The 130,062-nt window shown below is 29.5% G+C and overlaps 18 protein-coding genes across 18 annotated transcripts; 8 read left to right on the top strand and 10 right to left on the bottom strand.

Moving 5' to 3' along the window:
• The first annotated feature begins 4,333 nt into the window (after positions 1-4,333).
• On the top strand, positions 4,334-5,686 carry LOC123298001 (ankyrin repeat domain-containing protein 54-like). Its single transcript, XM_044879850.1, has one exon. It carries the CDS (start codon positions 4,407-4,409, stop codon positions 5,037-5,039), a length of 633 nt encoding a protein of 210 aa, XP_044735785.1. The 5' UTR covers positions 4,334-4,406; the 3' UTR covers positions 5,040-5,686.
• Positions 5,687-14,404: 8,718 nt separating this feature from the next.
• On the bottom strand, positions 14,405-30,329 carry LOC123297744 (sphingosine kinase 2-like). The gene is made up of 6 exons (XM_044879506.1): positions 30,095-30,329; positions 17,375-17,727; positions 17,016-17,305; positions 16,411-16,510; positions 15,083-15,561; positions 14,405-14,681 (listed from the first exon to the last, which is right to left on the bottom strand). Exons 1-6 carry the CDS (start codon positions 30,327-30,329, stop codon positions 14,405-14,407), a joined length of 1,734 nt encoding a protein of 577 aa, XP_044735441.1.
• A 1,665-nt stretch (positions 30,330-31,994) lies between these two features.
• On the top strand, positions 31,995-34,831 carry LOC123298404 (armadillo repeat-containing protein 8-like). The gene is made up of 3 exons (XM_044880398.1): positions 31,995-32,052; positions 32,142-34,039; positions 34,614-34,831. Exons 1-3 carry the CDS (start codon positions 32,017-32,019, stop codon positions 34,648-34,650), a joined length of 1,971 nt encoding a protein of 656 aa, XP_044736333.1. The 5' UTR covers positions 31,995-32,016; the 3' UTR covers positions 34,651-34,831.
• A 4,867-nt stretch (positions 34,832-39,698) lies between these two features.
• LOC123298407 (islet cell autoantigen 1) lies at positions 39,699-41,939 on the bottom strand. The gene is made up of 2 exons (XM_044880402.1): positions 40,675-41,939; positions 39,699-40,608 (listed from the first exon to the last, which is right to left on the bottom strand). The coding sequence occupies exon 1, from the start codon at positions 41,916-41,918 to the stop codon at positions 40,737-40,739; it is 1,182 nt and encodes a 393-aa protein (XP_044736337.1). The 5' UTR covers positions 41,919-41,939; the 3' UTR covers positions 39,699-40,608; positions 40,675-40,736.
• Positions 41,940-44,894: 2,955 nt separating this feature from the next.
• On the bottom strand, positions 44,895-46,582 carry LOC123298406 (la protein homolog). Its single transcript, XM_044880401.1, has 2 exons — positions 46,470-46,582; positions 44,895-46,305 (listed from the first exon to the last, which is right to left on the bottom strand). The coding sequence occupies exon 2, from the start codon at positions 46,299-46,301 to the stop codon at positions 45,114-45,116; it is 1,188 nt and encodes a 395-aa protein (XP_044736336.1). The 5' UTR covers positions 46,302-46,305; positions 46,470-46,582; the 3' UTR covers positions 44,895-45,113.
• An 861-nt stretch (positions 46,583-47,443) lies between these two features.
• On the top strand, positions 47,444-51,837 carry LOC123298405 (folliculin). Its single transcript, XM_044880399.1, has 7 exons — positions 47,444-47,839; positions 48,914-49,138; positions 49,364-49,582; positions 50,180-50,302; positions 50,955-51,192; positions 51,258-51,360; positions 51,676-51,837. The coding sequence occupies exons 1-7, from the start codon at positions 47,537-47,539 to the stop codon at positions 51,812-51,814; spliced, it is 1,350 nt and encodes a 449-aa protein (XP_044736334.1). The 5' UTR covers positions 47,444-47,536; the 3' UTR covers positions 51,815-51,837.
• Positions 51,838-51,918: 81 nt separating this feature from the next.
• On the bottom strand, positions 51,919-53,792 carry LOC123298408 (THUMP domain-containing protein 1 homolog). The gene is made up of 2 exons (XM_044880403.1): positions 53,280-53,792; positions 51,919-52,672 (listed from the first exon to the last, which is right to left on the bottom strand). Exons 1-2 carry the CDS (start codon positions 53,580-53,582, stop codon positions 52,190-52,192), a joined length of 786 nt encoding a protein of 261 aa, XP_044736338.1. The 5' UTR covers positions 53,583-53,792; the 3' UTR covers positions 51,919-52,189.
• Positions 53,793-54,267: 475 nt separating this feature from the next.
• Positions 54,268-55,446, top strand: LOC123298361. Its single transcript, XM_044880345.1, has 2 exons — positions 54,268-54,608; positions 54,665-55,446. Exons 1-2 carry the CDS (start codon positions 54,410-54,412, stop codon positions 54,997-54,999), a joined length of 534 nt encoding a protein of 177 aa, XP_044736280.1. The 5' UTR covers positions 54,268-54,409; the 3' UTR covers positions 55,000-55,446.
• Positions 55,447-57,362: 1,916 nt separating this feature from the next.
• Positions 57,363-58,382, bottom strand: LOC123297714. Its single transcript, XM_044879470.1, has 2 exons — positions 57,662-58,382; positions 57,363-57,595 (listed from the first exon to the last, which is right to left on the bottom strand). Exons 1-2 carry the CDS (start codon positions 58,332-58,334, stop codon positions 57,591-57,593), a joined length of 678 nt encoding a protein of 225 aa, XP_044735405.1. The 5' UTR covers positions 58,335-58,382; the 3' UTR covers positions 57,363-57,590.
• A 27-nt stretch (positions 58,383-58,409) lies between these two features.
• LOC123297742 (snRNA-activating protein complex subunit 4) lies at positions 58,410-61,365 on the bottom strand (the record flags this gene model as incomplete). Its single annotated transcript, XM_044879503.1, has 2 exons — positions 61,230-61,365; positions 58,410-60,110 (listed from the first exon to the last, which is right to left on the bottom strand). Coding segments are annotated over exons 1-2 (1,797 nt in total), but the record flags the coding sequence as incomplete, so codon positions are not given.
• Positions 61,366-62,819: 1,454 nt separating this feature from the next.
• On the top strand, positions 62,820-67,186 carry LOC123297534. Its single transcript, XM_044879235.1, has 4 exons — positions 62,820-63,210; positions 64,549-64,698; positions 65,238-65,412; positions 66,276-67,186. Exons 1-4 carry the CDS (start codon positions 62,944-62,946, stop codon positions 66,719-66,721), a joined length of 1,038 nt encoding a protein of 345 aa, XP_044735170.1. The 5' UTR covers positions 62,820-62,943; the 3' UTR covers positions 66,722-67,186.
• A 2,312-nt stretch (positions 67,187-69,498) lies between these two features.
• LOC123297970 (protein SGT1 homolog) lies at positions 69,499-72,332 on the bottom strand. The gene is made up of 5 exons (XM_044879814.1): positions 72,195-72,332; positions 71,895-72,116; positions 70,770-70,860; positions 70,496-70,710; positions 69,499-69,743 (listed from the first exon to the last, which is right to left on the bottom strand). Exons 1-5 carry the CDS (start codon positions 72,228-72,230, stop codon positions 69,636-69,638), a joined length of 672 nt encoding a protein of 223 aa, XP_044735749.1. The 5' UTR covers positions 72,231-72,332; the 3' UTR covers positions 69,499-69,635.
• A 1,057-nt stretch (positions 72,333-73,389) lies between these two features.
• LOC123297739 (protein arginine N-methyltransferase 1) lies at positions 73,390-78,750 on the bottom strand (the record flags this gene model as incomplete). The annotated part of the gene is made up of 7 exons (XM_044879500.1): positions 78,643-78,750; positions 78,089-78,570; positions 76,498-76,674; positions 75,629-75,816; positions 74,728-74,954; positions 73,820-74,182; positions 73,390-73,472 (listed from the first exon to the last, which is right to left on the bottom strand). Coding segments are annotated over exons 1-7 (1,536 nt in total), but the record flags the coding sequence as incomplete, so codon positions are not given.
• A 1,493-nt stretch (positions 78,751-80,243) lies between these two features.
• Positions 80,244-83,687, top strand: LOC123297313 (sphingolipid delta(4)-desaturase DES1). The gene is made up of 6 exons (XM_044878924.1): positions 80,244-80,472; positions 80,540-80,716; positions 81,129-81,268; positions 81,741-81,954; positions 82,272-82,483; positions 83,317-83,687. Exons 1-6 carry the CDS (start codon positions 80,391-80,393, stop codon positions 83,455-83,457), a joined length of 966 nt encoding a protein of 321 aa, XP_044734859.1. The 5' UTR covers positions 80,244-80,390; the 3' UTR covers positions 83,458-83,687.
• Positions 83,688-86,559: 2,872 nt separating this feature from the next.
• LOC123297647 (THO complex subunit 1) lies at positions 86,560-91,414 on the top strand. The gene is made up of 7 exons (XM_044879394.1): positions 86,560-86,612; positions 86,673-87,359; positions 88,409-88,653; positions 89,348-89,680; positions 90,392-90,477; positions 90,558-90,784; positions 91,001-91,414. The coding sequence occupies exons 1-7, from the start codon at positions 86,568-86,570 to the stop codon at positions 91,391-91,393; spliced, it is 2,016 nt and encodes a 671-aa protein (XP_044735329.1). The 5' UTR covers positions 86,560-86,567; the 3' UTR covers positions 91,394-91,414.
• Positions 91,415-93,938: 2,524 nt separating this feature from the next.
• LOC123297939 (modular serine protease-like) lies at positions 93,939-107,738 on the bottom strand. The gene is made up of 11 exons (XM_044879777.1): positions 107,601-107,738; positions 106,090-106,306; positions 105,313-105,465; positions 104,368-104,622; positions 103,305-103,519; positions 101,608-101,826; positions 96,623-96,796; positions 95,906-96,012; positions 95,666-95,845; positions 94,776-94,938; positions 93,939-94,635 (listed from the first exon to the last, which is right to left on the bottom strand). The coding sequence occupies exons 1-11, from the start codon at positions 107,635-107,637 to the stop codon at positions 94,433-94,435; spliced, it is 1,923 nt and encodes a 640-aa protein (XP_044735712.1). The 5' UTR covers positions 107,638-107,738; the 3' UTR covers positions 93,939-94,432.
• A 3,657-nt stretch (positions 107,739-111,395) lies between these two features.
• On the top strand, positions 111,396-118,981 carry LOC123299255 (beta-1,3-glucan-binding protein-like). The gene is made up of 8 exons (XM_044881586.1): positions 111,396-111,633; positions 113,812-114,051; positions 115,296-115,534; positions 115,607-115,746; positions 117,776-117,942; positions 118,011-118,232; positions 118,296-118,438; positions 118,638-118,981. Exons 1-8 carry the CDS (start codon positions 111,486-111,488, stop codon positions 118,821-118,823), a joined length of 1,485 nt encoding a protein of 494 aa, XP_044737521.1. The 5' UTR covers positions 111,396-111,485; the 3' UTR covers positions 118,824-118,981.
• Positions 118,982-122,544: 3,563 nt separating this feature from the next.
• On the bottom strand, positions 122,545-126,355 carry LOC123299278 (ejaculatory bulb-specific protein 3-like). The gene is made up of 2 exons (XM_044881626.1): positions 126,143-126,355; positions 122,545-122,893 (listed from the first exon to the last, which is right to left on the bottom strand). Exons 1-2 carry the CDS (start codon positions 126,327-126,329, stop codon positions 122,694-122,696), a joined length of 387 nt encoding a protein of 128 aa, XP_044737561.1. The 5' UTR covers positions 126,330-126,355; the 3' UTR covers positions 122,545-122,693.
• Positions 126,356-130,062: the final 3,707 nt, after the last annotated feature.

Raw genomic sequence — 130,062 nt, 5'->3', positions numbered from 1 at the left:
TTTTATAGTTAAACCCGCCCTCTTGTCATAAATCATGTTAATTATACGTATGTCATAAATCACTATTATTTCAGGGGGTGGGAACTTAAATAATCATAAATATTCTTTAAAATCATAAATCATTTTTGAATAGGAAAACATGTAACAAGGTTTATCTCACCCATATTCTCCTATTACAAAATATTAAAATTGTAGTACTAAAATTAAAGCTCCGCGATCTTAGCACCTCATGTACGGAATTTCGATTGACCAATTATACCATCTGAAAGGTCAGAAATTGGTCATAAAAGGTCAGTTGGTCTCATTAATTGGTCAGCATCAGAAAATTTTTTATTAAAGTTTTTCAAGGTCAATTAATAAGTTTAGCACCTCATTCGCAGAAAAAATAAAAAACTCCACCTATGCGCGATCGAGAAGCATTCGCTGATAATTGGTCAGCTAATATAAATAATTGGTCAGTTTAATTTAATATTAAAAAAAATTAAAAAAGTTGTCTCTGTCGTAACGCGCATGCTTTGAGCCGGATGGTTTTATCAGGGCAGTGAGTACTTACGCACAGCTCTTCACTATAAACCAGACAGAGTAGGGGAAATATTTTTTTTATAATTTTTTTTTTATATGTACTACTATCAAATATACATGTATATTTGATAGTAGTACATATCAAAAAAAAAAAAATGGCGCCAATTAGGCGGAAATTTTATAATAGGTACTATACTTGATTATCAGTTATGTATGTGTCACATGTTTGTATGTGTAATGTGATAAATAAATCAACACTGACTATGCATGGTATTTCAACAATTAACTCAGTCAATTGTTTGTTTTCACTTGTATTATATATATTTGTACATATGTCACCTATAAAAAATTTGAATGAATAATAATAATGGTTATTTTATATAGTAAAAAATCAATTTTCGGGATAACGTTTTCAAATTAATATAAATAAATAAATATCGTTATATATTTTAAATTTTGTTTTATTTTATTCTATCCCATTTTTCCTTTCAGAACAAAATTATTAATTAACTAATTAATTTTTTTTTAGTAAAGGTACAAACAAATTCTTATAAAATATAGGTGAGATAAAGAAGTTGGATTGTAAATACGTAATATTCTTTTTGGATTTTCATTTTATTTTTGTGTGGTATTTGGTTTGTAAAAAAAAAGTTTATGCAAAAAAATTCTTTTAAGATGAAATTAATTATATGGAATTATGTGCAAGTAATTCGTAAATAGTTTTTATGTATTTTGATTTCATTTAAATAAAGTTGAAAACTCAAACCCTGTTTTTATTTTATTTTTCCCCATCTCTCTGTAGCTATACAATATTATTTCAGTTAAAAATAGGTGAGTATTTCGAACTTCACGATAGGTAAGTATTTCAAACTTCGTTTGCCATTTTTTTTTTGTAATAATACTACTCAAAATTTTCCGAAAATGAGTTTTACTTTTTATTATAATTTAAGAAAGTCGAAAATATGAATATAATTATTTATTAATACGAATAACAGAGCCCTAATGGTATAGTGGTTAGCGTATCTGACTTCGAATAAATAGTCCCTTGGTTCGAAACTAGGTGAGGACATATATTAAAAAAAAGTTCATTAAATCTTTTAAGCAAAATCTGATTTTTATTTTCATTTTTTTTCAAATTTCCACCACAGCATGTTTGCCTAGTAAATGATGAAAAAATTAGTTTTTTTTCGTTCAAAAACTTCAATTTTTTTCACATTTCTACTAGGAGAACATCAAGGACGGACGGAATAAGTAGTACCTGATAGCAAGGTAATTGTTGTCACCTCGTAAGTCAGAAAGTTAGTGGTCTGCACACCCGTGTTTGGTGAGTGTGACCTCTAGTGGGCAGACCAATAACTTTCTGCCAAAATAAAATTTTAGACTTTCGGGGTGAAAACACGTACTCACCTATCTCCTTATCAGGAACTACTAATTCCCACTTATGTTCTCCTAGTACAAATGTTGAAAAAATTGAAAATTTTTTCGAAATTATAATATTATTTTTTGAATATATAAAATATACTCTCTTACTTAATTAATAAAAAAAATTTCGGGGCAAAGCTAGATACGAACCGACGTGCGTTGTAACCGGAGACGACTGAGCTAGCCACTACTCCACTTTGGACATATTAGGTTAATCAATAACGTACTATAAATAACTTTTACTCAACTTTTTACTATAAACTTATTTCCTTTCACTGACCTTTTTTCATTTAACTCATATTAAACTTACCCATCATGAATTTCTTTTTACTTACCTTTTTTTCAATAAACTTACCTATAAATGAATAATTGTAGTAATATTTTGTTAAAAATGTAGGTTCTGTTTGATATTCCTGAAATCAATGTAAAGGATGAAAGATAAAGGTAGGTATAATATTGAATAATAATAATTAAACCAGAAAAATTGATAAAAACAATATTTTATTATATATATTTATTTGTACATTCCTTGTAGAAATAAATCTGTTCTGGAAGTCAGAATATTTAATTTGAAATTCAGAAAAAGAAAATGTAAAGTAAAAATATCTCTGAAAAAGTCTGAAAATATCAAATAAATTATTAATCAATCATTTAATGACAGTAAATGGTAATTGATTGAGACTCTTTCGGAAGAAATATTCTGACTTCCAGAACAGATATATATTGCACAAGGGATATTTCACCCAAAATAAATATGAATGAATAATAATGGTTATTTTAAACAGTATAAAATTATTTTTCGGGATAACGTTCTCATTTTTTCTAAATTTTCAATAATTTTATCCTGAATTTTTTTTAACAGTTCTTTGTTAAATTTTATTTTGAATTTCCTTGGTGGAAAAAGTATTTGAAAAAAAGATAAGTCTTAGGAAACTCTGAAAAAGTCTTAGAAACTTAAAAATATTAGGAACTCTGAATAACTCTGAATTAGACTAGTCCGAAAACGTTGAGAAATTCAAAGTTCCTAAGACTTTTTCATAATTTCTTATTCTTTCTTCAAATATTTTTTCCACCAGGGTTTGTTGAACATGTTCTCCTAATATAAATATTTTAAAAAAAATCATGAATAATTTTATAACATTTTGCAATAAGAGCATTAAATTAAATAACGGCGATGTTATTTTTTACAAATTTGTTTCTACTTTTTATCGATTGTGAATACGTTTATGTTTAACTAATTCACCTTTCTCATTAAATGTTTTATTACAAACATCACATGAAAATGGTTTCTCTCCGGTGTGAATACGTTTATGTTTAACTAAATTACTTTTCTGAGTAAATGTTTTATTACAAACATCACATACAAATGATTTTTCTTCTAAAACAGTTTCATCTTTAATAATTAGTTCTGTATGTAATTTTTGTTCAAGTTTAATGTTTTCATAATTAATTGTGTACAATTGTTTATCATTTTCATCACTAACAGGTTCATGTTTTACACTCACAACACTATCACTATCATTGCTGCCTTCTTCTTCATTTGGAATGTGTCCACCTTCCATTAAAATAGTTTCATCTAATATTTCACTTTTAATAATTAGTTCTGTATGTAATTCTTTTTCAACTTTAATATTATCTTTATTAATAAACAAATAATTATTTGCCATTTTGTTTAATATTTAATATTATTATCACGAAAACTTATTTATCAAAAGATTCAAGCATTAATTCACAACTCCAGTAAACATAACCTACAATAACAGCCTGAACAGACTATAAACCACGTGAAGCATATAGGCGCTAATTTCAAATGATATATCAATTTGTACATTATGCTAACAACAACAGCTAACTTCACAGATACTACTTCTTGATGACAGCGCGGCTGGTGGCTTAAAAATGAACTATAAATTCTACAAATTTTTTAGGGACAGGTACGCTAATGCTTTAGTACACAGCGATCTTTCTCCTGTTCTATAACCTTCATGGACTAAAGCGTAGACTAAGATAATATAAAAGCAGGTATTCTAATCATGCAATCCATGATGGGAAATGTGTCCAGCGTTTGACATATTAACTGTCAACTAAAGTACTTTCATGCTAACACCCATTAACTCCCATAATCGTTCGTTTTTTTTACGTCATGTAAGTAAAGAAAGATAGCCACTCTTTAATACAAAGTAATAAGAATATCTTTCTTCTAACTTCGTCAGTGGATATAGTAGGCGCCTTTTTTTCTGTTACCCTCTCCACTCAAGGTTTACGTCCATAATACATATGTTCTTGGAATGCTCCTAAATTTTTGCACTTTAGGAAACAATGTTTTGAACGCAGCCAAATTGAGACTGCTGACATTTAATCATGTGACATTTGAATAATGTTGGCAATAATGTTTCTCTACATCTAAAAACAATAATAAAGCTGTTGTCATTTATAAGTATGGAAATTATAATTTTAAAGAAATGGAAGGTGATATTGGTAAAACTCGAATAACTCACAAGAGGTGTTATTTAAAAAAAGCACAAAACGCATGTAATATTTATACGAAGGCAGCCAATGAAAAACGATTACGTACAGCAGCGTTAACAAATAATGAAGATCGTGTTCGTGAAATATTACTAACGGGAGTGGATGTAAATGCAGCTGACGAAAATAAAAGAACACCTTTACATTTAGCAGCAAGTCGAGGCTACGCGCCAGTTGTAAGATTGTTACTGGAACATGGAGCCGATCCAACACTAACAGACACATTGGGTAATACTCCTTTGCATTTAGCATCTTGTACGGGCAATGCAAGTGTTGTCAAAGATTTATTAGCATGTGGAGCTAACGCAGAAACAAAAGATTCACGAGGTTGTGATGCGATACAATTGGCACAAGGTCGATTACGAATATTGGCATCATGCTTACGATCGACCCAACCACAGGATACAGCTATTATGGATCAAGTACAAACAGTTATAAATAGTTTAATCGCGTCATTAAATAAATCGCAAGCCGATCGTATCGATGCATTACATCAGAAACTAGCGAATTCAACACCTAAAGATCACATCTCAGCTCTGTTGGATGAACTTGAAAAATTATCGTTGTAATGGAATATATATGCCTCAAATGTTATGCAAAAACTAGGTTCCATCTATTTATGGCATAAAAAATCAAAATCATCATAAAAAACCCAAAAAACCTAGGGCAACTTTTACTTGGTTCAAAAAAATGACATTTAACTGTTTCTGTGGAAGGGAGGATAGACAAAAATTGGACCAATAGTGTTTTTGGTAACATCCGGATATTGATCTACAAGCTTTTTAAACAAAAATCAATTGAAAAATGGGGTCCTCATAGTCTGCACACTCCATCTAGCGCTCGCTCTATAAACTCAGAAACGTTGTTTTCAATTTTTTTAAAATGATTCTATTTATGAACTTAATAAAACAAAAAAACAAAACTTGATAAAGCACTAAATCTAAACTAGAGCCAAAAATAAATGGAACCGCATTTCTGTATAATGACCAAAATTTTTTATTTAATTATTGATCGAAATATTTAGGCTGAGCGTACACAGAATTTCGTATATGAAAATTCTGTTTCTTACTTACCGTTATCTTTTACAAGTCTTTCTAACAGTGTGCGAACTTTCTTATATTTTTAATGAATGTACTTTTATTAGATTGAATGAAATTAAAATTGTTTAATTAATTATTGCTTATAGATTGTATTATTGGCCATAAATGATGAAATATGTACCATAATTCTTTTTTTATAATTAGTATAAATAAAATTTAAAAAAAAAAAACAAGTGTATTTTTATTTTTTTTAGACTGGGCATACCTTGTTCAGACTGGATCAGGCTCAGATAAGATCTCGCCCAGATAGGCGCCTTTTTTCCTTTCACCCTCTCCCCTCGAGTTTCAGGTCCTTGTTATATGGGTATTAACTCTCCAGCGACTTTTTACTAAAAGTTCTCTCAAACCATTGAAATAATATTGAACAGCCCAAGTTCATTTTTACAGGAAAAAAAAAGGAAGCCAACTTCACATGGAAAATTTAAATAGTTTTTCGGGAGAAACTTATATAATTCTCATAGAGATAATACAATAAAGCTGTATAGACATAGGAAACGCAATAATTGAATTCTCGATCGCAGTGATTGAGTTAGAAAAAGACAGTAATTGTAGGCGTATAAGAGAAACGAAGACAACGTTACGCACTTTATTTGTCTCAACCGTTTGGCGACGACTTTGCAGTTCTATGGTATTATCTTTATGAAAAATCTCAAACGATTTTTTAGTACTCTCAAACCCTCTCTAACGATTCCCAAACGATTTGCATAAACGAAAGTTCCGAAAAATAAAGTTAGATGGCCAAGGTGTTTACATCGGCCAAAATCGTGTAATTATGTTCAGTTATGTTGAAAATTCCAATCTACTTCTTCACTATATTTCCAAAGTATCTACGAAGGGAATACTCATATATAAGACTAGTTCAGGCTATAATTATCTAAAGAAAAGGAAACAAAAGTTTTTTATTTTAGTTATTTATATATATTGTTCAATTTATAATAATATTTGGCAGCATTAATTAACATTTTATTTGTAATAATTAACTTTGGCAAGACTATGAAAATATAACAATACCTGATATAAACGTTTCTAAAAGCTAACCGTACAAAAACAGTCTTTCTCACGAATACGGATGGCAATAAAAGATAGCTTCAATATCGATATTTCAATTTCGATATGCCGAATACAAGAAAACTACATTCAACACTGTAGCAAGTATGAAGTAAGAAGAGTTTAATATGTGAAGTAAGGCGTTCTGTGATGTATATGTGAAGTAAGAAAACAACACAGTAGTGTTGTATAGCAATCACATAGCCAGTGTTGTTTTCTTTGTTTTATGCATACGTCTTACTTCATATATTATACTCTTCTTACTTCATATATTATAAATGGCTAACGAAATGGTTGCCATACTGTATATAAATTATTTTAGAATTTCTTTTGGAGAGTCTTGTAAATTATGTGTCTATATGTATAAACTAGCAAATTTTGCGCACCACATATTTTATTGTAGAAAAATATACCGTGAATTAATACCCATTACTCTTTATATGCGCTTTTTTGTAGATTTGCCATCCACCGTCCAACCATATTATATCGTAGGAAAAAGTGTTAGTGTAATGCTAGCTAATAGTATTTGCTTTTTTTTTTTGTAACTAGAATTAATTTATTTCTATGCATTTTACAAAAATTTGAATCATTTACGCACAGTACTTTTATTTGAGTCGTCATCAACTATAATAATCCATTGTCTAAAAAATTTTGTACTTTGGTTAATTGTCAAATTGTAATATTACTTACGGCATTTAAGAGTCAAGCGAGGAGCAACGATTGAAACAAATTTTACTAAAAAACTACCTGGATATCTGAGACACTTGGTAAGTGGAATAATTATAAGTGAGACAAATTTGCAGGTCCCATGATGTCTCACATAACCAGGTTTCACTATATATGTCTGTAATCTTTAATGAAATAATTAAAAGAACTATAATTTTTCTGCATTTTAAAAGTTAAACTTTGTATGTACTGCACGTAAATAAATCATTTTGTGTGTAATCTATACATTTGAATATGTATTATATAGCACCATTTAAACTTTTATTATACAGTCTGTGTTAGATATCATCATGCCCAAAACGAATTCAACGTTAAGTATTAGTGTAGGCGCCGAATGGGTTTCGTATGCATTTACACGTCCTATCGAACAAGGAGTGTATATTTCGGCGTATTTTGACCCGCTAAATCCGAATTTTCAACTTGCTCATCGCTCAGAGTGAGAGGAAATTTGGTATAAACAAATTAATGTTTGGTATCAACAAATTATGTGATTTTTTTTGCGCTAAGGGCTCGGTTTCACTTTTAAACTAATAGCGGACCGAAAAAATGATAAAACTTAATACTTAATTGTGTTAGCTTCGTTGCTATTGTATATAACGTATTTATTTTTTAGTAAAATTTTGAATAGTTTAAAAGCTATGGCCGTATAAACAATTAATTTGTTTATAACAAATTTCCCCCAAATCTGAGAGATGAGAGTTGAAAATTGGGATTCAGCGGGTCAAAATACGTCGAAATACACTCCTTGTTTGGTGGGACCTGTAAATGCATACGAAACACACTCAGCGCCTACACTATATTATTTGCCACATGTGTATAGTACTTACATGCTTTACAATGAAAAATTCTTGCTATTCGATCGTCAGTTATAGATGAGATTTGCCAAGCATCTACGTATTGGGCATGATATTTAACACAGGCTGTGTAGTTCAATAATTATTAATAAATGTCTAAGTGCCTCATTCACCTATTTGTAGTTCATAGGTCATTTTAATCTATAATGGCTAATAGCTCGTTTTGTATTTAACCAATCAAAAAATAACTTAAACAAAAATTCTATCAATATTGCCAGCACTTAGACCATTATTAACTGTTAATAATAATATTGTAACTATTTCTAAATAGCTTTCATTTATATATATTTTTTGAATTGAATGCTCCAGTTTGATGTATTTTAATTAATTAAAGTATTCTGTACAAATTATTGACTAATTAATTAATATATTCAATTCGCTAACAATTCTTTATAATATATTATATAATCTAACAATTTCCAAAACTATTTTTATTTTTGTTTACTATAACAATTTTTTTAAATGTTTAATTAGCATCCTCTACTGAATATAATGGATCAAAACTATCTATGGACACAAAATTCTAAGAACCCGAGTTTTTTTTAGATATGAGAGAGGGTAGAGGGTATATTAGCCGAGTTATACCTCCTCCTATGCATTATTTTAATTTTCTACTTAAGCCTGGAAATTTATTGACTTATGTGAATAACATTTAAGGAAATTAATACTCACGACACTTCATTTTTGTCTAAATTTAAGCAGATATCTTTTGTTTGATCTATTTTGTGCGAAAAGCAATTTATAAAAGTATCAACTATAGGTACACATGGTGAAATTAACCTAAATACTATAAATATTTATTTTTTATAACAATTAATTCAAATAAAACAGGACAATAAAAATGTCATCATATACAGATCCTGCTGAAACCATATTAGAAATGGTTCATTGAGAAATTTAACGAAAATATGGATTATGTTAGTTTTCCTTGAGTATAGGTCGAAGTCTCCGTTGGTATCAAATCCTAAAAATTTGGACATTGTGAATATTATCCAAACGACTGTTTAGAAAAATTGAAATCCAATTTTCAAGTTTATTAAGCAAGCGGTAATATTCACAAAAATATCATATTTCTTCCGAAATTTCAACATCTGGTATATAAAAAATGGCGCTTTCCTGGCTATAAATATATTGAGAAATTATCATCATTTTAACATTGCCTATCATTTGATGAAGTCGTACTGTTATGACTTGGACCACACTGTAAATACAAATTTAAGGACTTAAATATTTAGGAAAAATATTTACAAAATCACAATACATTTTAAGTAGAAAATGCTAATATTTGTTTTTTTTACTAAATTTAACAACTACCAACTCTAACTTCTAATTAGAAAAAAAATCACTCAAAACTATTATTTTGTTTATCAATTTTGTCAATCTAATTCTTATTTAAGAACTGAAAACATTTAAAAAAATTCACACACAAATATTATGTCTTAACTTGATTTAAACTTGATGTTTGTCAATTCCCTTCAATAGTTCAGTCCCTCTACATATTCAGAGGCCAACGTTTTTGAGGTAACCACTTTATGACAATGGAGGATGGATTCGTAATATTATCAAAAACAAAAATCCAAAAAAATTGCACAAAAATTTGCCCCGGAACGAACATTTTTGGTGGGTTTTTGAAGAATTTTGAAAACAAAGGCGGTTTTTTGGGAAAATTATTAATTTTTGATGATAACATTAAATAGGAAAGTTGAAGATAATTCAAAAATAAGTATTTTGAGCCAAAATTCAACCCCGCATCTTTAACCGTTCTCTAGTTATAAGCAATCTAATTTTCGAAATTGACAAATTTTTTCTTGGAAACGGTGAGGAGAGGATAATAATAGTATGAAAAGGTAGTACTTTTTATGTACTACTTATGATATTTTTTATTTTTTATTTTGTATTAATAATAACGGGCTTACGCCTGTTTGTTTATGAAAATTTATCGACCGCCGTTGACTACCTTTTCATACTCCCCTCGCTGTTTCTAAAAATTAAAACCCATGGCATTGTGAACAATAGTGGGAACAGTAACTTTTTTAAACCGACACCCCCCCCCCCCCAGTAGACGATAATTCGGTACTAAGTTGTTACAACCTAATGAACAAGTTGTCAAATTTCAAAGATCAATACTTTTTTCTTTATTACCACATGTTTTCTTAAATAATTTTATTGTACTATTATGGTATTTGAAAATTTCTTATTTAATATTAGAACAAATTGTCTGTATATACAAAATTCTATAGGCCTTGAAGGCCGGATCATTTAGTTATTGCACAAATGAATATCTCATTGTTTAATTCGATTCTGCAAACAACAAATAATGCAACTCATTTTTTGGAATTACAGTGGACCCGCGGTAATTTGACAAACATTTTGCATGCCGAATCGAATTTCTCGGACTATAGAGTACTGCCACAAATCCCCTGTAGTCCGGAACTTTTTGAAAACGAATACCTTCTAATCCAACAAATTATATATCAAAGTGATAAGATTTCAATTGTTTTCTAATTTCACTTACGAAGAATTCATGTACTTAATAAATCTGTATTGTAATTATCGCTAAAATTATGTCGGATTACAAGTGGTGCCGGATCAGACAGGGGTCGCATTATCGTGGATCTACTGTATTAAATTTCTGATCGACCAAATTTGATATATAAAAATATTGGTAGAGATTTTTTTAAACATCTGTTTTGTTATAAATCATAAAATTTGACCCAAGCCTCGGAACACGATACAAACAACATACATCAAAATTGTATCTTTTGTAAAAGGAAAATTGCCTAGAACAACTTGGGTTAATAAACAAAAAATTATAAACTTAACAATTATATTGTAACTTTAAATATTTTACAATCAAGATGATATTTTTTTATTATTCAGAACATAAACCATTTTGAATAAATATTTAAAATACTGTTTTAAAAAAAAAAACAAATTGCAGGTTGTTTGTAAATTATTAATAATAATAAATTATTTTAATTTCGAATAAAAAAAAAGTAACTATAAAAATTATCTTATTTCATAGTGTGTGGTTTTTTTAAAAATAAGTATATGAAAATAATTGGCAAATTTTGGAAGACTTAATAATATTACTTAAAAATTAAGTTATAATTTAATGATATTATAATTGTGGAAGAAAATGGTCTTCAAATGATTGTCTTTTATAAATAAATTGGAATGATGAATACGAATTAAATAGTTTAAACAACCTGCATTACGGTTTTTCTTCAAATTAACGAGGAACATTTTATTTAATATCAGATATTTCGGCATATTCAGGGTATGTTTTGAAAATTACAATTTTTTCGATTGCATTATTTATAAATAAATATTAAAGGATAATTTTCTCAACAATTTCAACGTTCGACTCAAGGCGGTGAAAGTTAAAAAGCATTCTTAAACTTCTGATTTGAAAAATGAAAGTATAGGCTCTGAAATGACCAGTATGAGGTACAGATGTTTGAAGTTTCGGAAAAATTTGTTGTGTTTGTTAAAATTATCGTTTAATACTTATATACTGGATGTCCCATAAGCCATAAATACCAGAAAAGAGAGAAAAAACTATTATAAAATTTCTATTTAGAACATTGAACGTAAATATCTCTCTGAATATTAAACTTTGAGAGTAAATTATCAACGATAATCATAATAAATTTTATTTTCTAGGACTCAAAATTAATATTTTACAAATATTAATTAGGGAATTATCAAAATAAAAAACGTTAATCAACGAAGCGAAATCTTATTAATAGTGCACGGGATTTTCTTCTTAGAATTTAATCCCCTTTCAATCTTTTTCTACTAATTATGACTTTTGGGACACCGTGTATAATTATATTCAAATAAAAGACTATGCAGCACGATGTTTCGTTTCACTTCGTGAATATTTCGATCTGAATTTTATTGTTAACATATTTACCGTTCCATGTTGGTTGAAGAGAATTAGTATGATCCAATACAATTGTTGGAATGTTTGTAATACTTATATAATAATAAAAAATCTTATTTTATAATAATTAACAACAAATTAGTATGATATTTAGAATAAACTGCTAAATATTACATAAATCATCACAGCCTTATTAGGAGAAATATTATTTTATTTTTTGAGAATATATCATTTATTTTAAAAATTATTTATTGCTTAATTAATTAATTTTTTGATCCAAAGAACGATTCAATTTTGGTTTACGCATTAAACTATTAAGAAAGATTTCCCAAAAAAAATCGTTAATATTTTATTAAATTTCTGTAAAGCGCAGGTTCGATGTCGGTTATTTAGCATAAATCCAACACACAGATTAACCAAAAGGAAATGCATCCTCAAAAAATAAGTGATTAGTGTTACTTGCGATCTGAAAGCGTAATTGGCCCGTACTTTTTTTATGATTATGTGATAACAAACTTTTTCTGAGATTAATTACCTGCCCCATGTCAGTGGAAACAATTGATTTAACACTTCTAGATTTCTGCCTTTGGGGTTATATGAAGTAAAATATGAGATACGACGCAAAAAGCCGACCCCGAATCTACACTTGCAATCGATAATTATGACAATCGCATTACGTCATGCTACAATATCACATGAATCGGTGTGATCATTTGGCCAATACAATCCTCCATAGATAATTGTATGAATTTAAAATAAAATTTTTTCTAAAACAATTTAATCCTGAAGCCAAAATTGAATTACCTTTTTTTATATTTTTATATGTAAAATAGTTGCATTTGCATTTTTTAGTAATTTAAAAAAAATGCAATAGTACAGAATCCATTCTAGTCTCATATTGTAGCAAATTTAGTCTACTTGAAAAACGTCCTGAAAAGGTACTATCAAAAACTAGTCCTTGAAGATTATAACCGCCAAAATCTGAAATTTTTACGATTTTTTCTATTTTTGGCAAAGTTGCGTTCGACGCTCTACATCACAAACTTAGATTATTCATTAAAACAACATCATAAACAAGTATGCAAAAAATCAGACCTATTGGATTTGATGCAAACTACTCCGTACTTTCAGACGACAAGATTACCATATTAATAGTCTACACGACAAAATGGTGGAATATACAATTGGTGTAGATATTGTGGAATAAATAATAAATTAGAAAAAAAAATACACTAGCATTGAGAATCTTGTACATTTTTTAAAGTTCCTTAAAAACAAACGCAACTATTTATCAAATAAGAAATTTCTTTACAAAAAATTTGTAGATATGAATTGAAAAAAAAATAAATGATATTTTCTTGTGATATTAACAATTATTATTGGAAGTTTTGACTTCTTAAACTATGTCTTTTTTTATTTCAATATTTACAAAAATGAAAAAATCAAATTGGTAACTGAAAAAATATCCGTTTGACGTTAAATAATCAATAACTATTTAGGCCTTAAATATCCAAATTTTGATATACTTGGTGGGCCATTTTAATATATACACATAAATATTTCGTTTTGTAATTAACCAATCAAAAAATAATTTAAACAAAATTTGCGTTCGATGGGGTACATCATGTTCTGACATCAGATTCGACCTAGTTCTTCGGGTTTCTTTAATAGCCAATTTAGATTCTAAACAGTAAGAGATAGAATAACACTTTAAATTAGAAAGTTGATCCTTAGAAAAAAACTAACAATTTTTGTTTAAAACATTTTTTCGAAAAACGTTAGCTTTCGAAGGAAATGCCACTTTCAAAATATGTCATTATTGCATTTAATTGAAAGAAAATACGTTTGAAGTTTAGCGATAATTGTAGATCAATGTTATGCACACAGATAAATGGTCTCTGAATGTCTCTATTGCCCTTGGCAACTTTTGGTTAAAACATTTTTTTCGTAGCTAGTGTGTTTTCTTTCGATTAAATGCAATAATAACATATTTTTAAGTCTCAATTCCTCCGAAAGCTAACGTTTTTCGAAAAAATGTTATAAACAAAAATTGTTAGTTTTTTTATGATGCCCTCCATCAAACTCTGCACTTTTGTTTAATGTATTTTTTGATTGGTTAACTACAAAACGAGATATTTAGGAGTATAGATTAAAATGGTCCACCCTGTATATATATATATATATATATATATATATATATATATATATATATATATATATATATATATTGTAAACATATATAAATTATATATATATATATATATTGTAAACATATATAAATTATATGTAATATATATATATATATACCTAAAATATAATTAAGGTACCATAATTGACGCAATTCCAGGACATACTTCTGCCTGCAGAGGTCCATAATCAACTTGTTCACCATCAACAGTTATATAACCATGTGCATCATTTTTAGGCTCAATACGAAATGCTTGTACTGGTAACATCATGACAGGACAAACACCACGTTCAGGTGTTGAAGCATGATTACCGGAACTTAAACCTAATAGAAATGATAATATTTGTGCACGACTTGCACCAGCTCGCATTATACACAACCATATTACACCGTCGTCTAAACGTGATCTGTAAATTAATATTAAAATATAAAAAATTAGAAATATTAAATATCTTCGTGTAATTAAAGTATATTAAGGTAGTACGAGCGCCAAGGCAATTTTAGATTTAGGGTTGAAATTATGTGTCCCTAATTTTCAACTTTGATAATGAATTTTGTTATAACTTCATGAATGACATGACATTTTGTTATAAATTACTCCAGATATCGAAAAATTTTATTCTTACTTTTCGTCTTGTTATAATATAATTCATTTTGGGCGCAATTTAAAAAAAAACAAAATTACTTATGTTTAAGAAATTTCCATACCATATTTTATCTCATCAATTCAGTCATTTAGCCGTGAAAGCTAATCAGACAGACAGACGGAAGTCACTATCGTTTTTATAATACTGGTAAGTATACGAACCTAGGTGCAAATATGACGTCTGAAGATATGTGAGATTGATAGGCCGCATGAACAAATACAAAAGGTCCCTCCACACATATCCAATTAGATGGTACAGGTGCTGTTAGCGCTGGTAATTGTGATGCAGGCCCAAATGTTCTTATCGGAACTTTTGTATCTTCATCAGCTGATCGATAACTACTAGCTGCCGTGCTATAGTAAGCACTACGTCGTGATGTTGCACTATACCATGAATCCACACGTGTTCGTCCTAATGGTTCCATATCATTCCAGTCATAATCGCTCGTTACGTTTGCACTAACGCTACGTCGTAAGCCCATTGGTAGATACCATACTTTACCATGATATGTTCGTAAGCCAATTAATCTTGCCACACTCCATACTGTAAATCTTTGTCCACCAATTGCACGTAATCGTTCACTCTCGATATCAATATCTGATAATAAACCCCAACCAACAGATAAAAACGAAAATAATATCTAAAAAATTTCAAATTCAATACTTTTAATACATTATTTAAAATTTTTCATAACTGTGTGGATGTATCAAATCATAAAGTGAAAAACTGTTTGGGGAGGAGGTCCAACATTTAAAAAGAGGTTTCATTTGAAATTTGTTTTCAAACAGTATCTACAAAAAATCAAAATTATGTTCTATCTAAATCAAACAATGCGTTTTGTCAAAGATAAAATATATTTGGTATTTTAAAAGCAAATCGTAATTTAAAAACAAAAGGGCCCGATTTAAGCGAGAGCAAGTCGCAAGAAAGAAGAAGAAATACCTAAATAGGAAAGTACGAACCAACTCTATCGATAGGTAATGATTTTTGAATTGAAAATACAAAGAAATTCAACCGAATTTTTTACTTTATCGATTTTACATTTCTGATCTAGCATATCTTTTACTCCCGTTAAAGTTTCCTGATTTTTATCATGGAAGATTTCCTGATTTTTGGGGAAAATGGTTGGAATCGTTCTTTCTACACCAAAATACAAGGGTGATTACACTTGAACCGAGATAAAATATTTATAGCGTGTCATCATTTATGGTGATTTATGTGGAGAAATAATGCGCGTTTCACTTTATATTTTAGAATAAATTTTCTAAGATTTTTACTATTATTTGAGAAAAAAATCGACTAAAATAAATCGACGAGTAATGTTATATTTTAGGAGAAATTTGCTAAGGTTTTTAATATTATTTGAGAAAAAAATCGACTTGAAAAAATTAACGAGTAATATTATCTTAGAATTAAACATGGACGGACTAAGCTCATTTATGTTGGGTATATTTAAGATTTATTTAATTGACATTTTTGAAATACTTACTTGTTTTGTGGTTTCTACACGTACTAAATCCATAGGAGCACGACGACCTTTTACTATCGCTAATGCAGCACCTAATACAGGATTTGGTGTATAAGGTTCACTGAAAATACAATGAAATTTTACTTGCAAGTTCCTACTATTTTTAACTCTCAAAAACAAAGGTACGATCACAAATATACGGTTTTCACATATTACTTAGTAGATCATGAGTGGTATACAGATCAGAATACTGCGTATAGAATTGGTTAAGCCTTAACCAACTGAGCCTAAAGGATTAGTTATTGTTAGGATTTGTGAAAATAATTCTAGCCCTCAATCCGATAATTTTCATTCATGATTACTTTGTGGAATATCGATTTTTATCAGTCGCGGGAATAATTTGCAAAAAGTGAAAAACTTTATATACACGAAGCTTGCAACTCGACAAAACTGAACAAGGGCGCAATAAAACAGTCGGGTTTTTTAAATACAAGGTAGGGAAAAGTTTTAATTGCAGCACCAATTGCTTAAAGTTCGAAAATATAATTTTTCCGGTACCCAATCGTATCGTATTTAAAGTTTGGTACACGAAAATCTTACATATTTATTATCAATTTGAAACTTACTCGTAAAAATGTGATATTGTTTTTGCTAATCCATTTCCTGAACCGGATGGAATAATCCCTAATGGCATGTCATGCAATACTTTTTCCCAATCATGTCTCTCGAGTAAACCATTAATTACTTCAAATAATATACCATCGCCGCCCATAACAACAACACCGTTCCACTGACTTAAATCACGGTCACGAATAAACTCTCGTGCATAGTTTGCATGTTTCGTAACATGTAAATCATACTGTACTTCCGATTCATTGAATATTTGAGCAACTCTTTGTTGAAATATTTCACGTGCCTGCAAAAGAAAATGGTCTCTTACAAATTAATTTCCATGAAAGACTTTACTGAAATGATGAGAATTTACCTTTCCAGCACCCGATTTAGGATTAACAAGTACAAGTAATTTTCGATCATGTTCTCTTTTAAGCATTGATTTGACAGCATTTCGCCATCGCTGAGCTTCTCGATTATTATCTTCATATTTATCGAATGATCGAAATCGTAAGGTGATTGTGGTACGCTCTCGTTTTGTACCACGTCGTGATCTTTTCAAAACATATGCATATATGTATAAATATGCACTTGTATCCGATTCATCTCTTTCGCCGGAATTTTCTTCTACGACACGTAAAGGTGGTGGTCTGGCTAATGATTGACAGGAACATGATCCAGCTCCTACAGGACGTTTGCTTCTCATACATCGACATCCTATTATATCTGAAATAAAATATATTCAATTGAAAAGACTGAAAAATAAACTTAGAACAATTAGCCTTTTTTATTATATTAAAGATAAGCATCTAAATAATTCAAGTTTGAGGATGCCTTATCGACTTTTTTAATGAAATATTGAAAATTAAAAATCGTAGTTTTTACATTGACTCAATGAAGAAAATTAAAAAATATACATTTATAACTAGTGTGCTATGGAATGTAAAAACTGGTCAAATTGATAATTTAATAATGTTATGTATTCAAATATTTCAATAAACTTGTAATAAATTTGAATAAAGACCAAAAAAATGAAAAAATTATAAATGTATATCTTGTCATGAAAATCGGTGCATGGGTATAAAAAAATATTCTAAGCAACTAGCAAAGCAAAATATTAAGAATCGGCCCTATTTGTCAATTTGTAGTTGGCTGAGTTTAAAGTCCAAATTTTGGTTAAGTATCTTAAAAATTGGGACAAATCACTCTAAATGACTTTGCAAAATTACAAATCAATATTCCTATAAATAACGAAAATATGAGAGTGTCTTCATCTTAAATGTGACACACTGTATAATGAGAGAGACATATGGCTTTTTTCTCTGCTAGTCAAGAGTTTTTTAACATAATAAATAAAAATATTTAAAGATTGATTATTGTTTGCGTAAAATATTAATCATTAATGAGACATTAAGATATTAGTAATAGCGTGTGCTATGATTAATTAATTAATAAAATAATTAATTTAAGAATAAATTTATGATTAATTTTTAATGTTATCACACAATAAAACAAATAAAATTGTTTATTTTTTTTATTTTCTTAAATAAGAAAAACTGATTCTTCGATGTTTTTTTGTTATAACATTTCCAAAACAATCTTTTGTGAAAACAATAATTTAAAAAAAATTTTATATTAATATTTAATACCTTAAAAAAAATTATTTAGTGTGAGATACTCGTTTTTGTCAATATTACAACAATCTCAAAATGACGCAAAAAGACCGATTTTCAGCGTTAAATTAAAATTATAAATAATGAAGATCATTCCGAAAGCATCAAGGTATCACGGGTATTTTATTACCATTATTTCACTAATTTGAATTTGTTAACTACACTAACTATAGGTATGCTCCAATATTCACAACCAAAAAACAAGTGAAATTTACCTCTAAATTTAAAAAACCTCGAGAAATTTTTCGGGTACGGAACCCTAACCTCGCACATGAAACAGCCAAGAACACTCCCCATTAAATTATTTTTCAAACGAAAAAAAAAAATCCAAATTGGTTCATTCGTTTAGGCGCTACAATGCCACAGACAGACACACATAGTGGTCAAACTTACAACGCCCCTTTTTTTTAGTTCGGGGGTTAAAAATAGAAAATTTTTGTATCATCAAAAATCATTTTGATAAAATTTTATGCAATTATGTTTATGTAACCCTGAAAATTATATAATTAGCAAATTTTGTTTATTAACAATTATTGTAAGTAGACATAAATATTATTTGTCCATCGTACAATCTTATAATGAGTACCCTCATATGTTGACTTGATTACACATGTAAAAGGTCAAGTTTATTTAATTTTACATTTCGTAAGCACTTTTTTTATAAACAAAATTATTATTTTTAAACAATTATAAAAACATATACGATCAGGTAAATAATTTATCTTAATTTAAATGGTAGGTTCACACGATACCAGACTATTATTTGTGCAGATATCTGTACAAACTGCAAATCTGAGTAAAAATGTTCATGTAAATATGATGACGAAATGTATGTGCAGACTTATCATTAGTATTGGAATACTCCCAACTTCAGTGCTCAAACTTTTTTAATGCAGACTTTATCATCATACCGACTTTTGTTTGCACTGATTTGTTGCACAGACACAATTCTATAGAAGTCTGTGTGAAGTTGGTATCGTGTGGACCAACCATTAAGGTAGTACGAGCACTAAAGGCAATTTTAGATTTAGGGTTGAAATTATTTGTACCTTATTTTCAACTTTGATGATGAGGTTTGCTATAATTTCATGAATGTTGACGAAAAGTAAGAATACAATTTTTCGATATCTGCCTTGGTTTTGAAAATATCGAAAGCTAAATAATTAAACAAAATTTGCAATTTTCGATTTTTTGAAATTTACTCCAGATATCGAACAATTTTATTCTTACTTTTCATCTTATATTGTTACAAACTTGGGATTAAACTTAGTATACCTTGTATATTACATATATACATGGTATAAAAAAACTGTATGTAAAAGATACAAAACGAAGATAGAAGCTTGCGTGGAATCACTTGCAGTATTTTACCAAGGAAATACTATCATGGAATGAAAGTTCTTATGTAATAGCTTGCACCGGTTTTTGACTTAAAGAAAGATATTTCACAATTAATAATACTATTAAAATATTGAAATTTATCATGTTACTAATCGACCTTGAAAATTTCTTGTTTTTTTTTTTTTTGTGTTTGGTTTTAGATAATAACACCGTAAGCATTTAAAGAATGAAATAACAAATAGTATTATTTATTTTCTCAAGGATGTAATTCAATTTAAAATATGTTGTTTTTATTTTTTAAATGTATAAAATATCTTTAAATTAGTATCAAAATTCATTTTTTAGTGGTTTCAACACAAACAACAAGTGTTCAATTACCATGATCAGTAGCGGAATTACAATTAGTATGAGAGTTGAACTGACGGTAGGTATTGATGCTTGTCAGTATGTGCTGTCATTAAGCGTGTTAAAAAACTTATTACTCAGTATTAGCCCTGTAAAGAAATTCAATATATCTGAGGAATAACTAAACGTTACCCCTTGGAAAAAATTGAAAAAACTGAGAAAATGTTTTGCTCTCAGAATTGGATAAAACATGGTTTATAAGGTAAATATGACCCAAGAAATCCAAAAATCGGCTTCATTTAACAATCGGATAAGTAATTTTGGAAATATGGCCAGAAATGTAGGACGAATTTGCAATATCTCAAAAACTACCGTCCCAATCGTGGAATTAACGTGATTTTTGAATTTTTTGGGTCAAAATTACCATATAAACTGAGTTTTGTCAAAATCGGAAATAATATTTTTTTTCTCAATTTTTTGCAATTTTCTTAAGGGGTACCCCTTCAAAAAAATCGAAAAAACTGAAAAAATTTTTTACTCTCAGAACTGGATAAAACTTGGTTTATAAGGTAAATATGACCCAAGAAATCCAAAAATCGGCTTCATTTAACAATCGGATAAGTAGTTTTGGAAATATGGCCAGAAATATAGGGCGAATTTGCAATATCTCGAAAACTACCGTCCCAATCGTGAGATTAACGTAATTTTTGAGTTTTTTGGGTCAAAATTAGCTTATAAACTGAGTTTTGTCAAAATCGGAAATAAAATTTTTTTCTCAATTTTTTGCAATTTTCTTAAGGAGTTCCTCTTGGAAATTTCGAAAAAACTGCGAAAACAATTGAGTTTCAGATTGGGATAAAACTCGTATTATAAGGTAAATATAATATATATGGCCTGAAATATAGGGCGAATTTACAATACCTCGAAAACTACCTACTCTCCTAAATGAACTTCTCTTTCAAAACTCTCGTGAAATGAACTCGAATTTTGAAATTTTTGGCACGAAATTAACTTTAAAAAAATGTAACCAACCCACCTGTTACGATAAATGACGCAAGTGTGAGGTCGTCTTCATCTAAAATACGACACACGTATAAAACAAAAATTGGAGTACCTTACCGATCAATTAAGAAATTTAATTAATTAAAAATACACTAAATAACATAAACATTCTTATAAAAGGTTATGTTATTTAGTGTATCTCTTACATTAAATAACATAACATTACTTACTCTGAAACTCTCGAGAAATTGCGAGAATAATTTTAGATGTTAATATACTTGTTTACCCTGTTCTATGATTGGAATATTTAATATAAAAATTTGCAAAGAACTAATAAATATTTTGTCAAACATTCATAAATGAGGAAATATTACAAGCATCAACAGTGGATGACCTCTCTTCAAAATATTAAAATTAATAACAAAAAATATTTATAGTTTTAATTAAAAACATTGAAGTCTTTTAAAAATAAAATACAGTAGAACCTCGATAACTTAAACCTCGGTAACATAAAAACCTCTGTTACTTCAAAAAATACTATGTTCCCTTCCCATCAGAGCCCAAAACCTCTATAACTTAAAATACGCAACCTCTATAATTTAAATAAATAATCTCTGTATAGGCCCTCAGTAACTACATAGAAACATGTACATACCTCTATATTAACTAGGGTACATAGAAACATGTACATACCTCTATATTAACCTTTACCTAACATAGACCCTTGATAACTTAAAACCTCTATAACTTAAAATATTTTGTGTTTCCCTTGGACTTTAACTTATCGAGGTTCTACTGTATATCTACCTACTAAGTTATATTATTTATTTTAACTAATTATAAACTTTTAATTAAATCGATAAATTATTTATCATTTAGATAAAAATAGAAGATAGTCTAATTTTTAATTATAATTGACAATGTTAAACCTAATAATGTATATTTATACCTAATTGTTAAACAACGATTTTATATTTTCTAGAAAGGGTTTATAGTTATGGACAATATCTGAATCAAAATATACAGAAAATCGGTGACTAGATATATAAAGTGATTTTTTTTTTAAATTCCCAAGTTTCGAAAATGTATGGGAAAATCGTAAAAAAAAATGGAATCGGTTCATTTTATAGCTGAGAAGATTAAACTTTTTTTACGTCACAAATTTAAAGAGACCAGTTTATTGACTATTTTTATATAAAAAATACGATGGTGACAAAAAAATTGTAAAACCTGAAAATATCTGAGGGAATTCGCTTAGCTAACGCAGCTACGAATTTTTATTATTTTAAAATTTACATACTGTTTCTCCATAAACGCACATAGTAAAACAGGTTGGTAAGTGAACCTCCTTAAACAGCTCCAAATGATTTTTTGGATTAGTGGAAGGAGATTTGCAAACCCACCTCTTTGGTTTCACAATGGACCCTATGGTCTAAGCGTGTCTCATTCCAGGACAGCCACTCTAACTTAACAACTATTTTTCAAAAATTCAAGATTAAAACGTCTATTTTTCAACGTGTTATCTCTTGTAATTACAGATTTATTAAATGTAAATATATGACCAGAAATCAGGAACAAACCAATTATTGGCACTTGTATCTAATTTGCATATAACTATGACAATAATTATTATTTAGGTACATTAATAAATTGAATTGTTTGTTATTATTATGAAAATAACTAATCAGTAGTGGAGTATGTAAAGCCTCGTCTTTATCCCCATTGCAATTATATTAATTTGACTTTCTAAAATAAACCATGACCGTCACAATAAATGAAACAAGATAAACTACTTTTATATAGGCATAACGACTAAATATGTATTATTCATGCACAAATTTTAAACGAACAAAATTTTCTCATTAAAATTTCATTTCTAATAGTTTCTGGAGCGAATACAGCCTTCAAAAAAGATGATGGGCACAGGCAACCAAATCGGCAAAATGCGGGTCGCAGTATGAACTCGCTCATCTCAAAAAAGATTTTTATAAAATATACAGGCTGGGTCATTTTAATCTATAACGACTAATAGCTCGTTTTGTAGTTAACCAATCAAAAAATAACTCAAACAAAAATTTTAGAGTTTTTCAGGTTTCTTTAATAGCCAATTTAGACATAACACTTTAAAATAGAAAAGTTGATTTTCGTAAAAAAAACTAACATTTTTCATCTCAACCCTTTTTTCGAAAATCGTCAGCTTTCGGAGGAAATGTGACTTGAAAATGTGCCATTATTGCATTTCATTGAAAGAAAACACGCTTACTATGTAAAAATGCTTTAGCCAAAAATTGTCAAAGGCAATATAAGACATTCACCTGTGTCCATGACTTTGACCTACAATTATCGATAACTTTAATCGTATTTTCTTAAGATTTAATGCAATAATGGCATATTTTGAAGTTGCATTTTCTCCGAAAGCTAACGTTTTTCGAAAAGACATTTTAAACAAAAATTGTTAGTTTTTTAATCAGGATTAACTTTCTAATTTAAAATGTTGTTCTATATCTTACTGTTTAAAATCTAAATTCACTATTAAAGCAACTCGAAGAACTAGGTCCAATCTGATGTCAGAACATGATGCCCCCCATCAAACTCTGCAACTTTTGCTTAAGTTATTTTCTGATTGCATAACTTCAAAACGAGCTATTAGCCATTATAGAATAAAATGATCCACCCTGTATGAAGTCCTGACCGAGACTTTACACAGTGTATGTTTTCATGAAGGCAAAGCCATGGAACGAACACTAGAAAATTAATGAATCTGCAAAATGTTAGTTTGTCGATTACAAAAATTACAAAAGTAAATATGTTTTTGCTTGCACATCACAGTGTCACTCTAAACTACTGAACCAATTTTGATGAAATTTTTACAACGTTTCAGAGATTGATGAATCTCAGAAACGGCTCCAGAGATTTTCATGTTAACATGAAAATTACTATGCAGGGGTTCTATTTGGGGCGAAAAATCAATCTAGATTTCATTTTTAGAAAATGCTGTTTTATCCGTGTTTTCAGGAAAAACTGATACCAACTGCAAAATGTAACTCTTACTGCCATCTATTGGCGAGTAGTAATACTATCACTTTTTACACCTTACCGCCACTGAAACACTAAAGCTAGGTTTCGGTAGATGGCGCTGTTAAGTAACACGCGTTAATATGCAGGGATTTAATAGGCGAAAAATCGATTTAGCTAGGTTTCATTTTAAGAAAACGTCGTTTTTTCTCGGAAACTTTAATCTTGAAAACGGGTCCAACGTTTTTCATGAAATTTAGTATGCAAGGGGTTTCGGGTGCGAAAAATCGATCTAGTTAGGTTTTATTTAAAATAAATAACGAGCAAAGCTCGGTCATCCACGTATTTAAACGCTTGTATAAAATATATAATTTTTCATGTTTTGGCTTCCATAAAATTTTTTGACCATAGAACGCCACGACGTTAAGTATATACATTGACCCTCTTGTAATCATAGTCTTAGTCATAACAACAAATTGTAATAAACGTGTTGAAGGTACCAAATTAACAATTACCCAGTTGGGTTTTTTTTTTGTAAATATAAAAGAGTAAATTACGTCAACTTTAGTCAATAATCACACAATAATTACTTGTTGGTCAATATTTGAAAATGAAAGTCCATTTACTTAGATGCAAATACATGTCCAAAGTTCCGATTTAACGTATTTTTAATAGGTAGTTAATAGGTTTCCCGCATACAATTTTGTTAATTATATGCACATTCATCACTTAATGGATTGTAAAAAATAATTGAAAACATAAGGGGACTTATAGCATTGAGATTTTTCTGAAATTGATTTGACATATGCTTGAAACTCGAAAAATTACTTTTATCGATAAAAATGTTGGGTCTCTATGCGTATATCTTACATCTTATAGGCGTCTTAGGTTTTCAGACTCAATAAAAGTTCAGTCTTCTCCATAAATAAAAGTTAAAGAGTCAGAAAAAAGTTTTAACATCCCTCAAATGCGGTTTTATAATCTCGCTAATATCTGCAAAAATCCGTATGTTTACACGCCCTATTTTAGTACAAATGACCTAAGATTAAATTATTTGTATGAATATGAGTGTCAATTAGGTAATTAAAATAATCAGTAGATAATATTATTTATTTTAAATTATAAAAAAAGCATGGTTAAGGTAGTACGAGCGCAAAGGCAAGTTTAGACTTGTGGTTAAAATCATTTGTACCTTATTTTTAACTTTGATGATGAATTTGTTATAACTACATTAATGAAGACGAAAAATAAGGATACAATTTTTCGATATCTGCCTTGGTTTTCGAAAGCTAAATAATTAAACAAAATTTTCAATTTTCGATATTTTGAAAATTACTTCAGATATCGAAAAATTTTATTCGTACTTTTCGTCTTATATTGTCAAGTTATAACATAATTCAACATCAAAATTGGAAATATTTTTTATAATTTGTCTTCACTACTCTGCTCATACATCCTTAATTAGTCAGACATAACGAGTTTTTTTGGTTTTCAATAATTTATAAAAATTTAAGTTTTTTTTTTTTTTTTTTAATATCCACCGACTAGTTTTGGAGAAATCTATGAAAACATATCATCCATTTACCGTTTTACCATAAAACCAATGCAATGTTAAATATGCCTATTCGCTCCGAGCGTGAATTTCGTTTCCATGACAACGATACACTACTTTAATTATAGAATTAATGGATGCATATATAATTGTGTGGATTGCATTGAAAACTTACATTTAAAATTTAATATTCTTGTTTCACAAATTTAAATAAATAATTACGATAATTAACATTTGAAAAATAATATTTGTACAATTTGATTTCTTATTTTCACAATTTTTAATGCATTAAGTTTAATTAATTAGTGTTTTTCAATCATTTTAATTTGACAGTTTCTATATCATTAACATGTAAAGAATTGCAAATTAGTCATAACAGCCCACTTTATCTCCAAAATTTTTCACTTAAAGCGCTGGCATCGATTTTATTATCCCTACCATGACTACGCACACAACGAATAATTTTGAAATCATTTATTTATTTAAATAATCGGACTAAAATTTCCAAAATTGATTTAGATATAATTCAACTTTATATTTAAAATAAATCAAGATTTTTATCCAAAATTGCCCTAGCGCTCGTACATTCTTAAGTCTTTTAATTATGAATTATGATTACTAATTCTAATATTAATATATATTATTGTTCTATAAAATTTCATTAAATTATGTTATTAGCTCAAAAAAAGACTATTAATATCAGTAAATATTTGTATGTATTGTTAGAGTTCTATCAAAACTAAGTGGCACTGAACAAGAGAGAGTATAGATACGAGTGCACATACATATACATCATACACTCTCTCTTGCTCGGTGCCACTTCGTTTTGATTTAACTCTACTACTAATGCTCGTGAGCAGCAGAGCTCCATCATTAAAATCATATTTCCCGCTCATTATATATTTCTGATTAAAAGATGATTTTTATGGAAATGGATTGATCTCTTCATAGACAATCAATAGAATAATTAATTTTTTGTTAAGGGGATTATAGAGACATCCTACTATTTAGAAGGTCTAGTAAGGTAAGGTCCTACATTAAATACAAGGTAGTAAATGCACGTTAGTCATAAAAACATGTAATTAATTCCTATATCTGATTATAGAGAATGATATGCCGTGCATAATATCAATAAAACATTTTTACATGAAAATTTTGTGTTAAGGATGTACAAGCGCCTGGGCAACTTTGGATAAAGGCTTAATTTTTTTTATATGAAGTTGGGTTAAGTCTAAATCAATTCTGAAAATTTTAGGGAGAGGTTGCCCAATTATTTAAATAAATAAATCACTTCAAAATTAGGCATATTTAACATTGGGCTTATGGGAAAATGGTGGATGAATGATATGTTTTCATAAATTTCTCCAAAACTAGTCGGTGAAAATTAAAAAACTATTTAAATTAAAGGTAAAATTTTAATAAATTATTGAAAACAAAAAAACCCGTTGTGTCCGACTAATTAAGGATGTATAAGCATGGTAGTGGGGACTTCAATTTTGATGTTGAATGTTATAACTTGACAATATAAGATTATTTAATTATTAAGCTTTCGATATTTTTTTATTCTTTCGATAAGATTATTTATTTATTAAGCTTTCGATATTTCAAAAGCCAAGACAGATTTCGAAGAATTTTATTCTTGTTTTTCGTCGATATTCATGAAGTTATAACAATATTCATCATCAAAGTTGAAAATAAGGTACAAAAACAAATAATTTCAACCACAAGTCTAAACTTGTCTTAGCGCTCGTACTACCTTAAAATTCTGCAACAATATTTTTTTGCATTTCCTATCTCCACCCAAACATAGAAAAAAACTTCTATTTGAGCATGTACAGACTAGTAACCTTGTTCAAAGCGTGAAATAGTAATATAAGCTAATTAAATTATGTGCGAACGGTCCGGGAGCACATTCAATTCGACATGACGTCTAGAAAATGTGCGATAAGTAATCACATAAATAAAATCAAAAAAATATATATACAGGGTGGGTATTTTAATCTTTAATGGGTAGTAGCCACGTCCGTGGTAGTAGCTCGTTTTGTAGTTAACCAATCAGAAAATAACGTCAAAAAAAGTCAAAAATTGTAGAGTTTGATGGGGCGTATCATGTTCTGACTTCAGATTTCACATTTCTAGTGCCCCATAAACTTAATTGGCGAATACGAAAAAAAATTTTTAGAAATTTATCATTTATTACAAAACATTACAAAAGCCTCCATTTTCGAAGCCCGAATTATTCAAAGTTAGGTTAGAAGGCGGGCTATTAATCAAAACTACAATGGATATTAATATTTTTAGGTTATATTGACCTAAATCTACAAGATCTAATTTGATTTTTTTTTTATAATAATAACTGCATTTTTCGATCTTAAAACTCAATTTTACAATTTTTATATTTTACAGTTTAAAAAATCAAAACAATTGTGGCGGCCTTTCAGCCTCCATTTATTTGGTTTCTAGAAAATTTCACAAATTTTCGCAAATATTTTCTAGAATTTTTTTTCGTTTTTCTAGAATCTTTCACAAGACCACCAGTTGAAGGTACCTGCAAATTTTCAACTCCTTATCTTTTATAGTATTGAGGAAAATAGATACCAAAGTTTTGTCCTAATATGCGCCCCCACGAGTAAAAAGTGATGTTTAGGAAAAAAAGTTTCAAACAAAAGTTGTTTATTTTTTTATAAGAAACATTTTTTTATATTTAAACTTTTGTTCTATCTCGGTTCTCAAGATGGGTTCTACGAACCAAATGCACCTGTGTTGCTCATTTACGAACTCAAATTCACTTTTTACGTCCTGAGCATGTTAAAAAAATTTTCAGATTGATATTTTTTTTCGTTTTTGAGTTATAGTGTCGACGGACAGGCGGTCAGTCAACCGGAAATGGACTAATTAGATGATTTTATGAACACCTACACTAAAATTTTGTTCGTATCATTAATATTTCTAAGCGTTACAAACTTGGGACTAAAATTAGTATACCTTGATATATATTTCATATATACAGGTTATAATAATTATCAATATCTAAATATATAAAAGAAACTGACTGATCGATCAACGCACAGCTAAAACTGCTGGGCCTACAAGCATGAAATTTTGCACAAACGTTCCTTAAATGACGTAAGTATTTTCTAAGAAAAGATCTTTCGAAATTCATCCCGTCAGGTGTTAAAACGCGAGTTGAAAGTTATCATGAAAGTTGATCAATTTTTAAGTTAGGAATATAAAAAATGATATATGAACTCATGATTTAAAACAAAAGTTTACTATTTTCAAAAAATTCATTCTTTAAAGGGGTAAAATAGGAGATGAAAGTTTTTATGGAACATACCCAACGAAGCGGGTGGGTAACTGCTAGTCAAGGTAGCAACAAAGAAAATATTGTTAATATCAAACCGTTTGATTGTTGTATATTTCATTAGCACCATGGTGTGTAAATAGATTAATGCTTTGATTGTTTGTAAAAATTGCCAAGTTCTCATTTTTTGAATTGATTTAACTTTCAAGAAAATTCTTCAGATAATTTCTATTTCTTGGGCTTCGGAGTAAGTTATTCTAACAGGTACATTATAAATAAATGGGAAAAAATTGTTTAGCCAAAAATCACTCTTTAAAATTGTTCGTACATATTTATGAACTCCCTGTAAAACTAACATTGGCACTATACACATATTATTTTATTATAAATTAAACAATTAAATTTCTGATTAAATTTATTACTTAATACAATCAATTAGTTTAATTAGTCGGTAACAATTATAATACTAATTAAATTCACAAATATTTGTGATTAAAATTGTTATCATTTTAAGATTTCACAACTTTTGTTTATCGTTGAAATAACTAATAAGTTTTAAAATGTTATAAAATACTGCCTCGTGCAACAAATGCACGAGGTTTTATTTAACAACAATAAAAAAAAATTTTATCACATAATCGAAATTGCACACATTTTTTTTATTTATTATAAAAAACTAATTAAGTATATCATATCAAAATATTTATTAACTCAATTATTACCAATTATAAAAACATGTTAATTTAATATCAAATAAAATAAATAGCTATAAATCTCAAATATATATAATTAAATGATATTTATTTGTTAGATGAAATCTAAATTAAATTAATAAATACATTTAAATATATTCAAAAATACCTGAAATATTAATTGTTTGTTCTTTAGTAGTACCATTACTTTCTTTAATTAGACACAAACCGTAATTTGTTAAACGAACTTTAAACACTGTATTTTTTTTCGATAATATATAAAATGTCTCTTCCAATAAAATTTGCGGTGTTGAATTATTATCAAAAGTTTTATTATTGCCGCGTCCACCTACATCGTCAAGTGACGTACGGCCTATATTGTTACTCTTTGACGTTGTCGCCATTGTGTGTTTATATCCATGACGTACCAATGCTCTTTATAATCATTATAACTCCCCTCCACTTTATTTTGGTTTTTAATACTGCAATATAAAGGTTGTTTTACATTTAACGAAATAATCACGATTTTTTTATATGTTAATTTTTTTTAAATATTTTTGTTTGAAAAATTTAAATAAAAATATTATAACACAAACTTTTACTGTACTAAAAGATAAGAAATATATTTTTTTTTACTCCTATCAACAATAATAATAAACAAATTGCGCACCCTATCCAGTTAATTTTAAAGTTCAAATTCAATATTATTTCTTTTTCAACAGTATAGCCTCCTTCTAGTATAACACCAAAAATGCTTGTCGACTCCATTCCAATTTCTGATCCATAAGCACTAACCTTAAAATTAAAATTTTATAAAGTTTTTTCTAAAATTTGTCTTACTCTGAGCTGCTTAACTTCACCCTTTCCTTCTCCAGCAAGCGCCTTCAGCTCACCCCAAGTCTTGTTCACTTCGTTCGTTTCTCTCTCAATTGCCTTCTTCCATGTTTCTCACGGTCTTTCTTTTCTTCTGACTCCTTGCGGATTCCAATTTAGGACCCCCCCTTTCCACAGCTGATTCAGGTTTTCGTAATTGAATTTGTTACTTTCCATGTCTCACTAGCATATAGCAACACATACTTTACATTACTATTAAAGATGCGGAGCTTTATCTTTTTTGAGATATTGTGATTTCTCCAGATGGGGTATAACTGTATAAACGCAACATTGGCTTTCTTAATACGAGCTTTCACATTTTCTTTAGCTTCACCTTTTGTTGATAAAATACTTCGCAAGTATGTGAAAGAATCCATCTCATCTATCTCTTCACCTTCATGGGTTGTGGTTGTCTGTTTTCAGCATTTATCCTCATTACTTTAGTTTTCTGGTTGCTTTATGGTAGCTATACAGATACGTTTCCAAACGTTGTTTTTGGCGTAAAACGGTGAATTTTTATGTTTTTGAAATGCTGAATCGAATCGATGATTCGATCCAGGAGTCTAAATGTTGTCAAAGAGCAAATATAGCAAAGTGAAGGACTTTTGAGTCCTAATCTAACCCATTTTGGAACTCTGTTAGTATAAAGGGCTTTCCTGATGTATTCTTAAAAGCTGGGTACGTCTGTTTACTTACGCCACTTAGTCATGGCGGAATTAATGTGAATTTAAATACATGCTTCAAGAGTGTATTTCAATAAAAATTAACATTCATTCATAAAATAAACACTAAAATGCGATATGCAACTGACAAGTTGTTGATTTCTCAATAAAAAAGCAACATTTTGTGTATGTTTTATTGCTCCGTAACGCAGTATAAGAAATTCTAGTTTATTTTTGAGCTAAGTTGGTAATAGCCAGAACCTGGCTCTAGAAGCAAAATATTATGATTTTCAATTTAAAATATGAAACATGAATTATTTGGAGATGATAATTTATTTTAAATAATATGAACAATATTAAAATAATTTAAGCATGTACAATCTTTTATGTTTCAAAAATTGGCAGACATGAATTTGATTGTAATGAAACTATGAAACAGCTGTTTTGAAAATCGGTTTTGACCTGTCACAAATCCAATTAATTTTAAAGTTTTTCAAATAATTTACAATAAATAATATATATTTTACTAGAAAACATAGTGAATTTCGAATTTCAAATGGTAGTGAAAATGGATTCATTTTCATTTTTTATGGTAAGTACTCGTTTATAAAATTAATATAATCAGTTTTATAACCTAACAATTGTTCCGGTTATTTTTAAATATATTGAATTTTCTTTTAGGATTACGAAAATATTAGAGGATATGCTGATAATTTATATACGAATGACAATGAAAAATGTTTAGAGGCGATAATTCGAGTAAAAAACTCAGTGATTGGATCAAATAAACAAAAGGGAAGTGTTATAGCTCAAGGTATTGTACCAAGGCTTATGCGGCTTTTAGCTGGTGAACCTGAAATTTCTACCGCTATTCGTTTAGAAGCTGCAGTTACATTAGGATCTTTAGCTCATGGAAGTGAATTTCATGTATCTGCTTTAGCAGATGCACAATTAGTACCACTTTTAATGAGTGTTATTGAAGAAAGTAATGAAAACACTGAGGATAAAGATCATAGAGCTTTGGTTGCAGCCTGTTTACGATGTTTACGCTCGTTAGCACAAAGTGGTTTTTATCCACGAATCGATGAACCACCACGATTGTTGTTGAATTTAGCTGCATCAGAACAACCTACTGGAAATCGTGCTTGTGTTGCTGCAATATTAGCTGCAGCTTGTGTTGAAACAACCGAGCAAGATGCTTTATGCGAGGCAAATGCAGGTCCTATTTTAGCTAATTTATTAGTAGATGCACCAGAAAGTTTATTACCGCCAGCTTTAGAATGTATAGCAGCCTTTTCAAAGGATCACAATCAAGCGGCGCAATCTTTAGTGAATGTTGGATGTGTTGAATTATTAGCAAATCTTGTTCAACGATCAAAACCTCCACATATTCAATTAGGAGCTGCTCGATGTTTAGCACATTTACATCGAGCTGGAGCAATTGCTGCTAATGATCCTCGTATTGTTTATCGGGCGCTACCGTGCTTAGCACGATTGTGTCATCGAGAACAACCATCAGAAATTCGAGCGGAGGCTGCTGATGCTTTAGCATATCTTGCTGAAGTTGATACAGATTTACAAAAAACCGCATCGATTTCTTATCATTTGATATCGGAATTGAAGGATTTATTATCAGAGGCAGTTATTGAAGGTCGACAAGCAGCATTTAAGGCATTTGCGGCCTTAGGTGCTAACGATGAAGGAATACGTAAAAAAATTATTGAAACGGATAATTTAATGCCACGTTTAGTTTTAAATTTAGGCTCTCATAATGAATCTGTACGTTTGGCCGCTGTTCGATGCTTACACTCACTTTCACGATCAGTGCAACAATTACGAACAACTTTTAATGATTTCTGTGTATGGCAACCGTTAATGGCATTACTTACCAGTTCCCCTCCACCATGCACGGAATTATTAACCGTAGCTTCGTCAACATTATGCAATCTCTTATTGGAATTTTCACCGGCGAAGGAACCAATACTCGAATTAGGTGCAGTTAAATTACTATGTGAACTAACGGAAAGTCCTGAAGCGGCGTTACGATTAAATGGTGTATGGGCCTTAATGAATATGGCATTTCAAGCAGAACAACGTGTTAAATCACAAATACTAAATGCAATGGGGACGGATCGAATATTTCGTTTACTTGGTGATTCTGATGCGCGTGTACTTATGAAAACGTTAGGTCTATTACGTAATTTATTAAGTACACGTTCACATATTGATGCGATAATGTCCGTTCATGCGTTACAAGTAATGCAAGGTATTGTGTTAGTACTGGAAGGACCACATGGACCTACGGTTAAAGAGCAAGCGTTATGTGTGTTGGGAAATATAGCGGATGGTGATCGAGCCAAAGAACATATTATGTCAAATGAAGATGTTCTTAAGAAGCTTATACATTATATGATGCATTCGGATTCTAGATTACAAGCGGCAGCTATTTTTTGTATTGGAAATTTAGCACGTCACGAAGAAGCTGGCGCAATTGAACGACAACAGCGTTTAAGAGCATTTGGTGTTTTAAATCGACTTCAACAGTTGTCAAATACACAAGATATGAGTCTCTTTGTTAAGTAAGTATGAGATTCAATAAAAAAATTATTTTATATGCCATTTGTCAGAGAATGTAAATTTCTTATTAACAGCGGGAAAATTGTGGCTCTGACAAATATTTTATTTGAAAACAGTATGATTTTATATTTTGGACCATTCTAAACACTTTTTGACTCTTGGTATTTTTCACCTAACCTTACCGTTTTTGATATATATAAAAGGTAAAAAATGTCAAGAGTCAAAAAGTTTATTAATTCTTTATCAAACAGCGCTTTTTGAAAAAGATTGAAGATACGTGATATATCTTTACTTGAACAGTTTTTTGATATCTGTCCGTAACAAAAAAGAATCATTTTTGTAAATGAAAAGTTCTACCATTTAATCGTGCAAATCCATCTGGAATAAAACACCATCTTAGAATTAAAAAAACTACACATTTCTCAGGGAGTTGCAGATCTATTTAAAATTTAAATTTATAATCTGTGGTCAGGCATAAAAATTTGATAAACAAAAAACAGCTGAAATCTTAATTGTAAAACTCAATAGAGATTTTAGTCTATTTTTAGTATTTAATAGATCTTTTTAATTTTACAGAGTACAAGCTGCGATTGCTGAGTTTAAAGAACCATGATGGCTATAAAATAACGTCGATTCCATTGATTTAAGCGTTATTAAATGGTAAATTAATAGTAGCGCAAAATGTTCTGGAATTATTTTTAACAGATACCGCGCCATTTTTATTAAATTAAATACTAATGTTTACAAAATACAACATAAAAATAAAAAATGACTGAACAACCATTGAAAACATTCTACATAAAAATTATTAACTTTTTAGTTCTGTTGCACAATATTATTTCATTTTTTAAATTATTATTTTAAAAGAAAGTGCATGAATATCATTTTAAATATTTATTTTTGATAGTTTTGTTTAACGTAAAAGCATAAAATAATAGGGTGAGGGTAGAGATGAATGTTCCTGCAATTGTTCTTATTTAATTAATATATTTGAAAAAGTGAAAAAACAGTAGAAACAAAGTTGTTTATCTTTCTGTTTCAATTAATTCCGACTCTTAGCTTGTTTGTTTCAATAAATTTTTGAATCCATTTTCAACCTGGACCGGAAAACAATCAGCTGCATTTAAAATTCTAATAAAATACTGCATAGTGGCAAGCCCAAAATATTGTGTCGCGTGCTATTGGTTCTATCGCCATCTTTGCCTTATTATGTGGTTTAAGATGATAGATAAATACATTTTCATAATATTAAAATTTAATAGTATGGTCCAGTGTAATTTTACAAATAAAAAATCTTAATTGAAAACAATCATAAAAATATAATAGGATATTATAATTATAGTACATTAAATTCGTCAAAAGAAACCTTTTTGCAAGATATTATTTTACCTAATTCAGATTACTACTTGAAATCCTTCAACAAAAACGTTTTTTTAAACGTATTATATTTTGTGTACTAAACTTTAAATACTATAGATGAGTCAATGGATTCCAGTGAAATGAAAATATTAAATGTTTTTTTTTAACTATAAACAGTATATTATTTTGTATTATTAGAGACAAAAAGAAAATTAATTTTTACAATAAGAATGAATTAGAGATTGTTATCCACCGTACTAAAGTTTACTTACTTGACTTTATCTTTTAATCCCAAGGGGGCGTAGGGCCTCAACAAAGGAACGCCATCGCCATGATTTCTTCCCAAGACTTGTTTTCTTCGACTATTTCCTTGTAAATACTTAAATAGCTCAAAACATTGTTGCCTTCCAGATTATAGGTATAAAAAATAGTTTGATTTTAAATTTATGAGGCCAATTTTGTAATATTATATACAGAGAAATAAACCGAATTTTCGAGGCGCTCGAGAGTTTTCAAACCCTTGGACAAAGAGATATTTTTTCAATTTGGACCCACCAAATTTCATTGTGACTACAGAGTGATCACATTTTATACGTTGTGCTTACAAATACATGTTCATAACTTCAGGATTTTTGTTTTGACATCAAAAAATTACGAAAAAATATGAAATTTGACACGAACAAATTTTGTCATTTAAAGTTTTTCTCAAACTTTAATCTAACATTTTTCTTCTCTTAATAATACTAACAATTTTTGTATGAAATACGTTTTCAAAAGTCCAACGTATTTGTAGCTGTCTTTTTGATTTTTGTTTGTTGAAATGCTTTATGAATTAATTATATTTTTATGATTGTTTAAATACAAAATTTTCATAATTCATATTTTAATTGTTTTTATTCATTAACGTTAAGTAAATATCAAAAAAAGTGATAAATTTAAATATAAATACATTTAGTCAAAATTAATTACATTAAAAATTACTGTCAATATCATTGTCAATAAAAAAAAAGATCGTAAAAATAATTTAAATTTTAATTAATTATTGTTGTTAATCAAATAAAAATAGTTAAAATTATTCATAATAATTTTATGATTCAGTATCCCATATTTAACAAAGATCTCGTGCAGACGTATAATCGATTCTTCTTTTAATACTTCCTTCGCGTTCATCAATGTTGCACTAAGCGCAATTATAAACATTTTTAGTCACAACCACTGAAATTTTTCAAAATACGATTTTGAAATTGTTCAATTAATAATGAATTCGAATTGCTTTCTTACTAATATAATATTATGACAGCCACAGATGGGCTGAAAACTGTATCAGTTTTGACTAGAACATCCAAAAATTCAATTTTCTTTTAAAATATTTATTATTAACATTATAAACATGGATTGGTTGGGTTGGTTTTTTAAAGTTGTCTGGGTCTCTAATTACAGTCACGGATCGGTTCGTGTACGTTTTCAATAGCAGCACCGCTAAAATATATTAGTAATATTATAATTAAGGTTTATTGCATTAGAAATTAATTTTTATAAGTTTTTCATCAAAATTTAAAGAATAATGACAGATTTTTTGATTAATTGATTCAATCAAATTATACATGAAAAGGGGGTGAACCTTGCATCAAATCAGGTATTTTTGTTTTTTTATATGTTGTTTGCAAAGTAGAGTCAATATTCATGCCGTAAAATAAGAAAAACCTCGAAAATTTTGACCTTATTTCAGTTTTTGCCGATTTTAACCTTAAAGACTGGTTTTTCCTCAAAAATTTTTAATGGCGGTTAAATTTTTAACAATTTGTGATAAAATCGATTTCTATAAGACCAACAGTTTCGGAGATACAGCTTTTCAAAGTTTATGTTCAGGGTTCAATAGCAAGCAAGGTCGATGCAGAAATTCTTAACAAACTTTTTTTTTGTATTCGTCTCAATCTGATCAATAGAAAGAAGCAGAGATAATCAAGAAAACGTCACCAAAGCAAACAATAATGTAGAGATAATCCACAGAAGGTCGTGGGGATTGTTCCGGAACCGGAAAACTCCTTTCCTCTGTTTTTTACAACGAAAGAACTCTATTTGTCTAAAATAATTAGCCATTTCTCAAAATTTACCGAATCTATTATCAAAATCCTATAGATTTATCCAGCTATATGTAGGAGACCAAAAAATACAATTTAAATCGAAATCATTAAATTTTATTTAACCACGCTAAAGTAAAAAGAATTGGAATAATGCAAAGCATAACCAAGTACACAGAGCTCGGAATAAATTGCCGAATTTCACGCTTCAAAATTTTAAGTTCCTCGAATTGATTCGTTTAGCTAAATTTAAAAAAAACAAAAAAAACAATTGATTTGAAGATACTTGTTTTATTTTGAATATATTTTATAAACATTTTCTTTACAATAATTATAAATATTATATTGTCTAATTAATGGATAAAAAGAACATTTTAAGTCTTTGGCAATAAAAAAAAATTAATTTTCATATTTAACATAAACAGTATTTAAAATGTTCTATTTATGTTTTAATTAATAGATCAATTTTTACTTTTATAAATTTTATTCACAATAATTTAAAAAACCATTAATAAAAAGCGCTTAATCTGTTGAAATGTTATTTTGAATCCACTCAAATTCGATTCAATTCAATAAAGATGTATTATTTCATTTCAAATATTAATTGAATCGATTATGGCTGAAAATTTAGGTTGTAAACATTTATTTATATGAATACTGTCCAGATTTTGCCCAGTAATTTTATATAAAGAAAGCGAAACTTAAGACATAATTTTTAGAATAAATTTTTGGATACAGTTTTATTTTCCTCCCTCTCTTCAGAAAGACTAAAAGTGGAAAATTAATACAAACCATCCTCAGCTGTTGTCCACATCCACATTGTTGTTGTCATACATCTGCTCTTAGCATTTCTGACGAAGTGAAAAGACAATTGTATCAAAATATTTATGATTCAAATATTCTTATGGCAATCAATTTTTAATACAAGATTAAATTAAATAAAAAATGACTGGGCAAATTTATTAAAACTTAAAAATTATTTATTCAAATATTATTTTAATACAAAATAATTTGTATAGTATATTCAACATCGCCCATAGAATTTTAAAAAAAGTATCATAATAATTTGTTTTCCAAATAGTTACTAGAAAATTTAATTACTTAACATGTATTTTTTTTTTTTTGTATATTAGATCAAAAATATATTAAGTACTGTAGTTTTATAAGATATTATATATTTTTTTATTTTGAAAAAACTTCCTTAGTATTTTAGCACAGGTTTCCGTCAGCTTACATTTCCAATAATAAATACTCCTCAAGAAATTGGTGTGTGACTTACTTATGCTTAAAAACCTTTTTATCTACGAAAATTCTTGAGAGAAAGTGAGACGTCCCCTTTTTACGTGGTTCGAAGAGTTTTTAAACTCCCACGCAGGCTTTAATTTGGCGAATATAATTGTTATTTTATTAGGAAGATTTTCTGCTTTCAATAATCGGACAGCATCATGTTTTATCTACTGTCGTGCAAAACTATTTTTATTTTGTTATTCAATTATTTTTCTAGTGGAATAACAAAAAACAAATATCCGTCAAATTGAGGACTGTGGAAAGTAAATAACTACCCAAGAAACGTAAAAAAGAACCTGTCTTAGATAAAAAGTTGTAAAGCTAAGCTTATCTAAGCCCAGGCACTGATTTTGTAGGTGTATTTATCAAAGACAATGTATGCTGATGCGAACCGTAACTATTTTTAACGCCGTTACTAAATTCGTAAACTATTTCGGATTTATCATGAATTCATTGGGTTTTCGAAAACAATGCTTAGGAGAAAATATATTTGTATTTCTTACGATAAATATTTTTGCCCTCTAAAGTTTTCTGTATTTCGAACAATTTTCAAACAATTTGTCCTCTCTCTAACAGTACTCTTAGAGATAGAGAATAAAAAATATCATCCGAATATTTTATCTAAGCTTATGTTCATGATCGGCTCAGGACTATTAAAGTCCCTAAACAAAGGGTCTATGTGAAAGTTTAAAAAATTGTTAAATCCATAAAATATAAAATACATGATGAACCAAAAATCGCTATGAATTGAAAACAATGGTTAGCTTGTTTATGATACAAACAATTAGGAGATATCTTTACGATGGTTAGTAACTTTTGGTTCATCCAATATAGAACAAAATATGCAACGAAAAGGAGACTAGTTTACAATATTTAAGTTATTAAATATTTCTTTGGTTTAATACTTTATCACAGTTATACAAGAAATTTTAATTCGGTGGGAATGTCATTTGATATAATTATAAAATTCGAAAGAAAATATTAGGAAAATTAATTCTTCACTTTAGAAAATGTTCCAGAGGGGAAAGCTTGTGGGCTAACACAATTAAACCACAAAAGAATTTCTAGGGGTGTATTTTTTTTTTATCAATGATAAATCCTTAATACTGAAAAAAGAATAATGACTAACCTTAATATTAATTAATTAAGAATGGGAATGTCGAAACTTCGAATATTTTTAAAACTGAGGATGAATTAAACGAAGTATTACAGATAATTTTACGTGTTACGTCTTTTTTGGTCTCTGATTAATAGTTTATGAAAAATTCGAAGGAAATTTTCTTTGGTAGCTTTATTTAGCCGGGCGCTATTATTGAAATGTTATTAATGAACTATAATAAGCGGGGAGCCCGTGACTGCACTTATACGGTTTTCGAAATTTTGCATATGAATCAATGCTATTTAACGATAGTTACAATATGGACTAGGTGTGTTAGGGTTTATTCTGGCAGAAATATTTTATATAAATTTTTATATTTTTAATAATTAAAAGTATTTTGCACTTTCATGGAAATTAATTTCTAAGAGACCATTTTATAGCAAATTTTATCTATTTTCAGGAAAATTTGGTGTGACAGCTCTTGTTGTGGCAGAAAGGTCTGTTGCACCGATTTTTAATATATAAAGCCAATAAAATTTTACCCTTATCGCGAAATTACTTTTTTTTTAAATTTCGTTCGTTTTGAGTTCTGTCACATCAGTAAAAAATTAAAAAATCCTGACTAAAAATATTTCTGAACCTTGGCACACCTAATCCATATTGTGCCTACCGTTAAATAGTATTGATTCATATGTGAAATTTCGATATTCGTGTATGTGCAGTTTTACTGTAACGTGCTCCAGGACTATAAGTTTTAAAATAAAAAAGAATGTTTAAATTGCAATAATTGTGACAAACTTAAAAAACTTACTTGGGGCGAGATAAATGTTTTTCACTGAAATGTATTAGAAAACGAAAAAAATTAAGTACTTTTTAAGCTGGTGCATGTTCATTATGAGTACCTGACAATTTATCAGGATTTGAGAGTGGATCAAGTTCAGCAAATAAATCAAACCAAGCAGCACGATCACTATTACCAACACTCTTTTGTGAATTGCCCAAAGGTTTATTCTCCAATTTATGTAGCAGTAGCTGTGACGGCAAAAATTCAGCTGGTTGTCTAGACATATTATCATTTTTTTCTGTTGCTGTGTTGCTATTATCTTCCAGCAATAGACTTAACGTTTCATCTAACATCGAAGTTGATTTATTTACATCACCAAGTAATAAATCACTTTCTTTTTCAGAATCGATTGTAGCTTCGACATCTAACAGTAATTCATCTTGAGAGGTTTTGAATGGTTTTTCTTGTGTTTTCTGTATTGAATCAAAATATTCAGCATTAAAAAATAATTGATCATCTTGTGATTCAGATGTTTCCGCCAGAATATTCTCAGATTGTGGTGTAGTATTTATTTTACCAATTGCTCCATTTAATACTTGTCCAACTTTTGTTGCAAAATTAACCATTGCACTTTCATATAAGACTAACGCATGCGAAAACATATTACATCTTGCTGCAGCTAATAAATCAACTTTTTGTAAACAGGCCAATGTTAATCGGTCAAAATTTGCTTTTGAAGATCTTACTTGTGCCTGTGCTTTACGAAAACCGTTTAAACCACCCGATTCAGGATCTAACTGTGCCGAAGCTGATTTCATCCAACCCAAAGCAGCTCGATATTCAGTCCTAGATTTTTCCATTGCAGCCACTGTGGCTCGTGAATCTGTGATAGCACGTCCTCGAAACGTTTCTACTTCATGATGTAAACGAACTAATGATGGTCGTAAAGCCAATCTTTGGTGTCCAACATATGCTACAGCTTTACCAGCCGCATTCATTGCTTTTCCAACTTCAGTATTTCGCTCATTTTTACTACTTTCCTTTAAATATCGACCAAGTGCATTTTCTTCTTGAGCTAATATGCATAGACGTTCTTGAAAAATATCAATAATTCGTTGCAATTGAACACAACTTTCAGAAACAGATCGAAATAATTCTAATTTAGCATCGAGTTCTGCATCTGATGAAACAACACATTCGTCTTCTTTTGAGCCTAATTTACGTAAAACACATTTTTTCGTTACCCAAAATTGATGCTGCATTTTAGACATTTTTAAAAATAATATGTCAAAATTGACAGTTTTGTAAAATTATTTTTTTTAAAAGTTAACACTTGTATATAAGTCTGTGGTTGACACGTACAATATTCATAAATATGTATAAAGCAGAGAACACACTATCTTCGAAATACGCGTCTCTATATCGGTATTAGACTACAAGCTCATGCTAAAAATTTTCGGGTGAAAAATCCACCAGGAAATATGTTGAAAAGATGCTCCTTATATTATAAACTTTTAAAATGAACACACTGCATAACGTTATAGTTATAACACTTATAATGGTAAAACACGTGCATTTTTGTTAAATAATTTGGGGCCATCCTTAAATTACGTCACACTTTAAATGGGGGGGGGGGTATCATTCGAATGTGACATTGTTTGACAAGGGGCAGGGGGGACAAAAGCTTTGTGACATCAAATTTCAAAATTTATAATAAGGGCGTCGTAACCATCGGGTGCAGCTGTGGCTCAAGGAACTTAATCTTTGATCGCCCTTCACTGTGCTTCTGCCCCGAGACTGTGGTTACAGTGTAGGATCCGGAGATCCTAATTCGGATCCACGTTCAACAGTTAATAAGGTTACAATCTGTTCATAGTTTTGTATTTTTGATTAGCATAATTAAGTGTCTATTATTTCTTTACTAATCATTCATTGTCTTTATACTTTGAATATTTAACAAAAAGTTATTAAAGATTATTCAATAAATATAAGAATAAATGGAAATAACTGTTTTTTTTTTATTATTTTTCGATAAACTTAGAAAATGTGTGACGTCACGTCAGGGGGAGGGGTTTTTCAAAATTTGACAACTTGTGACAAAGGCGGGGGGAGGGGTTAAAAAGTCCTGAAATTTGTGTGACGTAATTTATGGACGGCCCCTTTATAAATAAGCAGGCCCAGAGAATATATCGGTAAAAGATATAGTCTCTGAGCAGGCCCGTGCGCAGGAATTATCTAAGGGAGGGGTTCAAATTTTTGTTCGCCATGCTAGGCCATTAAGTCAATAAAAACAAAAAATTCTGTTTTCGAGAAAGAGAACATTTAATTGGGTTAAAATGTGATATTCAGTAACTATTTTAAAATAAATTAATTCTGCGAGCTACAGAAAAACTTTTCCAAAACTCTCTGTGCATCGACCTCTACACCGTGATGTATATTTAGCGAGTGCAAAAACCGATCTAAGGTATGTTTTGAGACGACTCAAGGTTGAAAAGGAGCGTTCATTCGTCGCTGTTGCACATGCAAATCTTCCAGAATGTGAAGCATTTGGTAGACATTCGGAAACGCATCTTTGTTGCAATCATCGGGTAAATTTTCAGCACCCCGTCCGGCAATGAGTCTTCTCAATAATTTAAAATTTTATTTATCAATTAATCACTTTTTTGAAAAATTAATTTCGAATCTCTGTACGATTTATGAGAAATATGCTCTTTATTTTGGTAGAAACAAACACTAACTTCGATAGTTAATTTTTCACAAACCGTTCAGAGAATCGATATAAATTTTTCATAAAAGGCGTATAAAAGGATGATTAATTGATAAATAAAACTTAAAATTTTTACTATCATTTTCATTTTTACAATATCGAAATACCTTAATGCATATCTAACCCATATTTGTCTATTATTCATACACAAATTAAATACGTTAAAAAACAAATTTTATTCAAAAATTTAAGATTTACAATTTAGTTAACAAAAAATATCATGAACATTTTTTTTTTAAATAATATAACAATGGAAATTCAAATATGTAATATTTTAAAAGCTTAAATTAATTGATCTCAATAAATGAATGAGATAGATAATATATTAGTTTAGAACAACAAAGTTATTAAACAATTTATTGTATTGAATATGCCCAATGAATAAAAAAATAAAAATTTTTGTTCATTTTCTAAAAATGTACTGGAAATGTTTTTTATTAAATAAGAAATAATTCAGATATATCTTCATATGATTAAAATAAAGTGTTAATCATTTTTTATCAAAGAAACTAATATTTCCAGACAAAGGATAAAGCCGAGGGTCACCGCAGGTTTTTTAAAACGATCCTTTTGGCGAGTCTATCAAACATTACGATTTTTTTCAAATAAGCATAATGACATCATAATTGGGTAATCGTTCTGGAAAAAAAGCAACAAGGAATTTGTCAGACACTATGGCCACTCGATAGCATTAATAGTTATTAAACAATAATTATTAATGTTATCAAGAAGCTATAGTGTCCAAACAAATTCCCTGCTGAGTTTTTTTTTTAAACGGTAACTCTAATATGACGTCATCATGCTTATTCGAAAACGCAACCTTTTCGAAAAACAAAAAACGTAAAATTTGATAGATTCGTCAAAAGGAAGCCACTCTCGAAGTTTCAAGTATGTATTCATCATTTATAAGAAACCGTGGTGTCCCATGGTCTAAATGTAACCAAATTAATTTTTGAAGTTTCGTAGTTTTTGTTAATAAAAAAATAGTTGATGTTTTTGCTTGATCAAAAATATTGTATTCAATCGTTATCAGAAATATAAAATAATTTTTAAATTTATTATTATAATAATTATCTATAATTTATATTATTATAACATTTCAAAAATATTTATAAAAATTAACGTAACTTTTTGTAACTTGACTTTTATAAATACTCGAAACATAATAAATAACTACGTTAAAAAATTTAATGAAAGAAGAAAATTTTATTTTCTAAAAACACCATTGAAGATGAGGTTTTGAAACTTAAAAACAAAATATATTATTCGACATCTTCTGTTTTATGAAAGTGGCCAAAGCCGGGTTCATTTTAAATCATTATTACATAATTACAGTGGGCAAATTTGATTAATTTTATATTGTGCTCTTAGCCTTGAAGCCCGTGACAGTAATACTGCACTTCGATTACAGTGCAAGATCAGTCAATACTTAGCGGGAAGTTACAGGGATGACCTTCAGGGTCAACCGTTTTCCAAATTATTTTATTCCTATATATCCCGACTTAATAGTCGTACTATTTCCTCCTTAACAGTAAAAATAAAATAATCGAAATCCGTCCCACTATAATTAAATTGGATTTTTCTAAATTGTACCCGGCTATATCTAAATTACAAAAATTAATTCTTATTTTTAATCCACAAAATTATTCGATATATCATACACATCGAATAAACGGAATTTATTCTTACGTTTTCAACCTTATTTTCTACCTTTAGGCTTTCCACCACGTTTATTTTTCTTCTTACAGTTGAATTTATTTCGTCGATTTATCATCGATGCTTTAACTTTCTCAATATGTTTTTCCAGTTCCTCTCCTTCCAACACCCTTAATTTAATGTCACCGCCATTAATATCAATTTTTTCATCTTTAGTTTTTTCCAATAATTTTGCTCCAGAATCACTGCCTTGTAATCGAATATATGCTTCCGTTTCACCACTTTCAAATTCAACATATTTCACATCAACATCATACGTTTCAATGAATTTACTTTTGATATCGTCACGAAGTGTTTCAGGAACTAAACCAGAAATATGAACAATTGAACATTCATTCATTTCCGAATCGAGTTTTGTATCATCATTTTTCGTTTTCGATTCTTTCAATTTACTTAATGAATTTTTCGAATCTTGTCGTTCTTTTTTCTTCTCTTCAATATAAGTTTCTTGCCATTTAACGATTAATTCCGCTTTATCCGTATCGTAATGATAGGGTCCACCTTCTACGAACTTTTTACAATCTTCAATCGTTTTGAATATAACAAAAACGGATCCTTTAAACATAAATTTCTTCGTACTTCGATCTAAATACATTCGTTTATTCACACCTTCAACATTCGGTTTATCTTCGAACCATTTTAAAATATCGTCAATGTCAGCATTTAATGGAAATCCTTTGGCATAGGCTGTTCGTGACGATAATTCTTTACGTCGTTCTTCATTGAATTCTGGTATAGGAATTTCAGGTACTCGACGAATTTTTAAACGATCTTCACTCACTTGAACTAATTGCGTTTCGGATTTCGATAAAGCATTAAGTATTACTTCGGTATCGGTTGATATACTTGCTAATCGTTTGAAAGTTAACATTACTGATAGTGGAATCCAACCATTATCTTCTGCAATTTTACCTTGCATAAATTTATCTCTACTGAGATTAACATCACCAAAGTAATATTCGATTTGTCGAATGATTTTCTTTTCTAACTCGTTAGGAGGTTCATTTGTGACCTTTGCTTTCTTCGCAGGTGTTTCGTCAGTTTCACCGGTCTCGTCAGATTTATTGTCAGATAACGGACGCTTTACACCAATCTCGTTACTATCGTCTTTTGGAGTTTCATTTTTCTCTTCACCATTTTTTGGTGCATTTTCCACATCAACATTTGCCATTATTCTATTTGAACAAAATAAAATAAATTTAACCTATTAGTTTTAATGGCGTTATTGATGTAAAAATCAAACATTATGAAATAATTATTGCGTTAATTACGAAACAAGGAGTTCCCCCAAAAAAGTCATTAAAAACTATAATTGTAATAATTATTAAAATAAACTTACCTTATTTTTTCATCAATTCAATACTCAACACGTGCAATAAATTGATATCTAGTTTCAATAATTTAAAATGATGTGCGTGTAATGGTAATGGCATAGCTTAGTGGGAGATCTATGGAATAATTACTATGCCTTTAATTACGTACGCTATTTTCTCTATAATCACAAACTTATTTAAATGTAGACTAAGAATTAATTATTAAGCTTTTGTCAAAGAATCTAAATACATACTACTATTTTGTATAGAACAGTTCTATACAAATATACAAACCATGAAGGTTTTAAAGAAGAAGAACGATCGCAATAGAAAATATTGTCCCCAAAATATGGACAAAATAAGTGAGGCGCTGGGATCGCTAAGTTGTATCATTAAATGCGGGTTGTTGTGCTCTAATATACTACTTACCGACGACAGCGCGGCTGGTGGCTAAAAATGAACTATAAATTCTACAAATTTTCAGGGACAGGTGCGCTAATGCTTTAGTACATAGCGATCGTTCTCCTTCTTTATAACCTTCATGGTTCAGGTGTATGGTTAATTAACATAACCTATCAATCAACTAAAAAATAGGTGTAATTAATTAATTATACATTCCCAAACTCTGAAACCGTGTTTATCGTAATTCCCAAATGATTTCCTTTCGAATAACATAAAAATTAAGTGTATTTAATTTCCTACCTGCTAACTATACGCTGAAAAAAGAATCATTAATTACAGGAAAACTAATAATTCCCAAATTCTAAAATTATATTCCCAAATCCTCCCAAACGATTCCCAAATGAATGGAAATAGTTTGAGTGAAAAATAACAATTTTATCTGCTAAGTCCATCATTCCATTAATCAGTCTATAAATAACATATGAGTATGTCAGTCTGTGCTTAAATATTATGTAAATAAACAATTCGCATTATTCCCACAAATCTTAAGTCAAATCTTGTGACTAGTAGTTTTATAAAAACATGCAGGTACTTTATTTTTTGAATTTTGTATTTTGTGATAAGTATTGAAATATTATTGAATCTTAAAACTTATAAAATCAAACTGATTTCTATTTATGATACTTGAAAAATGAATGCCATTATTGGCGTTGGACAATTTTGTGAGATACATGGACCATGTTTAGTATTTTGTACACAAACAATTGTAGAAATAAATAATGAACCGATCGATGAATTTGAATTGGACGATAATACTGAACATTCACGATTATTACACACTTGTGAAGGTTGTACATCTATTGGTATTGGACAAGCATTAATTAGTAAGGATCATGAATCTGATCAAGTTAGTTACATTAGCACACAAACACCTAGAAAAAAATTACTTCGACAAAGTCTTAAACAAGCATGTGTACGAAGTTTAAGTTGTGAGGTAATTATAAATACATTTCATTTTTAGCACAATTATTAATATAATCTGATTATGAAAGCAATGAGTAAGAATATGAGGTATAATCTGCCCCATATCCCTTCTCATAGTGGTTAAAGTTTTGTAATGTACCCGTCATGCTCTTTTATTTGATACCCCACTTGGGTATATTTGAAAATAGTAGATTATTCACCCCCTCAGCTTTATCAATGCACAACTTTTTAAGTTTTTGAAGCATATCCCTTTTAACTCCTTATTCTTCTATATTATGCATGTATTGTACACAAAAACTATCCTCTTAAATCACTATCTATTAGAAAAAACCGCATCAGTACCCGTTACGTAGTTTTAAAGATCTAAGCATACATAGGGACGTGATAGGTTCAAACAGCGGAAAGCGACTTTGTTCTATACTTAATAACCATTGACCTGATGTGATTATTGTTTTGAATAAAAATACGTCGATTTAGGTATCGATGGGAAGTTCAAAAATGGTACACAGAAAATTTTAGGTTTCATCCCTTCACTCCCACCCACCTCAACTTTGAAATTTCAAATGACCCCCTACCTTGGAATATCTCATTTGAAATGGCATACAATTCAATCTTCAACCATGATAAAAAAATAAAATCGATCAATTGGTTCTTAAGATAGACTATCCAAAAGATGGAATTCATACCTTCCATCTTCTGTGCAGTTTATCTTAAGAACCCTTGATCGATTTCATTCTTGGTTGAAAAGTGAATTGTATGCCCCTTTTAAATGATGTATAACAAGGTAGGGGTCCCATTTGAAACTTCAAAGTTGAGTTGGCTAGGGATGAAATCTAAAATTCTGTAAGTACCATTTTTTAACTTCGCCTTCGATATTAATTCGACGTGTTTTCACTCAAAATAATAACAATCACACCAGGTCAAGAGATATTAAGGGTGGATACTTTTGAAATGAACACACTGTATAAATTGTATGAAATTGTAATTATTTTTATTTACACAATACCTCAGAATTTACTTTGAACTTTTATTTTTTTTTTGTGTATGTATTTCACTGATAAATTTTTTGATAATTATTGTTTAGATTGGAGGTAACTCAAAATCAAATGATGATTGTACGATGTGTTATTGTGACGGTGATCAAGGTGGACACACTGTACTCTGCTATACTTGGCGTATTCCTGATGCAAAAGCACGTGGATTTGACCGTTGCTTAATAATTGTCTTATTAATGAAAGATCGTTTTATGTTAATGAGCGTTTGGCCATTTTTTATTAAACATATTGAAGAATTAGTTAAACAGTTACAGGTAAAATTTAACATTCATATATAGCACAACAAAATTAAATAAAAAATCATGGTAATAAACAAAAAATTCATGCTGTTGTTTATCAGGTTGTAATAAATTCGTACCAAAAAGTCTAAAAAACCTATTTTTCGCTTGAAGCATTTTTATTGATAACAGTTATTTTTCGAGTTTCAAGCATATGTCAAGTTAAAAAAGCATCCTGTATATTATCAATTATTTTTCTAGGCAAAAGCAAAAGAGGTATGTGAAATTGAGCAAAGTAATGGAAACAATAAAGGAGCAAGGATACAATCTGGATGTGCACCATCATGTGCACCTCGAAGTCTTGCATATTTAACTGGATTACCAACTATTTGGAATTTATTACATACTCGATTTTCATGGATTCTTCATTCAGCACCAAAAATTTTACGTGAGGTTCCACCACCACGTTATTCATCTAGTGTAAGAACTACTAAATATAATATAAGGATGAATTCTTGTTGACTTCGAGTTGGGACATGTTTGTACTAAAAAAGTAGCTTTACATCGTACTTTGCGATTTTAATGTAGGATTTGACTGGCGTATGTACAGTTTGACAACCATCTCGTTAGCTATTTAAAATATATGAAGAAGAGTTTTTATGGACGTTTTTGTTTATAAAACCAAGAGGGAATATATTGTGGCTTGATGCGGGCTGTATCGGATGTGTACAACTTCAAGTGATGAGACTGATCGGCTGTGTTCATGTATACACATATACAACTACAGCGATCAAATGAAAATATTACGCACGCATCACACACAATACATTGTCTGAAGACTCTTTGTCTTATACATAAGATCGTCCATAAAAACTCTTCTTACTTCATACATTTTAAATGGCTAACGAGATGGTTGCCAAACTGCATAGGTATTAAATAAATAAAAAAACTCCATAAGAAACCAGCAGGATCTTTTAATTTGCTCTTAAATAATTGAATCCCCTACCCTCGTGATTTTGACTGTATTAGAGAGTTAGTTAATAGTAATTTGATAATTGAAAATTTAATTAATTTTAGCTAATAGATTCACAAGCCAATAGGAATTCAATTTTAAAAGATACATCCTTTCGAGATTTACATTCTAAATTATCCGACGATAATTTTATCGCTGTTTGTCATTGTGTTACTACTGGTATACAGGTAAGTTAGCATTATCTAGCTGTATAAGTATCTTGTATGATAAGGACGACGTACTTAACAGAGGATAATTTTACTATGTCACAAAAGTAAGGGGACGATCCAAGAACTTTTCAGCGATGCATTTTTTAACAAAAGTTTCAAGATAGACTATTGATTATGTCATATAGAAAGGAACTATGAAGACGTTAACGGGTTTTTATTGCATGAATCGTTCAATGAGTTATTAAGGAAGAAAAAACCCGCGTAGTGCTATTAAAGGAGAGGGTGAAAATTGAAGCTTGGGGTGAAAAAGCACCCTTTTTAGTTTTTTCCAAATATCTCGTAAACTTAGCAAAATTTCAAAAATTTTATATAAAAAATAAATAAATATCGGATTAGAATTTTTTTTAAATGAAAAAAAAATTTTGCATACCAAAACATTTGAAACAAATTGGAAAAAATGACAAAATGTCAATTTTTTGCTTTTTCGTCTGTATCTTTTTATAGACAGAGATATGTATTGGAAACGCAGCAGGAAAAAGAAATTAGATTTAATTTCTTTTTAAATAGTATACTAAAAAATGTTTTTGGTTAAAAATTGACCGAAATATAGCCATTTCAATCTGTATTTATGATTTAAACAAATTGTATTTATGATTTGTTTTATTTTTAGGTTGTTTTTCGTGGGGACGAAAGTGAGGGAGCACAATATATACAATTGCTAAGTGTTTTATTACCTCCAGGAAAATGTTTTACAACTTATAGTTCAACATACTTATTACCATCAGAATGTTCTCTATTAGCGGTTGGTTTTGGTATTGCTTTACCAAAAACATGCGCGGATGTATTCAGAATTGATATGCTAAAAACTGAATGGGTTGTGAGATGGGATGGATGTGTTCCTGAAAAAGGTAATCAGATCTATTTCGTAGATTTTCACAATAAATAATTTTTAAGATTTTTTTCTTTCTTTTAGCCAATAAATTATGTAGTTCAATTCTGAAAGCAGTTTTAAATGAAAAAATTAATTCGGCAACATTAAGAGCTCATATTCAAAGTATAATTTTAAAATGGCAAAAGTAAGTTTTAATTTATTAATATTTTTCACCTCCGTGCAGAAACTGTTAACTTTCTGCCCACTGTGCAAAATGAAGACGCCGCTTTCCGCCTCCGTCGGGGAGAAAAATAGTATACACACCACGGTAGCAAGTAAAGAATGTTTCTTATTTCATGTCACCCTCGGCTTCGCCTCCGATGACAATGAATATGAGATCTGAGACATTCTTTACTTTTGCTGCCTATTTAGTTATAATTTAAAGAATCATTTTTAGTTATAATTTAAAACAGGTTTTTTGTCTCAATAAAACATTAATGCTATTTATATATTTTTTTAGTACTGCTGGAACCCTAAATATGGCTGGTAGTAGTAGTATAAATAACAAAACATTATTACGAACCCTTGGAGTTGGCGATGAAGATCTACATTTTGTTAGTTATTGGGCAACTTGTTTACAAAAAATAAATAATCGTTAAATTATCAATTTTAATTAATTAAAAAGCGTTGTTAAGTTTTAATATTTATTTTACACAGTCTTGTTACAGTAAATAAATTTTTTTATATTATTTTACAAGGTTTTATTATTTAACTTGCAATGTTTGTTATGTATGTATGTTTATATGTATTTTTCGCGTCAAATCTTATAACTGAATTTTTAAGCAGTTGTCCTCAACCGATTGATCTAAAATTTTGCCTACACGTTTAGTTTGGATGGCAATGTTAGCTAAGTGACGACATTCTAAATCCAATGTGGAATTATTTTAAAAACATCAGCACTGGTAGGAAATGCGGCTTAAAAATATGTCATTAATGCATTTAATCAGGTTTTGCAACATAAATATGCACAATGTTTATTCGGTTTGTGGAATATTGTCATCTTTTTTAATGCTTAATTCAAGTAAATTATATTTCTTTAGTTTATAATAGTCCGGTAAAATAGAAATAAGACACCACGATTTAATCACTTCTAAAAGAATAACAATATTTGGATTTTTTAAATCCACTTTATGTTCTGCATTAATGGCTACAACCATTTTTGCTATTTCAGCAATAAGACCATCTTTATCAACTGAATTATTAAAACGTCTATTGAATACTATACCAAAAGTTTTTTTCTCAGCTTTGAAATATTTTTCTAGTAAGGGTACAATATTTGCAGTAACACTTGCTATTGTAGCTTTACAAACAAATTGTATTGGCACTAAACGAAGTAAATCTTTGGTTTTTTGCTCTTTTGTTTCGAATATTTCATTTGCTATAGTTGTCGCTAATTCGGTTGGATCATTCAATGTTGTTTTGATGAATACACAGTTCTTAGCACCAGTGTCTGTTGCCTGTAATAAAAAGTCGTGTTGAATTCATTATAAATCGAATTAATCTACGGAGTCCCAATAGACCAGAAGTCCATGTTGAAATTTTTCGGGTGAAATGACTCACAAGGATGTCACATCCCTTCACGAGCAAATGTGTACGGCATTGCTGGTTACCAACTCTGTATAAGTATTCGAAGCAAATTGCATAAATGCCGTACAGAAATAAACACGGCAGGGCTTCGGAAATTGATGGACGATCAAAAGTTTGTTAACTTCCGGTATCGAAGTTACCGGATTTATTTCTATACAACATTTATGTAATTCGCTGTAAGGTTTGTGAATCTATCACTCATAACTTCACCAAATATCAACTTTAAAATCGAAAAAAAAAGTTATAAACAAATTTAAAAACGTCTATTTTCGTTCATTTTTTTCGGCACCTACATATTCATATCGGACTTACCAGACGTCAACTTTTTTTTTAATCTAAAGAAAATCGTTTTTTTGACTTGGGTGAATTTTTTAGATGTAATGGAAATGATAATTTCCCTGCTTTATTTTTTTTTATGACAAAATTTGATGGAATTTGTCTTTGCTTTAAAATAATATATTTTTAAGAGTAACTAACCTGAAATCTTCGATTAATACTTTTAGCTTCAGTATTAACATTTTGAATTTCTTCATTTAATTCATCTGTAATATCCTTCGCAGGTGTCTTTTTATCAATTTCTGCATTTAATTCTTGTGGATACAATTGATCGGCATAAGTGTTTAACAAATTATACGCTTCTCGTACGCAACCTTTTTCAGAAAAATTGGAAGTACACAAAAAACCTTTTAAACCATTTTCTAAAGAATGTTTTTTCGTCTGGTGATGTTTCCATTTATTATTATGGTAAGTTTTAGACTTTTTATTCACTGGTTCACTCATTTTATAATGTCAAAAATGTGACGGGAGGACGCACTGTTAATAACAGAAGCACATGTTACCTACAGTGTTGTGTTGTGTACATCGTCATCAGTCACAGCGTTGCCAGCATGGCTTGATCGAAAGTTACGTTGACTTGTCTGGAAAGCACTGGAAAGTTACATTTTTAAACTCAAAACAAATTGTGATAATTTTGTTATTGATCTAATATAAATTTATATTTTTATACCATTTATATATGAAATATACATAGTATACTAAGTTTAGTCCAAAGTTTGTAACCCCAAAAAATATTGATGCTATGAAAAAAATTTTGGTATAGGTGTTCATAGAATCACCTAATTAGTCCATTTCCGGTTATCTGTCCGTCTGTCTGTCAACACGATAACTCAAAAACGAAAAGAGATATCAAGATGAAATTTTTATTGCGTACTCAGGACGTAAAAAGTGAGGTCGAGTTCGTAAATGAGCAACATAGGTCAAATGGGTCTTGGGTCCGTAGGACCCATCTTGTAAACCGTTAGAGATAGAACAAAAGTTTAAATGTAAAAAATGTTCCTTAATTCAGGGTTTTTTAATTCGAGAAATTTTACGATTTATTTTTTTATTTTTAAATAATATCATATCCTTGTTCCCATTTTCGATACAAACTTTGCTCAAAATGTGTGGATTCAAAATAAGCAAAGTCGAAAAATCCAAGAAATTAACAATTATCACTGATATCACAAACGGAACAATGTTAGGAAAAAGAATTAGGGCAGGGTAAAATTGTAATTTTACCCAATGCAGACTTTCCTGATGAACTACCGATACTCGAACAACAAAGTTCAATGGATAATCAATCAGTTGATAACCTACCAAGTCAATCTACACCTGATACGACCAGAACCAGAATTAGACGTAATAATAATAATTTAGATTCCCCTCAAGCAAGTACGTCCAGATCGATTACAGTTTTACGCCCTCGTATCCTACACCTGTCAAATCAGTCGATGGAAATCAGTGACGAGGACAGTGATAATGAATTGAGTAAGTTTTTATAAAGTTGAAAATTTTGAACTTTTCTATTAATTAATTTTTATAAGGTATTGTGGAAGAAATCCGAAATGATCAAGTAATTCTACCCTCATTAGCGGGTGATGCTACGACTACAATCATAAATATATCACGATCAAGTTGCTTTCGTGAATTGATTAATATTTATGACAATAATGAAATTATGAATACGAGATTAAATATCCATTTCGTTGGAGAGATAGGCATTGACGGCGGTGGATTAACGAAAGAAATTTTTAATATTTTTTTCGAGCAGTGTGGGAATATCTATTTTCTTGGTGATGACTGTTTGGTACCTTATTTGCCACTAAACAAACGAATGGAAATTAATAATGTCGTTCCAATGATGATTGCGCCAGATTAGACTAAGGCATTCGATTGTGTTGATCATAGCATTTTACTTCAAAAATTGTAATAAGTTAGTTGGTTTTAGGGGGCACTGCAAGCGAGCTTTTTTCGGATTACTTAGATAATAGATACCAAAGAGTTGAAACTAGTTATATTCGAATTGAATTGAATCAAAGTGGCAGAAAAGTACCCTGATTTATTCGAAGGATTTGAACAGGGCTACTTCGGTGATAAAAGGACAACTAAGCAACTTTCAAGGCAACCCATTGATTTGGTTTTAAAACAGACTATTGATACAGATGCTGCACGAAGGCTCACAGGTATTATTAACTTTACTAATTCAATATCAGCACGCCAACGGTGGCCTCGAAACCCCGATATGAGATGTACATTAATTAGTCACGTTTACCAAGAATTGGGACTAAAAACTCACCAAGATGTTTCAGCGGATTTGAATCAGCAAAATATTAAACAAGTAATAGTCTAAGATCCCAATTAGGATCGACCTTCACCGATCTGTTAACCGGATGAAAGTTATTTTTTATGAAATATAAAATGTTAACAAATATCCCTGCAATGGGTTGCCTAAAAAAAAGTGGTCCAGACTACTTTTAGTGAAAATATCAAGAGTAAAATTTTTAGAAATTTTTCACTGACTTTCATATCTAACGAATTTTGATCTACTCGAAAGTAAAAGCCATAAAGAATATGCAGCAGCTATGCTGTCTGCCTCTTTTCGTTCACTATTTTCGCATTTATACAAGTTGTGAATAGTAATTACGTTCATCTGTTAATTCATTTCCTCACATATATAAATAAAGATAATTTTATTGCAAATACGGTGGTATATGATTGTCCACAAAATATCAGTCAAAAAATAAAATTTACAAGCTTTCCAAGTTTTGATATTTTATTAAAAGTTGTCTGGACCATATTTTTTAGGGCAACCCACATCAGGGATATTTGTAAATATTTTACATTTCATAAAAAATAACTTTCATTCGGTAAACAGATGGGTGAAGGTCGACCTTAATTCGGATCTTGTACTATAAAGAAATTTATTAAAGCATTTAAACAGTTTAATAATCCTTTCAATTCAGAAGTACCAAAAGATAATTTGATAAACATTTCATTAATAAAGCTGCTTCGGAACTGGTAGAGTCATTTCTTCTTAATATTGAAAAGAATGATGATAGTCTCCGGAATGCGTAAGTTTCTGAATGCCTTGCAGACATTAACCGATTTCAAAAATCTATTAACACCTCTAATAATTTTTTAAGTGATGACTAATGTCTTCTCTCGCACAATATATCAAGATGAAATCCAAAATTAAAGATTTAGAAGAAGTTAGGAAAGTGGGGCTGAAGAATAGAGGAAAAACCAAAGAAATGAGAATTAACAACAACAATAACGAAGACCTCGAAGTTAACAACGAGAGAATAAAAGGGTGGCATAATTCCAATACTTAGTAGTATAGTTGCGGAAAAGGACGGCACTGACGAAGATGTGGTAAAAAGAATTAATAAATCAAAAGCAGCATTTACCCAGTTACGACCAATATGGAAATCATATCAACTCAGAAGGCACACAAAACTGAGAATCTTCGAAAGCAATGTTAAATTTGTGTTGTTATATGGATTTTAATGTATCCAAATTAATATCGAAGTAACTACAAATCTTTAGAAAACGTTGTCTCAGAAACATCCTTAATAGCAACTGGTCTGAAAGAATCTCCAATGAAGATCTACCGAACATATGCCAACAAACACCAGGGAATATCAACCATAAAACAACGTAAATATGGGTGGATAGGACACGTGTTAAGAAGGCAAAATAACATTGCCAAAGAAGTACTGGAATGAAACCTCTAACGAAAAAGAAAAATAGGCTGCCCTCGACACTCCTAGCGAAGAACCATAGACAAGGAAATAGCCGAAGAAAACAATTCTTGGAGAGAAATGAAGGCGATGGCGCAAAACCGAGCTCGATGGCGTTATTTTGTTGAGGCCCTACGCCCCCATTGGGATTAAAGGACACACGTGTCAAGTAAGTCAATAATTTTTCAGAAGATTTGAAAAAAGAGAAGAAAATTCGAATTGGTGATGTAATTGAAGATGTAAAAATTTGTATTTTGATTTTTTTGATTTTTCTATTAAATTGGTTTCATTTAACAAACTATTTGTATTATTTTTTATAACATTTTTATGAAATTTGTATTATATATAAAAAAAAAATAAATCATTTTATAAAACAAACTTTTTTTAATTATTTTTCCAAACCAATATATTATTTTGTTTTCTTTCTTAGCATAATTTACTTTCTTCTTAAGTATTATATTTTTAAATATATAAAAAAATAATTAACTTTATAAATTGGGTTGCAAATTTCAAAGCGATCATTTTTCATTTAAAAAAAATTCGATTCTTATGATTTTTCACACCGTTTTGACTACTCCTTATTGTCATTTTTCAATTATATTAAATGGCATGGAACGTTCCATGGGGGGAGTTGGATATGTCAGAGCAACTTCCCTCCATCTGAACGTAGACTTAGCATAGATTTTGTTGGCTGTACCCGTTCCCCCTTCGCTTAGACCAAAAGCTGGATCTAAACTATGATAAATAATTAATTTAATTTAATTTTTTTTGAAACAGATTCAATTTCATCATTTTCCATACCATTTTGACTAGTTTCTGACATTAGCTCTTCTTTTATATTTTTCGTTAATAATTTATTTTGTTCAGTTTTAATTTGATTATTATAAAGATCTTCTTCATCATCGCCCTCTTCCCTTTCATATTTGAACCTTCCACCAGGTAATTTTTTTCTAGGTCTACCTTTTTTCAATCCTTTTGATTGTTTCGTTTCCACGTCTGTTGGGATTTCAGTTTTCATGTGTGCCGACAGATCAACTATTTCCTTAACTATTGATTCCATTGATTTAAAATTAAATATAGCTAAAAAACGTTTTTTAAATATTTCTGTAACTAGAGATGTTTTATAGTTTTTAGCTGTAGAATTATCTAGAAAATCACCACAGGTAATTGATGTAGCAGAGGAAACGACAGTACTCTCTAAATTTAATAATAAATTTTCATCTTTGAAGAATTGAGATTTTAAGTTACGTTCAAAACGTCCAGTGGGTTTATGATAAAAATCATCTAATTCAGAATCCTTCCAAATCACATGTTTTAAAAATGGTTTCGTTACTGCTATCAAATGATCGATTTTATCAAGTGATAAAAAACATTTTGGGATAATTAAATCAATTGTTTTATGTCCCGTAGACTGTGGTAAATAATATGTTTTTGTTAGATAATTTGATAACGTTTCATTACAATTTTCATTCATTCTCTCAACAATATCTCGTAAAAACTCCACAATTTTTAATTCATTATGTTCGGTATAACATTTTTTATATTTTTTATGATATAATGATTCCAAACAAATACACCCATTTAATATATTAATCAAGAATAAAATATTAACAACATCTATTTCTAAAATGTCGTCAATAGGTCGTTTAAATTTTATTTTAAAGAATTTTTGTATAAAGAAATTTTGAAATTGATCAATGAACTCTCGTTTAATCTCTGTTGATAAAACTTCTTCGGTTATATCACGTAAATCACAGATTTTTGTTTTTTCATTATTTAAAACTTTCATTACTTTATCTAAATGAGTTTGGTTTATTTCTGTAGATCCTGATCGTTTTTTTGACGGTCTAGGAATTATAGAAACATCCCCTTCAAACGAACTATTTAAATAATTTTTAATAGTATTCCAACGATGTCTAATATTTGTTCGATTTCTAAATGGATTATCAATAATTTTTTCTAATTTACTCCAACTTATCGGTTTAGATTCTTTATGATTCTCTTTAACGAATTCAATTATTTTCTTATCTTCCTCTTCTGTCCATGGTCTTATCTTATTTTCATTTAATATTAAACTCGTATAACGTATACGAATTTGTGTTGCAGTACGTTCTTTAAAATAACTACTTATTTTTTTAATATTATTACCAAATTTTTTCGCTAATGTTACTAGCATTAAATCTTCTTGTTTCGAGAATTTTCCTTTTTTAAATTCAGTTCTAAGTGATGTATTGTATCTGCAATATATTTGTGTTTTATCACGATTTGGAAAAGCATGAGCTATCCTTCCCCATGGTATAAAATTCCCCATTTTATATTTCTCAATTAGGGACATTAATCTATTATCTTCATCCGGAGTCCATTTTAATGTCCTTTTATTACATTTATCTTGATTTAATCGATTAAACAAACAAACAGAATATCCTGATCGATTTGTGCCTAATTCTTCAGCAATTAAATCCCAATTTTGATAATTATGTTTAGCAGCGATTTCTTTTAATTTCTGTGCTTCTCGAGGACCGTATGGTTTATTATTTAAATGGGGATGTAAACTTTGATACCACATAGCTTTACAATCTTCATCAGTATGGCGACTTTTTAAATCATGGATTGATATTTTTAACCAATCTATAAGTACGTTTCTATCATACACTGGGAAAACACATTCTTCCGCAGGTTTATTTTTCCATTGTTCAATATTTTGTATATTATTTGATTTGTCTCTTATCATTCTTAGTCTGATCTGTTTAGATTGGCCGCAAACTGCTTTTTTTAACACTTCTTTTTCATGTGCTAGCCAAAACCTGCATGGCGGCAAATCTATTAACGCCAATTCACCGTTTGTAATTTTATTAAAAACATCTTTATTTGAAGGACACTTGTGCCGTAAGGATTTATCTTTAAAATAAGGGACACCACAACGAAACCAACTGCTGAATTTATTTTCCCTTGCCTTTGTAGTTAATTCATTTTTCATGATTTTAATACGATTTAATTGTTCATCACAATTTTGCAATAATTTTTGATACTTAGTGATTGCTTCCATTAATAAATTCTGTTGAGCGGTGTTCAACATTAATACAGTATCCAAATTATAATTGGATACGTTTGATAAAATTGTTTGGACTTGTTGATTATAAGGAGTTACATCATTAAACTCAACATTTATGTTTGAGTTTGGCGTAATACTAACTGGATCATTTACTGGAGCGTCTAAATCAACATCCTCTTCATCATCCAAACTAGTATCCTAAAACAAATTTTTTTTGATATTATCTTAGTTACAAAAAAATACATAAATATTTATTTTATTTTTTAGTTAAGGACGTTCCCAAAAAATAAGTGTATACAAATATTTGACACTTATAAATTTTGAGAGTGGATTCTATTAAAACCTGGGAAAATTTAACGAAAATAAGAGTAAAATACGATATACAGGGTCTCTGTTTTAAGTTGACATATACTTGAAACTCGATAAATAAACTTAATCGAGGAAAATGGTTCAAACGAAAACTTAGATTCAAAAGCACACATCTTATATACCTACGTCGAATTCGATCCAAGATTTCAAGTGCAAATAAAACCTCAATCTGATTCATAACTGACAAACATTAGCTGAACGTTTTAAATTAGAAAGTTGTTCTTTATAAATGCGCAAACATTTTTTTGTAAACCGAATAGTTTAGGCAGTAATTGATGGCAAAAATCTAGCTTTTTATGCGTTTGTTCATTCAATTTGAACAAAAATGATCTTTTTAGAGAAAAAAAAAAAACACTTTCATTGCATTTATTGGAAAATTATTTTCGAAGAGTGCCTAGATTTCGCAGAAACAATTATTCGAAATAACAATTTTAATAAGAAAAATCAGTTTTTGGTAAAATTTTGCAGTTCTTTTTTGTCTAAACTGTACGGTTTGTGCAAAAATGTTACGAAAAAAAATGCCTTTTTTAATCAATAACAAGTTTCTAATTTAAAATGTTTATATGTCGATTACCAGTTATGGAGTTAAGTGAGCTTTTCATTGAGCTTGAAAACTTAGGTCAAATTTAATGTCTCCGTAAGATGTGCGCCTACACACTCAACATTTTTCGTTTGAAGCATTTTTATCGATAAAGGTTGTCATTACAAAAAGCAATTTTTAAATTAAGATTTATAAAACTACTAGTTTCAGATGCATGGTTGCTTTAAAAAATTTAAATTTTATTAAATTTTAATTTCAAGTCATTAGTATATCGAAGTGGAAGATCGAAAACACCTTTCTGACTCTTAACTCTTATTGAATTGTTAAGTATTAACATCATGTTCCATCAACAAGTAATTTCCGTTATTTTACAATTAAAGGAATATAAAATTTATAAAAATACTTACTGAGTCATTACTCGATTCTTGACTATTTAAAAATGCATCTAGCTTTTCTATATCACCTTTTTCGGCTTCAATAATACTTTCAGAAACAAACGACATCGTTCGTGTCTCCAATGTTCAATAAAACCATATATTTTTATAAATATACCACATGTACCACATTAATTGATAAAATTTATAATTATTTATCTGTGATAAATAACGTTTTTTTAAATTTTTTATTCAATTCTCAACACAAATTTAATACTGAAACATTTGTTGAATTACACAACGTTAATTATTTTACACCAAACTTGAACATTTTACGCGAGTGCATCATAGATAAGATATGGGGTGCATTTCATTTGTCATTTCGTGTCACAGAGGTCTTGTTTAATTTGGTCTATTCCATGGAGAATGGGCTAATCAGTACTCTAATGAAAATTGTAATGTAAGATATTGGATATCTTACCATTTATTTATTTTAGATAATGGTAATTGAATTAATAAACAAAATGTTCAAATTATATTTTTTTAATGCGATGATAACATTTAAAACATAACTAAAAAAATTTCATTTAAGATTCAAAAAAATACTTCAACTTTCGGGAAATCGCTGTAAATCGGTTGATCGCAATAAGGGGCAGAGAGCAGGCTCTTACTGGAGAGAAATTCGTTCCGTTATAGACTGCCAGTACACTACCATAGTACTCTCTAATGAAATATACATAGTGTATTAAGTTTAGTCCCAAGTTTGTAACGCTTAAAAGTAATGATGTTACGAAAAAAAATTTGGTTTAGGTGTTCATAGAATCACCTAATTAGTCCATTTCCGTATGCCTGTCTGTCTGTCATCTGTCGTCTGTCCGTCTGTCATCACGATTACTCAAAAAACGAAAAGGGATATCAAGCTGAAATTTTTATACTGTGCTTAAGACGTAAAAAGTGAGGTTGAGTTTGTAAATGAGCAACATAGGTCAATTGGGTCTTGGGTCCGTAGGACCCATCTTGTAAACCGTTAGAGATAGAACAAATATTTGAATGTAAAAAATGTTCCTTATAAAAAAATTAACAACTTTTGTTTGAAACATTTTCTTGTAAACATCACTGTTTACCCACGAGGGCGCTAATTAGGTGAAAATTTTGTAGTATGTATTAATATGGGAATATCAGTTATGTGTGTGTGGCTATTTAAGAGTGGAAATCTTTCTTTACTTACGTGACGTCAAAAAACAAACGATTGGGTCATCAAAACTGTCTATACATGGTATTTCAACAACTAACTCAGTCAATTGTTTGTTTTCACTTGTTTGTTTTTTTTGCAAACTTTCCGAAACAAAAGGTAATCACTTTTTAATATGAAAAGGTCTATGAGGACCTCTCACTTTAGAAAAGTAAAATATTTTTAACCATAGACTTACAAGACCAATTTTTTAAAGGAGTTATTCATAGATTTTAAAATAAATGAATTGTTATCACTCAAATTTTTATTTGATCGAATTTTCTTTTATATTTGATAATTAAATAATAAGAAGATTGAAACCGATTAATTGATAATCATTAATTATTAATTTTAAATTATATTCAATCAACCTTTGAACTTTATTACTTCATCAAAATCGATTCATATCAACTATAATAAGTTAATATAAGAGCTTAGACAAGTAATGAATTAACAATCTGAACATTTATTAATTATAAATGATTAATTTATTAATTGTTACGATTCATTTAATCAATGGCACCAATATTAAAACAATTTTATAGCCCATTTCATAAATATTTAATATTAACCTACAAAACTCAAAGATATATTTTTACAAGTAGCTGGAAATTACAAAAAAATGTTGCAGAAACATTACCTCAAGAAAGAAAAGAATTCGATACATCAACGCCTCGCGAAAAGGTGATACGAAAAAAATTTATAGAAATAATGGATACATATGAAGAATTAACTGGACTTAAAGAAGTTCGAATGTATCAAGACCGTGTTATAGATGCCCAAGTATGTTTTATTTATTTGTTGATAAATATTTGTTAATTAAGAATATAAATCTTTTAAATTATACAAAGTAATTAAGTCACTTAAGTGCTTTACATTCTTTTGTTTTTAAACAAATTAAGTTTTAACACATCGACATGATACAAATTTTATTTCAAAATATCATTTATATTTTTAATTTTTAAAACATTAATGATAGAAGGAAATTATACATAAATATCATCAACGATTTAAATCATTTATAACAGATTGAAAACTGATGCCTAATTTATATCAAAGCAGTATTTGGCCGAGTATTCATTACTAATAGACGCTCGATCGACCATGCCAAGTAAATGACTCAGTTTCATCATTTTCTATTAATTCGAATTAAGCTATTAATTCGACCCAATGCATAAATTATTTCAATAGTTTCGATTGAGTTCTGACTCGCTTGATTCTATTTAAGTGTAAGCACACACTCGCGGAAAATTTTAACTCCATCGAATACTTGTTTGGTGTAAAATAGATATTTTGCCTAGATCCAATGTAAGCAAGACAGCATCGTTGATCCCTCACCGAATAATCAGCAAGACAGTAACTTAGACCCATTTATTTTCACTAGGCCGAGTTATCACTTGCTCACTTTGATATTTTTATTTCTGTTAAGTGACCGGTTGGTACTTGATCGTCATGTAAAAAACTATTTCTTAACAAATTTGGTCGTTCCCTACATGGACGTCGCCAAGGGGAAGCATATAGGGACAGCTGACCCCCTCTAGAGATTCCCAAAAATTATTCAAATGTACTCATTTCATTTAAAAATGTAATATTCCACAGAATTCAAACGATTTTCATTGATTTTCAAATCGAATTTCAGGTAAACTGATGATTAAATGTATCTAATTTTAAAACACTACCGTTTTCGCGCTTATTAGGTGAAAATTTTCTAGTATGTATTAATATGGGAATATCAGTTGTGTGTGTGTCTATTTAAGAGTGGAAATCTTTCTTTATTTTCGTGACGTCAAAAAACATTGACGTCAAAAAACGATTGCGTCATCAAAACTGTCGATACATGGTATTTCAACAATTAACTCAGTCAATTGTTTGTTTTCACTTGTTTATTCGATGATCTCCACGTTACAATAAAAAAAAACAGAAATCTAATAATATTAGGCTTGTCCATCCAATTACAAATTTTCCCGACTGCATGAAAGAAAAATACCCCTATTTCAAGAATTTTCGCAAAGCAAAAAGTTGTTAGGCTAAGCATAATTCAGCATTTCAGGAATTTTTAGTGGTGTATTTATGAACCACAATGTATGTTTTAAATTGAAATTGTGAACTGATTATTTTTAGGAAAAATTATTGCTGATACAAGATCAAAGACGAATATTAAATGAAGAATTAAATAAAATTACAACTAAACGTAATGAATTACAATCTAGATTTCATACATTAAGTAGAGATGATCCTGAATGGTATTCTACTATTGGTGAAGAAAATCGAGTAAGCAATATTTTTAGTTCTATCTTGATCGTTAACATAGCTGACTTCCGTTTTTGATACAGCTACCATTTGTGTTTCGTATTGAAGTACTGCGTTAATTGTTAAAATTCTAAAAAAAGTTAAGTATTATCGTTAGAAAGTTAAAGGGATCTACTACAAAGTTGCTAAAAATAAAATAGAAAAAACCCTGCGTGGATCAGCTAGAGTTGTATAGTCATGTTTAATTTACGCAACAACTTAATAAAGTTAGTAAAGTATTTTTAAGCAAAAAAGTTATCTTGCGATTTTTTCTGTAGGCGCATAGTTTTCGAAATAAAAATTCTTGAAAAATTAAAAATTCAATATTCGATTTTAAAAAAAAAAGTGTTCTTTTTTAATCTTTGAGGAAATTCGCTTATCTAACGTAGCTCCTTCGCTACGAATTTAAAAAAAAAAATCAAATTTGGAATGGATTGGATTCATCTGGAAGTAATCCTTGTATTTAAAAACAATTTTTAGATTTTTTAGAAACAATGTGAAGATTATTTTAAATATTACAGTTACTTCTCGATGAAAGAAGAATACGTGGAGAGTTACATAATGTTGAACGAGATGAAAGAGATTATTTTACGTATATGAGTAATGCTGTACGTGATTCGCATGAGAAACAACGTTGGCAAGGTGATCGCACCAAATACTGGAGTTTATTACTAACTGTGATTTCATCATTTGTAAGTAAGTACTTAATTCCACATCATTTTATTTATTTGTGAGCTTAAATTATTTTATTTTGAACGAAGTAACGAAATTGAATCTGTAATCGGGTTCAATAAATTATTTAAAGAACAATAGACAATTTTGAAGTTTTTCCAAATCTTTAAGTCGTATTTTTAAATAATCGAAGAAAGTATAAAACATTTATAATTTTGGATCACGTTCTATGTGTAGTCCATGGCCATGTCATCGCGCTTCCATGGAAGAAGACAAGTATGATCAAAATATTAGGGTTCGGTTTTGCCATTTGGCAATAAAATACGGTTGTTTATTTAAAAATGCCGAAACAAAGACTCAAGTCGTTATCAGTACGTGAAAAACTGATAGCTCTATAAGTGAGACAAATTTTCAGATCCCTTGATGTCTCACTTAGCCAGGTTTCACTGTATTAGCTATTCAAAGGGTTATGAAATAAATACTTACAAGACTCTTATTCATTGCCTTTTTAACTTCATAAGAAGAGATCAAATTGCGAATCCCTTTATGCCTCACTTAACCAGATTCCACCGTATACCTATTACTCTGTGGACTGAACAATTTTTTGGCATCTGTAACCGCGTTCAACCGATGTAAACCATACTGAGTGGAAAGATAATAATGACACCACAGGTATGTTAAGAAGACTAGCACTTATTTTGTCTAGCTGAACGCAGACAATGTTATTTATTATGAAAAGTACAATCATGTCAAATTAAAGTAAACGCTAGTCATCTCCGTTAGTAAAAGGTATAGCCTTGTAGAAGCCATTTAGTAACAATGGATGGATAGACTAATATTAGTTTACAAAATTTCAATGATTTTAATATTCAATTAATTTCTTTTAGCATATTTAATATCAGATTGGAGACATAAACGTCTAGTACGACAGTTAGTAGAAAATCATAACGAAGTACATCCAGAAAATTTTGAATTAAAAAAAATTATACCAATGTTAAACGAAGCAACAACAAAATTAAAAAGTGTTTCTGTTACAAATACTGTTACATATGAAACAATACATAATTTACAAAATATTATTAAAGCTACATTAGATACAGAAATTGAAATTAAAAATAATTTACAAAAGTTTAATAAATCATTAACTGCAAATCAACAAGAAATTTTAAATATGATCGCCAAAAATAATCAACAACAAATTAATTTTCTTGGCGAAAATGCCAATGCTAATTTAGATAATATTAATGCAGTACATGGAGCAAGTTTTGGATTAGGTATATTATGTACATGTGGTGTTATTTTCTTACTTAGTGTAGTATTTTCACAACGTTAACTCGTTCAGAATAAATGGATGAATCCTCCAATTTTTTAAAAAATATGTCACAAAAAAATATACAGGGTGTCTACAGTGGCGTGCATTGTATATAGACAGAAAGACACTGCCTACCCTACATAATTAAGATAAATATGTATAATCTTGTTCTGATATCTAATATTATTTATCTACGAGTACGATCAATAAACAAAAAATCTTAACGGGTATCATCTATAATTATATACAGCATACAGATTATACCAGCACGTTCATTCAATTTTAAGTAACTTCTCATTACGCTGCACTAGCGCTGCTGAGAACTCCTCGGGAAAGTCAAAAACTATTCGTTCCTAAATGTTTGTATGTGAGCTATAGCCATAGACATAAGTGTGTGCGGCTTAAGTGTGTGTGCGTTCGTATAAATACAATAAAATGCCACAAATACGAACGCATAAATAGTCACTGTCTAACAACACGACAAATTATGACATTTGCATAAAATTTTACATAAAACTGCCTGGAACGACACCGGTTACAACGATATTCATAATTTTTCTACGGCCGCAAAAAATACGATCAATCTGAAAACATTTAGAAAGCTTCTCTTAATTAAGTATCACACTTTTGGAAAAAATCCGTATACTCATAACACCATCTTTTCACTGATATTATTTAATTTTTATCAATAAAATCTATAAAATCAGACAATCTAGAGATATTTGTGGTTACAAATACCTACATCATTATTTACTTCATGACCATGACGAAGAACCTAAACCAATATGCAATATTTTTGATTATATAGTAGCTTTTAAAAATTGCTGCCTACCTAGTCTGAAAACTCAGTGCACGCCACTGGGTGGGTGTGTACTACTTAAATTGACTACATATGGAAAACTTTTTTATTATAAGATTGTGTTCAAAAATTGAGAAAGTTCAATAGGTAATAAGGGAAACAGTTCAAGAAATCACTCCCGAGATATGTAGGAATGAATTTAAACAATTTTGTTAAAGAACAATTATATGTATATAATTATATGTAACAACTTTTTTCGTAAACCTTATAATAAAAAAGTTTTCCATATGTTGCCAACAAAGTAGCATCCTGTACTTTTTTATATTTATTTTTCAAATACAGAATGTTTTTTATGTTCCAAGTCCAAGTATTTTAGCTTTCTATTTTTATTTTTATAAAAAACGATACTAGCGAACTATTGACATTGTAATCGAGTTAAGATAAACAATACTCTTCGCCACCATCACTTCACGTCGTTCACTGTAAATGCGCAATTTTAGTACCCAGAGTTTTTTCCGAAAAAAGGCAAAAGTTCGTAAATTTGTAGATAGCTTCGAATAGTGTAGTTAATGTACGAGCGACAGTGCAATTTTGGATAAAAGGCTTGATTTTTTTTAAATATGAAGTTGGACTAAGTTTAAATCAATTCTGAAAATTTTAGCAGGGGTTATTAACTTAAAAAAAAAATATTTTAAGACTGTGAGTATTAGTAGTAGGTAAAATTGGAAAATGCAATTATATTTTAGTAATTTATATTGAGTAAGTTCCGATATACATTGTGCGTATTATACGACATATTAATGAGACTTCTAATCCACTGAGAGATTAGGGGTACTTCAAATTATTGTTAATAAAAATCACGTAATTATGCTATGCGAGATTATCGAAGCTTACTCACCATGTTGTTGATTTCTGTTAAAAATAAACTTGTAAATACTAATATCAATAAACAAATTTGAATCTATAAGTTTTTCTTCTTACCTTCTTTTTGTCTTCCTAAAAATCTCTAGGTACCATTTATGAACTTCCCCTTCAATATCTAAATCGACGTGTTTTCACTCAAAACAATAATTACATCAGGTCAAGCGATATTAAGGATGAATACTGTTGAAATGTACATACACACTGTATAATACACCATTTCATGTAGCTCTGCATATCTGTATGTTGCTCATTTACGAACTCGATCTCACTTTTTATGTCTTGAACACGCTATAAAAATTTCAGTTTGATATCTTTTTTCGTTTTTGAGTTATCGTGTACACAAACGAATGAACAGAGAGACAACCGGAAATGGACTAATTAGGTGATTTTATTTTAGGTGTTTTCTCGTCATTTATAGGCCCAATTTACTTAAATTTGTTCATTAATCTGCTCACAGTGGCTTCATTTGGAGAATTTCAATGGCCCATAATTGTACGAATTTTGCGAACTGTAGCTGCCGAACTTTCACCATTTTGATAATCATTCTTCATAATAAGAATTCGTTGTTGAGGATTGTAGCACTCCGTTTTACATAACCTCCGGCTGTCTACTAACGAACGACTTATTATTTTTTATATCAAATTATGACACTGATAATGGCATAGAATTCAAAACCAGTGTTTTTATTGAAACACTCTTTAGCTTCTATTATGCTATAAGATATAAAAATTTCAAAACTTTTCATTCAGATCTAAAATTCCATCTTTTTGTCCATAGAATATTTTAGGTTCTCTTCTTTATAAAAATAAAAAATCATAAGTGCAATTAATTTTATATAACTATATTAACGAGTTCATAAAAAAAAGAAAATACATTTACATGGACAAAAAATTAAAATGTATTTAGTAAATAATGATCAACATAATTTCAATTATAAGACTATGCATATATCATAAATTTTCCATAATATCTTCATCAATCGATCGACGAATTCTTTGAAATGAAACGAATCTCAAAAACGTGCATTAATATTATAAGAAAATCGATTTTTTATATTAGTTTGCTTTCAAATACAAAATTTAATAATTTTTAATTAATTGTTTTATCGTAAATTAATTTTAATTGATCGAATATTAATAATAAACGGGAACCTATTGATTTTACGTTATCATACAAAATTAAAAAATTTAAATACACATGCAAGTCTTTTTTTTAATTCTGCCATTTTTTAAATTCCATTCCATCCGGTGGTTTAACATCCACTTGTTTATTTCCAACTTCACCCCAATTTGTACTAAGAACCGTTCCACCCGATTCCAACTGAAATAAAATATGTAAAACGGTTTAAATATAGATTTAAGTAAATATGGATTAAAAATATAAATTTTTCAAGTATTAACTTTAAACTCGCACGTAAAACATAGCAAAGAACACTCTCCATTAAATTACTTTTCATACGAAACAAAAACAAAAATCGAAATAAGTTCATCCGTTTAGACGTTACGATGCCACAGACAGACACACACACATAGCGGTCAAACTTATAACACCTAATTTTTTGGTTAGGAGGTTTTTTGGTTAGAAAAACTAAAACGTGTACGTTTATCAGAATATCCTGAAATTGAAAAGTATTTGCCAACATGGGTCAAGCAACGTAACAAAAACGGTAAGTGGATCGATGATTAAAGAAAAGACAAAAGATTTCGCGCGAATGCTCGGTATTCATAATTTTTGAAGCAGCAATGGTTGGTTGGGAGGATTTAAAAACAGAAACGGTATAGTTTTCAAAGCAATTTGTGGAAAAAGTAACGCTGTTGATTTTAACAAATGTAGAAAATGGATTGACGTTATTTTATTTAATAATCGCGCCTCTATTACTGGAATAACCTATATTCTGACCTCTATTAATGGAACCCTCTGATGAGATAGATATTTATTTATATCTGGATATCAGATACACTAGGTAAGTGGAATAGCTCTATAAGTGAGACAAATTTGGAGATCCCTTGATGTCTCACTTAGCCAGGTTACACTGTATTAGCTATTTAAAGGGTTATAAAATTAACACTTACAAAACTCTTATTCATTGCCTTTTTAACTTCATCAGAACCCTTTCCATATATTTCTTGGAACATTTTATTTAATGCTTCCTCTCCTTCTGGGTTTTCCAATTTTTCCTCTTCTTTTATTTGTCTTTCAACAGCATTCCAATCGACTGCTTTTTTGTAAGAACTAGGATATTTTGGAACTGATGTTGTTGTATTAGTTGTCGATGCATTCAAAATTTCTATATCAATTTGAAAACTTTAGAATTTAATTATTTAAAATAATTTACTCTTAAGTTACCTTTAGGGATAGGTTTTGCCGCAACCACATCCGGATCACCTTCTAAATTTGTCCATCGAATTCCTTCTTTCTTTTTTAATTTAATTTCTATCTAAAATTTGTAAGTAATTACGTAATTTTTATCTCTATTGATTTGTATATACTAGGAGGCAGATCTGCAAAATTTTTGTCATGCGCTGGATTTTTTACATTAGTGTTAGTTAGGATTGGAAGAATCCTCCCATCTCCAAGTTTCGGGAAGACGTGAGATAAACCACCAAATCGGGAGATAGTGAAATTAATCTAATTACACCTCCGAATTTCAATACCCAAAAATGCACTTTTTTAAGGTCCGATTTCCGCATCAAAACTTAAAAATTTCACTTGCTGCTAAAATATCATGATAAAAGAAGCCTAGACGATGAGATTAAGCCCCAAAAAACCGCTCTACTGTAATTCCTTGGCCAAGAGGAAAGTTTTTACGAAAGATGATTTTTTTTTTCGAAAAATTTTCTAATTGTTTGCTAAAAAAAACTGAAGGTATGTGAACAAATTACTCAAAACTTCATCGGATATTAACTTTAATATCGAAAAAAAGTTATAAACAAATTTAAAAACAACTATTTCGTTCATTTTTTGCTCGGACCAATCTACAACACATGCAGAATTCGCTACCCATTTAAATTTTCCCGCAATTGAGAGTGCGAACAGCCGCAGCCAATCAATAGCAGGCATATTGCTTGAGGCAATCTAAAACCATGGATATAGAAATATTAAAATCTAAAACACACGAAATATTATCGTTCTATTTGAATTTCCCACAAATGAGAGCCGCAGCCAATCAAAAGTAGGCACATTGTTTCCCCCCTGAATGATACACCCCCCTCGTCTAAAGTAGGGCTTTATACTACATCCCTACTATAATTACTAGATCCGTTGTCACATTGCAACAACCCCCTTCACCGGGACACTGTCACAAATGGTCACGTTTTGTGAACCCTCCCCCCTTAAGGCATGACATCTTTTTGGACGACCCCTAGGAACAAATATCGTTTATTTAATTGTTTGACTTATCGATATGGCCAATAATGAATGAACTGAACGTGTGGCAAACTTTTTTTTATATAATAAAATAATTGTACAAACCTTTGTTGAGTAAATTCTATAATAACAATGATCTGGAACGATTTCATGAGCTAAATCCAATTCCAAACTATATTCATTTTCGGTATTTGGAAGATTTATACTCAAACTAAGAGCACGTTCACAATAATTAACTTTTAATTGTTCTTCTTCAACATTTTTTACAAGTACTGTAATCACAACATGAGTTTCTGTTTGATACCAATCGTGCTTGATTTTAGGTCGCTTCAAAAGTATTTTTAAATTTATTTAACCTTTATTTTTCTTGTATAAAAATATTAATTATATTTGTAATTCTAATACCTGAATTTGGGAATCCTTTGTTGTTGAATCTCCCATTATTAATAAAATTTATATATTTTTTTTAAATTTTATTTATTTTTCTTGAATAAAGATTGACAACATCTGATTTTAATAATGAAACTTGGAGATGACAAGTTTTTTCTAAATAATTGTAAACTGAAATGGCTATATACAATGGATAATGGAAAGACAAAGATGGACGTATGCCATATTAATAACAAATACCTACATACTAAATTGTTGGTGATTTCAGTTTTGTTGTAGATTATTTTTTAAATTTCTAGAAATTTCTTGGTAGAAAAATAGGATATTTGACATTATGAAAATTTACTTTAATTTTAATAAGTAAATTTTAGTCCACTTTTGTTGTTTATTTTCATCAATAAAATAATTTAAAAAAATCATAAACCCGATTGCGTTAAATAAAATCTAAAAAGAAAGAAAAAAGTCCAATATTTTACATAGCGACTTTAACAGTCGGGGTCCATTATTGCGAACATTTGAATCGGTCTAAATTTTATTAATGAGCCCCGACTATTAAAGTCACTATGTAAACTATTGGACTTGTTTCTTTCTTTTCAGATTTTATTTAACGCCGGTTTTTTGGATTTCTCTAAATATTTAATTTATGTTAGACTTTTTAATATACCGGCACTAAAAAAAACCCTATTATTATACTAGATCAGAGCCCGATCTTGCTATTTAACCACTTCGGGTGAAAATAATATTTGCCGCCCTTACATATACAGGGTTTTTTTAATGTTAAAATATGCTTGAAACTTGATAAATAAATTTACTTCAATCGAAAAATATTAGTTTCAAAGGGACACATCTTATACCGACATCGACATCGAATTCGATCTAAGTTTTCAGGTTCTATTAAAAGCCTACTAATTAGATTCATAACTGACAAACATTATATGAACGCTTTAAATTAGAAAGTTGTTCTTTATAAATACGAAAACATTTTTAGAGTTACTCACAGGGCATGATAACCTGAACAAGTTCCAACATCAGATTGGAAAAAGACAATCTCCCGCGTGTGACAGATGCGGAGAAAATTCAGAAGAAATGTTAATTCTGTTAAGAAATAAAATTTATGTGATTCGATTTAATTCAAAGATTTATTTTATTAATAAAATTATATAAAAAAATATTTTACAAAAATTTAATTAACAAAATATTCTTGAGAAAAATTTCCAATTTTTAAATGAACAATCAGTGATCTTAATTCGTTCTTGCCTCTTGAACATTTTATACTGCCTTTAATTACTTCATCTAAAATAAAACACCTTAATTAAAATCAAAAATTTAAAAATGAACCACACATCTCTCAAAATAAAACTATATCGATCGAAAAGTCACCGAGTTATTGATGTCACTATGTCAATTTTTGTCACATAAGTCATTCCCCCTAACTTCCTCTCTAGTAGCCTCTTCAGGGCAGAAATCGTAATTGATCAGTATTTTTCCACGCTTCTAAATATTAAGACGTTCAGCAAAATCAGAAAAAAATCTTTTCAGGAACGTTCGAAACTTTAAACTCTTTCACAAGATGACATCGAAACATACAGGTTTTTATTTAAGAAATGTGTGCCAATAAATATTAAAATATATTCAACTACCTTTCTTAACAGGTATTGGATCACGTAAATAGAAAATCGTTTGTTTCCAATGTGTTGGTGTAGAATCAGGTCCTGTTGAAAATGTAAAATCTTCCGACATTGACGTAAAGTACGTATCAAAATAACCAACAATTGACGTCAAATGACCATCATTTAACGCTTTCAATTCTATTAATGATTCAAAATTAACTGCATTTTTAGTACAAGTATACAAATCTAGATCTAAAATTGTGGCCGATGTTGTTATAATGTTATCACTAGGAACTATTTCCACACTTGCTTCGGCTATGGTGTCACCAATCATTGAGGTCATTTTGAAACCATAAACATCGTTCCAAAAACCGATTAGTTCTTTATGGCGATCTAAAAATATTAACAAATTTGACACTATTAATAAGAGGCTTTTATTCACTAAGAATCAATCGGTTGGATAAAAGTTTCTAATGATTATCATGATACGTAGATAACAAACTGCTTAAACTTGTATACAAAAATGTTTGTATGCAAAGTCGCGATACCATTCATTCTATGCAAACAGTGTTTTTTTAAATACAGTGGAACTTGGCTAAGTGGGACCTGGATAAGTGAGAAACCTCCATAACTGGAACTCATGCAGAGGTCCCAATTCTGGCCTCTATTAATGGAACCCTCCGTAAATGAGATAGATATTTATTTATACCTGAACATCTGAGACACTGAATACCTCCATAAGTGAGACAAATTGGCGAGTCCCTTGATGTCTCACATAACCATGTTCCACTGTAATACTATTTCGGTGTAAATCAGATACTAACGTAACGTATAAACCAATTTTTCAAATTTAGGACAAAAATCCATTGTTTGTTTTCACTTGTTTAACTTATTTAAAGTTCAGGCACTTCTTTAAACAGATTTGTGTTAATAATTACCTAAATCGCAACATCCTGTTAACAATAATGTACATCTATTAGGTAAAAGTATTCCTCCTGGTGATAAATGTTTATCACGCGCGTAGATAAAACTATCCAACATTCCTTCAAACAACAAAAAGTATCCCATCCATTCGGATACAATTATATCTACGTGCATATATGGTAACTTAATATTTTCAATTTCACCATGAATTAATTGCACTTTATCATAGAATCCATTTTCTCTAAAAGAAAGTTCAAGTTTATATAATTTCGATATTAACGTGGTCAACATTTAGTCTATTCGAAGGAATAAGATTTCTGAAAACTATTTCAATATTTTGGAAACCGCTCTATTGTTAAAAATTTAAATTTTGACTATTTATTCGATTAATATCTATATTCATCTATCGACTAAAGAAATTTTCTGGATTTTTTCATTTTGAATAATCCAAACCAGAGATATAGTGCTCACCGCCGGACACCTTTTTTTGGAAGACCTACAGAAGATCGTCTACAAGAGCAGTACTATGTCAAATTTTTGAAATCGGACAACGGGATCTTAAATTAAAGAAATGTTCTATATGTATACGTTTTTTTAAATTTATTTAAAATAAATTCTTCCCAAAAAAAACTCGTGTTTGTTTGCGCTCGCAACTGGATCGTGGAAAAAAGAGTCTCCATGTCAATAGTCAATGCTTGGAACAAACTTTCATTTTTGCTGTTTTAAAAGGTATCGATTATTATGGTAAATGTTTCAATTTCTGGTATAAACCCCCGTTTCCTCGTCCTTCAGAGAAATTTCATTTAATAATAACAATTTTGCTAGAATAGAATAGAATAGAATAGAAGTTAATTTAGATTTCTCTATAAATCGTGTTTCTAGTTCTAGAAAGTACAATTTTGTCTTACTTTTTACCTTATAATATCCATGGCTTGGTAAATAATTGCAGATTGATCAACTCCAATAACATGTTTAGCTCCCGCTTGTGCACTAAACATTGATAAGATTCCAGTGCCGCACCCTAAATCCAATACTAATTTATCGGAAAATGATTTACTGTTATTTAAAATTGCTGATCTGTATGTTTCAGTTCTAACTTTATCCTAAAATTCGTATAGCCATAGAAACAAATATTATTTTTAGTATATTGAAGCCAGTGACCCCTTTTAATAGCGAATTTAAATCCTACGTTACATTAAAGATTTTCGTGCGTATTTGTACTTTATTTTCAACTTTGATGATGAATTTTGTTATTATAGACGAAAAATAAGAATACAATTTTTCAAAATCTGCTTTGGTTTTCAATATTTTAAAAATATAAAGATATCGATAAATTTTATTCTTACTTTTCGTCTTATATTGTCAAGTTATAACATAATTCACCATCAAAATTACAATATATATTTTTTGAAATTTGTGTCCCCACTACCGTACTCATACATCCTTAATTAGTCGGGCACAACTGCTTTTGCAGAAATCTATGAAAACATATCATCCATCTACCGTTTTACCATAAAACAACCAATGTCAAATATGCCTAATTTTGAAATCATTTATTTATTTAAATAATCGGGCAAACCCCCTAAAATTTTTAGGATTGATTTAGCTCTTAGTCCAACTTCATGTAAAAAAATCTCTTTATTTAAAATTGCCTTGGTGCTTAGACATCCTTAAACAGGCCCTGCATATTAACTCTTAATATATTTAGTTTAGTTTCTAACTCAAATCGGCTACAAAAAACGCCATGGCTTCTAAATTATTTTAATTTTTGGATAAAATTTTACCGTTAACATTTGATGATGTATACCAAAATGTGCGTATGATGTAAAATATGATTCATTTTCAATATTTTTTGAATATTCATTGTTTAATTGAGTATTTTCAACTAAATTCCGAGTTACTTCTTGCATTTTCTTTATATCCTCCATAGCTCTGTTTATAATTTCTTTTTGTTGTTCAATCTAAATTGATAAATTAGTTTAAATTTTACACTTATAACTAGCTGTCTCCCGTGAAATAATATCTGAGTTTCCCCTTCAGATTACTAAGTGAAAAAATCACCTAATTTATACTTATGAAAATACTGAACTTTTTTAGGAAAAGCTTATTAAAATGTCAAGTGAAAACAAATCCGGCTCATATTTCCATTTTCATTTTCAATATAAAATTATTATACAGTGAAACTTGGTTAAGTGGGGCCTGGATAAATGAGAAAAACCTCCAAAACTGGAAACCATGCTGATTGGGACCACTTTGGAAATGAATTACCTTTATTAGTGGGGCGAAGCAAATCTCTATATCTGGAAATCGTTCTTTCGATTTTATCGTCATAAGTTACCACTATAACTGTGACACCGAGTGAATTTTATATGCATTAACCTCTGTAACTGAAAACTGAAATAACAACGTTTTTGTTTGATTACTTACTTATTCTTATTCTACTGGCCAATTCCGCACTTAACTAATTTTGAGCCTCATTGGCCATCAGTTTTAGTTTTGCTTTACTATCATACGGATGTTTATTTGAAAAATGCCGAAACGAAGGATGAAATCTGAATGTTATCAGTACGTGAAAAAGTGAAGTTAATATCCGTTTATGAAAGTGGGAAGACACACGATGAAGTCTGTGTTGAATTTAATGTGACAAAATCTACTCTTGAAGGACAAGGAAAACTAAAACGTGTTCGTTTATCAAAATATCCTGAACTTGAACAGTGTTTGCTAACATGGGCCAAGCAACTTCGTAACAAAAACATTCTCGGTATTCATAATTTTAGTAGCGCCAATGGTTGATTGGAAGGGTTAAAAAAAAGAAACCGTATAGTTTACAAAGAAATTTGTGGAGAAAGTAACGCCATTGATATTAACTTTAGCCAATAGATTGAAAACCTACCAGTTCTTCTGCGTAATCCTTCTTTTATATGATATTTTTAACGCAAAAGAAGCGGGTATGTACCTGATAAAACTTTCACCTTCAATGATGAGTCCTGTCATGACGGAAAACTTAGTAAAGAGTGCGTTACAGTTTACGTACTTCTGGGTACTATACGTTATTTTATTTAATAATCGCACCTCTATAACTTAAATAACCTGTATTCTGACGTCTAGTAATGGAACCCTCTGTAAATGAGACAGATATTTATTTATACCTGGATATCTAAGACACTGGGTTAAGTGGAATATCTCAGTAAGTAAGTAAGACAAATTTGCAGATACTTTGATGTCTCACTTAACCAGGTTTCACTGTATAATGTACTATCATTTATCACTCAAGAAATCGTAATTATGATTGATAGCATATTGTTAAAAAATTTCAGTCAATAAATCGCAGTTATTCATTGATTACATATTATTAAAATTGATCATTCAAAGTACCTGTGCAAAGTATGATTGTAATGTTTCGGCAACTCGTGTCTCCTTATTATTTTCAAATGTAGCATCGTTTTTCTGACAATTTTCAATCCAATCTTCAAAATCAAACATTAACCATTGATCACTAATAACAGGTTTTAAATATTCATCATCTAGCCAAAGAGGTTGATCACATTCTAATAAAGTTTTACTCGAAATTTGATGTTTTCGAATGTAATTAATTAATTTTATATATGAATATATATCTTTCATATTATGCTTTTTTGTAAAGGAATATAAATCAAATTTATGACCTGTGGAGCAATGATTTAAGGCATTCATTATCTGAGAATATTCTTCATTACAAAATAGACATATTGATGGTTCCATTCCATCGGCAGGTTCCATTTCATCCCAGCCATCTGAATCGGAATCGTCTGAGTTATTACAATTTCTTACATGATCATTCGATTTTTCATTTTGTAAATTTGCAGTTACTTCTAAATCTAATAATAATAGGAATATTTAAATAAATAAAAAAATGTTTTATTTTATAAAGGTTTATTTTATTTATGTACCTGAATTTACGTTCATTATTGTAACTCTATTTATTTTGTTTATAAATTGAACTTAACACATTTCGAAAATATCACATGTGGTTTTTAGTTTTTCATATTTCTGATTGACTGCAGATTGAGCGCACGCATCGCATACACATGGGGTGCGTTCCGCTATATCCTAGCAGTACTGTACAGTGCTCTTACTGGAGAGAAATTCGTTCCGCGAAATAGACTTCCAGTACACTTCCAAAGTACTTAATGACGTCAAAAAACGTCATGATGTCATGAATCACCGCCATTTTACTAGTGCGAGTACTGGCATTGTAGAGGTAAGATACTTTCAGTGCATTAAATATCATATAAGGGGGAGGGAGTGTCCCAACAAATCTCACTAAATCTTACTTAAGGGGGGGAGGTCTACATTGTATAAAAAAGGTTCACGTAATTTATGGATGTCCTCTTATTAATATATATAAATTGTTCATCACAATTAGCCTTTTTCCTCTGAAGATTAAAAAAAGATCCTTTAGATGGCAGGATATATTTGTATCCCCTAGTGTTGCCATCTAGCGGATCTTTTTTTAATCTTACTACAAGTTTTTTTTTCTATGAACTATCCATTTTTTCTACTATTGGTGCCCCCCGAATAATTTGATACTATAGGGACGCCTGTGTGTTCTTGGGTGGAACAGTAGTTTAACCTTGATAATTTTCTAGAAACATAAACAAAAGTGAACCAGCGAACTTCACACGACCTTCATGTTCGCATGACGCTTTACACTCCCGCTTAGAAAATATATATTCGGAGTTCTGATGGATATCACATTCAAAACTTAAAAAAGAAACTTGAACTAGTTACCTAGAACGATATTTGAATACGGAACCACGCTCAAAAATTTATTATTCCTAGAATTTCCTCCCTTTCAAGTGGTTTAAATATATATCAAGAAGTATTTATTAACAAGACTATCTATTAACAAAAATTGTATTTATCAATAGACTGTCAGATAGTGACAGAAAAAATGAGAGCGGTCGCGGAACCCCCACCAGGAACAAAGTGAGGTCAAGTTCGTAAATGAGCAACATAGGTCAATTGGGTCTTGGGTCTCCGTGGGACCCATTTTGTAAACCATTAGAGATAGAACAAAAGTTTAAACGTAAATGTTCCTTATAAAAAAATAAACAACTTTTGTTTGAAACATTTTTTCGTTAACATCACTGTTTATCCGTGAGAGCGCTAATTATGCGCAAATTGTATAGTATGTATGTTATGGCTATATCAGTTATATATGTGTGACATGTATGTATGTGCAATGCGACAGAGTAATCAACACTGTCTCTACATGGTATTTGAACAATTAACTCAGTCAATTGTTTGTTTTCCCTTGTTTAATTAATAATTTTAAACGTTCATATCTTGAATACTAGTGATTTTTAAAAATCAACTTCACTTTTCTATTCGTGAAGTGAGATTTCTTCATCTGAAGTGATAAACAAAATTTAATTCGAGCCCCTATTCTGACTGGTCATAAGTTTTGACTATACTAAAATAAATAGTTTAGTTGTCACTGGTTTTTAGTAATATCTTTAGACATTCCAAGTGAATATTAGTCATACCAAATTTACATTTTTAGTTTACTAATCAAATTTCATATTTAAATGTCACTTGACAGCAAATATTCGTATATTTAATTAAAATCATGTGATATTAATATTTTTTTTAATTTTTAAATCAAAATTAATATAAATTAAATAATCTTTTTAAAATGGGCGCAAAAGTTACAAAAGATGATTTTGAATGGTCTTACACAGATGAACCACATGCTAGCCGGCGAAAAGAAATTTTAGGTACTTTTAGAATAAATTATCAACTTCTAATGAAAATGTATAAAAAATAATTTATTTTAATTTTTAGCGAAATATCCACAAATTAAAAAACTATTTGGATATGATCCAAATTTTAAATGGGTGGTGATGGGTATGGTTTTCACACAAATTGTTATGATGTTCGTAATAAAGGATCAACCATGGCCAATTTTATTACTAACGGCATATTGTTTTGGAGGCGTTATAAATCATTCCTTGATGTTAGGTAAACATTTCATACAATACTTTGATGTCAGAACATGATGTGCCTCATCAAACTCAGCAACCTTTTGTTTAAGTTATTTTTTGATTAACTACAAAACGAGCTATTAGCTATTATAGATTAAAATGACCTATCCTGTAAATTTTGGTTAGCACATATTAGGGTAGCACAATTTTGCAACTTTTGAGCCATCGTATTTGGCGTATTATGTTCATCTAAAGGAAAAAGTTTACTATAAATTCGTTTCTTCTCGAAAAGAGCCATCGATAACGATACATTGTAAGAGTTTCATTCTTTGCCATTTGGGAATAGAACTCGTAAGAATTATCCGAATTCGTTTACTGGATCTATGTTTCGCCGTATGACATTTTTTTTTTGTCTATTACTGAATTATTTGCATTAAATCTTTTTACAGCGGTACATGAAATATCCCACAATTTGGCATTTGGACATGGCAGACCAATGCATAATCGATTGTTTGGTTTTTTTGCAAATTTACCAATTGGATTGCCAATGTCAATTAGTTTTCGAAAATATCATTTGGAACATCATCGAGTAAGTAAAGAATTATTAATTAGCTATTGACATAAATACCATGATACTCGAAATAAAATTGTATATTAAAAAATTTCATGACATTGGTTCGCATCCCTGCCATAGAGAAAAGAGAGAATAGAAGAAAACACTGTAGTTAATATACAGGGTGCCTTTTTAACTTGACATATGTGTGAAACTCAAAAAATAAGTTTAATCGAGGAAAATGCTTCAAACGAAAAATGTTAATTTCAAAGGCACACATCTTACACGGGTATTGAATTCAATCTAAGTTTTTCGGTTCAATTAAAAACTCCCTCTAACTCATAACTGGCAAACATTAGTAAAACTGACAAAGTACGTATTTACTGCTTCTATTGGTACCAAAGTATAAATGTCGGACTTTCTGGCTCCCAACAGAAGCATCAAGTACGTACTTTTGACCGTTTAAAGGAAAAATTGTTAATTGTTGATTTTTAATTTTTTATTTCAGTATCAAGGCGATGAAGTGTTAGATACTGACTTGCCGACTTTATTTGAAGCACGATTATTTTGCACAACATTTGGAAAATTTTGTTGGGTTATTTTACAACCACTGTTTTATATATTTCGTCCATTAGTAACCTATCCAAAGGCTCCTACAAATTTAGAATACATTAATGCAGTTATTCAATTGACATTTGATGCAATTGTCTGGTACTATTTAGGTAACAAAAGCTAAATAATTCATTCACACTAAGGTTGAAATTAAGGGAGCGAGGTGCTACAAAATCTGGTTGCGAACGCAAAAAAAACACGTTTTTTTATGAGTTTTTTTCGATTCATCCGCTAAGGCGCTACGATGCCACAGACAGACAAACACACACACATACATAGCGGTCAAACTTATAACATGACACTAAAAATTAAATTCCTAGATGTTGTAGAAATTGAGATTTTTCGCACCTCGTTTTTTTAATCTTTTACCAGAGGAAGATTAATTGCCGGTGATGACATCATTAATAATTTTCCTATTTATTTTTAGGTGGTCGTGTTATTGTTTATTTACTTGCTGGTTCTTTGTTGGCAATGGGCTTACATCCAGTTGCAGGCCATTTTATTTCAGAACATTACATGTTTAAAAAAGGATATGAAACATACAGCTATTATGGTCCTTTAAATTTTATTACCTTTAATGTAGGATATCATAATGAGCATCACGATTTTCCAGCAGTTCCTGGTTCCAGACTCCCCGAAGTAAGTAAATAGAATAATGATAATGTACGATAAACGGACCTAGAATTTATTGATTCTTAAGAAAAAATTGTTTGATGGAAATAATGTGTATTGACTAGCAGTTTTTTGCATAGGCTTCAGAAAATTATCCTAAAAAATTTTTAACCATCTTAGGTTATATCCTAATAATTTTGAAGAATTATTATATAAGATTTATAATATAGGTTAGATTAAGGATTACGAGCGCCACGGCAATTTTGGAGAAAGGCTAGACTTTCTTTTTATATGAAGTTGGTCTAAGTCTAAATCAACTCTGAAAATTTTGCGAGAGTTGTCCGATTCTTTAAATAAATAAATGACTTCAAAAGTAGGCATATTCAACATTGGTCTCATGGGAAAACGGTACATGGATGTTATATTTTGATAGATTTTTCCAAAACAAGTCGGTGGAATATAAATATTTAACTTAAAACCTTAATCAATTATTAAAAACAAAAAAAAACCTGTTGTACCCGACTAATTAAGGATGTGTAAGCAGTGGGGACACAAATTTAAAAAAAGTATATTTTTTCAATTTTGATGGTGAATTATGTTATAACTTGACAATATAAGACGAAAAGTAAGAATAAAAATTTTCGATATCTGGAGTAAATTTCAAAATATAGAAAATTTAAAATTTTGTTTAATTATTTAGCTTTTAATATTTCGAAACCTAAGGCAGATATCGCAAAATTCACCATTAAAGTTGAAAATAAGGTACAAATAATTTCAACTCTAAATCTAAAATTGCCTTGGTGCTCGTACTACCTTAATAATATTGAAATTTTGAATTATAGCTAAATATTAAATTCTAGGTAAAACGTATAGCGGCCGAATATTATGACAACTTACCCCAACATCATTCATGGACGGGGGTTCTTTATGACTTCATAACAGATCCAGACATTGGTCCTTATGCGAGGATTAAAAGAAAACATCGTGGATTACGAACTTAACATACAAATAAACCTTATTATTTATGCGAAATAGTAACTTTTGGACAACATTTATACAATTTATTAGCCAATTTATTTTTTAATATATCTGATTTTTATAAATTTAAAAAATATGAGATATTATCAGAAGGTGGACGTAGAGGATGTGTCTAACATCATGACCATTACAATCATATTGAATGTGGTTGCGCAAGGACACTCTAGATGTCTGTCGTTCGCGAGTAGTTAATTTTTATAAACAATTTAAAGTTTTTTTTTTCAAAGGCTCCTATTTTTTGCTCTTTATATTACTGTGCAATTTCGCACATCAGACGATATTAAATAATTATTGTAACTAGTATACAGTTTGGCAACCATCTCGTTAGCCATTTATAATATATGAAGTACGACGTTTTTATGCATAAAACAAAGAAAATAACATTACTGTTATATAGCAATCACTATAGCAAGGCAGGTTTAGTATGTCTACTGACACTAAACTTCATGATGCTTTATTCAAGGCACTGTCTCCTATGTGATATGATCGCTGTCAATAGACACACCAAATGTGATTGCTATACAACATTACTGTGTTGTTTTCTTTGTTTTATGCATAAAAACGTCATATATTATAAAATGCTAACGAGATGGTTGCCAAACTGTATAGTATTCACTGAGAATAACTATTCCTTAACTTTCGAAATATTTTGCTCAAAAATATAAGTCCCCTCAGATTAATTTCTAAAACAATAATTTTCGTCATATAACTAAGAAAATATAGCGTTTGTAAAGTGATTAATTTTTCATCAGTATCGTTTTTTTTTCGCACTAGTGAAAATGCTTACACTAATACGGGTATAGTATATTACACTACAATCTTGAACCGACTCTGACGATAGGCAAAATATTAAGAATCGTTAATCCTATTTGTCAATTTGTAGTAGGCAGAGTTTATAGTTCTGATTTCGATTAGGTATCTTAAAAAATGTGACCCATCACTCTGTATAACTAAATACAGAGTGACTAAATACAAAATTTTTAAATCGATATTACTATAAATAACGAAAATATGAGGGTGTCTTCATCTTAAATGCGACACACTGTATATATTTTGTTCAGAATAGGCTCTGTTTATGTTTCATGTATTAAATACTGCAGAGAATGCATGCACTATAACCATGTTAAGTTTAAATAACAGTACCAAATATGGTATTAAACATTTCGTTTTTGCTTATATGTGTATTATATTTATATGTATCATATAAAATAATCATATTATATGATAATATGATTATTGAAATTAAATAAAAAATATATTTTTATTGACATTTAGATGTATTTTTATCTTTAACACAGAAATCAGTCTTCTACAACTTAGCATTCCATCTTTAGCTGATACCCTTAGATCATCTATTACTAGATAGGCCCAACGTTTACCAAGTATGTACATTTTTGCTTCACAGAGAAAATCATGAGAAAATTAACAAAACAATACAATATTCAAACAGCTGACAGAGAAACACAATAGAGCATGGTATTCAATGCGCATGATCGTATTGACGAAAATAAACTGCTTCAATAGTTACTGTTTGTTTTATTTGCAAGGAATATTTAAAAGTAGACGTGTGTCACAGGTTAGCAAAGTTTAATTATTAAATAATATTTATTAAATGGCAATTATTATGTTGTAAATAGGCGACAGGATATTATATTGTATATTAAGACATACGCATTAATAACCATCTCTCTCATTTATTATCCTTCTCAATCTTCTTTGTGAGGTGGTTCTCACTCTGTTGCCTTTCCAGTTAGTATATTTCCAAAGCTGGTATCTTGAAAAAAGTGAGGTAAGGTGGTTTCAAGGCAGTTAATGAACCTTTATGATGTTGTTCAGGGAAGATTATTTAACAAGTTGTTTACCTGGAAGGCTCCTTGTAAAAAGAAGAGGGTAGAGAAAACAATAGCAATATTTTCGACTTTCCTCCGGTTTTTCCTCAGTAACTTTTTTCCCTTACCTTTTTTATAGAATGTTAAATTTTCTACAATTTTGACCATTCAAAAATGTTTATATGTCAATTCATTACCGAGATATGGCGCTTCGGAAAATCAAATCCCAAAAAGTGAATGACGGTATCGCATCCTGGCAACGCGCGAATATTTTGCATTATTGTATAAACATGTACATACGTTTCTGTTCTTCCAAATAACAAAAAGTTCATAATATTAATATTTCAATAATATTTAGAACAACCTAACCTAAAATATCACAAAGCCAAAATAAATTGACCAAATATTTAAGGATGTGAAACTCAAGTGGAAAGGGTAGCAGAAAAAAAGGCGCCTATCTGGACGAGCTCTGCTCGTTGCGTACGTTTGTACTTTGCATCAGGCTGTCTTTTGTTTTCAATCAAAGTCTCAAAGTGATTGAAACAATTAAAGTTTCAAAGTGATTGAAAACATAAGTCTTGTTTGTTGCGTAGTATAGCTCGACATAGAAGTTTCATGTCCTAATATATATACGTTCGTGAAATTGACTCTATAACGAATGATCAACACGGCCACTTTACGGTTCTGTTATTATTTCTATGGTTTAATTTCATTTTAAAAGTTTTAACTTACAAAAACATTCTTTATCTGTAATATTCCTATGCTCGTGTACTCTATAAACATGCAAAGAGTGCCTTATTGGCTCCACACATTTGCATGTCGGAGTCATTTTTTAGCAATAGCATTGTCGATCTATTTTTAAGTTTACGATATCGGTGTTTGTAGCAAAGATGTTAACTTTGATGCGTAGATATTCTCTATGGTTAGATCTTAGATGTCATTATCAAAGACTATAGGATAGACAAGAAGCAGAAGTATAATTATAAGTGACATCTGGAGTCTGAGGCGATCAACTATTAAGTTTGTAGGCCTTTGCGGGTATGGCTATTAAGTTTAACTACTTTGCGGGGGTGACTATTAACTATTAAGTTTGAAAGCCTGACTCGGTAGAGGCGCTGAAACTCGTATACTACGATTTTACATTAGCTCATATGGGCTGCTTCTCCTCTATCCTATGCTCTTTGGTCATTATTATTTAAAATAATAAACAAATTTTAAAAGGAGGTTATTTATACTTTATAAAAATGTCCAAAGAAGTGAATTTCGAGACGTTGCGAACAGTTTTAAATGTAAGAGTTTATTATGATAAAGGGGCTAAATATTGGTATTAATTTTATACTTTGTTTTAGTCATTATTAAAAAAAGCATTTTTGGAAAATAATATTTCGCTCCTTCAAAATCAATATGATCGAAATAAGTCTGTTGAAATTGATCAAAAAGCCGCATTGGACCAAGTATTCCGTGATACATTATTAGAAATTTTAGAAGATAATTATGATGTGGAATTATTGCAAAAATATATAAATTTTTGTATAGAAACATGTCGATTAAATATGACGACGGCTACAATGCCTGTAGTTCTCTTAGGTGATATATTTGATGCATTAACATTGGATAAATCTGAAGAAATGTTTACATTTGTTGAACAAGGTGTTCACATTTGGAAAGAGGATTTATTTTTTAGTGCATGTAAAAATAATTTATTGCGTATGTGTAATGATTTATTACGACGATTATCACGTTCACAAAATACAGTGTTTTGTGGCCGTATATTATTATTTCTGGCTAAATTTTTCCCATTTTCGGAACGTTCAGGATTGAATATTGTCAGTGAATTTAATTTAGATAACTTAACAGAATTCGGTAGTGATAGTTCATCGAATGCCGATTTTTATATGGAAGTTGATTATATGGATAGCACGGAGAAAGCAGTAAAAATTGATTATAACTTGTATTGTAAATTTTGGGCGTTACAAGATTTTTTTCGAAATCCCAATCAGTGCTATAATAAAGTCCAATGGAAAACATTTGCTTCGGTTTGTATGATCTATCTATAATATATAATTATATTAAAAAAATAGTCGTTAATGCCATTGTGAGTAAATGCCAAGAGGAGGTTGTTTGAGAGTTCGAAACTAATATTATGCTTGTTAGAATTAATCATCGATAATTTCTTAAATAAAGTTATAAAGAGTTGAAATTTCATAAAATATAACTTGAAATACAACTTGAAATACAACTTTAAAATCGACAAGTGAAAACAAACAACTGACTGAGTTAATTGTTGAAATACCATGCATAAATAGCGATGGTTACTATGTCACATTGCACGTATATATACAATTTACGCCTAATTTGCGCCCTCACGGGTAAACAGTGATGTTTACGAAAAAATGATTCAAACAAAAGTTGTTTACTTTTTGATAAGGATCATTTTTTACATTTAAACTTTTGTTCTATCTCTAACGGTTTACAAGATGGGTCTTACGGACCCATAGCTCAAGACCCAATTGACCTATGTTGCTCATTTACGAACTCGACCTCATTTTTTACGTCCTGAGTACGCTGTAAAAAATTCAGCTTGATTTCTTTTTTCGTTTTTGAGTTATCGTGTCCACAGACGGACGGACGGACGGACAACCGGAAATGGACTAATTAGATGATTTTATGAATACCTATACCAAAACTTTGTTCGAAGCATCAATATTTTTAAGCGTTACAAACTTGGGACTAAACTTAGTATTCCTTGCATATTACATATAAGCATGGTATAAAAACGGAAAAAAGTTTTAAACTAATTTAAAACGGCTATTTTCGCTCATTTTTTCAAGTTTTCTCGGCACCATTCAAATTGGACTTACCAGACGTCTATCAATAGGTTTTTTTGAGATCCGGTACATAATTTTTGTATGAAACTTTAAGTGAGTGTATGAGACATTAACAAACAGCTTATGCAATAAATCTTTGAAATAAAAGGTCGTCAAGTGATAACAGCTACTCAGTCGTAGACGATCTGATACGTCTACCTGAGTAGTAAATTTACCATCCAAAATACGAGAGTATATTCATTCTTATTATTTTTTAGCACGCAACAAATGTTTTAATGGCATTCAGTAGCTCAAAATTAGATGAAATTCAGAGTAAAAATGTAGATGTTGGTGGAAATGCAATGGAAACAAGCAACGAAGAAGAGACACATTACTTTGCAAAATATTTAACAAATCAGAAATTATTAGAATTACAATTATCTGATTCAAATTTTCGTCGTTACGTTTTAGTACAATTTCTTATTCTATTCCAGTACTTAAATTCATCAGTAAAATTTAAATCGTATGTATATTTTTTTAAATAAAATCAAATACAGTACAATCTCGCTAATCCGGCATTATTAAAAACCGGATGGTTTCGGTTTAATGTTCGGATTATTGAATTGTATAGAAAAATTTATATTAAATATGTCATCACTGGCACGAAAATCATATTTATTTTTGTTAATAAAATTTTATTGCCGGAGGGTGCCGTATTATTGGACTCATTGGTCTATTGGAGTGCCGGATTGGTGAGATTTTACTGTAAAAGGCCAAAAATAAACGTGATTATATTAACAAAAATTGGAATTAGTGTTCGACCGAAACAGAACTTTCTACCGAAATCGAATCGAAGCCAAATCTTTTGTAGACATATTAAAAATCTACTGTTTACTGAAATTCAGCTTATTTTTTTACACTCATACAGACAGTTAGCACGTGTTAAATGAAATAAAAAACAAAAGTTGAAATTAACAAAAAATTAAGCTGAGCGACACTCGATAATTTACGTACGCAGAGTTTTGATGCGGCCGAAGGATCGGCAGGTTTTTTGCCGAGACCGAATTTTCCGTCGGTCGGTCACTGATAGAAATGTATTTTTCACGAATGTCAAGATTCAAATTGGATTTTAAACCGTAATCCCAAAACGAAGCTGAATTTTTATAACTTTTTTTGTCTGTCATTGGGAAGATTGATAATATTAATTTAATTTTTAGTGAAATGTACGAATTAAAACCGGATCAAATTGAATGGATAAATCAGAAAGTTGATATGGTTTATGATTTATTATCTGAAACACCACCAGATGGTAAAGGTTTTGCTAAATGTATAAAACATATATTGGCCCGTGAAGAATATTGGAATTCATGGAAAAATGATGGATGTCAAGAGTTTAAAAAACCAGCCGCAACTCTTGTGGATAATATTGATAATGATTCAGTTACAGATAATAAAAAACGTAACTTATCGAAAAATAAAAAAGATAGTAATAAGTTACTGGGTGATTTAGTTAAAGATGCTGCTACATCAAATAAATTTATTATGGGAAAGTAAGTACATATTATGTTAATGATGTCCTCCCATCAAACTGTAACTTTTGTTTAAGTAATTTTTTGATTGGTTAACTCCAAAACGAGCTATAAGCTATTATAGATTAAAATGACTCATTCTGTCTGCATCTTCACCTATTAGTTTTTTCCAATTTTCTAGACAGCTTTTTCAACTTTCCTTCCCTCTAAAAACTTACTCGAACGCAACAAATAAACAGTTCAAACAATGATATCCAAGCACATGTAGGGTATTAAAATTTGTTATTTTTAACCCCCGAACCAAAAAAAGGGGTATTATAAGTTTGACCGCTATGTATGTCTGTCTGTGGCATCGTAGTGCCTAATCGGATGAACCGATCTTGACTTTTTTGTCTCCTTTAAAAAGTAATTCAATGGAGGGTGTCCTTAGCTATGATTCATGTGCGAGTTTAGGATACCGTACACGGAATAACTAAAAAATAGACGATTATCCTCAAAATCGGTTCAGTTTGGAGAATGCTCTAAGGGGAATGGTTATTTAATGGAGAGTGTCGATAGATATGTTGCAAGTACGAGTTTGGGATTCCGTACTCAAAAATTTATCGCGGATTTTTTAAATTTACAAATTTCACTTGTATTTCCAATTGTTTCGAATTCATTACAAAAAACAATATTTATATTTTGTTGACTAAATCATCATTGAAGCTAATTTATGATTCATAATTTTTTTAGCCAAGAACTTTCAAAACTATGGAATTTATATCCTGATAATTTAGAAGCTTGTAAAGCAAAAGAACGTGATTTCTTGCCAGCTTTAGGTAAAAATATTGTAGATTTTTACCATCATAAAAAATAATTATTTGAGTAAATTTAAATAAAATTATTTTATTATGTTTAGAGTCATATTTTGCTGAAGCAATTGAACAAATTGATCCAGGATCAATGATTGAAGAAAAATACAAGAAAGTTAACGATCCGAATTTTGGTTGGCGTGCGTTACGGTTGTTGGCACATCGTAGTCCACATTTTTTTACTCATAGTAATAATCCTATTAACAAATTGCCAGAATATCTAGAAATTATGATAAGAAAAATAGCTAAGGATCGTCCTGACCGTAATACTCAAGTAACTAATAATTTTAAAGGGTTATATCCAGTTAGTATGCGTATACGTTTTTTATATTTATGTATATAAATGGTCTTCCCAAAAAACATAAAACAAAAACTCATAAAAAATGTGTTTTTTTGTGCTCGCAACTGGATATAACGCCTTAATAAAAACAGTTCATATTAATCTTAGTATGTTGTTAATTTCACTTATTTTTTACGAAATAAATTATAGGAAACTTTAGAGACTGATAATGCGATGGAAAACGAGGTGGACGATGAATTATTGAAAGGGACTGAAGGAGATGAACAAAATGGTGAAACAGAGGATCAAAGTCAACGTGAAACAGAGAAACCAAAGCATACACCATTAACGCCAGAAATAATGGAAATTGCCGCACAAGCTATTGGACCTAATTGGACTAAAATTGCACAAAAATTAGATTATCGTGCGGATGATATTGAATTCTTTAAAACCGAATATAAAACGGATGCATTACGATGCCGTAATATATTAGAAATATGGGTTGAAGATGATTTGGATGCAAGTGTGGAAAATTTCATTTATATGTTAGAAGGATTGGGTTTATTTGAAGCGGCTGAAGCATTACAAAATTTAAATGTGTGAAAAGTATTTTTTTTTGTAATTTAAAATCTGTACCTAAGTAATTTAAATAAATATATTTCTAATTATTTTCTAGTTTAATTAAGGGTTCCTCTCATTGCTCGAGTAAAAAAAATATTTTAGGATCTAAATGGGCTATTGAAGAAACCCGAAGAACTAGATTCAATATAATGTCAGAACATGATGTTCCCCATCAAACTCTAAAACTTTTGTTTAAGTTATTTTTTGATTGATTAACTACAAGACGAGCCACTAACCGCTATAGATTAAAATGACCCACCCTGTATATCTGCACATAGCCACTATATACTATAACAGCCACTGTAACCGTTTCGTTGTAAAATAAGAGTAGTTTTTAAGGATGTCGGTCATTAGGAAAATTGGGGGATATATATACAATATTATTAACCACGTAATAAATTTCTTACTATTTATTTTGTAAAAAAATTTTTTTTTTGTTACTCGAGAATCGGAAACTAAACGCTTCTATGCTGTGTGTTTAATGCTGTAAGTCGCTTAAATACAATGAAACTTGGTTAAATGAGACATCAAGGGATCTGCAAATTTGTCTCACTTATAGAGGTATTCCACTTACGAAGTGTCAGATATCCAGGTATAAATAAATGTTTCATTTACAGAGGGTTCCATTGGCTACATTTGTTATCATCAACAGCGTTACTTTCTCCACAAATTGCTTTGAAAACTATTATGTTTCTTTTTTTAAACTCTTCCAACCAACCATTGCTGCTACAAAAATTATGAATACCGAGCCTTCGAGCGAAATCTTGTGTCTTTTCTTTAATCATTGGCCCACTTATTGAAACGTTTTTGTTACGATGTTGCTTGACCCATGTTAATAAATGAACGCGTTTTAGTTTTCCTTGTCGTTACAAAAAAGCGTTACAAACTTGGGACAAAACTTAGTATACCTTGGTATATTTCATATACATAAACTAAAGTACATAAACAAAAAATCGAAAAAAATTTATGGTTTCTGATTTGGATAAAACTTAGTATATAAGGTAATTTTGACCCAAAAAATTAAAAAATCGTATTCATTTGATGATTGAAAGCATAGTTTTAGAAATATCACCCATTTGCTCATATTTAGGATCGATATCTCCGAAACAAGTTTCCTAATCGTTATATAAATACGATTTTTGTAAATTATGGGTCAAAATTACCTTATAAACAGAGTTTTATCGAAATCGGAGCCAACATTTTTTTTTCGATTTTTTCGATTTTTGTAAAGGGGTACCCCTTAAAAAAATTCCAAAAAATCGAAAAAAATTTATTGGTTCTGATTTGAATGAAACGTAGTATATAAGGTAATTTTGACCCAAAAAATTAAAAAATCGTATTCATTTGATGATTGGAAGCATAGTTTTTGAAATATCACCCATTATCCCATATTTTGGCTTGATATCTCCGAAACTAGTTGCCTAACCGTTATATTAATACGATTTTTGAATTTTTTGGGTCAAAATTACCTTATAAACAGAGTTTTATCAAAATCAGAGACAAAAAAATTTTCTCGATTTTTTCGATTTTTTATAAAGGGGTACCCATTAAAAAAATTCCAAAAAATCGAAAAAAACCAATACTTGTAATTTTGGAATAATTAATAATTTTGAATGGAATACGCAAAGTAGAGCTGCCTATTCGTTTAAATAAATTTTAGTAATTTTTTTATTATTGAATAGTTTAAATATTTATGAATAAAAAAGTGAAAACAAACAATTGACTGAGTTAATTGTTGAAATACCATGCATAGACAGTGTTAATTACTCTATCACATTACACATACATACATGTTGATGCGCAATCGTTTGTTTTTTTGACGTCACGTAAATAACAAAAGATACTCACTTTTAAATAGACACACACACAACTGATATTCCTATATTAATACATATACTATAAAATTTGCACCTAATTAACGCCCTCGTGGGTAAACAGTGATGTTTACGAAAAAATGTTTCAAACAAAAGTTGTTTAAGTTGATAAGGAACATTTTTTACATTTAAACTTTTGTTCTATCTCTAACGGTTTACAAGATGGGTCCGTAGGTCAATTGTTTGTTTTCACTTTTTTATTCATAAATATTTAAACTATTCAATAATAAAAAAATTGACCTATGATGACCCAATTGACCTATGATGCTCATTTACGAACTTGACCTCACTTTTTACGTCCTGAGTACGCTGTAAAAATTTCAGCTCGATATCTTTTTTCGTTTTTGAGTTATCGTGTCCACAGACGGACGGACGGACAACCGGAAATGGACTAATTAGGTGATTTTATGAACATCTATGACAAAATTTTTTTCCTAGCATCAATATTTTTAAGCGTTACAAACTTGGGACTAAACTTAATATACTATGTATATTTCATATATACATGGTATAATAAGCGTTACAAACTTGGGACTAAACTTAATATACTATGTATATTTCATATATACATGGTATAAAAATTCAGCGAGTACTATCCCATCCAATTTTACGAATAACCGACAGATTAATATACAAATCAAATATAAAAAATAAATTTATTATATCATTACAGTAAAATGTATGAAATATGGCGTTGTATAAAAGCGTATAAAATTATTAACAAAAAGTATTTGTTCTCTGTATGTGTATCCCAGCCAACTTAATCATCCGTTCAATTAACAGCCTACTAAACATCGCCGTTCCACTAGCAGCCTGAATGATATTCAGCTGCAACGTTTAATACAACATTTAATTAACCGGCTGGCTGATGTACAGAACCTGAAATGAGCAACTTATATCGTATCAGTAGCTTAAAATTATTGTATATAAAGACGCGGCCAGGCAAATAATTAAACACTTTCGATCCAAGCCACTTGCCTAGCGTTTTAATGAATATATTTAGGCCGCTAGTGAACGACGCTGTTTGGTAAAAAGGCTAGGCTAATCGAAATAGAACATTTATTCTTTGTTAATAAACAGTCTTTATAGTAATCCTTTTCCATATTTTTTTAAAAATAAAACCATTTTTACGAATACCCGTTCTTCATCAGGTGAATATTCGATTTAAGCTGGTTATATTATCAGCCCATTGGGCATGGTGTGAAAATTTTGTAAATGTTGTATATTGCGATGGGTCACAACTCCCAGTTTTGGACCTAGGTCCAATACTAACAATACCCATTAAATAAAATAATTCTTCCAATTGAAATGTCAATCCACCACCGCTGTCACCTTCGCAGACATTTTGACCTGTGAAATTGATAATAAATAGAGGTAACTATACTTGTAAATTTTCTTATTTTGCATTTTAAGAAAAAAAATCATTCTTTATAAGAAGTTTTGCTTATTATGAAAAGTATGTAGGTAATTTTTTTTTTTAAAGCACTTACCATCTTCTCTTCCGGCACAAAATTTGTCAACCAAACCAACAATTGGTCGAAAATCTTCTACAGATTTGTTGTAGCATCTTTCATACGGAACATATTGCAATTGAATATGTTTCAATTCTATACTATTATCACCGAGTTCCTCTACTAGACCCCAACCGGCTACCTATACAAAATAATTTTCAAAATTAATTTTTATAAAAATAATTTATGAGTGTTCCAAGAAATTGGGAAGGAAAACTACTATCAAATATTTTTCATTTCAAGTAGGATTTGCAAAATTTAATTTAAAATTGAAGTGGTCAAAAGATTCCCATCGTGATTTCTTGAACCGTTTGCTTTATTATCTGTTCAAAATAGTCTAAATTTCTAAATGACCACAAGCATTCTTATCGAACTTTCTCAATTTGTGGCAACTGTACTTACATTCGATGTCAAAAGTGAATGGTTGAATGTTGAATATTTTCGAAACCAGTAGCCAACTTAAGTAGACACCCCCTATATATTACTATACTATATAGTATACTACTTATTTTTTTTATTATTATTTACTACGGAAGGTTACATTACGTCCTAGGCTGGATATCTAGAGTAGCCGTGTTCGAGTCCCGACTTCAGTGTAATTTTTTTGTTTCTTTCTATTTGTTCAAATGAAAATACGTAATGGCGTTTTCCATTGAAAGGTATAGTCCCACTTTCATTTATAAATATTATCAAAGATAATAAATGAGAACTCTAGGATATATCGAAATAAATTTAGACTTTTGCCACAATTTCCTAGATCTTTTTTTTGTATTATATAAATACGTATTTTGACTACCAAGTAGTCATCATCAGTATGAATTAGCTAATCGTAATTAGTCTAAAATAGTAAGAACGATCACTATACTTACATATCCCGTGGCTTTGTTTAGTAAAAGTTTTCTCTCAGTAGTAGTGCCTGACCAATCAACACAAACTGGACTCACAACGTTCGAAAATTCAAACGGTTTATCCACAATCATTAGTGCTATATCATTTGCATAGTTATGTGATAACCCTTTATAATGATCCGGAATAAAAAGTTTTGCAACCTGAAAAAAATTTCTTACTTGAAGAGGTTATTAATAACTTAAAATTAAACTTTTTATTACTTGTCTCGGTTGAGCAAGTGAATCTCTTGCATCATTCCATGATCTATAATACTTCCCAGCTGCCACTGCATAGTTCTTAGGATCTCGGTTTTCGAAACAATGAGCAGCTATAAAAAAATTAGTCGTTATAAGGTATTATGGTAACATAACTACATAAAATTTTCTTTGTTTACACATACAGTAAAAATACTTTCTTTTTCCACGATTTTCTCAGCGGCAAGTAACTAATCCCTGGTGGAAAAAATATTTGAAAAAAGAATAAGTCTTAGGAAACTATGAAAAGTCTTAGAAACTTTAAAAAAGTATTAAGAACTGTGAATAACTCTGAATTAGACTAGTCCGATCACGTTGAGAAATTCAAAGTTCCTAAGACTTTTTCAGAATTTCTTATTCTTTCTTCAAATATTTTTTTCACCAGGGTACACTGGAATTGTAATTACAATCCTAGTGTATAAATTTTAATTGCCATAAAAAACAAACTAACTTATTTGAGTTTAATTATTAAGTAAATTTTTTGAATATTCTAGAAACTAAATATTTATCAAACTTATTAATTAGCATTCACTTTTTTGGTATTACTGTCGCAAAAATCAATAAATTTGGGAACCTAATTTTGTTTTAGATATTTTATCCCTTAATTGAATATTTAACGAAACTCTCGCGGTCTATCAATAACTTTCCGCACTAGCCACTACAATTTAGATATTAATAACGTACCTGAAATAACCGCTGTTGTGGTAACAATCGATCCGCCGCAAACTTGAGTGTACGCTACTCTATTTTGAACAGTTCTTTTGAGGTAAACGCCTACATGCCAAGGATATTCTCCAACCATAGTGTTGCTGCCTCCGACAATATTTGGTATACCTTTCGCATTCTTTTTTCCACAAACTAAAATAATGATTTGTTTTTAATAAGTTAAATCATGAGCGTAGCTCAACAAAACATGGAGAGCTAAAATAATTTATTTTTTGATTATTTCGACAGTGGGGGGACTGTAATTCGCCTTCCATTTATTTAAGGAAACAATACGATTTTAAAATTACTGTGGTTCCCAGACTTATTTTGTGTCTCACTCGCCCTGATGAAGCATTGTAAAGACCTAGTTAGAGACAAATTGTATAAACTTTATGTTGTTTGTGTGATTTTCACCATTTTTGTTTTAAATAAATGTACACATGCTACCTCCCCTTCATAAAGTTTCTATTATACGGTCATGAGCAAAATTTTACAAAGTTGGGAAGTTGATAATAATTAATTAATAATATTTTTTATTGCATCATTTGGAAATTACTTGGTATTTGGAAATTTATAACATCATTCTCCTGCTCTGACTGATAGCAAATTGCGTAGTCTTATATAAAATAGGCTTTGACAAACAAATTAAGTTATTTTGTTCTTTTGAAAATTTGAGATAAATATTACAAAATTTTATTATGACAAAGAAAGGAGTTCCATTTTAATTTTCGATAATATTAGCAAATAAATATTAGGAGTTTTTAAATCAAATAATTGAAATCATTGTATATTTTATTGGCTGCTAATATAAAAAATTATAAAAAAATTAAGCTACATAGGTATTTGAAGATCTAATGAACTAAGATCGGAAGCATTGATGAACTACACTTGAGTTGTTTTATCGAGGCCAACTTTTTAAAAATGTGTTTCTGAGTGAATAGTACAATTTAATTGATTAGAATTTATATTTTTACTAAGTATAAGTTATTTTAAATCAGTGTTAAAAGATCGAACTACTTAAATTAAACTGTGTGCTTTAAAAATGTAATTTGTTTTTTTAAATGTTTATGGTTATTAGTTTATTCAAGAACTATACAAGCTTAGTGTAAAGGTGATCAATGTTAGAATTTTTTAGAATAGTAGATAAAATAAATTACCTATTTGTTTATATATAAAAATTACGAAAAGACTAATAATTAATATTTATTCAATAAATTTATTCATAATTGATTGTACATAAATTGCTTTTTTGTCTATTAAAGCGCAAGTTTTATATTTTAATAATTATTAATATTTTATTTAAGGATGTACGAGCGTCAGGGTAATTTTAGATAAAAGGCTTGATTTTTTTTTAAGTATGAAGTTGGAGTTTTTTTATATTAAGTCTAAATCAATTCTGAAAATTTTAGAGGGGGTTGCCCGATTATTTAAATAAAGAAATGAATTCAAAAGTAGGCATATTTAACATTGGTGGTCTTATGGTAAAACGGTAGATGGATATGTTTTCATAGATTTCTCTAAAACTAGTCGGTGGAAATTTAAAAAAGAAACTATTTAAATTAAAGTTAAATCCTTAATAAATTATTGAAAAAAAAAACCGTTGTGCCCGACTAATTAAGGATGTATGAGCACGGTAGTGGGGACACAAATTTTAAAAAATATATTTTTTCAATTTTGATGATGAATTGTGTTATGACTTATTCTAGTCAACATTGAAATATCTGACGATTTATTAGACTTTCTAGTAGTGATGAGCAAATCCAAGATCAAGACTACCAAATTGTAGATCTTGGATGCTTAATCTGGCCATTTGTCTACCTGTTATACGATTTGCTTGATATTGGTATTGATCTTTTCTTATACCGGTAAGAACAGTCCAATATAAGCTTTGTTCTTATATTCGTAGGTCTTACAATCTTGTTACCTTTACATACTTAAATTTATTATCATGGCACTTTTTTTACCCCGACGATGGCGAGGATTATGTGTTTGACCGGTATGTATGTATGTCCATCTGTTCCCTACTTCTAAACTACTTATCATAATTTGACAAATGAGATATCGTTGAAAGCGTCTTAATCGCCCGCTGGTTAACGCAATTTTCTACAAAACAATTGTTTGCCATTGAAATGAGTGAGATTTTATTGTTAATTGTAATAAAAAATATTTTTACAAAGAAATATTTTTTTACAAATTCTATTTTTATCCTTTAATTAAAAAGTTTCTCATTTTGGAACGGTCTCGTAAAGGGGTCTTGATCTTGGTCAAGTATCAAAAACACGTTCGGGCTTTGATCTTACCAATGTTTAGTCTTGATATTGATTTTGCATGAAGAAAATCGATTTTACTCATAATTACTTTCCAGTTCTTTTTTTGAAGTTTCAAAATACCATTAAAAAAAAGTCAATTAAATTAAAAAATCATATATTTTTGAATAAATATTTTACAAATAGGTATATCTATTAAACTATAATAATAAAAAAATAACGTATTTTATTTTAATATATTCTATTTTATAATACTGATCAAATTGTTTAGCTACTTAAAAATAATAACAAAGTTTCAAAGTATTGAATTATTGATTAATGTGGAAACACAGCGGTATCTCCACCAAAATCAGATGATATTTGAGAATTCAAACTTACAGGATAAAAAATAGTCTTTAGGCTTATTAAAAAATATTATAAGGACAATCAAAATTAAAATACAAAACTTTTCCAAAAAACATCTGAGTTTTGTATTTCATAAAGTTGAACGTAAAATAATCTTTGTAAATATTTGTACTTGGACAAAAAATAGATGGACATTTTTCGGAAAAATTATTGATATTTTATACTGCATTAGTTACCAGTACCCGGTGGGCTGCTGCCATAGAATTAAATAATTGTAGAAATATACAATATTTATTATAGGAAATATCCTCGTATATTTATCTAGCGCTGACTTATCTCAAAAATTTATGCTCAAAATTGATTCAAAAGACTATTTAGATGCAAAAGCAGCTTTTATTTGGCAATAATAATAAAATTATTTTTAGTTATATTCGTCTTCAAATTCAATTACTTCATTTTCTATTTCAATTCTTTTAACTTCTTCTACTTCTAAGCCACTCTTACGGTGCCTGCTTTTGTTTCCACGTGGATTATCGTGATTACGTGGAAATCCACGTAACGGAATTATAAGTTACAAACTTGCACTGGAAAACTGCTTGCTCCTTTTTTTGACTTTTGCCTTAAGCTACCTTAATCTCCTCTATCCTTAAAATGATTTTGTCCAACAAAACTTGACACATAAAAGAAAGCTTTGACTATGTAAATTTAATATTAAAAAAAATTACCTTTTTTAATTTAATAGCAAATACTAATCACAAATATTAAATTGTATTAATGGAAAAAAAAATTAAAATTAAACACTAGTAAATAATAAAGCACAAACCTTCGTCTTCAATATCCAATATAAATCTTTACTTAATTGCACTAACAAACACAGTAAACATAAATTGAATGATACGGTAAATCGAAAGTGGCAAAATAATAACCATCCGTAAGAGCAGGTAGATTGCTGCTTACAAAACAGGCAGTAAGGGGGGTGGGCGAAGATGAGGCAACTCAAGAGTCCCATTTGTGATGGAGTGGTTATCTAACTACACTAAAAAACAATTTTCAATGCAAAACAAAAGAGATGTGTTTTCTGACTTTTGACCAGAAATTTGATATAAATACTCCACTATGAGTTGGTCAGTCGGCTTCGTCAAAGTTTCATCACACACACAATACACACAATAAATTGTCTGAAGACTATTTCTTTGTCTTATACATAAGAACGGTCATAAAAACTCTTCTTACTTCATATATTTTAAATGGCTACCAAGATGGTTGCCAAACTGTATATTAAGTTAAACTATTTTAGAGCATTGAAGGTAAATATCTCTGTTACTAATAAACAAACAGAAAAATTGTTAGATGATAAATTGTGGTAAATTTTCCACAACTTTGCTTTATTCAAATATAATTTTTTTGAAAATTTAATTGAGATAATTAAAATATGTAATTAATGAAGCCCAATCTAATCATGTCACTTTACACTTTGCAAAATTTCTCTGTCGATTGAACTCAAAGGGTATAAGGGTAAACCTTATGATTTTCCAACCCGTAGAAACTATTATATTTACACATATGTTATTGCTATCTATATAAACATTTAAATACTAGATTGGTCAATAACTTACAGTAATACGAGGAACTTGATTGCGTCATTTGAATAAAAATACCAAGGTTCGCAATATTTTTACTCTTAAAAAAATGATAGCTCTCTAAATATCCTTTTCATCTCATCTGATGTCCTTGACCATCACTTTGATATTGATTAAAGAAGGAGTGTTATAGGTTTAAAGTGTTTATCTGTACGTGCGTGTGTTTCTCAGTGACTCGAAGCCCTTAAACGGTCTGACCGACTTGATTGAGAACATTTTAAAGCTAAGTTTCCAAAAATCTGTTTACTAGAATTAAATCGCATTTGTCGGGGTTTTTTTAAATTTTGTAAATTTCACTTTTAAATCAAATTATTTTGTGTTAAAATGATTAATGCAAATAATCATTTGTTCCCCAACTTTAAATTTTTTCTATAATATTTTTTTGTATCTTGCGGGAAAGCAAAATCTGGATTAAAATTTTTATCTACATTGATACTATTGATTAAAACGCTATTTTTTTCTGTTACTAATTGCGTACCGAAACCCTTGCTAATTAAAATATCATTTTTATCGTTATCTTTTTCTTCGTTAAGTTTGTTTAGATCTTTGATAATTAAATTAACGCGATTGATTAAAACAGAGTTTGTCTCTTTATCTAATCCCGCGTTAAGTTTATTTATATCATTGATAATAACATCGTAAGAATCCTTATTTGGCAATACAGTTATTTGTGGCCTATATAAATAAATTAAATTAATTGATGTTGGCTGACCTGGAAGACAAGTTGATAAACTTAGATCCCATGAACCATCCTCGCATATTAAATGATTAGACGGAGACGGTATAGTATTGTACGGTGGAAAATGATAAAATTGCTTGCATGAAATGTCTGCAATGGTACCGTGTAAAACTGGTTTTGTACAATCAACAGGTGCTCCATTTCTACTACATTTTATGTCTACTGTAGACGATGTACGTGGTGGACATGTTCCTGAAAATCAAGAAAATTTTACATAAATTTTTTTTAAAAGTTCAATTATTTTGTAATTAAATTTTCGATTCAATTCTTGAACAAAATAAAGATTAAGTATTGTAAAAGTTTCCCTCACTGCAGTACCTGCGCCTAGTCACATTCTTCCAAAGACTTCCCCTAAACTGAATCAGCCTGAAGAAGCCTTTTTTTATAGGGTGGTTTTATTTTGGTAAATTGCTTTAATATACCTTCAGAGGGAATCAAGGAATTTGATCAAGTGTGTTTAGTTCACTGATTATATTTAAAACATGTGGCGAACCAGTGGCGAATATAACATAAAAAACAGAGAAGAATAATATATTTTGATCTTAATATATATGTATATATTGTTTCAAAAAAGGCGTTTAAGGATGCGTAGGGGTTAGGGCAGCATCACCATCAAATCCGCCACTGTACAAAACACTGTGCAAAACATTTTGGAAAAAAAAGTGATTTCTTAGATTTCATTTTACTCGATGAATTTTGTTACATCATTAACTAGACTAAGAAGGCTGAATAGAATAGCCTTAGATTCTCGAATAATTTAGTCATATTCATGCTGAGATCCCAACACCCCAACACTTTGGCACTGAATTACCTCTGTTAGTAGGACGAAGCAAATCTCTATATGTAGGATTCGTTCTTTCGATTTTATCGTCATAGTTCTCTCTATAACTGAGATAACATCGTTTTGTTTGTTTACTGACTTTTTCGTATTATACCAACAAATTCCGCACTTAACTAATTTTTAGCTTCAATGACTTCAGTTTTAGTTTTGCTTTACTATCTATCATACGGATGTTTATTTGAAAAAAGGCGAAACGAACGCTTAAATAGTTATCAGTACGTGAAAAACTGAAGTTAATATTCGCTTGTGAAAGTGGGACGACACACGATGAAGCCTGTGTCGAATTTAATGTGCCATAAATCTACTCGTTGCAGAATAATTCAGAATACAGATAAAATTCAATCACAATGTTCTGAAGGACAAAGAGAACTAAAACGTGTACATTTATCAGAATATCCTGAACTTGAACAGTGTTTGCTAACATCGGTCAAGCAACTTCGTATCAAAAACGTTCTGGTAACTGGCTGATTATTAAAGAAATGGCACAAGATTTCGCGCCAAGAATCGGTATTCATAATTTTTGTAGCAGTAGCAGCAATGGTTGCTTGAAAGGGTTTGAAAGAGAAACTTAAGTTTTCAAAGCGAAAGTTTAGTTTTAGTTTAATACGTTATTTTATTTAATAATCGCACCTCTATAATTGAAATAACCTGTATGCTTACCTCTTTTAATGGAATCCTCTGTAAATGAGGCAGATATTTATTTACCTGGATATCTGAGACACTGGGTAAGTGGAATACTTCTATAATTGAGACAAATTTGTAGGTCCCTTGATGTCTCACTTAACCAGGTTTCAGTGTATTTAAAAAAATTAATTCAAAAGTGTCTTACTTAAGCATTCTGGAAATTCACGATTCCATTTATTATTTGGACTGCATGTTACGTCTGCAGTTTTATCTAATTTATAATCTGGATAGCAGTAGAAATCTAATACTGTAATTCCACTCGTAATTGTACCAGGTATAAAGTTTGAATTTCTATTAACAGTATAGTAACCATTATTTGGTAATGGGGGTAATTTGCAACCAGTTTTTACTTCACCGTCGCTAAAAAAATTAAATTTATATTAAAAAAATATTTTTATTATAATTAAAAAAAAAAAAAAAAGAATTAATGTCAATAACCAAAAGTCTAAAAAAGTACAAGGCATCAATACTTTCGTGTGCAAAGTTTATTTTTGGTGCAACTTCCATAGGCACATTAACGCTTATCCATATAGATTACAAGCCCATGCTCCTATATTGTAAAAGTAAGTTTAAGCAGTCAGTTTTGTGCGGTACGGGTGGGTACAAGTGAAAATATGAATGTCACACCCTTTTGTATATCAACCCTGCACCAGCAAATATGTGCGGCGTTGCTGGATACTAACTTTGCATAAGTATTCGAAAGCAATATCATAAATTCCGTACAGAAATAATTACGCAGAGCTTCGGAAATTGACGGGAAATTTTTTTTAACTTCCGATACCGAAGTTACCGGATTTATTTCTGTACGGCATTTAAATAATTCGCTTTAAATACCTATGCAGAGGTAGTATCCACCAACGCCGTACATATTTGCTGTTGCTGGGAAGAAATACCATAGGGTATGACATTAATATTCTCACTTGTACTCACTTTTATTACTTTTACATATAGAAGCATCTTTTTCAACATGATTGATTACTGGTGAGTCAGTTTAGGCGAAAAATTTCAACATGGGCTTGTGCCGATATGTTATGGTGGGCTGCGGCAATCGAGAAATCCCGATTTTTCGGGCTGAAAGTAGAATTTTATGTATTCAAAATAAGGATAAGTTTTTATATGTTTGAGGAACTTTATGCCAAAAATCAGCTTTGGACACGAAAATATAGATCAATAATCCCTTATTGACTGGATTACGGAATAATATTTACCCAGGTTGTTGAACACTTTTACATAGCACTTCTGATTCATCTGAACCGTCTGCACATTCTATTTTTCCATTACATGGAGCATCTCCGTCTACACAAGCTCCATATGTACATTGAAAATAATCTCTCCAACATGTGCTATTATCTTTTTTACATTGTGCGAATGTTTCATCTGATCCATCAGGACAATTTTTTTCACCATCGCACACTTCATATTTACTAATGCATGTTTGATCGTCGCATGCAAATTTCTTGTTACTATAAAAAATTACAAGCAAGATTATAAAAAATCTCATATATTTTTTAAGAATCTAGTGTGTCCATCGACTTTACAATAGGTTACTTTCGGTAGTGAAAGCTAAATTATGAAATTTAATAAAAATTAATTTATGTAGAAATATACTTAAATATTCTGATTTTGAGTCATAGCGGTTAAAACATTATTGTTTTATTATATTAAAATAAAAAGTCGTAATTTTTAATCTGTATATTACGTGACCTTAAACACGAGCCGCCATGATGTGACATCATATAGGTAAAAATAATATGCATTAATTACTAATTTGTTGATGGTTTTCAAAGTAATTGTAATGTTTTTACCAATAATACGTCACTAAAAAGGCTGGAGCGTTTTTGCGATAATAAAAAAGGTTTAATATTTAATTTAATTTTATGGCAAGAAAGCGTGCTTATTTTACCGAAATATATTTTTTTATGGAAAATCAACATTTTGAAGTACTTTTTTAAACATAGTAGAATACCCCATTGCACAAAAAACGATATTTACAAAAAATTGAGATTACCATATTGTTTCCGGCAATTCAACTCTTTGGAAAAGTACAAGTACTTTTTGAAGCTTGAATATTCGCAAAATTAAATAAAAAACATTTACTGTCATCTTGTAAACTTTACCGGTGGACACACTGTTTATTTTTTTCTATATTTTACCCGCAATTTATTACTGGAACTGTTTGGCCAGTATAACCACATTCTGGCAAAGTTTCGTCAGAATTATCTGCACAATCTTTATTTTTATCACATTTAGCATCACCTGATACACATGCACCGTAGGCACACTGGAAGTAGAGGGAAGAAGGGCATCTAAAATATAGATCAATTATTAAATTTAAATAAAAAAAAAAGTAGAATAGATAGATATACACAAAAGTAACGGGACGGTTCAAGAACTTTTCTGAGAGCATTTTTTGAAAATGTTTCAAAAGTTTAAAGCTTACAGCAGTAAAGGATCATCAACAGATTTTGGACTTATTACTACCGCCGTTCAAATCGTTAAAGGATCTTATTGATAAAATTTCTGAAAATTATTTCGATATTTTAGACCACTTTGAAGTTAAAAATTTGTTGAAGAATTTGGAATTTTTTTTTTTGGAAGTCGTCATTTTGTCAAAAATCACAATTAAGACTATTCCTTCGATTAATACTTGTATTCATTTATCGACTAAAGAAAATTTCTGGATTTTTTCAGTTTGGATAACCCAAACCAGAGGACTTTTTTCGAGGACTTCCAGGAGATCGCTTACAGGAGCGTATATATACGTTTTTTTATATTTATGTAATATAAATGGTCTTCCCAAAAAAACTCCTAAAAACGTGTTTTTTTGCGCTCGCAATTAGATATTAACCTCTAAGCCGAAGACTTAGAAGAGGGCATCTCAAAACGTAATAACATAAATTTTTTTTCGAATTTCAAATTGTTGTTCTTACGGTATATTAGCGCAGCTACTAACTGTTTCGTCAGATCCGTCTGCACAATCGACTGCTCCATCACAAAAAACATGTTTTGATAAACATTCCCCTGATTTACATTGTCTTTCAGATGCTTTACAATTGCTTGCTTGTCGAATAACTCGATGGAGATACCCAGCACCAGCTTGAGTGGAATTTGTAAATAGTGTATAAGACCAACATTGTACGCTACAACCTTAATAAGAAAAATACAATTATTATTAAGCAGAAGGAAAAATTGTTTAAAAAATACTGCGTCACAATCACTGAAATTTAACTAAGTACCACATTAATATGAGGGCAGGTGCTTAGTGGAACTGAGTATGCAAAATTAGCGTACCAAAAATTTGGTTTAGATTCTTTTAAAGGAGATAAGAATAAGAAAATTATTGTTGCCAGGTTCGAAACTGGTTGGTTTATTCTTACCACATTTGAGGAACGTTTAAACCACCTACAATTTGATCAACCTACAAATTTGTATATGTTATCCTAGTTGTTATAGTCAAAAGTTTCCAGATGGATGCATAACCTTCCTGTGATGCACCCCATGGAAGACACAAGGTGCATGAAATGCACTGTAAAAAGTCAGAAATGTTTCTTTATTTTCGGAGACGTTGATACTCTCCCTCTCGTCGGGAAATTTACCTCCCGCCAGCTCAAAACAGCAAAATTATGGATTATGTCAGAGGGAGGGGGGAGTATATCAGAATTACGACTTCGTAAACAGCGACCCTACAAACTCAGCAGCAGAGGGTAAACTATTTTAGAAAGAGGGGAGTATATCGAAATTCTGACAACGGAATCGTGATATTTACGTGTTTGGGTGAGCAGGATGCACCCCCTACTATATGGTATAATATCTATATTCTGACTTCGAAATCCTGATCAGAGACCGTAAAAAACTCCAGGAGTACTTTTCTTCAGCATTTTATTGAATATTTACAAAATATTGCTGTTTTGGGCCTGTGGGTGGGTGGGGGTAGGGTAAATTACTCCGGGAGGGGGAAGTATATCGTAATTCTGGCTTCAGAATCATGATCAGCGACCCTAAAAACTCCCGAGTAAACTTTTTTGGCTTATTTTGTTGAAAGTTTTAATATTTTCAAAAATCATCTCAGAAATGGATTCCAATAATTGACCCATTTGGCCAATAGCAATTCTATAGCGGTACCAAGTTAAATGTAGATTTTGATTTATGCACTTACCTACTTAACAAATAAAAATTGGCCCAATAGGTTGAGGTCCAAATAGATCCTCATTTTACACTTTTTCACCCACATTGATTTATCTATATATTTATGAATCGGACTTTTTATTGGGATAAACTGACTACTTTTGAATCTGGTAACATGATTTTCTTATACGTAGATGACTTGTCTAAACGACAAATAAAATAATTTTTTTGTATATAAATTTTGCATACTCATATCCACTCAGGACCTATGCTAAATATTATTTTGTTTAAAAATAGTTAAAACTCAATTACTTACTTAAAATAACAATAAAAATACTCCATGAGAATAACATTTGTACACAATTGTATAATAAGGAACTATAAAAATGTTAAACAAAAAATATCTTAAATAACACTTTCCTGAGATCAATTTTAAATTTCACTTAACTCTAATAATGATGATATGTAACTTAAATTTTACAATTAACACTAATAAACATTTTTAAGGAGGAATGTGTATATTTATATCTGTATTAAATTTAATTACACTTCTGATACTAAAACAGATACTAACTAAATTCAAGAAATCAGTGTACTATGGGGTCGTGCTACGGAACACAGCAGACAAGGCCAGAATGTGAGAATGTGGGAAATACCAATAAATAAATGAATAAATAAATAAATATGAATGATTCTCTACGTCATTCAAATTAACTAATAATTTGTTTAAAACGATGATTTTGTTTTTATATTTGAAAATTACAATACTTTAAGTTGATGTTCATAATGTAACTGCTAACTGGTATAATTTTTATTATAGCCAAGTTTTACGCAAAAAGAGTAATTAAAGTGCAATTGTTGTTGGGATGTTGTATTTTTCAAACGAAAATAAATCAATCTCGTAAAAACCCAATAAAAACACTTAAGGGAAGAATCCTTCTTTTCTTAGTTTTTATAATTTTACTTTATAAAAAATTTGTTAGATATGATTTTTTTTATTTTATATCTTTGGAAAGGAATCTGAATTCCGAACATTCAAAAAATGGATCAGAAATTATGGCAACAATTTTCCTAGAAACATCTATCTGGTAAATTTGCTAAAAATAGAAATCATAAAAAAATAAAAGATTCTTCTCAAAAATAAACAACTTTGTTGTTTGTTTGAAACAAGTTTTTATAAACTGGGTACATTTATTTGGAAACTAGCTGTGAACTATCCGCTTCGCAGGGCAATTTTAATTTTAAGTACAAAGATTATTGTGTTATAACCTTAACTTCATTTATGCCGTGTCTTATTCTCCTTTTGTTCACAATTTCGTCGATTTTATTATTTTGGTGTGGAACCCTAATTTTAGGGAAAAAACCTTAGCTGTACCCTGCCACGCTTCGCTGTAGTACATTATGGTTGCATAGAAATAGATCAGAAATATCTAGTAAATTTTATGAAATTTGATAAACCCTCGATAAAAAAGCTCACAACTTTTAAACGGCAGAACTAACTTCTATATACTACTTACATATTTTTTATGTACACATCATGCCCTTTCATTTGATATCAGACTTGGGTATATCTGAAATTATTTGATCGTTTATCCCCACTTTCATCTCCTCCTTGATATTTCTTGCGTCGGGATTACAGTTTTGTAATACAAGTAAGGAATTAAGGATAAGGATAAGGATAAGGACAATATTTGTAAATGCTAAATCATCTTGACGCTCACGATAAACATACGATAGTGTGCGTATAATCTCACCCTTTTTTTATTATATAGTAATCTTTATTAGTTTTTCTTTTTAAACTTTTCTATGGTGGACAAATGTGGACAAATGATGGACAAACGAATCCAATCAGCAGTTTATGAAAATTCGAATTTGGGGGTTCTATTTTCACAGGGCCGCTATCTTACCTTTCAAGTTGGATCAAATTGCAAACAAACATCATGCAACCTAGTCTGTGTATCTACTCGATTACTCGTTATTACTTTGCAAAAATAGTTTGGTATTCTAACTATCTGACTATCTTTGGTGTCCCAGAGTCTGAAATTTTTGTCAATTACTTGATAAGTTTTTCTTCTCTTCTTTTCAAAGTAGAACATTGTCTCAATGTTTTCGTTTAAGTCTGCATATGTGTAAACAATATTATAAATGACATTTGGTAAAAATAAGTTAAAAAGCTTAAATAAAATAATGGGGGCATAGAATATAGACATATGCATCGTGTTTGTAATTTTATCAACGAGGAAAAGACATTAAAAAATAATAATTTAATTAAAAATTCCCAAATAATTAACTTTTTTTTAAATGTTAAAATATACTTTATTGGGGCTTTGCGGCCAAAAATAATTTCTACGGGTCACTGTACAGAAGTAATTTTTAAATTGCTGTAATTATATTATTAAATTATTGGTTGTAAATTAATTTATTACAGCGGGTGAGATCAATACCAACCCTTAATACCCATAAACTTAAAGTCCCCTTCAAATTTATAACAATACAATCATTTTGGGAAGGCAAGGGCAAACGTGAAAAAGTCCCTCGGACTCCTAACTTAACATACGAGTAAAACAGTGACAACCTTAAATACGAGTAAAACAGAGAGACAATTTATTTATCAAAAATTCAGTATAAATATGGTGGAAGCGCAAGAAAATGTGTATATTAGAGAAATGTGTTACATTAGATATAGAAATCGATAATCCTGAAAATCCTGATCAGGATAATCAAGTAAAGTTATTAAATTATTGTCATCGGTTCTTGATAAGTATGCGAAAGCGAGTTAATCCGTCGTTTTGAAGCGGGTCAAAATCATGTTCAATGTTTCCGTTATAGGTATACTTATATACGTTATATACGTATGAAGCTAATAAAAGCGTGTTAAAAATTTTTCTTCACTAAAGAGAAAATTATCATTCTTTAGCCAGTATAATTTTTTATGACATATTTTAAGATGAAACAAAAATTCACATTTCGCACGAAAAATTTTTAAGGAATTCATTTAGAAAAGAGAGGGTAGCTACGAAAAGATCAAGGAAACAAGAGGTTTTCTGAACGAAAAGAGTACAGCTATGTTCAAACGCGTTACTAGGTCCAAAAAAAGCTATAATATTATACTTTGATTTAACTTCGTTAATTAATTATCAAGTTTATATTTTCACCCGAAATGAATATAAGATAACACCAACGGTCAACCAATGATGGTTTTATATATGATTGTTTTAAAAATAAAATAAAAGTTTAAGGATGTACGAGCACCAAGGCAATTTTAAATAATAAAAAGCTTCATTAGTTTTGTATACGAAGTTGAACTAAGTGTAAATTATTTCTGAATATTTTAGAAAGGGGGGGGGGCAAGGGTTACCCGATTATTTAAATAAATTAATGACTTCAAAAGTAGGCATATTTAACATTGGTTTTACGGTAAAACCGTAGATGGATGATATCTTTTCATAGATTTCTCCAAAACCAGTTGGTGCAAATTAAAAAAAAATCTATTTAAATTAAAGCTAAAACATACAATAAATTGTTGAAAAAAAAAACCGTTATGCCCGACTAATTAAGGATGTATGAGCACGGTAGTGAGGACACAAATTAAAATATATATATTTTCAATTTTGATGGTGAATTATGTTATAACTTGACAATATAAGACGAAAAGTAAGAATGCAATCTTTCGATATCTGGAGTATATTATTTTTTCGATATGTGGAGTTTGATATTTCAAAATATCGAAAATTGGAAATTTTATTTAATTATTTAAGGCAGATATCGAAAACATTTTTTAAGTTATGACAAAATTCAACATCTAAGTTGAAAATAAGGTACAAATAATTTCAATACTAAATCTAAATTTGCCTTGGTGCTCGTACTACCTTAAGTGTGTTATTTTTTTGTAGCTGAATTTACATTCAGTAAAATGTCGAATTTTCCTCATACGTAATTAATTTGCTTATTTCTTTTGAAGAACAACAAAAAACCACTACTTATCATTAAAATATATTGATATACTGTTACTTTGACATTAAAGATAAGATTTTTATTTTTAAATATTCTAACAACTAGTATTACAACTTAATAAATACATAATAAATAGCAATATAAATGAAGTAGGGGTAATTAGTTTTGCATTGTGTTATTTCTTAAATGATATTCTAAGTGTGTAAAATTAACTTGTATGTGCTCAGAGTGATTTGAAATAACAACAATGCTGAAATTGTTAATATTATTTAGTTTTTGTTTATTTTTATCGTTCATTCCCAATGGAATATGTGCTAGACGTGATGGACAATACGAAGTACCTCCAGCACTAATTGAAATTTTAAAACCAAAAGGATTCAGAGTTTCAATTCCAGGTAAGAAAATAATTAAACCATAACCTTTACATTTAAGGAAAACTTAAAATTATTTTATATTTTTATACTTATACCTACTACCTGCCAAGATTGGAATAAAAGTTTCGAGATAATCAAAACTCATATCGCGAAGGAAATCTCTTTCCAAACTAAAGAGACTTTCTCAAGCGGTCTTTTTCATACTTTTTCGGAATCTGTTTTTACAGATCTAAGGTTTTGGAAAAAATCTTTCCCCATTAATCTAACTTTAATTGAAGCTATCCGTCTCTCATTGGTATGAGCAAGTACCTAGAAAATTCAATTACAACATCGGTTTTTCCTAAGTATCTACCGTGTAATGATTCGTATAAATTATAAAGTGTTTTCAATTATAAACTCTATAAACAAAATTTATAAAGACATTAGATTGTTAGTCTTAAGCTTAAAACGATTAAAAATGTTAAGTGCCGAAATTAAGTTACAGATTTTCATAAAGTTAAAAAAGATCTACATCAGAGCTAAAAATAAATTTTCATGAATATACAATGTCATAAACTTAATGGGTTTGTAAAAAAAACTTTATTTTAAACCATAAAATATAGATGTATAAAAGTTCAAATGCGCAAAAATGATATTTGGCAAAAAACGCAATTTTTGAAAATTTTTATTTAAGAAAAAACGTTACTATTACACTTTAAATACAGAAAGGGCAGAGAAGTTTGAAAGCGATGTAAAATAAAAATTCATCAATTTTAAAAAGACATAAAAAAGCTTTTAAGAAATTATATAAACGACTAAATGATTAATTTTATTTTTAATTAAATAAATTTAATTAAGCAACTTGTAAGCAAGTCGGATTTAACAAACTGTAACTTTTTCTTTTTGGTTTTTCTGAGAAGAGGAGTAAAATGAGAAATAATAAACACTGCATCAAGATCATTTTTTCGAGATTCGATATTATCACTAACAACACGCCAACTTTAAGCTATAGAAAATAAATTTTACTATAATGTACCATTTGACAGTTTATCTCCAATATTTACATAACTAGATGATCCGGTGAACTTCATTTTGCCTACAATTTATTTAATTGTAACTATTGATCAGTCATTTTTTAATCTTAATTAACCTGCAGTTCCAATTCATTAATAGCTATATTATGCTTAACCCGCCCGCTAAGCACAAATTTTACTACTATATCTTGAATAGGCCTTCGGCCTTCAGTCTGGCTGAAGCCTTCAGCAGTGAAGCTCGCTGCGTTCGCATATAGCTCTAATAAATTCCTATTCACAATTCATTAATAATAATAAATACTACCTAAATACCATTTTAATACCTGTTCACAATTCTAGATAAATATGGTGGGAGCGTAAAGAAATACATAAGTATATAATAAGGTAATATAGTGCATTATTTATATGCGTTTCCACCATTTAATATTTTATCTTAAATTGTTAAATGTTCTGTTCAACTTCCTTAATTTTTTCTTTCATAGTGTGCTAATTATTTCGAGAACCTTCTTCTGAAAATAATTAACACAACAAAAAAGGGAATTAGCGAAAAAAACTATCGAAGTTAGTCATTCAAACTTTGAATTTTAGTATATTAATTGTATCCCTGTGAATTTCTCATAAATTTTTCTCATTCTTTCTTTTCCATTTACAATTTCCTATTCTACTATGTTGTCTAAATATTTCCCTATAAATGCAAGAAAAAATCAATCTTTGAATAATATTCATATTAAATCCTGATGAAAGGTAGAAATAATATTAAATACTAGCTCAACCCGTGAAGAATTCCGCAGAGTTGTACCTGTGGCTAAAACAGAAAAATAATATATGCGTGAATAATTTACTTTCTTTTTATTTATAGACAATTTTATTACAGATATAATATACAAATTACATAATGAACATAATTAAATCTTAATGTTATTTTTTTAGCCTGTTTTTTCTAAACGGCACATTTTTAGGCCATTAATATATTTTTCTTCATTAGTCAGAACGATTAAGCTTTAAAATGAGGTGTAAATCATGGAATTTGATAAAGGAATAAGAAAGACCTTGTATAACAGGAAAAACAGGCTAGAAAAATAATATATAGGTAGATAAGACTTGGTGTAAATTAATTTATTTATAAATCTTAAATTTTATTCAATTTGACTATGTGTGTTTTTAACAATTAAAAATATTATTCTAGATGAGGAAGGAGTGACATTATTTGCATTTCATGGAAATATTAATGAAGAGTTTAATGGCCGAGAAGCTGGACAATTTGCAAGAGATATAACAAAAGCTAAAAATGGCAGATGGACCTTTGTTGATAAACTTACGAAATTTAAACCTGGTGATAAAATTTATTATTGGACTTATGTGATCTATGACGATGGTAAAAATAAATTGGGATATGCAAATGATGATCAAGAGTATACCGTAACAGGTAAAAATATAAATCCAAATTTTGTAAAGTTTGTTGAACTTAAATACTTTATATTTGTTTAAAGTAGTTATATTTACCTGCATGTTAATGCTATTACAAATTTTAAAGGCAGACAGCTTGTTTATTTTGTTGTTAAACTGGTATCTATCGTCTGGATTACATTATCATTTTTGCAAGGTCAAAGTTATAAGTCTCTTAACTACTACCTCTCTTAGTTCAAACTAAACCCCCCAAAAAAATTCAAAAAATAAAAAAAGATTAATTATACATAGAGGAAGATTCACTAGAAAGGTATTCCGTTATCTATTCTTTGTGAGATTTCTCACAAACATTAATCCAAAATCATTCATATAGATTTAAGGAAAATAACATTTTGCAGGTGGTGAAGTTTTTGAACCTTAGAGCAAATTTTCAAAATGAAAAATGTCACACATCTCAAATTTTTATACGTAATGCCTGTTGAACAATTTCTAAAAGTTAAATAAATAATTTTTGACCAAATAACAATAATAACAATGTCAAAGTAGGGGAAGGTGTCCTATTATAATCCCCCTAAGAAAAACTTGGTTTCTTTATTCAAGTGTTGTAATATTGAAATGCCAATTTCTTTTGATTTGTTCAAATGTTTAGAAGTATTCAATATTTCTCAAAAAAGATCGTTTCACTGAACTTTTAAGGTGTGCAAAATGATTCCATTTTTTACCAAACAATTCACATAAAATATTAATTGTTTTTTTACATTGCATCAACGATTAGTATCGCTGATAAAATCATCTAAATCAAAACATTCAAGACTCGCCACATGATGCGGGATCATTTTATCTATTATAATTTTACACGCAAAATAGAGATCATTTTGACGTATACAAAGGAGATCATTTTACCCATAATGACATAGTTGAATATCGTCATAAAAACTGACCTTAAAATCTATTTATACGCCTATCAAAATGTGTTATAATATTATTAAAAGTCAACAGAAACTAAGTTTAAAATAACCAGTTGGCGAAAACTAACACAAAAAATAAATTTGATTTTCAAATTTGTGTTACCATAAATCATAAGCAATATTTTTCTATGAAATTGATGATTAATTTGATCATGTGGAAGTCATCTATCGATAAATATACTAAATGACTTAAAACAGCTAGGGATCATTTTGCCCTGAGGGATCATTATATAGCACTTTCCTCTACATTAAATTTTTTAATGAAATATGAATTAATGTAAATCAAATTCTTTAGAAAAAGACATCGGTGAAGCTATTTCCACATCAACTAGCACTAGCACTACCACTTTTAAACCTTATACCGATATCATTGATATCAGAGGACCTGATGATAAAATAGAACCTTGTACACCCAGTAAAACAACAGTTCGTAATCAAAAAGTTTGCGTTGGCTCATTGATATTTGAAGAAACTTTTGATAAGAATCTAGATACACTACGATGGACGCAAGAAATTCGTTTTCCAGATACACCGGTTAGTTAATTTTGTTTGTAGTATTTTCGATTTAATTACAATTGAATATTTATTTTTATTGTTTTTATTTAGGATTATGAATTTGTAGTTTATTTGAAGGATAAAAATATCCTAAATGTCCGAGATAGTAACCTGGTAATTAAACCTATGCTATTATCTACAAAATATAATGATGAAGGAATTGTGGATTCAGAATTAGACTTAATGACTGCGTAAGTATTTATGTAAGAACTACAATAGACACTCTAATGGCTTCATATTTAGCCTGTAAATCAAGTTAAAATTAGTATAGCCTTATACCTACAGTGATATATAGACCCTTCAAAATTTTTAACATAAGGGATGAAACTCCGCCAAAAAACTGGTGTGACAAACTGTAATATTGTAATAGGGAATCGGACTAAATTTTTGTTATCACTTCAGATGGAGAATTTTTTATCCACGAATAGAAAAGTTAAGTTGATTTTTCAAAATCTTTAAGAGTATGCAAGATATGAACGTTTAAAATTCCTAATTAAACAAAGAGGAAGATACCCACTAGTGACGTCATACGTGGGTATCGCCATAGTTTTGCTAAAAGGAGATGGGCAACCTTTGAATGCATCTTTGATTGCTTATAACTTCTTCGTTTTTTAATCAATTTTAATTTCACTTTGAAATTTTGTCATGATATCAAGTCTAGTTTTACATTTTTATGGGTAATATGCCAATTAGACATTATGATTATTTCCTATTACGAGTTAGTTGGTTTGAGTTTGTCGACTATAGAGGAACTGGTTGGGTTCTGAAGTTTTTAACCCTTGCGTTCAAAAATGGGACATTATTGCAGAAATTTTATCGGTCTATTTTTTCCTAAATAAATTATAGACAGCTAGCCGCAGTGGTGGATTTACACTAGGGGCAGTCGGGGCTAGTGCCCAGGGCAGCAAATTTTCTAGGGCGGCAAAATTTGGAATGTGAGAAAATATTTTCTATACAATATATAATTAACTAATTCTTTTAAATAAACATTTTATTTTTCAAGAAATATAATTTATGCATTATGTATCAAATCAAAATTTTGTATATTATAATATGAGAAATTTAAGTGAAAACTATTAAAATAGTTTAATTAATTTATTTCCATAAAGGTTTGCAAAAATAAAATTTGATATTTTTATTTTCTGGAATTGATAAATTAATATAGTTTTTTTGAAGAATTAAAAATATTTTCAAATTATGTATGTCTTTTTGATAACAGAAACTTTAATTGATCAATGAATTTTCCTAAAATTGGAGAATTATCAAATAATACTAATTAATTTTAATTTAAAAGAACAGTAATAAATAATATGTAATACATAATAAATTTTCTGCAATTAATTAGTTATTCTATTTTTTTTAAAATAAGATATCAAAACTATTAAAATAAAATTTCAGTCATAGGGCGGCATTTTCTAAAGTGCCCCAGGGCGGCAGAAATTTAAATCCGGCCCTGGCTAGCCGTTACCTGCCAGCTTCGGAGATTTCGAATTTAGAATCAAATACCATCACACAGTAGTTCCTCTGGAAATCTTGATGTTCTTACCTTTTGACACCAAAGAGACTTCATGACTTCAGTCGCATCAGAACTCGTTTTGCTCGAAATATATTAAAGATACTTAGATTTACATCCCGAAAAAGAAGCCACAAGGGTGAATTAAAGGGGACTTGGATATGGGTTTTGATCAGTTTCGATCTTCGATTTCTGAGCTTGCTTGGGCTTGAGACCGTAACATTGCAAAAAAATCGTCGTCTTGGCAAGACAAGTGTATTGTGGGAATATTAAAAGTTTGCTCGTAAAATATTTCTTTGTTACTCATTCGATATTTAATCTGATATATATATATTATAATCGTGAAAGTTTGGATGGATGGATGAATGGATGGAATAGCACAAAAAATGTATGTTCCTAATTTTATTTCGGTAAAATGTATGGTTCTCTTGGGATAGATATTTTAAAATTTTTCCTAGAGCAAAGAATCGACGAACATGAAAAATGCACGGTTCCTATAGCATAGCATACAGGAACCGTGTTTAATCGCGGATAACACCACTCTCCTTTTAATTGCGGGTAACTTCGCGGGGCGCAGCTAGTTTGTAATATTTTTAATTACGGTCTTACAATAATGAATAATCGTGTATCGAACTAGGCGACTCCCTCACCTTCCTACCCGAGTTTCCTGAATTATCAAATTTATATTCCATAAATCATAATTTTAGATGTACGGGTGTCAAAGGAAGTTCGGATTGCTATCGAAGAGCAAATAGTTTCTTCATTTTACCACCTGTTGCATCAGGGCGAATAAATACACAACATAAATTTAGTTTCAAATATGGAACAGTTGAAATTCGAGCTAAATTACCAACAGGAAATTGGATTTATCCTCGTAAGTAAAAATTTTATTTGTGTTTCATAATGCATTAATTAATTCTCTGTGTTAAATCTTTTTTCCAGAACTATTGTTATCTCCTGAAGATTCTGCATATGGTGAAAATTATGATTCTGGTTCAATGCGAATTGCATTTATACCTGGAAACCTTCAAAATCGACGAGATCTTCAAGGTGGCTTAGTACTTGGTAGTAATGTAGATGCACGTACGAAGTTTATGAAAACTCATCATGGTACGAGTTCTTGGCTTGAGGATTATCACACATTTACATTGGAATGGTATCCAGGTACGATGCAAATATACTTATTAAATTATTAATCTTTAAGACCTAATTTTATTTTGTGCATAGATTCAATAAAATTGAAAGTAGATGGACAGGAATATGCAGACTTAAGACCACCACCACGTGGTTTTTCAGAATTAGGTGATTCTTTTAATGCAGCTTCAAACTTGTGGCAAAGTGGTTCCATTTTAGCTCCATTTGATAAAGAGGTATGAACAATAACAATTTTTATCTATTCTCAATTTGCGCATAGTTTGCGCTTTCACGGGTAAACAGTTGTGTTAACGAAAAAATGTTTATTATCTGCAAAAACGATTCTATTACACAGGGAAATCCGATAAATCCACCCCCTCTCCTTCCAGATAACGTAGAAAGAGGCTTTATTAATAATTACTTGTATAAATTTAGTTTTATTTGGATATTGGAGTTGGAGTTGGCGGACGTGTATTCACAGAGGATTCGGCTAGAAAACCATGGGAGAAAAAGGATCCAAAAGGCATGCTTCGATTTTGGGAGAAAAAGAATACATGGTATCCTTCATGGGATGATAATTCACGATTACAAGTGGATTATATTAAAGTGTGGGCACTTTAAATTGAAAAATAATCATGAAAATTAAGTTTCATTTGTTAAATTCGTTAAGTTCCAATTTGTTAAATTCCATAAGTTCCATTGTTTGGGTGTGCGCATCAAATAATGTGGAAAATATTTTGTGTTGTAGCATTATTGAATAATATATAACCTAGAGACAATCGGGGTGAACATTCGGTTTTAAAAATGGTTTTTCCAAACTAGATGCTTCAGTCTGAAAATATGAATGAAAATAAATGGTAAAATAATTTGAATAATAACGTTATGTAACTTTAAAACTCTAGCGAAATATGACTTTAAAGCTCTAAGGTGATGACTTTTTGTTAAAAAGCTAGTACAACACATTATGAGCAAAAAAGTTAAAAATTGAACTTAATAATGGCGAAGAATGGGTAATCAGAAATGTTTTAAAGTGTGTTATATTTTTAATTAAAGTTTTGGACGTTAATATGGAATTTACAAAAAAATTTGTGTACCAATTTCATTTTTTATTATAAAATTATATTTTAAATATAATGTAACGAGCGCCAGGGTAATTTTGGATAAAAGGCTTGATATTTTTTTTATATGAAGTTGGACTAATAATTCTGAAAAATATTTAAATTAAAGTTAAAAACTTAATAAATTATTGAAAACAGAAAAAACCCGTTGTGCCCGACTAATAAAGACACAAATTTATAAAAATATATATTTTCAATTTTGATAATGATTTATGTTATAACTTGACAATATAAAACGAAAAGTAAGAATAAAATTTGTCCATATCTGGAGTAATTTTCAAAATACTGAAAATTGAAAGTTTTGTTTAATTATTTACGCTTTCGATATTTCGAAAACCAAGACAGGTATCGAACAATTTTATTCTTAATTTGCGTCTACATTCACGAAGTTATAATAAAATTCACCATCAAAGTTGATAATAAGGTACAAAAATTTCAACCCTAAGTCTAAAATTGCCTTGGCGCTCGTACTACCTTAAGACTATCAAAAATACCATTGGCTAGAATATTATTTATTATATAGAAAATAAAAAAAATGTAATTATTCATAATTACGAATATAAAATTTATGTAATTGATGTTATAATAAACATTTTTTTGGGAAATTTTAATTTATGATACTTAAAATCAATGTTTTAAGAACTGGAATTTCCCGAGATAAACAATTAATTAGTTACCTACTTTTTAAATCATTAATCTCTAAACTAAACTATCAGATAGTTTCAGAAAAATAAACAATTTTTAACAGTCTGCCAATGATAGAGGACATATTTACAGCCACAAGCAACAGAAAAATGTATAAAAGAACATGCAATGCATAGTTCAACATTAACATTTGTTTGTAAAAAAATATCTTTGAGTAATTCAATTACAAGAAAAATAAATAAATTAATTAATAAAAATCTGTAATAAAAAATTATCAATAAAAACTTATTTTTTAAGTCATCGTAAATCTACTATCGGCCCTTATATTAGTAGATAGTTTATGCTTAGCTCTTCTAATCTAAGTAAAAATATTAACGCTTGGACATGGAAATCTATGATGCATCTCTGGGAAACAGATCCACCGTCATACCGAAAATTGGAACAGCAAATGAGAATAACAATCTATAGATAGCTCAGCTGCTAATATTAAATGGTACAACGCTACGAAAAATCCTACAACTCTATTTCCAATAAATTTCGATTGGAAATTGATTAAAAGCAAGTATAAGTTTCATTGGTTTGACGGCAAAGAATATCCTGCAAAGATTAGCGACGTAATTGAAGAATCGGGTGAAGAAGTTGATTCTGTAAATAATAGATTTATCCTTACCTATTTAGTTGTATTTATTCAATTCGAAAGGTCTTATTTATGTTGTAGTTTGCTAATTTTGAAACAGTAGTGGAGGACTTTGCGAAGATTATAAACAATAAAAACTTTAAATTTTAGAACTTTTTGTACTTATATTAATAAAATAAAAACTGGAAAAATAATAGTTTTGTTTCTTTCATAATAATAACTCCTATACCCCCATAACTCTATTAAACGAGAATTAAACCTCTAAATTATTTCCTATATCCCTGATTGACTTGAAATTTAATAGTAAGTAGTTAAGATACCATGAAACAAAAGTACAATGCCGAGTGGGTCTTTTTCTCAGGGGATGGTAGTCCTCCTTTCTAGAAGGTGGAAAAAGTTAGAGTGAACATGACAACGGGAATTGAAAAAGGAGTTAATTCAATGCAAAAAAGTGTCATCAAAGCATATTTCGAAAGTCAATGCTTCCGAGTTAGTGGAAAGCGAGAGATTGAAATTTCTCGCTTTTCAAAAATCACGTTTTGCACCAATAAAAAGAAGTAGAAAAATTGACATCCTACGAATAAAGACTTTCCACAAGAAAATCTAGCTTATAAATAGAGGAAAAGATTACAGCCCTATTTTATCCGTTTTCGTGCGATATTTGTTGAGATACAGCTATTTGTAGAACATTGCCTTTTGCCGGCGACAAATATTAGAGTATTTAACGTCAAATAACTAAAAAATTTGACGTCTTTTGAAACAAGTATACCGTACACTTTTAAAAGTACTGTAAAAAACCTTGAAAATAAAAAAAGTAAGCCATTTTCACGAAAATTCACGGGGTTATAATGAAAAAAAATTCTTGCCACTTTTCAATTTACTTAATTTAAATACTGACAGCATGCTCAAAAAGATCTTGCAGTTTCGGTTTAGTCAAAAAAAGAAAAAAATTACCTTAAATTACCACTTATACAAATATTCGTTTCTTTGGCCTTTTTTGTCGTTAAAATTCCAAATATGGTGAGTCAAGAAAAAAAAGGAGTGAAAGCTGTGTAATAACTTGTAGGAATAAATGTGCTTGGCCATAGTGTGTGGGAATATGGTAAGAGGGACATATAAATTGTGATCCAATATGTATATAAACACAATTCTTTTGGAGTACTTTTCTGAAACTCTTAGCTTATGAATTCCCTTTAAGGTAGTACGAGCGCCAAGGCAAGTTTAGACTTGTAGTTGAAATTATTATTATTTGCACCTTATTTTCAACTTTGATGACGAGTTTTGTTATAATTTCATAAATGTAGACGAAAAATAAGAAAAAAAATTTTTCGATATCTGCCTTGGTTTTCGAAATATTGATCGCTAAATAAATAAACAAAATTTTCAATTTTCGATATTTTGAAAATTACTCTAGGCATTGAAAAATTTTACTTTTCGTCTTATATTGTTAAGTTAACATAATTCATGATCCAAATTGAAGATATTATATATTTTTTTAAATTTGTACTCATACATCCTTAATTAGCCGGGCACAACGGCTTTTTTTGTTTTCAATAATTTAAACTTTCCACCTACTAGTTTTGGAGAAATCAATGAAAACATATCATCCATCTACCATTTTCCCATAAGATGTTAAATATGCCTACTTTTGAAGTCATTTATTTATTTTAATAATCACCTCCTAAAATTTTCAGAATTGATTTAGACTTAGGCCAACTTCATATAAAACAAAATCGAGCCTTTTATCTAAAGTTGCCCTGGTGCTCGTACATCCTTAAGACAGCGTTATTACTATAATACTTTTGATGGATAACAGATTTTCTTTAAACATGAATTGTATGGAATATTTTTATTTTTAAAAACTGGACCAAGCTAATTTTTAGAAACACAATTTTCTAGAAAGTATTTAGAAAGTTTGAAATAAAAATAATTAGGTAGTAAATTAATTTTTTGTTTTTATTTAAAAAAATGAATTTTATATAATTTTCATAAATGAAAATTATTTATATAAACCAAAAATAAAAAAAAATACTGTTGATAAAATCTTTTGATTAAATAATTATTATTTAATTAACTGGTTTGCAGGTGAAATCAATTCTTCTTTTCTAAAACTTCTTCGTATTCTTTCTTATATTTTTCTGTATATATTCCAGTGGGATCATACTGTTCTTTAAGTTCATTCCATAATTCTGGTTTTTTGTTGATAAGATATGTAATAACTTCTCTGGCACCTTCTTTTTGATTTTCATGACATTTTGCACATCCAGTTTCTAATGCTTCTGGTAATACACCTATTTATTAAATAAATAAAAGTTATTATTAACCAATATTATTTATTAATGATCATAATATTTATTAACTTGTAAAATATTACTAAATGTGTAATAATTGTTGTTTAAAGTAGGTAATTACTTATTATTTAATTAAAGTAAATATATTTGCTAAAAACCGGTAATTGGGTAATAAATACTATTTACATATGTTTTTTAAGACAAGTGACAAAAATTATATTTTTAGCGTAGCATTTGCATAATTTTTATAGAAAGTGTGCGTTTGTTTTTTAAATTTTACAAAAAAATGTGGTAATTAATATTATACGAATTAATTTTTATTAGTCGTTAATAAGTGCCGCACAAGTAAATGAATTCAAATATTACAGCAGTAAAATCTTACAAAAAAAAAAACTAAAATTGCAAAACTCGATGTAAATCTGTATTTTTGGTATGTTATTTGGACCCTTTTGGAGACTGGAGAATGTGAAACTACGTTTTTCAAGAAAAAAAATTGTGCAACCTGCGTGATCCGGGAAAACCTGTAAAATTTTCAAACTTTTTACAGCTTTTGCAGTTCATTTCAAAAACTATGAGCTTTTGACATTAGTTTGAAACTATCACTTTGAAAGAATATTAAATTTGAAACAATTTAAGTCATCCCACAGCTCCGTATGTTTAATAGTTTTTGAGATATGATGCTTGAAAAATTTACGTGGTTTTCAGAAATGTTAAAATTTTGAGTTCAGCTTATGTTAAAATCGTTAGAAATAGAACAAAAGTATAAATGTAAAAAATATTCCTTCTAAAAAATAAACAACTTTTGTTTGAAACAATTTTTTATAAACATAATAAACGTTATTTAGACCTCTTAGGGAAGTGTGAAATTTCGTTTTGCAAGCAAAAAAAAGTTGTGCTACCTGCGTAATAGGTGAGAAACTGAAAAAGAGGTTCAAATAACATACCAAAAAAGCAGCTTTACATCGCGTTTTGCGATTTTAATGTAAAATTTGATTGACGTGTATGATTTCTGAGAAAATTTTTTTTCTAATTTCAATCATTTCAAACATAATATATATTTAGTAGTATAGGCAAGAAAATATTACCCAAAACTAACTAGAAAAACTTATTTCTGCTAATAAAAATATTTTAGCACTGACTGCTTGATCTTGTGCTTTGCAAACCAATCTAAACTCTTCGAAGTATAATTCTTTTTTAGTTTGCTTCAACTCCTTGGTATTTTACCTTCCCGACCTAGAATCTTGCGTGATAATTAAAATTATGGGGTTGTTTTTTCCCAAGCTCATCTCATAATCTTTGTGAGTGATTTAAATCCGAAAATCGAGCTAGTATTGTCACCCGCGTGAAGCAGAAATAGTTTTTTTTTACTGAAGGAAATTACTATTACTGAAGGAAAATTTATACAGGGTGTTCTGTGACTCGATGGTGATAGCCTAATGTTGTATTCTTTGAACAATTTTAAGTCGAAAGTACTTCTTGCACTTTTGTCCAAAACCCAATAGTTTGGGAGTTATGGGCACTATTAAATTTAACCAATAAAGTAAAGATGATTATAAATAAAGTAGTTAATAATTAAAAATTATCATACAAAAACTATAGATGATGTAATTCTGCTACATTAAAATTGATTGAGATATGCCACTTTTAACGATAACTACTAATTTCTACAATAACAGTATATATTAGAAAATATGTTGTATAAATAATATGAATTTTCTATTATCTTAGATACTTATGAATATTATACAGCCTTGAAGACCAGTAGTTTTTTTTAATGATTCTTAAAATTCAATTCACATATACGAATCACAAACATTTAAAAAATAATAATATTAATTTGATATTTCGAAGTTCGTGCAGTTGATAATTTTCATAATTAATGCTGTTGTCATTTCCTGATTATAATAGAATTTAATTGGAAATTACCATCCGTATACAAAAAAAAAAAAAAAAAAAAAAAACAACAACAAATGTTTCTTAATATCCGGTCTTAATATTTAGATATTTTCTTTATATGATAGCTAGAATGCTATTTTCTTATCAAATAATTTTTATTTTGAAAGTATATTACTGTTTTCATTATTAGCAAAACGAGAAAACTAAAGAACAAACAATTTTTTGTAAAAGAGCTTTTCGTATCAATTTTTAGTGTATCATTTTGTTCAAAAAACGGTAAGCGCTGCTTTAAAATGGCGTTGATTTGCAATTTTTTTTATTAATTTTTACGAAAAAAACATGAATGTCTATAGCACGGCATATCACGAAACGCCGCGCTCCTAGTAATTTTATAGTATCCTTAGAGATGCAAAGCTTTCAAAATTTAATAACAAATTTATCTGGATAATTCACGTATTGGGAAATGGTTTTAGAAAAACGCAATAAGTTATACAATAATACAAATTTTTTTATAACAAAGATGTGTAGTTTGGAGGCTAGGCAGGCGCGTTGTATACCAGAAGTTTTTAAATCATCCAGCCCTTGCAAAAATATTTTTATTTTTTATATTAATATTTTTTTAAGTTGATAAAATTAAATATTTGAAAATATTTCTGTAAATAGTTTTCGCCGCAATTGTTAATCTTATCAGCACAGTTATTACGAAACGACTGGCGTAAATTTGAGACCGTTATCATCTTTCATTAACGAGAAGTCTTTCAAGAAAAAAAAATGACGAACGAATGAGATTTATTAAAAAGTTTTTTGTTATGGTAGGCTGAGGTATAAGGATGAAGATTTACTGGGCCCTTAAAGATTTAGTACAAATGAAAAAACTTGGTAACCTGCCGCAAATAACTCGATTGGTATGATTTTGTGAAGGAAATATGTAAAACCAAATTGGCAGTATTGTTAACAGGAGAAAGGCGTTTTGTTAAAAAATTAGCTTCTTTTTTTTTTTACTTAAAAAAAAAATTATGTTGAATTAGCTTTTGTATCAGCAATATTTACAGCCATCGCATAAATTTTTACGTTCAATAAGGATAAGAAAAATTTTATTTTTTAAATTTTTTCAACAAATTCGTTTTTACATATTTTATAGCTAAAGAAGTTAATATTATTAAATAGACTTATATTTGCGGCTAGTTCAAGCTTTGACACATTTTCTAAATTTATAAAGGCTAAGTGGGTCCTTATATTTTTGCCATTATAGCCTCTCTTCCATTTTCATTAAATAAATCCTCAAAATGCCCCGGAAATAGTATTCTGAAAAATATTAAAAAATTTTTTTTGAATCAATTTTTTGAAACTTACGTTTTAATTCAGAACCATCCGGTGTACACTTTCCAGTACCTTTTAAACATTTAACATAATTATTTAATAATCGATCACTTTCTAAGATATCCTTTAAATTAATATTATCATATTTTGTAGTATACTTTTCATCAGCGGCAAATACCACTGCAACTATTACAAATGAAATCGATAATAATTTAAACATTATTGAAAAATAATAAAAAATTTAATTTAAAAAAAATAAAAATACTTTTATATTATAAACACGCACAAAACGGAATAATTAAAATTTATTAAAATATCTTGCTTTTTATACTTAAAATCATATTGCAGTGTTGATATCGTTGATGTAAGGAATAATTATTATTATTTGATTAAATATGTAGGGGTGGGTAATTTTACTGTATGTAACAGGAGAGAGGGAAATTTTTATTTGTTTATTTAGTTTTTTGTTATATGTTATATTATTTACGTATATAATATCTTATATATTATTACTCTAGCAAGTTTTTTTCTGTCCTACCTTTATCTACCTTATTCTTTTATCAAATTCCATGATTTAACCATCATTTTCAAGCTTATTATGTCTAGGTTTGACGAAAAATATACTCACGGTCTAAAAATGTACCGCTTAGGGAAAAACTCTCTAGGCAAATAACTTGAACGAAAAAATATCATAAATTTAAATAGTATGTTTATTAGGCAAACATGTTAGTTTTTACAGATGTTCTCTTAATACTCTAGACATGTAATTACTATTTTTAATACATGTTCTTCTAATATTATTTTAAGAACTTTGAATTTTTTAACGGGTACAGGGTAGCCACGGGTTACAGTAACTACAGAAGCGGAATTCTTCACGGGTCGAGCTAGTTATATGTATTGTTATTTTTGTAGTCCCTTATTATTTATCAAACTACATCGGTTAGCCTTGTGTTTCTTATGATTTATTATTTATTTACCGATGTGGAAAGACGTTGCAATAATATTATTAAATGCCTTTAATTAAAATTTAATAATAATTAGTATCCCGTATCGAAAATAAATCTTTCTCGGATAGGGTTAACATCCCTTCACCACAAATAGAGTACAAAATCAATACATAGTATAAAACAAAGTTGCTTCCGTCAGTCTGTCCCTAATCCTTATGCATGCTTACATCTTTAAAACAACGCAAGGAATTTTGATGCAGTTTTTTCTAATAGAGTGATTCAAGAGGAAGGTTTTTATTTTGGGTTGAAAGGAATGTGCTTCAAAAACATCTTCAAGGATTGTTTTTATCTATTTGTAACCTTCGGGGATGGAAAGGTGGATCGAGAAAGTGGGGATGAATAATCGAATATTTTCAAATATACCCAAGTGGGGTATCATATAAAAGAGCATGACGTGCACATTACAAAACTGTAACCCCTACGCAAGGGGATATAGGAGGAGGGGTTACAGTAGGTATGACACCCAGCAAAGCGGGTAGTTCACAGCTAGTATATTTATAAAAATAAAAATTCACCACCCATTACGTGCGTAGTATTAGTGAATTATCTGATACGAAGTCTATCATTTAATCCTATTATTAGCTGTTCCAATACTATTAGCTGTTCATAATTCTAGATAAATATGGTGGGAGCGCAAATAAATACATTTGAATAGTAATATGTAATGTTATATATCATTTATATGCTTTTCCACCATTTATTTCGTGGATTTTAATTTTTTGGTGCGAAACTCTCAAAAACATTTTTGAGTGGACTAACCTACCGGGTGTCCCACGACACCTCTCGTCTTTTTTATTAAAAACATATTTTATTTTTTGAATTAGTAGTGGGCAAAGAAAAAACAAAGGAAATATAATAGAATGTTAATTAATAATAAACTGAATATACTTATTTTCATATGAGGTTACATACTTTACTATTAATTTTATTTGGTTTAGCGCGGATGCGTTAATGAAATTTAATTTGAAATTATTGAATTGTTAATATATACTATAATTATAATGATTATTATTTTAATTATACAACACAATTATGTTAACATAATTGTTTTAATTTTTATTTTTAAATCTTTTTAGTTCTTCCGGACATAATTTGACAAAATAATAAATGCTCTTGAGTGACTGACTTTGTTGTGATAAAATCTTAAAATTTAGGTATGTATTATACCCAAATTGACTTTAAATTATATTATTTTATGTAATGTGTGTATTAATTTTTCGTATTTCATAAAAAAATATATATACAGGGTGCCTACGGTGACCCCCCATTCGAAGTTTCTAGAGAACCATAATAGAAATCTGAAAGTTGGTATTTCACCATAACTGCTTGGGATATATCCATCTAAAATACTTTCAGATTTGCGACACTCCGGTTATACCGGAAGTTGACCTTAAAATCGTTATTTCAAAGGGAATGCCCTATTATTTTTACATAACTCGCTTAAGTCAATAATTTTGAGAATCTTTTGTAATAAAGTGACCCCCTTAATCTCTAAGGTTTTCGAGTAAAGGATATTTATTGGAAATTTTGATGCAAATGGACGTGTTGTAAAAAGGATGTAACTTCCATACTAAATTAGGTAGAACGTTCATATCCGGCTTATTAAGAACTAAAAGATGCAGACATACACTTAGCTCGTTTTTGAAGTATCGGAAATACATATCACTTTCATTCAACAAGTGTTAAATTGTGTCAAAAATCTTTTTTTCTAATGGGCGGCTAATGTGGGACACAATGTAAATATAATATTGTTTCTTGATCTACGATTTACAAGTCATTTTGGAATGGCTAAAAATTTTAAAAACACCGCATCCTCAATAGTATGACCATTTCACGGTCTCAAAGCGAGGGAAGTGATCCTAACAATGTGTAGGTATTTGTAATGCTAATATTTGTATGTTCTTACCCTCTAACTATAATTGGAATTTTGAAAAAGAAATTTTTGTTGTTGTTGTTAAAAATGGAAAGATCATATAAGTTTTATAACAAAAGTGTTTTTATTTTTCATGATAATTTTAAAGTTACAGACATTTTTAACGTTACATCGCGTAACGTCATAATGTTATTTAATAATTGTATACAGTGAATACTATTCAATTAACATTATTACGTCACAACGATGTTTTACGAAAATTTTTCTGGCGGGCGTTTTCGTTTCTCTCTTGTAAGTTCTTTTAAAACTGCCTGTAACTTTAAAATTATCATGAAAAAATAAAAACAGTTTTTAATAAAACTTACTTATATATGAGGTTCCCATTAAAGAAAAAATTTGGTTTAGAATCCCGATTAAAGGATAGGTAACTTATATTTGTATTTTGAAGTCTAGGTATGTCGAGTTTGAAATAGTTCGTAACAAATAAATTACTTTTTTGAACTTCTTTGTATCTACGTATATTGTTAATGTTTAAAAACAATAAATTAATTTGATTTATTGAATATTACCTAGATATTTGATTTTAGGAACGTGATTTGTCTTCATAATATTATAAGAACAATAAGTGTATTATTAAAAAAAAGTAGTAAATTAAAAGGAATCATCATCTAATATATTCAGTGAGTGTTTCGTATGACATTGGCCTTTTTATAATAAAACAAAACAAAACGAATGGTAGGGGAGGGCGGTCTTAAATGATCCCCCTAAGATAAAATGTAATTTGTAGCTAAACTATTCGACATATGTACAAGGTCGAAATATTTTCGAGTTCTTTATACAAATGTTACAATATTGGTATGTAATTTTCTTTTGATCTGTTCAAATTCTTAGAACTATTCAATATTTCTCAATAGTGAACGTTTTGACCGACTTTGTAAGGATAGTGGGTAAAATGATCCTATTAAATTTTTTATCAAACAGTTCACATAAAATATTAACTGTTCTTTTACATTGCATCTACGATGCAATGTAAGTATGAATTTGCATCTACGATGTATTTGTAAGTATGAATA

The sequence above is a fragment of the Chrysoperla carnea genome, chromosome 4 (genome assembly GCF_905475395.1).
Source record: "Chrysoperla carnea chromosome 4, inChrCarn1.1, whole genome shotgun sequence".
NCBI classification, from domain to species: Eukaryota; Metazoa; Arthropoda; class Insecta; order Neuroptera; family Chrysopidae; genus Chrysoperla; species Chrysoperla carnea.
This window is presented reverse-complemented; position numbering and strand designations above follow the sequence as displayed.

Coding starts and splice junctions, on each gene's coding strand:
- LOC123297970 (XM_044879814.1), bottom strand. CDS start 72,230: ATGGGAGATTCAACAACAAAGGATTCCCAAATTCAG. Junction 72,117..72,194: donor CAAAGGATTCCCAAATTCAG/GTATTAGAATTA, acceptor ATACTTTTGAAG/CGACCTAAAATCAAGCACGA. Junction 70,861..71,894: donor ATAGAATTTACTCAACAAAG/GTTTGTACAATT, acceptor TACAAATTTTAG/ATAGAAATTAAATTAAAAAA.
- LOC123298406 (XM_044880401.1), bottom strand. CDS start 46,301: ATGGCAAATGTTGATGTGGAAAATGCACCAAAAAATGGTGAAGAGAAA.
- LOC123298361 (XM_044880345.1), top strand. CDS start 54,410: ATGGATAATCAATCAGTTGATAACCTACCAAGTCAATCTACACCTGAT. Junction 54,609..54,664: donor GGACAGTGATAATGAATTGA/GTAAGTTTTTAT, acceptor AATTTTTATAAG/GTATTGTGGAAGAAATCCGA.
- LOC123299278 (XM_044881626.1), bottom strand. CDS start 126,329: ATGTTTAAATTATTATCGATTTCATTTGTAATAGTTGCAGTGGTATTT. Junction 122,894..126,142: donor GGATGGTTCTGAATTAAAAC/GTAAGTTTCAAA, acceptor TTTAATAAATAG/GTGTATTACCAGAAGCATTA.
- LOC123298404 (XM_044880398.1), top strand. CDS start 32,017: ATGGTAGTGAAAATGGATTCATTTTCATTTTTTATG. Junction 32,053..32,141: donor ATTCATTTTCATTTTTTATG/GTAAGTACTCGT, acceptor ATTTTCTTTTAG/GATTACGAAAATATTAGAGG. Junction 34,040..34,613: donor GATATGAGTCTCTTTGTTAA/GTAAGTATGAGA, acceptor TTAATTTTACAG/AGTACAAGCTGCGATTGCTG.
- LOC123297313 (XM_044878924.1), top strand. CDS start 80,391: ATGGGCGCAAAAGTTACAAAAGATGATTTTGAATGGTCTTACACAGAT. Junction 81,269..81,740: donor ATCATTTGGAACATCATCGA/GTAAGTAAAGAA, acceptor TTTTTATTTCAG/TATCAAGGCGATGAAGTGTT. Junction 81,955..82,271: donor AATTGTCTGGTACTATTTAG/GTAACAAAAGCT, acceptor ATTTATTTTTAG/GTGGTCGTGTTATTGTTTAT.
- LOC123298408 (XM_044880403.1), bottom strand. CDS start 53,582: ATGAGTGAACCAGTGAATAAAAAGTCTAAAACTTACCATAATAATAAA. Junction 52,673..53,279: donor GTATTAATCGAAGATTTCAG/GTTAGTTACTCT, acceptor TTTTTATTACAG/GCAACAGACACTGGTGCTAA.
- LOC123297939 (XM_044879777.1), bottom strand. CDS start 107,637: ATGTTATTCTCATGGAGTATTTTTATTGTTATTTTAA. Junction 105,466..106,089: donor AGTAGCTGCGCTAATATACC/GTAAGAACAACA, acceptor TCTATATTTTAG/ATGCCCTTCTTCCCTCTACT. Junction 101,827..103,304: donor TGAATTTCCAGAATGCTTAA/GTAAGACACTTT, acceptor CTTGATTTTCAG/GAACATGTCCACCACGTACA.
- LOC123298001 (XM_044879850.1), top strand. CDS start 4,407: ATGGAAGGTGATATTGGTAAAACTCGAATAACTCACAAGAGGTGTTAT.
- LOC123297714 (XM_044879470.1), bottom strand. CDS start 58,334: ATGAATGAAAATTGTAATGAAACGTTATCAAATTATCTAACAAAAACA.
- LOC123297534 (XM_044879235.1), top strand. CDS start 62,944: ATGGCACCAATATTAAAACAATTTTATAGCCCATTTCATAAATATTTA. Junction 63,211..64,548: donor ACCGTGTTATAGATGCCCAA/GTATGTTTTATT, acceptor GATTATTTTTAG/GAAAAATTATTGCTGATACA. Junction 64,699..65,237: donor CTATTGGTGAAGAAAATCGA/GTAAGCAATATT, acceptor TAAATATTACAG/TTACTTCTCGATGAAAGAAG.
- LOC123297744 (XM_044879506.1), bottom strand. CDS start 30,329: ATGGCGACAACGTCAAAGAGTAACAATATAGGCCGTACGTCACTTGAC. Junction 17,728..30,094: donor ACAAACAATTAATATTTCAG/GTATTTTTGAAT, acceptor ATTTTATTTCAG/ATATAATAGGATGTCGATGT. Junction 16,511..17,015: donor ACAATATCACATTTTTACGA/GTAAGTTTCAAA, acceptor TTGTATTTTCAG/TGAACCTTATACACCAAATC.
- LOC123298407 (XM_044880402.1), bottom strand. CDS start 41,918: ATGTCTAAAATGCAGCATCAATTTTGGGTAACGAAAAAATGTGTTTTA.
- LOC123299255 (XM_044881586.1), top strand. CDS start 111,486: ATGCTGAAATTGTTAATATTATTTAGTTTTTGTTTATTTTTATCGTTC. Junction 114,052..115,295: donor TCAAGAGTATACCGTAACAG/GTAAAAATATAA, acceptor CAAATTCTTTAG/AAAAAGACATCGGTGAAGCT. Junction 115,747..117,775: donor GAATTAGACTTAATGACTGC/GTAAGTATTTAT, acceptor TCATAATTTTAG/ATGTACGGGTGTCAAAGGAA.
- LOC123297647 (XM_044879394.1), top strand. CDS start 86,568: ATGTCCAAAGAAGTGAATTTCGAGACGTTGCGAACAGTTTTAAAT. Junction 89,681..90,391: donor AATAAATTTATTATGGGAAA/GTAAGTACATAT, acceptor TAATTTTTTTAG/CCAAGAACTTTCAAAACTAT. Junction 90,785..91,000: donor GTCCTGACCGTAATACTCAA/GTAACTAATAAT, acceptor AATAAATTATAG/GAAACTTTAGAGACTGATAA.
- LOC123298405 (XM_044880399.1), top strand. CDS start 47,537: ATGAATGCCATTATTGGCGTTGGACAATTTTGTGAGATACATGGACCA. Junction 49,139..49,363: donor AATTAGTTAAACAGTTACAG/GTAAAATTTAAC, acceptor TTATTTTTCTAG/GCAAAAGCAAAAGAGGTATG. Junction 49,583..50,179: donor CACCACGTTATTCATCTAGT/GTAAGAACTACT, acceptor AATTAATTTTAG/CTAATAGATTCACAAGCCAA.